Here is a 123,974-nt window from a genome sequence, read left to right on the forward strand (position 1 = left end):
TGCCACCGGCCCAAGGATCCACCCACAACTACCACGAACACTAACATTATCCAGCTAACTATAACCATATAACTTGTCCACTAACCAGCCTACTGAATATGGACCCCCATCACCTCCTTAGGAAGAGCAAGGAGGAGACTACTGTACATTCAACATCCATGCTGTGAGGGTCAGAGATGGTAGGTACAGATGGCAGAACTGTCCTCCAGTCATCATACGAATCAGAGATATCCCTGGTAGAATCAGACATTGAACTGATGAGATAGATGATACATTTGTATTAGCCAAGCCAGGACTATGAATATTACCCTTGCCTTGTCCTGAAGTACCTTCTGGACAGTTCTGGCAATGAGAGAAACTGGCAGATACAGATAAAGTAGATCACTGCTCCAGTCTAGCAAAAAAGAATTAGAAGCTGATCTGAAGCTGCTCAGATGCATGGAGTAGAACCTCTTGACCTTCCTGTTGTTCTCCAAGATGAATAGGTCGATTGCTGGTGCTGTTTGCAACTTCTTGATCCAAGGACCATTCATGTGATCACTACACTCTGCTAAGACGGTCCACCAACATATTCTGGATTCTGGTAGATAGGTCTCTTGGAAATGGGTATTGTGATGACTGGCCCATGGTGAGATTCAGAGGGCCTCCTCGCAGAACGCGTTCAAGCTCATGGCTTCTTTCTTTTTACATAGAACATGGGTACTTTGGTTGTCCTTTCAGAAGGTTGATTTATTGATGATTTTTTGCTAGGGACCAAGTTTCTTGAGTCCATGCAACACTGACACACACTTCCCATCTTTTGGTGGAAATGTTGATAGACAGGGGCACTTCATGCAGCAGGATATGTAGCAAGAGACCCACTGTTAGTACCTCCGGGTTCATCCACCACTGAAGAGATGTTTGCATTTCAGCAGTTACAGAGATCTGGTGGTACAATGACTGATAGAACTGATCCTGCTGGATTTGGAGGGCCCATTGAAACCCTGAAAATGCAGATGAGTTAAAAGAACTTCAGTATATGCACCACCATGACCATGTGACTGAGAAGAACCAGGACTAGTATTTCTGATGCCCAGTCTGCTGCAGAAAGGATGTCACCAGGCCCATCAATATTCAGGCTCTTTCAACAGGAAATAATGCCATCTCCTGAAGTGTCTATCCAGGCTACTGTGAACTGCATCCTTTGGGACAGGACCATGTTATCCTTGGAGAAATTGACCAGGAATCCTAGAGAGCGAGAAGCTGGATGGTTGCCTTGAGGGACACTAGGACTCCTGTCAAAGATAATAGTAAAAACATACTAAACAAAGAACAAATATTTCAAAACAGCTGATTAATAGATTATCCAATAATTGAAAACTCAAACTTTTTTTTTTATTTTAATATTTCAAATATTATTATTGGTGTTTGGGAGACACATGAACTAACACCTATTATGTTTTATATTTCTTGGTTTTATTGTTTTATGTTTTATGAGGAATAGTAATTTTTCTGTTTTTCATATACAGTGTCTGGCTTGTTGCAGCTTCCACTTCAGATTTTGTCTGCACATTTATTTTTAAATACTGTATGGTCTCTTTATTCTGTTTTGTTGAGGATCTGTCTGTATTCTGCCCGTGCCAGACCAAAGTGAGGTATTTGGTTAGGGTATAGTTTCTGTGTAGGAATCTATAGCTGCTTGGCTTGTTCTGTTTTCCTAATAAGAGGTCTATTGATGTCTTAGGGCCTTGTGTAATATTTGCAGTGTGGCTTTTCCATAGGTAGGATTGTTACTGTTTGAGTGCTGGCAGTTAGTGCTGTTTTGATTTGGAGATTTACTATTTTGTAATTGCAAGTTAGTTTATTGATTGTTTTCGTAAGGTGGCCTAAAACCATATGAGTTCCAAGTGTCTTACTTTTTGCAGGGTTTTATGATTGGCAACACAGCACTGCATGAAAATATAGTCTTCATGTTATATTTTTATTTCAGAAGACTACTTTGAATGTCCTTTTTCATGTAAAATCTTATTACAAATGCATAATTTTGAAGTATGTATGTGGAGGGTAGGACTGGGGATGCAAGGCTGTATGGTTTGCCTAGGCTGCTAATACCCTTGCACCAGCCCTAGCTCCATGTGGGAAAGCAGGATTCCATCTAGAGCTGTGGTGTTGTGGGTCAGGCTCTGCTACAGCAGTGATGCATATAGCCTTGACTAGGGCTTCATTTTCTTTTTCTGTAGCAGATAGAATGGATCACTTCCAGTATCCCCCTCTCCAGGCAGAGCAGAGCCTAGGGAATCATAAAAGCAGCAGACTGTACAACACAGTCAATGAGAATGTGTTGGAGTGGGGAAGACCCTGAGAACTGGAGGCAAGCCACTGTCATAGAAAGGGAGGGGGTGAACCAGAAAGAGATGCCTGTGCAGTGTTAGTGACACTTCCGTCTGAGGTGGCTGGGCTGAGCTCTTGAAAGGGCAGCTGGCTGCGGCAGGGAGGAACTCACTGAATGAGCACAAGAGAAGTAGCACAGCAGCAAATGTCTTTGTATGTGTGGGTGTGTGTATGTGAATATCTGAACCACTGGCTGGCACTGCGATTTTCTTATTACTTGGCAATTGGTTCAAAAGCTGATTGATTGGTAAAAGACTTTAACACCAGATATATAAGGGATGTAACCAAATTTGTGTGTATGTGGGGGGGGGGGGGGGGAGGCATGGATAGAAAAAGGATTGCAGCTCAGTTTGCTCACCCTTGATCTACTTAAATTTCACCTTTTTCTTAAAGAATGATGTTGGAGATTTTTTTGTCTCCATTCTATCAGGCTCTAAGTTACATAATGTACCTCTCAACGATTATCTCAGTGTGCTGTTGGGAGATATTGACGCAACTACTGAACAAAAAGCATACGAGGAGTCCCAGATACCCTGTTGGCTGGTTTTGAAAAATCCCATTGGGCTGACATCTGCTTGCAATCTGCCCCTGCACATTCAATATTCATGGATCAATACAGAGGCATTACGATAGCCTCCATTTTATTTTTCATTCCTTTCCTAATAATACCTGGCATTGTTTCTTAGCCACCACCGAGTACTGGACCGTGGATTTCAAAGTATTGTCCACGATGATTCTAAGATCCTTTTCCTAGGTGGTGACATCTAATATGGAACCCAGCATCATGTACCTTTAGCTTGGGATTACTCAGTGAGGAGGGATAAGGGGAGTGGCAAGTGAAGAACGATGGTGCACTAACCAATTAGATTGTATCGAAAGAGGGATCTCTACGTCTGATCGTCTCAATCTCCAACATGTTTTACGGGCTGAGGTGGACCGTAGTGGAGGTCCAGGGCAGGCCTCTTATGTTCCTTCTCCTGCCAAGGTCAGCCATGCTGTTTCACTGCTTCTGTTTCCACCTTCTCTTTCCTGGCCCATCCCCCCCTTCCAGTTTCAAAAGTACTCAGTTGATTTCATGTTTCCATCCCACTCCTCTCACCCCTTAGTTCATCTGCACACACTCAGTTTCCTCCCAACTTCCTGACTCTTCATAGCACTTACTTTCACTTCCTGCTTCCTGCAGCTGTTTTGAGTATTCTCTCGTGCTGTTCCCTTAGTGTTACAAGACTAAAGTGGCACCATGAAAACAGCAAAGAGTGCCAGTGCTGTGCGACTCTGCCTTACTCAGCAAAGTCCAAGAAAGCAAAGAGGTAGGCGATCTATGATACTGTCAGGTGAGCACAAAAGAAATAGATGCCTTAATCTTTTTCAATACTTTATTGATGCAGAGACGTTTCAAGTGAATTGCCCGACTCAGGCCGAGTTTCGCAGCTTGTAGCCGCTGCCTCAGGGGCTCCAAACTTCAAATCACTGATACTGTATAATCCACTCTGATTAAACAATATGCCATCGATGAATGAACAAAGGGACGGGCCGGCAACTCCCTTTACCTTCCACGTACAGTATCAGTGATTTGAAGTTTGGAGCCCCTGAGGCAGCGGCTACAAGCTGCGAAACTCGGCCTGAGTCGGGCAATTCACTTGAAACGTCTCTGCATCAATAAAGTATTGAAAAAGATTAAGGCATCTATTTCTTTTTTACTCAGCAAAGTTACATGGCTCTGGGCAAGGATAATCGAGGGAGGGAGATCAAAAAGTTGGAGGAAGTAAGAGGGAGAGACAGAGAGATGGACAGTAGGGAGGGTGAAGAGGATGGCTAAGGCAGTGTTTGGCAACAGATTCAAACCCAAGGCACACCTACATTATGAAAAATATATGGTACACCAACCTCCACAGAGCAGGCTGCGCAGACATAAAGAGGGCTCATGGCAAAAGAAGTTCAAAGGAAACACTGAAAAGTGAAAACCCCACAAGTCTCTCTTCCATAGTTTAAAACAAAGGGGGAGGAGAGGTGGAAATGCACATGAAGCGGTCACAGTGCACCAGCTTCCTTTGCATCCAAAAGTGCAGGAGAAGGGAAAGTATGGAGTGGGCTGCCCGATCAGTTAGTTACCTTGCTGCGTGTGACTACCAGAGATCCTCCACTCCTGCTGCTCCCGCCACTCATCCTGTGCTTAGTGCAGCTTTCCCCACTTTACTCAGCCTGGCAATAACACAGAGGACAAGGCTAAGGAAGGGGAAGAGGAGGAGGAGGAGGTGCTGTGGTGCCATGTGTGGGCTGCACAGCGTGAGCCGCAGCTATCCGTGCCCTGCAGGATGCCCATTGTTTCCCATAATCCGGGGCTAATGTAGATGGGAAGGAGAGGCAGGCTTGACTACACACGTTTTCAGAGCATGTTTCAGAGCCTTCTCTGGGGTGCAGAAGGCAGAACCTGGGTGCTGGTCTGGATTTGAGCATCAGGCAGTGGTGACTGTTCTACAGCAAACCCGGTTGGGAAATACTGAGCTAAGGCGAGGAAAGGAGCAATGAAAGAAGCAAGTCTGCAATGCACGAGCAGGCAATGAAAGGAAAAATACAGACCAGGAAGGGAGAAAGCCAGGAGGGCTGGGGGAAGAGACCAGGAAGAAAAACTGGCTAAACTGAGAAGAGAGTGAAAAAGAGGGGAGGGTCAGGCTAAGAAGGAGAGAAGGAGAAAGGTGGTGGAGCTGGAGAGAAAGAAGGAAGGTGGCGATTGAGATGGGGCTGGGAAGTGAGGAGAGACGTAGCAACAGGTGGGGCGAGAGACAGAGGGGGGGGGGGTTATACAGATTGAGGAAAAAGAGGAGTTGTAGGAATGATGGTGAAAAAAAGTTTTAAAAGAGTAAAACTGAAGAAACAGATAAGACTAAAGAAGGAAGGAACAAGCAAAGAGGACAAGTCACACTAGAGAGACAGCAAAATAATGGAGAAAGGTGGAGTCCAAGGTAAAGAAGGTGGGGTGGCAATGGCAATGTCACTTGTCACACTAAGTATTTTATGACCTACCAGCCATCTCAGACTCCTACACTAGAATCACCAAAATATGATGGCAATGCTAATCTAAAGTGTTAGCATATAAGTCAACACCCAAACATCTGCCTGTTAATATGACTTCACTTCCTTAATATGTGTAATAGTATTAGCATTTAAAACTAATGGCCAATTTATGAGATGAGCTCAACAAACTAAGTAGATGAAAGTATTGCACACATCATCCCTAAATTAAGATTCTTTCTTTCTGGACAAACATCTTGGAAATCCAGCTCTAGTAGAACTGAAGGGCAAATATTCCTGTAGGAACACCAATGAACTCGTACATTGTAATACTCTCTGGGATGAGCATTGAAGGAGCTAATCACAAGTACTGATCTCATTGTGAGGCTACAGACAAAAAGCCAAGAGCAATTACCTCATTAGAATCATTTCATGTATGAACCCTGGGACCCGCAAATACTGTACTTCTGAACAACCAAGGTCCTCAAAAATGAATTCAGAATAAGATGAAACATTTAACCCAAAACTAAATGTATGCACCAGGAAACATGCATATTTGCCTTTTTTTGTAATGAAGCTGGATTACATCTCACATTTGAAAATGGGAGCTGTGTGGTCTTGAAAGTTCATGAAAGCATTATTTTTGGATGGTTTTTATGTTGGTCCAATAAGAGGTGTCACATAGGGGGTCATTTTCCAAGGAGTTACCGCAGGAGATAATTCCGCAAATCGTGCTAACAGCTGTTAATGCAAATGCAAATTTTCTATTCAGGGGGCGGAGTTGGGGCGGAGCATATGTTAAGTAGGAAAGAGTTATTGTGTGCCGCGAAACAGCGGCAGTGTTAGCGCGGCTCCTAACGCAGCCAATGGCTACACCTCTTTCATTTGCAGTACGTTGTGCGCTAGAGGCCAGTAAAGGTTTATCACGGTTCACGATGTTTCCAGACAGCCTGTGTCAGTGTTCCATGGGGGGGGGGAAGAGAGAGAGAGAGAGAGAGTCTTGCTATAGTGTCTCTTCCCTAGACAGGTATTTGTATCCCTATGGTAGGCCCACCTGTAGCCTGGGCAACAACAAGCTAGGTGGAGAGAACATTGCCCAAATCTCATCTTGGAGTGAGTTTCCTCACTCCGAAGGCCATCAAATCTTCACAAGAGACCACTGTTCTGTTCGTAGGTGTCATGTACAATGTCAAAGTGGCCCCTAACCCCCTACACTCATACCTAAACCCCACCTCGAGTTACTAGGTGGGCCTACCATAGGGATACAAATACCTGTCTAGGGAAGAGACACTATAGCAAGGCGCTCTCTCTCGCTCGCTCGCTCGCTCTCTCATATATACTGGCAATGTAGCCCACATTGGGTTAATAGCGCAACTTGCTTATATCTGGAACTCTACCTTTTTAGATAAAGATGTTTAGGTTTTAAGTGTTGGTAAACCAGTGCTGCCTGAAATCTCAGACAGGTTAGGACACACTGTGAAGTTGCTCTACCATTAGTCAGTGTCACATCAGCAACGAAGAATCCATCAAGAAGTGCTGTAAGGACACGTGATACAATATGACCTATCACAGTGTTCATTTCTTTTCAACTATCTTATAAAGAGAGAATGTATTTTCTGTGCTGCAATATAACCATTCTTGCTTTTAGGTTTAAATTAATTTTTATAGAGAGAGAAATCAAACTAGCATTTATCCTCAGGCCCTGACGTTCTTTCTTAAAGCTTGCTGCAGCTTTTGTGGCTGAACTACCATGACAATGTCACTTGTTACACTACTTATTTTATGACCTATCAGCCATAGCCTCCTACACTAGAATCATCAAAATATGAATGGCAATACTAATTTTAAAGTTTTAGAATATGGGTCAACACTGCCTTTTAAGTCATTTTTATGACTTCACTTCATTAATATGTGTAATAGTATTAGCATTTAAAACTAATGGCCAATTTATGAGATGAGCTAAACAAACTAAGTAGATGAAAGTATTGCATACATCATCCCTAAATTAAGATTCTTTCTGGACAAACATCTTGGAAATCCAGCTCTAGTAGAACTGAAGGGCAAAATATTCCTGTGGGAACAGCCAATGAACGGTATGTACATTGTAATACTCTCTGGGATGAGCATTGAAGGAGCTAATCACAAGTACTGATCTCATTGTGAGGCTATAGCCAAAAAGCCAAGAGCAATAACCTCATTAGAATCATTTCATGTATGAACGCTGGAACCAGCAAATACTGTACTTCTGAACAACCAAGGTCCTCAAAAATAAATTCAGAATAAGATGAAACATTTAAATCAAAACTAAATGTATGCACCAGGAAATATGCATATTTGCCTTTTTTTTTTTTTTTTTTTAAATGAAGCTGGATTACATTTCACATTTGAAGATGGGAGCTGTGTGGTCTTGAAAGCTCATGAAAGCATTATTTTTGGATGGTTTGTATATTGATCCAATAAAAGGTGTCACACAATTTGTAAAAAGAAATTTGGTTTACACCTGGATCTATTCAGCTATTGGAACTCTACATTTTTAATTTAAGATTAATGTTTAGGTTTTAAGTGTTGGTAAATCTGTGTCACTTGAAATCTCAGACAGGTTAGGACACATCTGAAGTTGCTCTGCCGTTAGTCAGTGTCACGTCAGCAGCTGCGGAATCCATCAAGAAATGCTATGAGGACACGTGATACAATATGACCTATCACAGCGCTCATTTCTTTTCAACTATCTTATAAAGAGAGAATGTATTTTCTGTGCTGCAATATAACCATTCTTGATTTTAGGTGTAAAGTCCTTTTATAGAGAGAGAAATCAAACTAACATTTATCCTCAGACCCTGACTTTCTTTCATATAGCTTTCCTCAGCTTTTGTGGCTGAACTATTATGCAGTAATTACAGAACTAATTAAGGGTGTGTACAGACTCCTTTTCATTTTTTTTTCCCATTTTGTTGGGTTTTTTTTTTGTTTTGTTTCTTTGTGTTTATTTCAAATGAAAGAGCAAACACTTTTAATGCAAGAAATAAAAAACAAAATAAAAAATGCTGGGCCATCCTCACAAAAAATGTTTTCAAAAATCACTCCCGCCTCTCTCCTTATCGCTCTTGTCCTCTTCTTCGTTGCTTGAAATTTCGCAGGGCAGAAGCAAGCCCCGATCACTCCGGTGCCACCAGTGAGCCCATTGCAAGTGGAGCTGGAAGACTGAGGCTGGCATCATTGTTCATTTTTGCCATACAAAATGACACCAGCACAGGGAAGCTCATGAATGTCATGGGAACATAAGAAGTGCCATGCTGGGTCAAAGAAGTGGTCCAGTGAGCCCAATATTCTCTCTCTGATAGTGGCTAATCTGGGTCACTTGCAAGTACCTGGCAGATCCCAGTGGGGAAATCCATTCCATGTTGCTCACTCCCAGAAGAGATAGCAAATCCCAAATCTTCCTGGGTAATAATTGTTAATAAACAGATACTTGTCCAAACCTTTTTTAAATCCAGGTATACTATTTGCCTTGACCACATCCTTTGGCAACACATTCCACTTCTTAATTGTGCTTAATTACTTTTGTAATTTTGCTTTAAATTTGATACCAGTTAGCTTCATGAAGTGTCCGCCAGACCTAGTACTATATGAAAGAGTAAATAACCATTCCCTATTAATTTGTTTCACACCACTCATGAGGTTATAAACCTATTTTATCCCCTTTTAACTCTTTTCTCTAAGACAGTAACTTTAATACCTATGTGCGAGCGCACAGTGGGGCAGATTTTCAAAGGGATACGCACGTACCCCCCGAAAACCTGTGCCAACCTCCCCCTGCACGCGCCGAGCCTATGTTGAATAGGCTCGGCGGCGCTCGCAAGCCCTGAGATGCGCGTAAATCCCGGGGCTTTGCTGGGGGGGGCGTGTCGGGGGGGGGGGGGGGGCGACGTTTGGGGCGTTCTGGGGGGCATGGCTGCGGCCTCCGGACCAGCCCCCGGACCGGAACGTGGTGTGCCGGCAGCCGGCTCTGCGCGCGCAAGTTACACCTGCCTCAGGCAGGCGTAACTTTTCCAACAAAGGTAGGGGGGGGGTTTTAGGTAGGGGAAGGTTCGGGGGGGTGGAAGGAAAGTTCCCTCCAAGGCCGCTCCGATCGTTCCCTCCGAGGCCGCTCCGATTTCGGAGCGGCCTCGGAGGGAACGGAGGCAGGCTGCGCGGCTCGGCGGGTGCAGGCTGCTGATTTTGCGCAGCCTTGCGCGTGCCGACCCCGGATTTTAAAAGATACGCGCGTATCTATTAAAATCCGGCGTACTCTTGTTTGCACCGGTCGCGAGAACAAAAGTACGCGTGGGCGTAGTTTTTAAAAATCTACCCCAATATGTATGCTCGTATGCTGGCTCACGTCCAGAGATGCGTCCATTTTATGACATACGCGTGAAAATGGGTACATGATATAAAATAGGCTGAACGCGCATACATGTGCACACAATTTTATATGGATGCACACGTGTAAGTGGGGAGTCTAGAAACACCCGCTGATGCAATTACCAGTTAAACCACTTCATTCCCAGTTCACCCAGGTAAGGGATAGGACTTCCTAACCCCTGACCAGACCATGCCTACACCCCGTCCCTTTTTAAAGAAAAAACGTTTGTGCATGCAGCAGAGCTAAAGGCAGCAAACACTTTAAGAAGTGCCATGTTACTCAGATGTGAGGTTGGTTGGGACCAGGCAAAATAGTTTTCAGTTCTTTGCCCCAATCTTATAGAATCTCCTAAAGTTTGATATCTGCCTTGAACTAAATTATTTGAAGTTCCAAAAATGAACAAAGACTTGGTTATTTAAGAATACCTTTGGATAATGATGGGGATGAAGAAGGCTACATTGTGGTGGGGGAGACGGTTTGAGAGATTTAGAACTGTATTTTTTATGGTAGACTACTGTTTTTATGGAATTACTTGTAAATCATTTTGTGGTTCAATTTGAGTTAAAGGCAGAAGATCATATTTAAATAAATAATCAAATAAAAAGATATATCTGGTTCACTTGTACATCTACACACAGTTTTGTTTCTTTGCCTTATAAACATGAATATGCCCTGCAGGGCTGGATTTAAAAAGGGGGGCACCCTCAGGCAACGAGTGGCAGGGAGGAAGAGGAGTGGCTGTCAACCCATGAGGGTTCCCAGGCCTTGTGTTGAATTTTCTTCAAGGAGTTGCTGCTGCTGTGGGGCCAGGACCACTCCGCAGGACAAGGAGCACCGTGACAGGTTGGAAGGGGGGATGGGCCGCAGCTGGATAGCAGCAGGGAAGTGGTGCCTATGAAAATTTCCTTATAAATCCAGGCCTGTGTGCCTGTTCACAATTAATCTGTTTTCGGGAATGTTTGCGCAGTGATTTCGCTTTTAAAGACAAGATTGCTTTGTGTTTCTTAGCTTTGTTTTATTCAGCTTTTATTGCCGTCCTCTCTTTGCTCTGTTGATTGGAGTTCTATATCATTTTTTGAGGTGATTTTGCTGATCACAACTGCTGTTCTTTTGACCCTTTCACTGCATCCTTCCTCCTTCCAACACATCATGAGGCCATGTTCTCATGAGTAAGCAGCTGTATAAAACCTATTTCCCTTTTTTGCTTTTATCTATTTACTTAAAAGTTTTATAAACTGCCTAAAGCAAACACATAGGATCTGGAATTTGATGCATCTTTTTTTTAATGTATAAACCTAGCAAGCTCTATTTATTTATTTTATAAAGCTTATATTCCGCCGCTCATATCCATAGTTCAAGGCGGTTTGCATTAAAACCATACAAAATTTAGAAAGACAAACAAAATCAGTAATGAGATAAAAGAACATCACAAAGATCCAGTGCCAAGTCTGATGTCACATAATCAGTGCCATCACCACAATCAAAGGTGTGGAGGTAGCCTAAGGCAGCCTTCCTGGCACGCAAGAGGGAAAAGGAGACAGCACACTGCAGAAATAATACTTGGGCAAATGCCTTATTTTCAACCGGATCCTGGAGGTACAGAGGAAAAGTCAGTGCCAGTGAATCATCTTGAACTTCCAGGATTCCTGATGCATAGGGCCTGATTTTCAAAAGCATTTACCCGCGTAAAACTGGGTTTTATGTGTATAAATGCAAAAGACAGTCATGTAACTTTAGAAAATCTTTACGCATAGGACTTTTAAAATTCACGTATTTGCTTGGTGCTATTGCTACTACTGTTAGTTCATTTTATAATGCTCCTCGGCAGGCATTTTTTTTACATTTCTGTTGTATACAATATTCATTTTAAGCATTTGTCAAATTCAGTTTGTCCTTAGTAAGCTAGAAATGCTTTCAAAAGAGGAAGGCAACTTATTTAAAGCAACAGTTTGTTTTTTTTAAATGTGTTTAAATCATGTTGACTTCTCTTTTTTGTGTATTCTAATCTTTCTTCCATTTCTGAGGAAGAAACAAGTGCTTGACATTTATGAAGGTTCCTGCTTACTCACTTCCACCATTACAGATGTAAGTAACTCAGGCTGCATCCAGCTGTTCCTTTTCAGGAGCTGTGAAGACTTCACATTGCTACATGGAAAGTATAAATATAGCAATAGGGGAAAAAGAAAAAGGGATACCATGAAGATTATTTTTTTTTAAAGAAAAGCTATACTGCTGTGTTTTCCTAACATATATGTCAAAATATTATAAAATCAGGGCAAGAAAAACAAACAAACTAGAAATGAAGCCAAAAGACAGTCAAGAAACAAAGCAAGTTTTAATTTTAAGAAATGCCTAGATTGCTTCTGTAATGCATGCGTCTAATGCAATTCTGAAGGCCTCCGGTGCTGATCCTTTTTCAGGCTCTGATTCAAACAGTGGATTAGAATCCATGTCTGAGAAATATGAAGTTTCCTTTACATTTATTTCAAGTTTTTGTTACTCACCATGTCACAAAAAAAATGAGATACACCCAAATGGTCACCATGTATAAAAATAAAGCACATTATATTATCTCCACATTATTTCACATGAGACAACTGAACATGATAGCCATGAGGTCTATATAAAAACAAAATGCCGAGATAATGTAATTAATACATTTCCCCATGAAGGGGCCCATGCAATAAAGCCATGCGGTAAAACCGGCACTTGTATTGAGCGCCTGTTTTACTAATGTGCGCACAACCACCTCTCCTGGATGCCCGATGCAATAATCAAATGAGCTGCCACGCCAAAAAAAAAACGTGCTCTGAGAAACTGTGTGCGTCCCTAGCCCCCCAAAGCATCGGGAGCCCAGGAGACGTGGCTGCGCGCGGGTTAGGAAAATGGATGCTCAATACGAGCGTCCGTTTTATCCCGCCGCTTCAGGACTTCATAAGCCGGCTGATCCAACGTCACTTGAGAGAAGACACCTTACATACTTACACGAGGGAATGGCCATTAAACCGTTTCATGATTTAAGGGAAAATAGTAACATGGACGAATTCTTGTCAGTTTAATCGCTGCAGGAGGGCGAATCTGCCAAATAAGAAAGGCTTTATTTAAATAGGGACCACAGAAAGCCGTATTGTTTTGTTTTTTAGTTGAGCCCTGCGCTCACAGGTTGACTTAATGCCAGCTCTGGAGCTAGTGTTTAAATTTGGCGAGTTTACAAGGAGAGATTTTTCTGCATCTGTGGGGTAATAGCTAATAGCCTTATCTACGTGACATTTACGTGTGATGAACTTTATTAGCTACGCATGAGTTTGGACACACGTTTTGGAGGAGCTAATCCCCTTATTGCATCGGGTGTTAGCCTTGCCATCCAAAAACGCATGTCCAATCACTTGTTACGCTGTGCACTAGGCTGAGCAAACTTTATTGCATCAGTCTGTATGTTTTATTAATGGACGAGAAATATCCTCTCTCTATATCAGGGCTGCTCAAACCGGTACTTGAAGTCCTCCAGCCAGTTGAGTTTTCAAAATATATCTAATGAATATGCATGAGATTTGTTTGCATGCACTACCTCCTATGTATGCGGATATTTCTCATGTATATTCATTAAAGATATCCTGAAAACCCAACTAGCTGGGGAGGACCTGAGGATCAGTATGAACACCCCTGCTCTATATAATTACCTAGTGATTGAGGGTTGGTTACTCTGTCATTCTGGAATTCACCTCTTTGTTCTGACTTTGGTGGGGGTCATCTGTGCATGGAATGCGGGGTCCTTCAGTTGGCCTCACAATGTTATGAGTGACAGAGTGAGGTAGTAGGCAAGAGAGAGTGAAGGGAGTGTGTGAGACACAGAGTTTGAGGAGTCTGGGACAGAGACTACATGGACTGAATACATTATTTTTGCCCATGTTTTTGACAGGCCCTTTCAGCTAGTAAATGAGCTCAGAGAACATGCTTGGTAGCAGGCTTTAGTGTCCAGGGGCAGATTGGCCTATCGGGGATTGGCCTTCCCTGGATGGGCCAGTTGCTTCCATCACATGGTTTTTTGGTTTTTTTTTTAGCTTCCAGTTCACATCCAAAGAAAAGAAGAGGGGCTGCTATGGCCTGAAGAGGAACTTGCAGGGCTGCAGCAGAGATGCCTGGGAGGCCACAGTACAGCCCATCCCGCCACGGCCAGAAGACAGCCATGCGGGGCCACGACAGAGCCCATCCTGCCGCAACCAGGAGAGAGGACTGCAAGGCTGCAGCAGAGCCCATCGTGCGTGGCCAGAAGAGAACCATGCTGGGCAGCGGCAGAGCCCAACCTGCCGCAGCTGAACGAGAGGCCACTTGACCCTACTCCACCCGCCTTGCAGGAGCAGCGCAGTAGCAATGGTCCTCCTTCCACCTCACTTTTGGCATTGAGGAGCAATGCTGCCATCCAACAGCAGCCAAAGATAAGGCCCAGAAGAATGGGGGAGGTCTGAAAGCAGTAGGTGCATATGCTTGTGTGTGTGTGTGTGAGACAGAATGTGTATGTATGTGAGAGAGAGTGCCTGGGTGTGTATGTGTGACAGAGAGAGAGCATGTGCACCTGTGTGTATGTATGAGACAACCTGCATGTGTGTGTGTGAGAATCTGCGTGGGTACATGACTGCGAGAGAGCCTGCATTTGTGCATGGGAGAGCGAACAAACCTACATGTGTGTGTCAGAGCCTGCGTGTATATAAGAGAGTGAGAGAGCGCATATGTGTGAGAGAGCCTGTATGTGTCTGTGTGTATGTGAGAATGAGAGAAACTGCATGGGTGAGCGAGAGCAAGAGAGTCTGTGTATGTGACAGCATATATGTGAGTGAGAGAGAGCCTGTGTGTGAACTATGTATTGGGGGGGGGGGGGAGGGGAGAGAGGATTAAGATTGTGAGGACCCCTCCTCCAATCCACAACAATCTGTGGCAGACTGGAAATCAAATGATCCCAGGTATAGAAAGCTGGAGATTTTTAATAATTTTATTTTAAATTTTGGGGAATTTCATGTGTCTACTGTTTGAAATATTTGATGTTTTGGAAATATTAGAAAAAAATTCTAGTCATTTTAATTTCTGGATGTTCATAGGCTGTTGCCTGATTGACATATTTATTCTTTTTATTATTATTGTTTTAATATTATGAATGATGTTTTATATTTCTTGACTTTATTGCTTAATGCTTTATGAGGAATAATGTTGTTTCTGTTTTTCCATTGTTGCACTGCATAAATACAGTCAGAGCATGTGTGTGAGCGAGCCAGTGAGCATGTGTGTGAGTAAGAACGAGACAGTGAACATGTGTGTGAGCCAGAGTTTGTGAACCAGTCAGTATGTGTGTGAGAGAATATAAGGAAGTTTGTGTAAGAATGAACATGTATGAGAGTGTGTATATATGAGAGAGAGGAGAAAGCTTGTGTTCACCTCCTATCCCTGACTATCCATGACAATCTCAGGGTTGCTGGAGTCTAAAGTTCCCAGATATGGAGAGCAGAGGAAATTTTTAGCCTTAGTTTTAATTACTGGGTGTTATTTGATATGTCTGTTGTTTTGAAATATTTTATTGATGTTTGGAAATTTTTAAAAAACAATGTTATATGTTTTTAATCATTGGATGTACTATTCATCAATTGCTTTGAAATATTTATTTCTTTTTATGACTTGGGTTTTATTATTATGATTGCTGGTTTATATATCTTGATTTTATTGTTTGATGTTTAATGAGGAATGTTGATGTTTCTGTTTTTCCATTATTGCACTGCATACGGAGTCTGTCTTGTTACGGTTTCCAATTCAGTTTTTGTCTGCATGTTTCTAGTTATATGTTATTTCTTTATTTTGTATTTGGTGAGAGTCTGTCTGTGTTCTGCATGTGTGACGGAGGTGAGGTATTCTGCTAGCATGTAGTTTCTGTGTACGGATTTTAAACTTGGCTTCATCTGTTTTTCTAATATCAGGTGTATTGGTGTTTTAGGGCCTAGTGTAATATTTGCAGTGTTGCATTTCATAGGTAGGGTTGTTAAACTCTGGAATTTGTTGCCAGAGGATGTGGTTAGGGCAGTTAGTATAGCTATGTTTAAAAAAGGATTGGATAAGTTCTTGGAGGAGAAGTCCATTACCTGCTATTAATTAAGTTGACTTAGAAAATAGCCACAGTTGGGGAGCCCTCCCCTATTGAGGCCGACAGCATAACACAAGCAAATGTCCGTGTCACCAACCAGGTCAGTTGTATCTGATAGCTACGTAAACAAGGAGGTGCGGTTATTTTTTTAAAAAGCCGTCTCGATTAAAACCCTTTGTAGAGCAGAACATCTTAATATGGTGGATTCCCATTGGCTCTTTGGATTTTAAAAACTGCTGGATTGGTTCAACATTTATGTCGAGGTGTGGGTTATAAGGAGTATGCTCTGGACATTGGTTCAGTTGACATCCAGACCGGGAGAGACTTGAGATTCGGATATCTGTAGAAATCATGAACCTTTGTGGAATTTAAAGAATAGCGGTGAAGGCCGGGAGAGACTCAAGATCAGTACATCCGCAGAAACAACGAATTATCGTGGAATCCAAGGGAAGTGGTGAAAACTTTTAAGTTAAGTTGCAGTGAGTTTGATAAAGACTGTGTGGTAACAATCATCTGTTTGTACTTCTGCTGCATAGTATCTCCCCAATCTTGGCCAGGGCTTAATTTTCTGTTTTTATAAGCCCAGGGAACAGTAGGGGTCACTTCTTGTCTCCTCTCCCCTGGAGTTAGTAGGCAGAGCAGAGCCTGGGGAACCATAAAAGCAGCAGACTGTGTAGCCTGCGGTCATTGCGATTGCACTAGAGCAGTGGGAGGGTTGCGGAGAATTGGAGGCAAGATACAGGCACAGGTCGGAAGGGGGAAAGCCTATGTAGTGTTGGGGAGACTTCTATCTGAGGTGACTGCACTGAGCTCTAAGAGAAGCAGCTGGACCTGGAACCAGAGAGTCTCTTAGAGAATGAGATTGGGAAAGGGAGGGGGCTACTGCAGAATGGGGAAGGGCTGGCAGAAAGCAAGAACTTTACACCATGATGCAGCAGTGCTGGACTGGGGATACTCACTGTGTGAGCACATTCGGGCCGATTCAGTAAAATTTGCGGGAGAGCCGGCGCTCTGAGGCGAGAGCCCGCTCTCCTGGACGCGCGATTCTGTATTTAAATGAGGGCCTGTGGTAATAAGGAGGCGCTACGGACACTAGTGCGTCTCTAGCACCTCCTTATTGACAGAAGCGGCGGTTGTCAGCGGGTTTGACAGCCGACGTTTAATTTTACCGGCGTCGGTTGTCGAACCCACTGACAGCCACGGGTTCGGAAAACGGACGCCGGTAAAATTGAGCGTCCATCTTCCAACCCACGGGCAGATTTTTAATTTTTTTTTTTTTTTAGAATTTTAATTTTATTTTATTTTTGGGGCCTCCGACTTAATATCTCTATCATATTAAGTCGGAGGTGTGTTCAGAAAAGCAGTTTTTTCTGCTTTTCTGTACACTTCCCTGGTGCCGGCCGAAATTAACGCCAGCCTTTGGGCAGGCGTTAATTTCTGAAAGTAAAACGTGCGGCTTGGCTGCACGTTTTACTTTCTGTATCGCGTGGGACTAACTAAGACCATAAGAACATAAGAAAGTGCCATACTGGGACAGACCAAAGGTCCATCAAGCCCAGCATCCTGTTTCCAACAGTGGCCAATCCAGGCCATAAGAACCTGGCAAGTACCCAAAAACTAAGTCTATTCCATGCTACCGTTGCTAATGGCAGTGGCTATTCTCTAAGTGAACTTAATAGCAGGTAATGGACTTCTCCTCCAAGAACTTATCCAATCCTTTTTTAAACACAGCTATACTAACTGCACTAACCACATCCTCTGGCAACAAATTCCAGAGTTTAATTGTGCGCTGAGTAAAAAAGAACTTTCTCCGATTTGCATGTTGCAGGTGCTATTAGTTTTTGGGGGTTAGACATGCGTTTTCCTCGCGCTATTATTATCACTTACTGTATAAGGGGTAATATTAGCACGTGGAAAACGTGCATCTAGATGGGGGCTCAGCCTGAGCGCACCGGACTGAATCGGCCTGTGTGAGAGCACATAAGCAGCAGTACAACAGTAGCATGTCAGAGAGAGTGTTTGTGTGTCTGTGTCAGAGAGAGTGAGAGACACACACAAACACACACCCATACACACTTTGTGAGAGACAGTGTGTGTGTGGGGGGGGGTATCTTTGTCTCTGATACAGACACACCCACAGTCTGAGAAAAAGTATGTGTCTTTGTGCGTGTTAGTGTGTATGCGCCGACGTTTCTGCAATCTAAAAATCTGTTTGTGACTGAGCGTGAGTGTGTCTGACACTAGCTGGCAGTGTCATTACTTGCAATAAGAGCCAGACTGGGAATCCAGGATATATCTCTAGAAGAGATATAAGCAGATATGTAGGGGGTCCAACCAATTTGCATGGATGGAACGGGGGCTGCAGCTCTGCTCACCCCGGTCTAGAATGCCCTCAACCTCTTAGTTATTTAGGAAAGATGAAGTTTATTTTAGCGATATTTTGGCTCAATTTTGCCATGTTCCAGGGTTGACTTGGCATGCTTTTCAGAACTGTTGACGTATATGCTGCAGGGAAAGGGCATGAGGGCGTCAGATACCCCAAAGGGCTGGTTTTGAAAAAATCCCCCGGGGCCAATATTATCATGCAATCTGCCCCTGTTAATGTCTCCCTCTCTCTTTCTCCTCATCTCTGGATTTATTGCTAGCTAGGCCAGCAAGTGGATATGTTTGGCTTAGGTTCTGATAACCCTAAGGAAGGCTCCACTGGCCAACCAAAATGTCTCTACTTTTTGAATATATTAAAATTAATATAATTTTGCTTTCTGGCTATCTTGTTTTACAGTTGAGTTCCAATAAGCTATTGAGGAGGAGCTGAGGCATTGGGAGATGCACTCACCCATATATACACTAGGTGAAAACCAGGACTGGCTCAGCCAGTCAGTAACTTGAGCTGCAATCTGCAGAAATAAAGGGACATATGTTAACTTTGGTTTATCATGTACAACTTCCTTAATTTCCTCTAGTTTGGTTCTTCCTATTTCATCTACAGTGGGAATGATTTATGTCTATTTCACATTCTGTGCCTGTGATGGAAAAGTTCTATAAAACAGATCCATAGTTTTAGTCAGAGACTTCTCTGTCCAGGAAACAGAAGGGTTGTTACATGGCACCAGGGCCCCAGACCAGACAGTTGCAGACCTGCTACCTAATGCCAAGTTATTAAGTACACTATGTCATGGCTGACACTTTTAACTCTGCCAAGTCTAAGCATTCTGGCATTTGTGACTCTGCATTTTCTTTTTACTGAAGTAAGAATGAACGTCCCAGAATAGTTAAAAGTCTGAAAGACAGGACTGTGTTAGCTATCAGTTTCTGTTTTTTTCTTCTTTTGTCCTGCTTTCTTTTGACATTTGTGACTGTATAATTTCATGGAAAAAAAGTGTCCGAATTGCTGATGTCTGCATGCAACCTGCTTGTTAGGGCTCTCTCATTTCACTTGAGTCTTAAACAGGAAGTTATTGCCATACTTCCTGCAAACTTCTCAACAAAATCTAGTTTTTCACTCAGTATCCAGCTCAAACTTATTGTTTTCACTGTTGTAGAAGTTTTAATCAAAATAGAAGGGGGAAAATAGAAACTTGACATCAACCGTCTAAACACACAGAGAACAAAAAGAGAGTCAAGGCTACAACCGCTGTCAATATTTTCACTGGTGGACTTTATTCCTTTACAAGGCCTAACAGTCATAACAAATAAACAGAGAATGCTCATAAAGATGTGCAAAACTGGGCAGTCCAGGGAGAAAAGCCTCAAATGTCACTTTAGCATGATAATCTCACTGAAAAAAAAATGCAGTTTTAAAGGGGTCAGTAGAACAAATCACAGACTCAAGAAACTCAAGACTGTGTGTACTGTACATAGCTGGAAATGTTGCTATTTGCAAGGCTTCCTATCTCATATGAAGTGAAATGTGCCCTTGATACAGAATTATCAGGTTAAAACTCAACTGAGAAGGACGAGATATTAGTTTTGTGTGGGCCACTTTAAAAGTGATTTTTTTTCCCCATAGACACTATTGAGTCTAGGATTTGAAGTGTTTTCATTTACTTGTGAATGATTGCGGACAAGCCTCTTGTTCAGTACCTCTTAAATGATATTCTGAAATTTTTTTTCCCATTAATAAGCAGGCTGAATTAGCCATTACATATGGGTGACATCATCCAGCAGCACCAAACGGACTTGTCTCTCTAAGCTGCAGAGCTTTGAGCTCTACTGAGTATGCCTGGGAGCTCCCACACAGGTGCTACTTCGTGAACCTTCTCAGTCATTTTTTGTCCGAAGTGAAGCACAGACATGTACTTTGTCTCTCCTCTCCTTTTACCTCAAACTTGCATTTTTATTTTAAAATTCTTGTTCTGCCTTACCTCACTGCTCCTGCAGCCACACAAACAGCACTTTTAAGTACTACCATAAACAAAAATGGAGAGGGATCTTGTTCTCTCACAGGATGTCCAACTACAAGAGAAAGTCGGCAATGGTGAGCGGGTTCAAATACTGTGGAAACGTCATGTCCCTCAGCGACAGCCACAAGTCATGCTACCACTGTCTGGGACCAGGGCTGTGAGCATGGAAGAACTGTGAGAATCTCTAAGGAGAGGCAATAGATCTTCCTCCCATACTACAGCATGGTCTGCCTCCTCAGAAAAGTCTTTGAATGAGAGTCATTCCAAAACTCCCCCTTCTGTGAGGTTTATGACCAAGGGGTTGAGTTCAGATGCCATTGATGCACACGAGGCATCATTCACTCGAGCTGGCCCTGTCTGATCGAAGAGGCACAAACAATCTTCACAAAGTACATTGGTACAGTACCAGCATCAGGCCATCCCTCTTTGGCACCACTGGTGCAGACCTCATCCAGCATGGTGCTTCAAAGCATCAGAAGACCAATGCATCCACCTGTTCTGCTTCGAAGTGCAATACATCGACACTTTGAAGCATGGAACCTCAACACATCAGAAGCACCTGACCGATTCTCAAAGCAACCCAAAGCAGTTGATGCACTTGAAACTATCAACACATTCAAAGCATGGAGTATCAATGCTTCCAATGCACAGCCCTGATGCATGATGCGTTGCGTACCAGATACATGATGCCCTGATGCGAGGTTAGTGCCCCCTACCACAACACATGATGCACCAATGTACGTCATGCCAACCTACTAAATGCATCATGATTCTTCTGATATGGCCATCTTCTGATATGGCCATGTCTTCTCCACATCAAGCCCCAAGCCCCAGTGTACCCGATGCAAGCATGATGTCCCCTGGTCCTTCTTCAACCCTTCAACCGAAAAGAAGCTGAAGATGCTCTGCATCATCCAGAGATTCTCTATTACTTTCCTGGGACCTGAGAGGATTACCAACACAGAAATTTACTAGCCATCCAAGATCTACAGGAGAAAGGAGTAAGAGTAACCTTACCTCCTCCAATGGTTAGATGGCTAACCCCCCAATGTTGGTAGCCAAAAGTCTTTGATTACAAGCAAAAGATTCTATTTGTTTGAGAGTACCACTGCACTCGAATCCATGGCCTATTACAATGCAGGAACCAGTTCTAGTTTCAGAAGATGTTCCTCCACTAACCCCAGGCTAAGGGACACAGCAGTCCTAGGATCAGGTTGCAGGATTGGTGAGACATTTGTTTGCATCCTTAGCAAAAAAGACAGATGGAACACGCCAACCTCTCTTTTCCACTTTTGCTTCAGCAGTTCTTCAGACTGGAGTCCCAAACTCACCTTTGTGTGTTTTTATCCTCAGAACCTCATGTTAGAAGATCTTCATAGACACATTTGGTTGCAGCAGAATCCACTCATTCTGAGGCAATAGACCAGGCTACTCTACAGTCACTAGTTGTTATGGTTTTGGGCTGCGGCCTGGTATGGTGAACACCACCAGCAGGAATGACACAGGACAGGAGGATGGGAGCAATAGCAGGCGATCTGGTGAGGCTGGGTAGAGTTTCTGGAGCTGGGTGCAGGATGATAAGGATTCCTGGAGCTGGGTCTCGGCTGAGAAGGCCCTCTGGATCTGGGTGCTGGCTGAGAAGAGTCTCTGGAGCTGAGAGCGTGGGGGTAAGGGTGAACTTCAGGAAACACTGGAACAGCATGTGGGTATACGTGGATGTGAATGCAGGTAAGTGTGAACTGTTACACTGGAACTGAGTGCAGGTATGGGTGAAATCAGAATAGCGTGCAGGTAAGCGTGAGCTGGAGGAGGGGAACCAGGGCAAGGAACACAGACAATGACAGGACTAGACAAACCAGGACAAGGACTATACTGAACCTGAAACCACAAAATGCCCAAAGGCAGCAGGGCAAGGAAGTCCAAGGAAGCAGAGGGAAGCAGAAGAATAATAGTGCAGCTACAGAAAGGAATTCAGGGACAGAGGCGACAAGAAGGCAGGCAAGACTAGAATGCCTACAGAGCAAGATCAGTAAAGGTCCATAGGCCACAGAGCAAGGCAGGGAAGCAGGATGCCTGAAGGCGCACAAGGCAAGGAACAGAAGGCTAAAGGAGGGAGCCCAAAGGAACTCGATGCTGAAGCACTGAGGCATGGGCTAGGCGGGGTTAAATAAAGGGTACTGGACATGGAGCAGATAGGCAATGAAGACCGTGCCAGCCAGGAGAAGCATGCTTAGTTTTTGGGTTCTTGCCAGGTTCTTATGGCCTGGATTGGCCACTGTTGGAAACAGGATGCTGGGCTTGATGAACCATCAAGTATGGCATTTTCTTATGTTCTTATGCTCATGGGGGGCCTCTGGTGGAGAGGAGGCTGCACAGCAGCCATAGTCGTAACAGTTCCCCCCCTTTTAAGGCCTCTTCCTCCTCCTGGATCCCAGCTCTGCAGGGGGTACTGACTGAAGGAGGATGCTATGGGCTGGTGTGGACGGATTTCTTTTGTGAAATAGACTTGTTGGAAACGGGTGCCTCTTGCGGGGTAAAGTTGTTTAGACCTCCTCTGGGATAGTGCAACTGGTTTAAGCCCCTGCTGGATTTGCCCCTGAGAGGCCAGTCCAGACCCATCCTGCGGAGGTGCACCAAGCTCAGACCCCTCCTAGGTTGGCCATGCAAAGTCAGATCCCTCCTGGGGTGGCGCGGCAAGCTCAGACCCCTTGTGGGGAGGCATTACAAGTTCAGACTCCTCCCGGGGCAAGGTCTGACCCCCCTCCTGGGGTGGCGACACAAAGTCTGACCCCCTCCTGGGGTGGCGCGGCAGGCTCAGGCCCCTCCTGGGGTGGTGAGGCAGTCAGACCTGTCGTGGGTTGGTGAGGTACAACTGGAGCAGATGTCCCTTTCAAGATTAGCTGGCAGGGAATAACTACCCCCTGTAGGCTGGACTGGCTGGGAGAGAATGCTGCCTGCTGGAAGAATTTGCTGAATGCAGGTACCTCCTCTGCTGGTCTCGGTGCCGGTTTGCAGGCATCTCGTGCAAGCTCAACTGGCTGGATGTAGGAGCCTGCTGCTGACTGGCCACAAGGTGCAGGATTGGCCATGACTGAACTGGCTGACTGAGAAGAGCGTATAGACCTGGCTATAGAGCAATTGGTCGGTAGAGACAAGCGGCCGATCCTCTGATCACGGGTCCCTAGTTCTGATGTGTGTGGGGTTGCAGATTAGTAAAAGCACAGGCAGTTCTGGAACGTCTAGGGAAGCAGCTCATCAGCTGTGACTGACCTGCAGCTGTGAAAGGCAGAGCTCTGCTTGGTTTAATTAGTGTTCTGTGCTTTAGAGAGCCTTGTTTCTGAGGACAGAGCACAGAAGTCACAGGAACGTTACTGACCGGGTGAGTGCCAGGCCTTTCGGGTAGAGATTTTAATTGTTTCTGAGTAGAGATGAGCGTCGTTTTTCTGGCTCGGGTCGGGTTTTGGTTCGGACGCTTCGTGGGAAAACTCATTTTCCCACGGATCATTTTTCGCCAAAAACGAAACTGGAACCCAAACCCGGAAAAATGAATTAAAAACCCCCCCCACGAATCGGAAAAAAACTGCGACTCGGGAAAAAAAACCACACCAACCCTTCACATTTACTTTCTTATAACCCCCTCGCCACCATCCCGATCCCTCCCCAAGACTTACTAAAAGTCCCTGGTGGTCCAGCGGGGTCCCGCAAGCGATCTCTCCCTCCATGCCGTCAGGCTGTCGGGCCTACTATGACTCAAAATGGCACCGATAGCCTTGCCCTTACGATGTCACAGCGGCTACCGGAGACAGGGGCTGAGCAATGGCACCGGTAGCCCCTGTGACATCGTAAGGGCAAGGCTATCGGCGCCATTTTGAATACTGGCAGCCGACGGCACGAGTGCAGGAGATCGCTCCGGACCCCCGCTGGACAACCAGGGACTTTTGGCAAGTCTTGGGGGGGGACTCCTGACCTCCCCAAGACATGCTCCTACCATGTGACAGGGACTGACCAATGGCACCGGTAGCTCCTGTGACATCGTAAGGGCAAGGCTATCAGCACCATTTTGAGTCACAGCAGGCCCAACAGCCTGACGGCATGGAGGGAGAGATCGCTCACGGGACCCCACTGGACCACCAGGGACTTTTAGTAAGTCTTGGGGAGGGATCGGGATGGTGGGGGGTGTAAGAAAGTAAAATTGAAGGGTTGGGGTGGTTTTTTTCTTTGGTTTTTTTAAATAATTGTGCCCCTCCCCCCGCACTAACCCGAAAAACAAATTTTCCTGGAAGCTCGGGGAAAATCCGTTTTGTGGTTCAGGTCCCCCCAAACCACAACGAATGCAGAAGTCTATTTCTGAGAGGTTTTCTCTAAGGTGCCATGAGAAGGTGTGCTGAGATTTTTTACCAAGGCAGTGCCAGTTGTAACTATATAGTTTGCCTGCCTAGGAACAGAACACAGGCTAATTAAACAGGCTGATGTTTCTTGTAGAACAGCTGGTCTGGTAGCTATGCAACGGGCAAGCTTTGTCTGGGGGTAGTAAGCTAGGGATACAGGGACATTTCCACCATCCTGGCTTAGGAGTGTTCCAGTTCAAGCATTCTTGGTATACTGAAACATTTTTCTTCTGACAGCTAATGCATGCCCAGGATTTCTGGTCTGAGACAGGCTAGACAGTCTTGGTAATGTGGGTAATTCAAAGTTTGGCAACTAGTATAGGTAAAATACCTCTGAGAATCAGAAATGTTGTGTGGAGTGGAAAAATAAGTTGACTCACTGAACTGATCCAGACTCCTGTCCCTATATCTGGATGTGGATGGCTTTGGCATGCTGTTACGGTTTTGGGCTGTAGCCTGGTGTGGTGAACACCACCTGCAGGAGTGACACAGGACAGGAGGATGGGAGCAAAAGCAGGTGATCTGGAGAGGCTGGGTAGAGTCTCCGGCGCTGGGTGCAGGATGATAAGGATTCCTGGAGCTGGGTGCAGGATGATAAGGATTCCTGGAGCTGGGTCTCGGCTGCAGAAGGCCTTCTGGAGCTGGTTGCTGGACGAGAAGGGTCTCTGGTGCAGGGTGCTGGATGAGAAGGGGCTCTAGTGATGGATAAGAAGGGTCTCTGGACCTGACAGCATGGAGGTAATGGTTAACTTCAGGAAACACTGGAACAGCATGTGGGTACGCGTGGATGTAAATGCAGGTAAGCGTGAACTGTTGCACTGGAACTGAGTGCAGGTATGGGTGAAATCAGAATAGCGTGCAGGTAAGCGTGAGCTGGAGAAGGGGAACCAGGGCAAGGAACACAGACAATGACAGGACTAGACAAACCAGGACAAAGACTACACTGAACCTGAAACCACAAAATGCCCAAAGGCAGCAGGGCAAGGAAGTCCAAGGAAGCAGGGGGAAGCAGAAGAGCAATAGTGCAGCTACAGAAAGGGATTCAGGGACAGAGGAGACAAGAAGGCAGGCGAGACTAGAATGCCTATAGAGCAAAATCAGCAAAGGCCACAGAGCAAGGCAGGGAAGCGGGATGCCCGAAGGCATGCAAGGCAAGGAACTCGATCCTTTAGGCTCCCTGCTTCCTAAAGCAGGGAGCCTAAAGGAACTCGATGCCGAAGCACTGAGGCATGAGCTAGGTGGGGTTAAATAGAGGGTTCTGGACAAGGAGCAGGTAGGCAACGAAGACCGGGCCAGCCAGGAGAGTGTGCTCATGGGGGGCCTCTGGTGGAGAGGAGGCTGCACAGCAGCCATAGTCATAACAGTAGTAAAAGGGCATTATTCTTCCCCTTCTTCATCACTGGAGTCCTAGCTAAGCCAACCATTACCCCCAGACTCGGATGGAATGCAGTCAGCCCCTCCACCAGAATTACAGGAGCATTCTTCTTCCCTGGAAGACCTTTTCTATTCCAAATGTATTGAAAAGTTGGCAGCAGTACTGAGAATTCATATCTGTAAAGACAAAGATCCATGGACCAAACTCCTTGGTCTGTTGAAGATTCTGGATACACCCGCAGAGCCTGCTGCCTTATCAGACCATGACATACTTAAGGTATTACTCTTAAAACTATGGGAAACACCTATATCCTGCCTCCCCACATTTAGAGAGCTGGAAATCTAGTTTTGAGTCAAACACTCGGTATTCGGCATGGTACATCTTCCAAACCAGTTAGCCGTAGTAGAGTCAGCTATGAAGAAAGCAAAGAAGACATATATTTAATCCAATTCTCCACTGAAGAAAGATCATTAACTCCCAGACAATTGTGGCGAAAGAATATTCCAGACTGCAATGCTGTCTGCATGCATTGCCATTCATCAGTTCTACATGGTACAATACATTCATGATAATCTCCAGAAGCTGATACTGTAAATCCCAGCTTCTGAATAGAATACTCTCTCTCAACCATTTTGGGACACTGAGGAAGTGGTGCGACACCTATTCTGTCCAGTCTATGTGTCCTTTGACTCTGCTTTGCATGCATCTGCAGCCCCTCTATTAGAACTAGGGATGTGAATCGTGTGATCGATCATCTTAACAATCGATTTTGGCTGGGGGGGGAGGAAATCTGATCGTCTTAGTTTTTTGGGTTAAAAAATTGTTTTATCGGGGGAGGGGGGGAGGGCGGGAAAACCGGCACACCAAAACAACCCTAAAACCCACCCAGACCCTTTAAAATAAATCCCCCACCCTCCCGAATCCCCCCAAAATGTTTTAAATTACCTGGGGTCCAGTGGGGGGGTCCCGGCGCGATCTCCCGCTCTCTGGCCACGGCTGCGTTAATAGAAATGGCGCTGGTGGCCCTTTGCCCTTATCTTATGACAGGGCAAAGGTAGCGCCGGCGCCATTTTGGTTCCTGGCTCCCGACGTCACGAGTGCAGGAGATCGCTCCCGGACCCCCGCTGGACCCCCAGTGAATTTTGGCCAGCTTGGGGGGGTCTCCTGACCCCCACAAGACTTGCCAAAAGTCCAGCGGGGGTCTGGGAGCGACCTCCTGCACGCGGGCCGTATTGCCAATATTCAAAATGGCGCCGGCGCTACCTTTGCCCTCACTATGTCATACGGGCAACGTCGGCCCATATGACATAGTGAGGGCAAAGGTAGTGCCGGCGCCATTTTGAATATTGGCAATACGGCCCGCGTGCAGGAGGTCACTCCCGGACCCCCGCTTCCACATGCAGAAATGGAGCCAGAGTATGAGGACCAAAAGGTAAGACTAAACTCTGACAACTGACTGCTGAGACTGCCTCAGTATAAATACAAGCCTATATAGGAACAAGATGGCCACCAGAAGGAAGTGAGGAGCTCATAGCTGAAAGGACCAGACAGACAGTTCAAGCAGCTAACAGTGCCACCTACAGGTCAGAGAAGCACTGAGCAATGGATCCTTACATATACAATGGGAATACTGTCAGCCTAAGCCAGGGCCTAGTTTTTGATATCATCATCCAAGCCCCATCCTTTCCTTCCAGTAGTGGGATGAATTCAGCGTTTTCTGGACCATTGGTGTCAAATAACCAAGGGCTCTTGGGTTCTCAGCATTGTGCAACGTGGATACCAGTTGCATTTCTCCCAACCTCCACCCCTTCCACACTATTTGCCACCCAGACTACATACCTCTCATCTCCCTCAGATTCATCTGAAAAAGAAGTCTTTTCTACAACATCAGGCAGAGGAGATACTCCCTACATTACAACACCAGCAGAGTTTCTACTCCAGATACTTTCTATTTCCGCAAGAAGTTGGGGAATTATGAATGATCCTGGACCTGCAGCTCCTTAACATGCATAATCTCCGGAAGAAATTCAAAATGAACTCTCTCAGCTCAGTTCTACCTTTCATTCAACATGGCAAATGGATGTGTGCCCTAGATCTCAAAGTTGCCTATACTCATTCCAATCCACCTGGCCCATTGGCGTTACCTGCGGATCCAAGTGGATTTGTTCCACTACCAATACAAAGCCTTCCATTTGGCCTCTCCTCTGCTCTCAGTCTTCACCAAATGCTTTGCAGTAGTAGCAGCGCACCTCTGTCAGGACATTCAGGTTTTCCCATACTTGGATGACTGGCTCATCCCAGAAAATTCAAGAGAAGCCATCCATCATTCTCTGGATGTGATCATACATCATCTTCAGAGCTTAGCATTTCTCATCAACTTCAAGAAGTCCAATCGAGAACATACACAGAACTTTCAGTTCATTGGAGCCCTCATAGACTCCTTGCTTCAGAAAGCATTTTTATCCAGCAATCAGATGTTGAACATGATCTCACTTAATCAAGTGAAACTTGCCAATTCAAAGGTCCACCACCAGAAGGCTCTTTGTACTGCTCAGTCATATGACAGAGCCCATCTATGTAGTTCCACTGACCTGTCGTCACCTATGTTACCTCCAGTTGGATCAGCTCAACCACTATCTTCAGTAACGGAGCTGCAATGGTAGTTGCATGCACATGTGCTCCAGTATGGTGCTCCACTCCAATTGTGTCCTCATTAGCTTGTCCTTACAACAGATGCCTCAATCAAAGGCTGGGGAGCCCATGTAACATAATTGCATACCCATGGTCTCTGGTGTCTGTAGGAATCTCTCTCACAGATAAATCTCCTGGAGCTAAGAGAAAACTGACATGCTCTTGTCACATTAACACATCTCCTCCATAAAAAGATCATCCTGATTTAAACAGACAATCAAGTTGCCATGTTCTATATTAAGAAGCAAGGAGGAACCAGATTGTGGCTTTTCTGTCAGGAAGCCCTGAAGATCTGGAACTGAAGAGAACACCACCAAGCAACACTGCAAACAACATTCTAATGGATCATCTCAGCAGAGATATTTGATCTTACAGCAGTCAGTAGTGAACGAAGTGTTTGACTTCTAGGGTCTACTGACAATGGATCTGTCTGCATCATGGCAAAACACAAAACTAAATCAATTTTACTCCATTCTTCCAGCAATCTCAGGCTAGAACAACTCTTTTTTTCTTAATTGGGCCGTAGCCTCATGTATGCTTTTCCACTGATACCACTTATTGCCAAGGCAATACAGAAAGTTCTCCTAGAATGAACCAGCTTGATCCTCATAGTGCCAGTATTCCTCAGGCAAATTTGATAAGTGTATTTCATCAAGCTTTCCAGCCATCCTCCCATACCGCTGGAATCCCAATCTGCTCTTCTAACTCAAGACAATGGGATGCTCTATCATCCCAATTTCTCAGTCTTCAACCTTCTTGGCATGAATGCTAAATGCGCAGTGACTGTCAATCTTCACTTGCATTGGCAATTAAGGACATAATTTCTTCTAGAAAGCCTTCAACCATAAAGAACTATGCTTTCAAATGGAAAGATTTTCCATCTGGTGCCAATATGATTCTGATCCCTTCTTATGAGAGTCTCTGCAGCTTTTACAATACTTGCCTCACCTATCTAATTCAGGCCTCACTACTGCCTCAATCAGTGAGTGCCATAGTGGTTTATCTTACTTTGTTAGACAACAAACCAATCTCCACACACCTGCTTGTGTCTCAGTTTATGAAAGGACAATGGTCCATCAAGCCCCCGGTACAGAAACTGCCTGTTCTGTGGGATCTGAATATGGTCCTCTCTCAAATAATAAAACCTCCTTTCAAACCACTGAAGTCAACTCGTTTTAACGTTCTTAACTTGGAAATTACTTTTCCTCATTGCAGTCACCACAGTGAGAAGAGTCAGTAAATCCAGGCTTTCATCTATTATCCTCCATACCTGCTGTTCTATCACAACAGGGTGGTTCTTTGTACTCACCCAAATTTCCTACCAAATATAGTCTCAGCTTGCCATATCAATCAGTTAGTTGTACTACTTACCTTCCTTCCAAGGCCACATATGCATGAGAGAGAAAAAGCCCTTCACATTTGGGACTACAAATAGGCCTTAGCATATTACAAATGACGTATTCAACCTCATTGTTGAGCTAATCAGCTTTTCTTCTCTTACAACCCTAACTGCCTTGGAATAGCAGTTGCTAAATTAACTTTATCCAATTGGATAGCTGCTTGCATCCATCACTGCTATACTCTAGCAGAACTTCAAAATACAGACTCGGTCAAGGCTTATTTACTACAAGCTATGGCTTCTTCTGTCATGCATCTCTGAGAAGTATCCATCAAAGATATCTGCAAAGCTGGGATGTGATCTTCATTCCACACATTCATGTCCCATTACTGTCTTGAAAACATTTCAAAGACTGATAGTAGATTTGGGCAAGCAGTTTTGTGAAATCTATTCTCGTTGTAGTCCACTCTCTTTGGTTGCATCCAGGTTGCTCATTTAATAATAGCTCTGCTGCAACCCTCATTTGGGATTTCCCACATTTAATGGCTAATTCAGCCTGCTTACCGTACATGGTGTTTTTCATAGATAGCAGGATGTATTAACCATAGAATACCCAACCATCTCCTTGGTGAGTCAGCTTCACAGATAATTTCAGCTCTGTTACTGAAGGAAGAAGCTCACAAGGCAACACTTGCACAGGAACTCCTGCATGTGCACAGTAGATTTCAAAGCTTTACAGCTTGGAAAGACAAGTCTGTTCCATGCCATTGGATGACTTCAGCCATATGTAATGGCTAATTCATCATCCTGCTATCTTCCATATCAAATTGCTTTCCATAACTATCCAATTTTTCATCTTTTTATAAGTACTTTGTCTAATAGTTCTACAGTAGACTTTGGGGGTATTATCTCCAAATGGTTAATTTTGCACATTCTATGACAGGAATGAACTTTGCTTTGAAGGGAGTGTGAAGCCTTTCCCAAGCACCTTGTGGCCCTGGGCAGGAGGAGCTCTGAAACAAACGCACAGATCATTACAGCTTTGTTTCTGAAATTGTTTCACTGCTCTTTCCTTGCAGCCTGTGTATCTTTCTGAGAACCTACTCCTTGAACCTGACTGCCCTTTAGTATTCAGTTTGTATAGCTCCAGTAAATTCAGGTTTTCTACTGCAATGCGATGATAATTAAACTAGAATTGCTACTGCTTCTTCCTGATGACCCAGGCCATCCAGTTGTCTGTAAGCCAGTCCACTTTTGTTTTTTATTAATTCTGCTGAATGTTAGTGCCTTTAGGTTTGATCAATGTTTTTAGGTTGCAGCAAGTATGAGATTTTATTGGTTTCTTCTTTCTTTCCACCCTGGCTACCAGTCAACCAAGCCTCACCCTCAGACATACTTAACATTTCAGGCAAACTTTAGCATTTATTAATTACTGGGGTTAGTTTTATTAAAGTTTGGTGAGCCTCCCAGCTACCCTTACTAGACAATACATAAGTCACCATATCTTCTTTCTTTTGTAGTCTTTGCCTGAAGCTACAGATATGATTTTTTTGTCATTTGAGAAATGTTGTTTATTGACAGCTATATGGAAGACCTTGTATGCTCCCAATAGCAATTAATGATACTGATCAATGGAAGACAACCTGATATGATGCTGTCTCTGCTAGTTAGTTTATTTATTTATTTATTCAATCATTCATTCATTCATTCATTCATTCAAGTATTTATCATCTGCCAATATCACAGCCATGCTAGTTTTCTCCTCTCCCCTGTTCAAGTGAGAAATTTATACAGTGGGGAATGTGTCCTATTCAGTATAGAAATTATTAAGCACAGCTGAGACAAAGAAAGCAAAATCAGTTTCTATATCTATTTTAGATGAGAACTAAAAACATCATAAACTTGGATTTTGATCCAGACAGATTTAGCAATAATTTGTGTCAATACAACTCTATCACAAACCCAAAATGCAGCTAATAGGAATTGTTGGTGGTAGATACCGAGCACTTGATCATTATAATAGGAGAGAGAAATTGCACGTGGAATGTGCATGGGAGTATTTGTCAGGGATTGGAACAGCAATCCCTTAATGAGAATGTCAACCTAGAAAGCCAGGCACAATTCATCAGCAGTAGCATGGTCCACAAAAATTGCATGGAATCACTAGCCATGAGTGGAAAACTAGTCATGAATACCAAATATGACCACTAGATGCCAATAGCTCCTCATAAATTGAAATTTCCATCTGAATTTATGGATTCATCAGTCCTATATTCATTTAATATAAGAATTTGATATTTCATCTTTTTCTACAGATAGGCCCAAGGTCCAGGAACTGGATAATTTAGTGTTCCCAGCTTAAATTGGACTAAAACTTTCTATAAACTTCTTGATGATGGCATTGGCCCTGCTATTAGTGTTTCGGGGGGGGGGGAGATGAAACGATAAGAAAACCCACAAATTTTGTGTGGTTTTCTTATCGTATTTCAGGGGAGGAGAAAGGGCACATTAAAAAAAACCAAAACAAAACCCCAAACCCACCCCAACTCTTAAAATTTAATTAATTGCGCCCCCCCCCCCCAAGACTTCCTGAAAGTCCCTGGTGGTCCAGCGGGGTCCCGGGAGTGATGTCCCCCTCTCGGGCCGTCGGCTGCCATTAATCAAAATGGCGCCGATGGCCCTTTGCCCTTACCGTGTGACAGGAGCTATCAGTGCCATTGGCCGGCCTCTGTCACATGCTAGGAGCAATGGATAGCAGACGGCACCAATAGCCCCTGTCACATGGTAAGGGCAAAGGGCCATCGGCGCCATTTTGATTAATGGCAGCCGACGGCCCGAGAGGGGAACATCGCTCCTGGGACCCCGCTGGACCACCAGGGACTTTCAGGAAGTCTTGGGGGGGGGGGGTGGTTTGGGCAAGTCTTGGGGGGGGGGGGGGGGGGGATGGGGTTGCAATTAATTAAATTTGAAGGGGTGGGGTGAGTTTGGGGTTTTTTTACATTTGAAAGGTCAGGGGGCAGGTTTTGTGCTTCGGTTTGGAGTTAGACGAAATAAAATCGGCCCGAACCACGGGAAAACAAAATTTTCCGCGGCAGGAAAACAAAATTTCCCGCGGTGGGCCGATAACAAAGGCTAAACCGAAAGGTTCAGCCAAATCACATCTCTAGAAAATACTGCTTTTCTGTACTTCCTCCGATTTAATATCATGGTGTCCATTGTTCTAACCTGTAGCTCTGCACAGATTAGAAAATTGGACGCTCTAAAATTGAGCATCTGTTTCCCTAAGTGGCTGTGAGCCTCCTCTTACGGGCACCCTCTGCCGAGGAGGCACTAGGGGCGCGCAATTTCCCCTAGCACCTTCCTTTTACTGCGGCAGCCCATTTGCATTTTGCATTGGGTGCTCCAGAGAGGTGGATCAGCGTGCGTTAAGGGGGCGCACGCTCAATCATGAGTGTCCCTTTAACGTGCACTGATATTGCATTGGCCTGAATATCATGTAAAAAGGAAACAAAGAACACTTAACAGAAACATCAGATCCAATCACGTAATAAAATGATATCAGTGTATTCTTTTATGAATCCTCATTCCAAAACAATAATCGTAATAATCATAATAATTTAAGATTTGCAATGGGTGCAGAATAGAACTAGGACAGTTCATATTACAACCCAACATGCAAAAAAATTGTTTTAAATTCTGGTGACATGTTGGTAACTACAAATGGTTAAACACTTTGGGGTACATTTTAAAAAACAGCACGCGCGCGTACTTTTGTTCGCGCACCAGGCGCAAACAAAAGTACACTGAATTTTATAAGATACGTGCGTAGCCGCACATATATAAAATCCGGGGTTGGCGCGCGCAAGGGGATGCCCATTTGTGCAACTTGCGCACGCCGAGCCCTGCGCACGCTGCCCGTTCCCTTCCCCTATCTAACCCACCCCCCAGCCCTACCTAAATCCCCCGACTAACCTTTATCCGCGAAATTACGCCTGCCTCCAGGCAGGCGTAACTTATTCGCACCAGCTGTCTGCTGCTGCGGCAGGCCCCGACACAGGCCGCTGTGTCGGGGCACTCGGCCACGCCCCCGGACCGCCCCCCACGCCCCCGAACACGCCCCCAAGCCGACACCTCGCCCCCCTGGCCATGCCCCCGACCGCCCTTTTTTGCAAGCCCCGGGACTTACGCACGTCCCGGGGCTTGCGCGCACCACCGAGCCTATGCAAAATAGGCTCGGCGCGCGCAGGTTTTTTTTTTAAGGGTTACGCGCATAACCTATGCGCGTAACCCTTTTAAAATCCGGCCCTTTATGAAGCAACTCCAAACCGCTGCAAAAAGGAAATCAAAAAGCACTTAGAACCTTGCCATTTTGTACCTTAACAGCACTAGCTCTCAGGACAAACAACAGCAAGCTTATCTATGAAAAGGCAGCAATGCAAACATTACACCAGACCCTAGAACACTAATACACCACCTACTGGGCAAACAGGCCGGACTGCTACAAATCCCAACAGAAAATCTACATGCCAGCAGAAATACTGCACCTCAGTCAGACATGCAGAACACAGACAAACCCTTACCTAATACATAATATAAGGGGCAATAAATTAGAAAAGAAGCATGCATATAAATGAAAAGCTCAGATTCTGTGAACAATGGAATACTGAAGAAAAAGCAAAATACAAATACCGGTATATAAAAATTGCATGTTCCCAAAGATGACATATTCCAATTGCTGAAAGACAAAATAATTTTTTTTTTTTACCTTTGCTGCCTAATCTTCCTTCTCTAATTAATTGATCCCAATCTCTTTTTCCCCCTTATCTGTCTTCGCCTAATTCCTTTCTCAGGATCTGTTTGTTCTGTTTTTCCTATTTCTTCCTATCTTCTTTTGTTTCTCCCTCAAACACAAGCATTCTCTCACATGCGCTTCCTCTCACACACACGGCTCTCACTCACATAGGTTCCCACTGTCACATGCTCTCTCAAACGCTGGCTCTCTTTCCCCCTCACACAGGCTTCCATTCCCTTACACACACACACAGGCTCACATTCACACAGACTCCCACTCTCATATGCAAGTTCCCATTCCCACATATATACACAAATGCTCTCACATGATTTCTCTCACATGCAGGTTCCCACTCCCATCTATCTCTCTCACTCACACACACACACACACAGGCTCTCACTCGCTTTCTCTCAGACATAGGTTCCCATTCTCTCTCTCATATGCTCTCATGCACAGGCTTCTATTCCTCCCCTAACACACACACAGGCTCTCACTCTTACATTGTCTATCACATACATGTTCCCATTCCCACACACACAGGCTCTCATATGCAGGCCCCTACTCCCATACACACACTCTCACACACACACACAAGCTCTACCCACATACTTTCACATGCAGGTTGCCATTCCCATATGCTCTCTCTCATTCACAGGCTTCCAGTCCCACACACAGGATCCCATTCTCACATGCTCTCTCTCTCTCTTACACACATAAACACAAAGACTCTCCACTCCCACATGCTCTCTCTCATATACACACACTGGTTTCTTGTTCCCATGCTCTCTGTCTATATCAGTGGTTCCCAACTCTGTCCTGGGGATCCCCCAGCCAATCAGATTTTCAGGATATCTACAATGAATATTCATGAGAGAAAATTTGCATGTTACGGAGGCAATGCATGCAAATTTTCTCTCATGAATATTCATTGTAGATATCCTGAAAACCCGACTGGCTGGGGGGGTCCCCAGGACAGGGTTGGGAACCACTGGACTGTATTCAGGTCTCCGCAGCGGCCCTGCAGCATAGCCTCTTCTTCTTAGGCTGCTGCTGAATAAGCTCTTCGGAGGCCCTGTGGCACAATGTTCTCTTCTCAGGCCTCCGCAGGATGAGCTCCATGGCAGGGCGTCTCTTCTCAAGCCACTGGGCAGTGCTGATTGGTGGGTCTGAACCCAAAGTAGGTGGGCCTTTGCACACCCAGGTCCACCCCTGGCTACACCACTGGGTTAATTTCAGAGAATGGGTGATGAGATAGCATTTGGACAACCAGAGAAGTTTTCAGACAAAGCAGCAGTGGGGGGGGGGGGGGGGGGGGGGTACAAGTGAGTGCATGTTATAAAAGTCTCTCTGGTTGTCTTAGGTGAACGAGTCAGGTCTATGTAATTTAATCAGTATTTCTTAAACATTGCCCCTGTTTTGGCAGCATTGGGGGCAAGGGGAGGTGCCAATGTTGCCTAACAGATAATTCAAGATTTGGTTTTCAGAAGCATTGCTAGGTAGTTAAAAGACCTGGAGTAGGGACCCATTGTTTTTCACAATCTCCCCTAAAGCTCTCCACATCTCCCCATCCCTGAGACTCTCGGCCCTGACCCCATTTCCCCTCATCCCTGGCACACTCTCTAGCCACAATGACCCTCACTCCTCTCTCTGCCCTAAGGACTACTTCTTTTATCCCTCTTCCCCCCCCCCCCCCCCCCCCCCCATCTACCTTGCTCAGTCTTCATCAAACCCCAGCTGCTCCAGCACAGCAGTGTGGCATGGCACCTCTCACCCCCCCATCAGCTCTGCACTACCCTCCTTGCTCAATTCCCTTCCCCAGGAGAAGCAGTGCTTAGAATGTCGGCTTCCTCTGCCATGCGAAGTCAGTCTTGGAGTATGAACAGCAAGAATAGTCTTGTGGGGCAGATGAAGCTGAGGCTGCTTCGCCTGCTGGTGAAGGTTTCAAGTGATGAGGTTAGAAAGAGACAGGAAAACCTGCACTTCTGGACAGGAGGTTGCTGATAGTTTCGCCGGGACACTGAGGCTGAGTGTTGGAGCACGGGTGAGTAGACTTGGGGCGTGGAACCCATGTGTCCATAGTTAACAACGCCCCTGCTGCATGTTAATTTAGGGTTAAGGGCTCACTTTTCATGCTGAGAACAAACTGATTCTCAACTTTCAGGCCAATGTAGTATTGGCGCATAGAAAGCAGGTGCTCAACCCCGAGCACCCGCTTTTTTTAACGCGCACCCAACCATCTCACCTGGAGTCCCGATGTAATATTCAAATGACCTGCCACGCTAAAAAGGATGCGCTTGGGAAAAATGTGTGTTCCTAGCGTGTCCTTAGTGCCTCGGGTACCTAGGAGACATGGCTGGGGGCCCTGTCTGACTTCCCAAAGCTCCCTCCCCCCAAAGTCTGGCCTCCGATTGGGCTTTTCCACTGACATTTGACAGTGAAAAGGACCAAGCCCCCTTTCAGGACAGCCTTCTGAAAGGTGATTGGTCCTTTCACTGACATATGACAGTGAAGGGATGCTGGAGTGATTTTTTTGTTACTTTTTGCTGAGGATGTATATAGAGCAGTGGTCCCCAATCCTGTCCTGGGGGCCCACCAGCCAGTCGGGTTTTCAGGATATCCACAATGAATATGCATGAGAGAAAATTTGCATGCATATTCATTGTGGATATCCAGAAAACCCGACTGGTGGTGGGCCCCCAGAACAGGGTTGGGGACCACTGATATAGAGGATAGGCTATATGGAGTCAGAGTTTTCACCCAGACACAAACTAGTTTGAAGGCCACAGGCCAGCCTCTGAGTGAACTTCTGTTTACTGTCTTGCACTGTGAAATGTTTACGAACAGGCAAGTGTTTGTTTATTCAGTTATTCCACTGGGTCTAAGATGAGAAAACTAGCAATTAACTTATACTAAAGCCCTGAGAGAGAAAGTGAAGGCCACATAGATGCACCTGAAATCTGATAAGAACTCAGAGGGAGGGAACATCGCTGCTTCCACAAGCCTTTGTAGTGTATAAGGAGACACAGCAAGAGAGGGGGGAGAGAGAGCCCTGGACATGATGGTACAGCTGATCCTTTGGAAATGTAAGCTTTTTATATCTATGTAGTAACTTTTATTATCTACCCTTACTTCTTCTATATGATCTGATTTTATTTGTTCTATCCTCCTACTGTTCAACTAAACTTACTTTCTTACCTGGAACCATGATGTACTGAATCCAAGTTTGTGTGTGGCTATCTGTGTAGAAGATAAGCTCCTGGGTTCAAGCCCCCCAGGTATAATCCCAGTAATTGTGTGTGTTTATATGAGATTAGCCCCCCAGGTCAGAGCCCCCTGGGTAGGATACCAGTATGCACGGTTTGAACCCGTAACAAGGGACCAATTGGCAATAAGTGAAGGAGTGAATAAATTAGTATTAAGTGCCCAACACGTTAATATTGATTTATTCATTCTTTCACTTATTGCGGATTGGTCCCTTCACTGTCACATGTCAGTGAAAGGACCAATCAACTTTCAGAAGGCTGTCCTGAAAATGTCAGTGAAAAGGACCAATCTGGAACAGCACTGGAAGTACAGCGCTATTATCTATGTGGGCGTGCATTTTGGACATGCTAACCTCCATTTTGCATCGGGGGTTATGACCGTGTGTCCAAAATGCGTCCTGTATGCCCAGCCAAGGGTTTAGGGTTTGTAGTGTGTTCAGTATAGATTACTCACATGCTTTCTGTTTAGGGCTGTAACTACTGCTCTGCAAAATCCTCATCTCGTCTATACCCAAATCAGACTGAACATATTAATTCACTGCCATACTTGAAAGGAAGTAACAGAAAAAAAGGAAATTCAGGCAAACAGGCCAATGTAGTAAAGTGCGCTGTCTGCAGCACACGGCTCAACGTGTGGTTGGAAGCGCATTTTGGACACACGGTCAAAACCCCCGATGCAAAATGGAGGTTAGCATGTCCAAAATGCACACCCACACGCCCACATAGATAATAGCGCTGTACTTCCAGTGCTGTTCCAGATTGGTCCTTTTCACTGACATTTTCAGGACAGCCTTCTGAAAGTTGATTGGTCCTTTCACTGACATGTGACAGTGAAGGGACCAATCCGCAATAAGTGAAAGAATGAATACATCAATATTATTTGCCGCCATTTACTATGTTACTGTGATTAGTTGGCCTGCTCATTATCTGCTATACCTAGCTACATCAGACAACATGCAAAACATGTTGCATTTGTTTCTTCAGAAAAAAATTATTTTTGTTTTTCAGTCAATGATTTTCTATTTACACAATAATTGGTGGAGATAATGTGTTTAATATGAAAAATGTTGAGATTCTGTCACAGTAAACTGATTCTATGGTAGCAAGCGCGTTTTACATTCACAGAACCAAAGAAAACTGTGAGTTTGGGTGTATTACTGGGCTTAAGAAAAATAGCATTCACAATTACCCTGACCCAGCCAATAGTGGCTGTTGTGATTTTAGCTTGGGTAGACACAGGAGCGGTTTTTGATAGACATCCTCTCTCTAATGTTCACTACAACCAACCCAACCAGCCACAGCTTACAGGAAGATAACTCGATGGGCCAAATGGAACTCCTTCAAGGAGGCACCTACGCGGCACAACCCTGGACCTGGAATATGATAGGGAACAATGTAGAGAAGAAACATGCAGCTAATTTAAAGAAAATGTTGACATGTAAACATTTTTTTTTTAAACTTTCAAACCTTCAAGACTGAATTGTAACTAGACAGGCTGCCCTTAAGCAGCCACCACTGCGCCCATTTTTTGAAGCATTGTAATAAACTTCCAACACAGCCTTCATCACAGTTGCATGTTGCACTTGAGATTTCACTTTGTCTGTCCTGGTTTGGAACGTTAGGATGTGAAACCGGCATTTGTTTTTGAAGCAAACTAACATTGTAGGTGCAGCCTGCAAGGAAATTTATATTAAACATAATGTCTCATCCAAAGATGACTTGCAATAATACAGCAGTTGAGTTGGAAGTTGGACTTTTCTTCCTATATTGGTGGCGTTATGGCAGACTCAATACCCCACCATGCCCTGAAAGAAAGGAGATAGCTTTATCTTTAGCCAGGAGTTTCTTCCGCCCCCCAGTATTCAGATTCAATTTCTTTGTACTATTTCTCCCCTACCCCTATGGGCTCTCGCACTTGCATAGAAATTCTCCATTTTCTGATATTTACAGAAACTTGCCTACATCAACAAGTGTGCAAGGTGTACTCCCAGCCCCTGTAGATAGAAATGCCAATGGTGCACTTTATTAACCCTCACCTCTGCTGATATCAGGTGACAGGTAGGGCCTGCCTGTGAAGCATTCTTTTCTTCTTAAAATATCGATAAGATACTGATATAATCTTTGAGAGAAAGGCAATTGTGCCTTGTCAACACTGTAGAAAACAGTCTAGCAGGAAATGAGAAATATCGAAATAAATCTTATAGATGTTCCAGAAAATAGAAATATCAATTGCCATGAACCTGCCCATCAGGACAGTGGCCTTAGCAGCTGATTCCCTAAGGAAGTGGAGAGGGCCTGTAAAAGTTGCGTTGGTGAAAGAAGTATCTTATTACAAAGGTGTCTGCAAACCACTCCTGCATATGGCTGGCTTTTTGGGGTGTGCAACCTGTGTGGTTGCATAGGGGTGCCATATATTAGGGGGCACCAGCACCTCCCTCCATTGTAGCCACAGAGCCACTGTTGTTGTCACCCCTTTCGATAGGGCCCATGAAAACCCACATGCAATATCTTACCCTGTAGGCCAAAGAATACCTGCTATGGCTCCCCCTCTCTTCCCTTGGCCCAAGAGACCAAATAACAGTTATGGCTTCAACCTCCTTTCCTTGTGGGGCCAAAGAACAGCTGCCACTCCTCATTCAACTTATACAAAATGCCACAGCCTGGATATTATTTAATTTAACGCGAAGAGACCATATTACACCAGTATTACAATATCTCCACTGGTTACCCATATCCTACCATAGTTCATATAAGATACTAATCATAATCCACAATATTCTATATAATACTGATTCAGTTTGGCTCTGTTCATTATTACGAATATATAAGCCAACAAGACAACTTCAATCAATGGACAAATGTATCCTGGAAGTACCATCCATAAAAACAGCAAGTTTTGTGTTAACACGCAAACGAGCATTCTCTGTTGCGGGACCCATCCTCTGGAACTCTATTCCCGAAGAACTTCGATTGACAGCCAATAAGAAAGAGCTCAAAAAATCCCTAAAAACTTATCTCTTTACCCTGGCTTACAAAATCAGTTGAATTTTAAAGTAACACTACTGCTCCCTCAACAGTCCCTCATTAGTCAATGGTGGAAACGTAGTATATGTTATGTTTTTATTTGTATTGTTATTTTAATTATGTATGTTAATTGTGAACCATCTAGACGGTCAGAATTCTGACCAATTCACGGTATACAAAAATTTTTTAAATAAAAATAAAAAATTCCATTATGGTCCACCGACAGAAGAGCAACACTGGGGTCGTTGCTTCCAACCCTCTTTTGGTTTTACTGTCCCACACAGTTTGATTAAAAATCAATTATTTGACCTGTGCAGGACAGAGAAGCGCTGGCAGCAGAAGGAGGTATTTAGAAGCAATAGGTTCCATTGCTGCTATCCTGCATTGGAGCCAAGCCGAACCAAATTAGGGAGAAAGGGCATAGGGAAAGCAAGCTTGGACTAGGGAGGAGAAAGAGGGGCCACTGGGGCAGGTAGGAAAGATGAGAGGTTGGACCTGGTGGTGGGGAGACGCGGAAAAGGTGGGAGCGGGAACGATGGGGAATGAGATGGGCGCTGCTGTGGCTCGAGGATGAAAACAGTTACTGGGGTTGGGGGAAGAGAAGGGGCTGCTAGGGCTGGGAAGTAGAGAGGGAGAGGGCTGAGAATGAAACAGAGGTGTCTGCTGGGAAAAGAAAAGAGGCTGAGGGAGAAGGGTGGGAAAGATGGGACTGCTGGGTGGGTTAGAAAGAAGGGGATGCGAGAGAGCATGGCTGCTGGAGCTGAGGGCGTAAAAAGAGGAGTTGCTGGGCAGAGAGACAAAAGGCTACTGGGGCTGGAGAAAGAAGGGAGAAGAGTAGCGTTGAGGGGGAGGGTCAGCTGGGGTGGGAGGGGAAGAGAGGGGAAGAGAGGGGGGCTGCTGGGGTTCTGATGCTGTGCCAGAACCACTGCTGTTTAACAGATGTGCAATTGGGGCCGCACAGTAATGAAGGTGCACCTAAGGCATCCAATACCCTTCCACCAACCCTGGAGACAGAAGCAAGGAAGACAAGAGAAGCAGCAGCAAGGGAGAAGAAACAGAAAATGGAAAGGGGATCCTAAATAAAAGAGTTGGGAGAACAGGGGGAAGGGGAAGGTAGGGAAAAGAGACCAGGACCAGATAACAAAGGTATTTCAAAAAGCATTTTATTTCCACACAAGTGATTGTAAAATGGTAGCTTTTGGAATGTGCATCTCTTATGGAAATGCATTTGTTTATTTTTCTTGTGTTGCACTGCATACAAAGTCTGGCTTCTTGAGATTTCGATGTGTGTTTGTTTGTATGTTTCTAGTTCTAGTTCATGGTAATATGTTCTGTGTGTGATCGAGGTGAAGGATTCTGCTGGTGTGAGGAGATCTGCAGCAGCCTGGTTTGATCTGTTTTCCCAGTAGGAGGTCTATTGGTTTTCTAGGGCCTGGTGTAATATTTGTAATGCTGCCTTTTCAAAGGTAAGGTTGTTGTTATTTGAGTCCTGGAAATTAGATGTGACAGATTTGCTACATAGATTCTAAGTACATTTTTTGTAGGGTTCTCTTTCACTTCACCAAGTGCCTGGTACTATGGGAAGTTTGCTTTGCACTGGCTAAGGCCCTGCCAGAATTTAAACCCACTTTCAAAGGGTGAGTTACAACCTACTACTCCGGCACTGCATGCACTGTTGTAGGAGTACGTTTATAGTACCTTGAAGCACAGAATACTGGGGTCCATCCCAGCCTGTAAAGACTGCAGACCTCACTGGAATTGTCTGAGCTTCCAGGGGTGGGGGGGAGTTGATGGCAACTAGGGATGTTAATAGCCTAAATTTATTACCTGGAGCCTGAGCAAGATTGGGTAAGGATGGTGCTGAGTGGGGCACGGGAGAAGAGATCCTTGAAGAGGCTGCAGGTAGCGATGCATGTGAAACCTGTATTTTCACCAGGGAGGAAGGAACCAATTTCAGTTTTGAAACAGGGCACCAGTTGGCCTATGACAAGCCCTGCTTTTACTTCTCAATCACATGGCAGTGCACGGATACTTTGGCTCTTAGCCATAGCGCATATTCATAATAACTTTTGTCTGTAAGTGACAAGTAACTTTTGTCTGTAAGTGATGCACTATCCAGCCTCCTCCTATCTGCTCTTCCACATACTCAGCATTACATGCCTGACCATGGCACTTGCTGTAACAGAGAAAAAAAACCCCGTTATTTTTCTTGGAAATTCACAATATTTTTCTTATTTTGAAGCAAACTATTTCATGATATCCTCAAGATCCATGAACCTAAGCAAGAGAATATCTAAAATCCACAGGTTGCACTGAAAGGCAAGGGTGGGCAGCTCAAACCTTGAGGACCCCCAACTGGTTAGATTTTCCCACCATCCCTGAATATGCATGAAAGAGATTTGCATGTACACTAACCTAGCTCATGCATATTCATTAGGATTATCCGGAAAATCCAACCAGTTAGGGGCCACTGTTGACCCCTCCACTCTAAAGCACCCACCTTCTAAGTAGCACATTCAAAGCAAACCAACAACTAATATACAAGTGAAAAAGAAAGTAACATTTTTATTTTCAAGAAGATATGTTTTAAAAACATGTACACACTGCATTTTTAATAGCTTTGTATCATTTGATTTCCTGCTCTTGCCTTTTTTTTAAATTTCCATATGAATAAAAGCCGGGGTCCCCAAACTCGGTCCTTGTAAGCCGCAACCCAGCCAGCATTTTGGGATTTCCACACTTAATAATCATGAGATCTAGTTGGCATACAATGGAGGCAATGCATGCACATTCATCATGGGAAACCTGACAGGGTTGCGGCCCTCAAGGATCAAGTTTAGCGGACCCCTGAATAAAACAAACATCACATGTTGTTCTTATTTCTTGCTATCTACTTTTGTCCCCCTAGTTTTCTATTCCGTTGGAGCCAGCCTGTGCTGATTACGGTTGCGTGAGTCTTCATGGGCCACAATCTGGGATTCCTACCTCTATTTTATTATTCTGACCCGATTCCTTTAGTCCAATCATCATGACGATGATCCCTAGCCAGGGGACCACACACCACTCCTCGTTGTGGGCTCCAAGTCTGGTCAGTGGGTAGCAGTGATGAAAAATGGCCACGCCTTCCCTCTCCCTGGGGGCTGTATCCCTGCCCATCCAGCTGCAGCCTAGCTCTAGAGTCCTTGACCATCAAGAATTTAACAAGTACAGTACATGAAGTTGCTTGTATTATGGACAGTTCAGGCTGAAAAACTGCATGAGCCCAGATGAAGGGCTTTTCTCCCAGTTTGTAAAGATGGGGGAAACGCTTATGAACAAGTTTTTAGCAAATTAGTCTTCAAGTGCAGAATTCCTTCTCACATACATATTTTAACTTTTTTCTTTTTTTTACCAAACACAAACATTATATTTACAAATTCAGTACAAAAACAAACAAACAAAAAAGCATTAAAGTAACCAAACACTTTCCTCATTCATTTTCACACTATTTATACAGAAACAAGGCATTCCCACCATTGGTTACTCATTCTGAAAAATACTTGGGGGAGGTGAAGGGAAAGGTCTTATTATTAATCAGAACAGTGTAAGTGCTTTGTGTGTTAAATTAACTCATTCTGAAGGGGATCCTGTAGTGAAGCCACTGACTGCAATAGGATGCAAACTGCACAATTCCTTTTCAGGTGCTGACATCATCAGTCAACAGGAAGGCATCCTCTAATGATGTCACTTCCTGAAAGCACACAGGCAAAGGTTAACAAATATAAATAAAATAACAGATAGTCCAATAAAAAAGTCTTTCCCTAGCTTAATATTTTTCTTGACGATTTAAATGAGCAGAAGATGGCATTACCAGGAAATCTGAAGTAGGGTGGTTGCAATAAATGAATCATAAAAGGCATTTCAACTATTGCAACCACCCTACTTCAGACTTCCTGGTAATGCCATCTTCTCCTTATTTAAATTCTGACCTGAGAGAGTATTAGCTCTTGAAAGCTCATCAAGAAATGTATTAAGTTATTCCAATAAAAAGGTATCACCCTATATATTATTTTATTTGTTAAACTTTATTTCTGTGCATTCAAGTGCACAGAAATAAAGTTTCTGTGCACTTGAATGCAAACTACTACCTGAAGCCAAACTACTACCTGAAAGAACAGTTACATTATTTTAAAAAAAAAAAAAAAAGTGCAACAAATTGGTATATTAAATAGATTTGACCTCCACACAAGATGTGACTTTTATAGCTTGAACCCTGTTTTAATTCCTTGTGGCTCTACATGAGGTTTTCAACCTGTTTTTGTTATTTTGGTGCTTTGCTCTCAGTCTACAAAAGTTAAAAGTGACAAGCTGTGTGGTAATGCCAGCCATTTTCCCTTATATCTAAGGAAGTTTCTAAACTGAACCTAGGAAGAAAGTAAATTAAATCAGAGAACAGGATCACATGAATTGAAAAAGTTAAAAAAAAATAAATTAAGATGTACTCATAGGAAAAAAAGACTTTGGAAAGAAAGGTGTTATTAGAACGTATCTTTGTATATAGCAAATAGAAGCAGAGGTCACTGCCAGCACAGAAACAGGAGCAGAGGCACAGCCAGGGTTGACCCTAGGGGGGCATGGGGCAAATCAGCCAGAGCAGGTTCCAGAATGCTAATATGCATGTCTGCAGGGCCGCTGGACACACTAGGCTGACTAGGCAGTCACCTAGAGTGCCATCGGTTGGGATCAGCAATGGCAATGTCTGTCCTTCCTGATCAGAAGAGAAAACACCTTAGCATGGTCCCATACTAGCAGGAAGAAGAGACCATGCCATCGCAACCAGAGGTAGGAAGACGAGTGCATCCCTGGCGCAAGCAGAGGCAGTATTGACACCAGGCCTGCATGGCAGTGAAGAGCAGGAACAGCAGGAGCAGCAGCAGCAGGGGCCGGAACAAGCTGCATCAGCCAAGCAGCCCAGCCCCTCCCACTCAGAGTAACATTGGCCCAGTCCCTGATCAGTAGGAGGAGCAGAGTAGGCCACGGATGTTAGGAGCAGGAGGCAGAGAAGTATCAGGCCTCACAGGCCTGAAGAAAGGAAGAGTACCATGGTCCATGGGGACTGAAGGAGGTGGCTGTTGCTGTTGGCCTTGTGATTCCAGGGGAGAGGCAGTAAGTAAGACAGGGCATGTCCATGTGTGTATGTGTATGAGAGAGAAGACGTGTCTGTGTCTGTATGTATTGGAGGGGCATGTCTGTTGTGTGTTTGAATGAGCAAGCGCATATTTATGAGAGACAGGAGATTGTCTTCTCCCTCTGCAATTTCATGGCAATCTCAGGGCATTTAGAAATCAAAAGATTCCAGTATGGACAGCAGGGGATTTTTTTTATCCTTATTAATTTTAATTATTGGGTGCTGTTTGATATGTCTGCTGTTTTAAATAGTTTATTGGTATTTGGAAAATTTGTATGACTTAAGTTGTTCTATTAGTCAGCTATTTTGAAATATTTATTTTTTATTAGTATGGATTTACTCTAGTTATACTTTATATTTTTTTTATTTTGCTTGTTTTATGAGGAATGGTGATTTCTCTTTTTGCATTGTTGTGCGGCATACAGAATCTAGCTTCTTGTGGTTTCAGGGTCTGTTTTTGTCTACATGTTTTTATTTATACTTTTATGGTCTCTTTATTCTGTACCTGGTGAGGGTCTGTGTTCTCTGTGCGTGACTGAGGTCAGATACTTTTCTAGCCTGTAGTTTCTGTGTAGGTATCTATAGCAGCCTGGCTTGTTCAATTTTCCCAATAGGGGGCGTATTGGTGTTTTAGGGCCTAGTGTAATATTTGCAATGTTGCTTTTTCATAGGAAGGGTTGTCACTGTTTGAGTGCTGGCAGTTAGAGCTGTCTTGGTATGGGATGTTTACTACACTTCCAGTGTATCTAATGCAGTGATAGCAGAAGCACCAGGCCACATCATGGTAGGCCACCACCACAATCTAGGCTGAAGACTAACCTGAAATAAAGGCACCAGAAGGAGAGGGAGTCTTGAAGAGCACTAATTTCTACAAAATAGATGGGGTCTGGGAGCAGGGGGATGGGGAGGGAGTGATACCTGCCCTGGTGCTTAGTTTTTAAATAATGACATGCAGGGGGTTTTGGAGAGGAGGATGCAGGCTCCGCCCAGCAGGGCCAAATCTTTGGACCTTGGTTAGGCGGAAGGAGGGGGACTGTGTTAGGCCCAGTAGGCCAGCAATCTTATTTCAAACCCAGCACTTTGCCACTTATCCAGCTAACAGGCACGTCTAGAATTAGTCGAATACCTTAACCGACTTACTCCAACATATGAGTTTGCTAGATAAGTTATTGAACTAACTCTAGCACATCCCAGAATGCCCCCAACGTGCTCCTTGCTTATCCAGCTAAATCTTAGCTGGATAAGCAAGTGGAATATTCAAAACTAGCCATTAAGATGGATAACTTGTGTTATTCATCTAAGGGGCTTTAAATATTGACCTCTGTATTATGTATTTATTTGATATACTGCCAGTTACTGGGATATCCCAGGAATTATATGATGCATGCATACTAGCTGCTAAAAATACTATTAAGCTATTCACTTATAACATACATGGGGACTTGGGATAAAGAGATTATCTGGCTAAAATGCAAGAACTGTAAGCACCAAAAGTGGTGTCTGACAACAGACCCCTGCAGCACAATGGCAAATAAAAACTGCCACTCCCAGCCAGTCTTTCTGCTTTTTCTTCCTGTTGCAATAATTGATCTCTGACTACCCTCTTGCTTCCTTGTAACCAAAAATCCTTGCTGGCATCCCAGGCCATCTGGAATTCCAATACTGTTGTTTTTTTTTTACTTTATCCACCTTAACTGGGAGGTTGTTTCATGCTTCTCTCGTCTTGGAGGCCAATGTACCAAAATGTGCTAAGTTAAAAGCGTTGTAACAGTGAGTAATCTAGTTTACATGTGTTAACAGTGCTTCTAATGCATATTAATTAGCTCACAAGAGTATTAACACAAAAATCTACACTAATGAGATGAAAACTAAGCAAAATAGTTCCATGGTCCATGTGGACTGAAAGAGGTGGCTGTTGCTGTTGGCCTTGTGCTTCCGGGGGAGAGGCAGGGGATGGCTGAATTAGTGCATAGAAAAATGTTAAAATGCACTAAAGTGAATGCAAACAACTTAACTGCACTTTGGAGGAGGTAGTTATGTTTTTGCGATAAAGTTAGTGGGTTAAACACAGATGTTAACACTACTAAATTAATTCAAAACTTATTTGCATGTCATTAACATAGACTAACACAAGCTAATTAACACACATTAACAGCCAATGTTAACGCTCTTTAGTACAGTGGCCTCAGTGTATGAAGCATTTCCTTATGTCACGCCTGAGTCTGCCGCCTGTCAACTTCACATGACCCCCTTCTTCTAAAACTTGCACATCCCTGAGAAATGCTTGCGCATTATTTATACCTTTGAGGTACGTGAAATGTTTATCATATTTCCCTGTTTTCCTCCTGTAGGTAATAGGTTCTTTACTGTAGTAAAGTCCTGAAAAATGAACTTACATTTATCAAATAGAAGAATTTATCCAGCTATGTGCACTGTACCTCCTAGTTGGTACAGTACATCCAAAAAAGAAAAGTAATGTGCAGAATGTTTTACAACTCCAAGTGGAACCTACCACTGAAAAGCTAGGCTGGCTACATTCAGCCTCAGATTCATTTCAAGGCATAGGGCCAGGTTTAAGGATGAGGTCAAAAAAAAAAAAAAAACCCATAAAAAAAACTGCTACAAGTCTTCTTGCCAGTTGCATAAGTTTGATCTTTTAGGCCAAGTTTTAATTTCCTGTCATTTCTGGAAATGGAAAAAAACTGCAAGCGAAAACACTTGTGCCTGAGGCCTAACTTTACAGATCAGACAGAACTCCTACAGTATTTTTCTGCACAGGCCTTTGCTGGCACATTTTTTTTTTCTTCTGGAAATATTTTTCTTCCAGTATTCAAAGGAAATGAAAGCCTCAGGCAAAGGATGGGCTACTTAAACTGAGCAAGCAAAGACTTGAAGGCTTGCTGCACATTTTTGTCTTCTCCTTAAATCTGGCCCTTCATTGGTTAAATAGCTGCGTTAAACCTCACGTTTCTAGGGTGACCAAGGCAGGCCAGGAAGGAGGCCTAGAAAAGGCCTTTAATGAACTGAACAACATACACCAAAAGCCTAAAGGATGAGCCCAGAGGGCTCCAGTGCAGGTCACTTCCAGCTCCTCTAGTACAACCCAACGGACAACACGGGGCCAATCAGTTCTCGAGTACGCTGATTAAAACACAAATGGTCACCCACATAAACCTATGATAAAATACTTTAAAAACTTCAGTTAAACATATTCTCTTTCCAATCATAAATAAGTTTAAAAATAAACAAACTGTTACAAAAATAAATGATCCATCCCCAGAAATATGGCAGCAGTAGCATGCAGAAGTTAGCTAGCTAAATCTTTGGTACAAAGGATGGCATACAGGAAGTGCATGTTATATACAGCTGTGCATTATTGCCTTGCCACTGGAAAATATAATGTAGAGAACATGGTCCTTAATTCTTCCTGGATGTGTCCTCCATGTACGATAGCAAAATATTTCTAACATGTCTTCCAAAGCCAATTGCAGAAAATCCCACTACCTTTCTGGTTCCCACAGCAACTTTTGCATCTAAAAAAAAAACAAACAAAAAATATCAAAATGAAACTTGAAAACTTAGGGGAAACAGTAACGGTATCTAAAACCCGCTTGCCTGTACACATCTGGAAAGGATCTATAAAGGAATGGTCTATCTGGAGTCAGAAAATGATCCTGGTACCTGTTCATTAATGCCTGCCAGGAAAAGTAACTGGCATATCCAGTGTTTACGCCAGTCTGTCACATAAATCTATCCACTAGAAAGGAAAGGAAAGTTTTAATAAGCCAGGGTGATGCACAGGAGCTCGTGAACCTGAATTCAGACTGAGGGAACAGAGGAAAGGCAGGTAAGGCAATGATCAAGGTAACTAGGACCTAAAACTGTGACTCTCTGGATCCAGCAGTGGTGCACTGCCGCTGCACTGGGCCTGTGGTCCAGTCATTAGTGAAGTGTGCTGGGGCGGGGGTTGAGAAAGGCTGGGGAAAGAGGAGAACAGAGGAATAGTTCAGCTTTTCCTGTAGAAAGGCTACAACTGCCACAATATACAAGGTGGTAAGAGATGTAGTCGCTGGTTTGGAGAGGGATTGTCACAGCACTTACAGCCCTCAGGATAACATTCAAACAACTGCGCATGGTGGCATATACGCGTGTATGTGGCTGCATGCATATTTGCTACAGTATTTTATAATATGCATATATATATAAATATATTCACGTGTTTTATGAAATAAGCACAATTCTACCAAGTGGCTTACGGGCAAATACATACAATGCATTGTAACCACATATATCAATGGATTTAACATACAGACTTTACCTACTAATTTTAAATATATATGTGCATATACTTTATGCATGAAAGTAAACTAGGTCTTACTCTTGCTAGTTCCGATTTATACGTGCAAGTTGGCCAATTTTAAAACACGCGTGCAGTGCATCGAGGAAATTAACCAGTTTATCAATTAGTCCACCAGTTTGCCCAGTTCTTCTCCAGGTCACTGAGACCCTCCTGGTTCTTTTCAGCCTGAACTCCCTCCAGTCCACCCAGACCTCTCATCCTGTCAGTACTACCCAATAAACATGTTTAATATCATTTACACCCGATAATTAGCAGGTGTACAATACGCAAGTTGGAAAATGTACCCAAGTGTCTTTTAAAATAGCAATTTAACGCGCGTAACTGTTGGCTCCGCCCCAGAATGCCCTTTTACAGTCATATATGTGCATGTGAAAATGTACAAACACATGTATGTTTGACTTTTATGAAATACAGAATATGCAAGTAGAGGCTACTTACATGTATATATGCTATATTTTACGCAAGCAACATTTTAAAAAATTCACCTTTAAATCTTTAACTCACATTTAATGTGATGGTAAACAAACAGCAGATTCAGCAAGCAGAGACAAGAAGTGGAAAACAAGAAAAATACTTCTGCTGTTCTATTATTCTCCACTGGTGAATGTTTCACAAGCACACACAATAAATTCAATAGAGGTTTTTTCAATTCTGGGAAAGATCAAAAGAATTACAATATCAAAATCTTGTCCTACCTGGGGAGTAGAAGTGCATTAAGAACGCTAAACCAGCAGCAACACTAAAACAGGCGAGGAAGAACATAGGACCTGTGAAAAGAAAGCACACATACTCCTCCTTAACATCCACAGCCAACGAGAAGGAGAGCAGGACTGCCAGTTTACAGAAAAGTTTAATTAAAAATATCCAGTGATTAATTATTAAAGGGACACCGTTAGAAATTATTAACATTTGATTAAAACCATGGGGCAGCAGCAAAAACAAGTAATAATTAAAGCAATAGAGAATCAGGCCAATATTGTTGCTTTAATCTGCATCTCTCTGCTGCTGCAGCACAGAGAAACAAAAACAGGAGATTCACGCAGAGGCATAAAAATGTTAAGTTGTTCTTTTATAGGACATATAGAGATAGTTCTAATTATATTTAATTTGTAATTCAAAGCTTTTGCATTGTAGATTATCTAAGCTTTTCCGGGTTTACCTTCTTCCATGGTATAACAGCAAAGATATGCAAATTGAGGGCCTGATTCACTAAGGCTTTTTCCCCGTTCTGTGTCTATGGGAAAAGAGCTTGGTGAATCAGGCCCTAAAACAGTGAACTAGGTCAATCTGGCCAACTCCCTCTAACTCTCAATCTACAAAAAAATCAGTCACTGCAGAATGACATACTAAATCCAGGTCTATTAAATGTGTGTTAAACCTTTCAAAAAACAGCAAAAAGCTAAAATATGAATATAAGAAATTCCTAATATATTACAAAAACAGAATCGGTAACCCAAGGTCTGTTTTTCAAAAATGTCCATTTTCCATTCTAGAAACCATTAAAAAGATATCTGATCATGAAAGTCTTTACGATGGAATGTAGAATATATTATTCAGCATTACCTTTAGTTCAGTAATTTACTGTGCAAGGTAAAAACAGCTATTTACTTTATCTTTGCTATCGTTTTTATTACATTTAGAAGGGTGGAACAAGTTGAATTGCCTCTTTCTACAAATGTAGTGGTTTGAAGGAGTGTTAGGCATTCTTGGACAAATATAAGAATGTCTTCTGGATATGTCCTATCTGAACCATCTGTGACCCACTATCAGAGGCTAAACCAGGGAAGCTACCTTCTTGCTCTTGTGGGCATGTGACCTCTGTTCTGTGTGAATGCAAAAATCAGTGGTGTCAGGGTCAGCTACACTGGTAAACAGGGCAACCAAAACCTCAGCGAGAGAGAAATCTACTACTTCGAGGGAGAAGGCATCAAACCGAGCCATGATGGTCAACAGAGGTGGGAGAAAGAGGCATCACAGCGATAACCGCTCATGCACCAGAAGATAGGGAGATAGAATGAGAATGGCCTTGTCGCACGAGCATCTCGGCCACAGATGCGTACTCCCGGAAGTGCACCTCTTATACTTGTTATAAATTATTACAGTGAAGCCAAGTGCCGCACAACAAAATCAGATGTTCATTAATTTTTAAAGAAACGAGCATGCAACAACCTTCATCACAGTGTATCTGCAACAACAACAAACAAACCCAAAAGGAATGTCATGCTTGAAACTCAGTGTGGCGCGCTGTCCAGGCAGGCGAGAGCTCAGTCTCCAGCAGATGGCGAACTAGCTGACCTGGAGGGGGGGGAATTCCTCTCCTCCTGGGAGCATTCATTTTATACTAGAAGAAACAGGGCAATGGGTGACAGAAAAACCTCGCTATCATGAAAACGAGGGCTTTGTCACGTGACATCGATGATGCTGGAACAAAACGGATGTGCTTGGAGCAGTGAATGGCCACCCCCAAGGTAAGCTTGCTCCAGGGTCTAAAATTTACCCCCGCTGGACAATGAAGTTCTTCTCAGGTCTTTGGATTCAGTAAAACACACGTGCATAAATAAAAACCCCTTACTAAAAAAAGTACCAAATAAAACAGTAAGCACTTAATCCTCATGCGCCACCTTCCCACAATGACGATTCTATGGCCTATTAATAGTAAGACTATCCGGAGGAGAAAACTAACATCAGTCATCCATGAATCTCTCTGATCTGTGTCCAGCGAGCCTTTCTGCACCTGTTCTGGGCTGTCTTGCCAGTCCAAAGCAGTGTGGATCGCGCACAGAGAGCGTGTTAGAACTGGGCCTCTTTCATGCGGCTTCTTTGCCTGACGTGCTGCTAACTAACACCAATTTTAAAGGAACAGACTGCACGTTTAAAATCTACAGAGACCAAATGAGAACATGTTTCACTAAATGGAAGAGGAGGAACCAGCAGTCGAGAGAGAGAGAGAGAGTGGTTTTGTTTCAGTTACACAGATCGTTAAGCTGAAAGAAATCTGTGGAGTCCAGCCTTCTAATTGCCAATCTGTACATGGCTTTTTCCAGAGGAAGGGCTAAGAGGACCCACGGCGCAGCTGTAAAGCTGTAAACTGTGTGCCTCTATAATTAAGTGGAACAAGACATACGGTAAACGAGGCCTCCCTTCCGTCCCTCCATCTATAGAAGCAAAGGCACCCGACTGCTTGCAAGGGCCACGACAAGTCAGAAAGGGAACGAGGAGCCAGCAGTTCTTGTCACCAATCCCAGGCTATTAAAAATGAACATAATAATCCTTCTGTATCAGTTAGGAGGCACTGCTGCTCTCAAGACGCTGTAACATGAACAGATTTGGTCTATAATAAGAAGACTGTGTCAGTGAGACAGCGATCCTAAAGCAGCAGCAGCAGCCTAACAAGAATTGTTTTAAGTCAGAATGATACTGCGTCAGGTTTTCATTTAATACGATGGTTAAATGCTTACATTTGGCCAAACTTTCAGAAAGAAACCCTACCCTGCAAGTTTAGAAAGTGAATCACACAGTGTATTGGGTTTAAGTGAAACCAATAAAAGGGCTTCGTTTTCCAGGGCCCCACCCTGCCAGACACAGAATGGGGGAAGAGCCTTAGGAAAAGAAAGCCCCAGATACATTTTCCTATAAGAGGATATGATGTCAATTATCTGCAGTAAGAGGTAAGACAAATAACTTATCTTCATGCATTGTCTTAGGCAATTTTCACATTTTTTTTTTTGCCTACTGGCACAGTTGGGGAATTCCTGGGAAAAAAAAAAAATCAGGGCCCTTCGTGCCATATAAAATCCATGTGAAGACACAGCGTGGGTTATTGCGCATTATTCAGTGACATGCAGTTTATTTACCCCTGGCATTTAGAATATATTTCTCCTGGTCATTGTGTACCTCTGTGGAATCTGAGGTTTCTAGGAACAAAAGCAACACACCAATAGTTAGTACGGAGCACAAGCAAACACACACTTGTATCAGAGCATGCAGAAGTGCAAGAGAAAGGAAGGCTACTGCCTCTCAAAACTACATGAACATTTCTATGAGGGACTGTGTACTTTAAAATGGATTGTGAGGATGTCACAGACCTCTACGGAAAGTTTCAAAAAAAAAAAAAAAAAAAAAGGTCCATCATCACACAAGCAACGAAAAGTAATATGAAGATTTCTAAGGGGTGGTGGCCAAAAACACAGGCCATGCATCCATCAACCACTGCTAGATACTTCAGCACTGCACTGGCGTTCTCTTTTGCACACCTCCTCGTTTCCAGATCTGTGCAATGTCCGGCCCCCCTAATACCTCACAGCTGCTCCCTGACCAAATCTTGTTGCAGCCCTTAGGGAAATCTGAAGAAGTGAACAACTAGCAGAGGCTGCTGTCATTGAGGTGTCATTAACTGAGCTTAAAAAATGATTGCAAAAAAAGAGAATGCGTGGGTTTTTTTTGTTTGTTTTTTTTAATGATTCTACCTCCCTCTCTGCCAGGCAGGACACCTTTTCTCCCTGGGAATTCCTCCTCCGGTCCCAGCAGGCAGAGATGAGGTAATGAAGGTGGGAAAACCTCCCAAAACAAGAAAACTGCATTTATGCCATAAAGTGTGGTCATTAATTGTACAGCACTCTGAAACAACAATAATTTTAGACCATTTCCCAGGTGCTATAGCTCGTGCTGTTGGGTGGCCGATTTTAGTTGGACACTAGGCTACTTGCTACTCGGCTGATTTACTGCACCTCATTCAAAGTGAGATGAAGACCAGGGACCCAGCACATGGCTTCTGCTGCTTTAAGGTTTCAGTTCATTGCAATGGTTATTTTTTTAATGTTCACTGGAAGCAGTACTTTCTAGTAAAATGGTAAAGGATTTTTTGGTCTGAAGAAAAAAAATTGTGGGTTTGTTTTGTTTTTTTTAACTGGTAGCTTCCTCTTGGCTGAAGTCCAGGGCTGGGATCTGGCACCATGAGCCCTGGTTTGCAAGTACCTAGGAATATTTTCCCCCTCCACCCCCGACATACCTGGTCTGGTCATTGCAGGGATGGTCCTGGACCGGGATCCATGCACCGGGGCTCCTTCCAGACCCTGAATCCGGCCACTAGGTGCCACCCTTAAGCAATGATCACCACTCCCTCCTCCCTGCCCCAGCCCGAGTGGGGAGCGGGGCTCAAACTGGGAACCTTTTGCATGGCAGTGCCCAGCACTTGGCTATTGGGCCAGCCTAGGAAAAAACCTCTGACAATGCGTGCGCCTGGTGAACGAGCAGGGATGCTGGAAAGCTGCAGAGTGCTCAGGCAGACGCCAAGATCTACGTTATGCACAGGTGACAGACAACAGCATGCGTCGCTCAAAAAAAAAGGAAATATTGTGTTACTTGGGGGAAAAAAAAAAATAAAGGTACACATACCCTCTAGAAATGCTACAGATCCTAACAATGTTATTGCTACAATTACTCAAAACTACCTTAACAGGCAGAGAACTAATAACTGAATACGATGATACTTGCACTACATAATGATGAGATCAATTTTCAACAGGATTTACCTGGGTAAGCAGGGAATTTTCTGAATAAATCCCCCATGCTGAAAATTTTGTGGGCCCTCCCCGAAAACAATAATGGCTAAATCTAGCCACCAACCTTCATAAAGAGACTACGTTTAGCCACAGAAAACCAGGGCATTCCCAGAGGGGCAGGGGAAGGAAAAGGAAGTGCAGAGATTTTATTTTCAAATCCTCAAGCTCGCTCTCCCATGAGGACCTACCCCCCCAACCCCACCCTCACGAAAAGCAGACGCAAAGTCCACAGGTACTGCAGATCAAAGGGAACCTGTGCGCATACCTTAGCTTGAAGGTCTGCGGGTACTTTGCACCTGCCTTTCTGTGGCCCTTCAACCTAGTGGGGTGACTTAAAAAAACCAAACACTCCCCCTCTGCGTTTTTGAAATGCAAACGGTAAACCATGCAGAGTTGTCTTGCTGGGCGTCACTGCCGAAGCACAGAACCAGTTGCGGAAACCTTTTGGATTCCACGCCAGGCTGAAGATAATCAAAGTCACAGTTTACCCTGCTCTGCCGTGCACAATGAGAGGTAAAACTAGAATGGTGTCATAAAAACTGCCTGCTGGCAGAATAATTTTGCTATTCCTTTTGGGAACAAACTTTCCAATTTCACTGACCTTAAATTGTCAGACGTTTAGAGCAAATATAAATGTGGCCACTTTGAGCTGTTGAGTCAGCTGGAACTTTGTAAGACCAGCAATACACGCACATAAACATTATCTACATATGCAGACACCTTTATTGTGTATATTTCAATGGCCTTACAAAGTTCCAGCTACAGCTGCAGGCAGGAAATTACTTATGACTGAACTTATCCACTAAACAGCCAGAAAAACACAGGTAATTGTAATGTCCACTTTCTTTGTAGGAACATAGACAGACATCTTGCCAAGGACAATTTTAAAGCAATATGAGGACATTTATTTATTTAAAGCTTTTTTATACCGGTAATAGTGGTCACATCATACCGGTTTACATCAGAACTGCAGGTAGGAAATACATCAAACAGGTACTGTGGGTGGGACTACATAGAAAAAGGGAGAGAAGTAGCCCACAGTGTGCTGCATGTATCCAGTATTTAGCCATAAGTTAATTCTGGTCTAGTCCATGCAAGGAGAAAGCTTTCACCCTTCCCGGGATCATTCCACCTCTATCTCAACTCCTCCTATCTCCTCTATACACAAGCACATACACAGAGCTCAGATGCATTGTATGCTTTTTAAATTTTTTTTTATAAAGTCGTTGTCATCTGAAAAAGATTTGTCTTAAAGAAAAGACAAGCCCGAGTGACTGAATGCAGGTCTGTTGTGTTTGCTTGCCAGCTAACGAGTACTCTCAGATCAGCATGAGCACGGGTGACACTTCAAAGCCCAGCAACAACGTCCCAGCTGTGGTTTGCCAAGTGCCCCCCCCCCCACCCCAGACTGGCTGACTCACCCCGCTTCTTCCGGCTGGGTAAAGTGATGTACAGCTGGTCAGCGTTGTTCTGTAAGGCCCGGTAGAACTCCTGACAGTCTCTGTCTCCTTTCTTCTGCAGGTGCCGCAGCAGCTCCACCAGGCGGGCCTGAAGAGGGGACTTTGGATTTCGGAACTGTTAAGTGGAAAAGCAGCTATGAGAGATTTGTGAAGGCACCAAAAGCGAGAACCGTGGCGTGTTACGGAGAAATCTGTGTGACGCACTGTGAGCCAAAGCAAGAGAACAGGGAGTAACAAGTGTCTCACGGCACTGAGCTCCCAGGAATACAAAGCAGCAGTTTGGAAGATCAGCATTTTACAAATTATGAAAGAATGAGGTTAGTGATTGACTGAGCTGCTTGCTACCTTCCCACTCTAGACCAATATGACAAAAGATAACTAAGACACATTTAGGGTGGGTTTTTTTGTTGTTTTTTTTTAATCTTCTACAAATGTACGAGTCATTCTCTTTCACATTCGTGTTTTACAGTAGCAGCCTTGCCCGTGGAAGCAGGGATCTCTTGGTGGTGGTTGGGGCAGGTGCAAGAGACTGCCCTGCAGCTCTTTAACACTGACAGACATTCAGTGACCAATCCAGGAATATAAGAAGTGCCATATACTGGGTCACAGCAAGGTCCATCCAGCCCAGCATCCTGTCTCCCGACACTGGCCAGTCCAGGTTGCAGGTGCCTGGCAGATCCCACAAAGAAGATCTGATTCCCATTACTCACGCCCAAGGACAGCAAAAGCTTTCTTTAGTCGACCTGGCTAGTAACGTGTTATGTACTTTTCCTCCAGGAACCTGTCCAAATCTCTTTTAAAGCCCGTTATGCCAGCTGCCTCAGTCACGTCCTATAGCTCAATAGTGCGCTGAGAATGCTGGTGGGGGTTTACAGGCTGCATGGCCCTTTAAGACGATGGCAGCCCTGGGCGAAGCAGGCCACCATCGCACGTTTTTGTCCCTTTTCCCTGCAATATTTTTTCTCATTGTATTTCAGTATTTTTCTTTGAGAAAATATATTACGTGGAAGCCGCTGCAATGTTTTCCCTAGGAGGGGACAAATATCATGGGAATGCGCCCCCTCCCCCCCCCAAGATAAAATAATCACTGCATAGTAAATGACCCCTTTAAATTGTAAGCCTTATGGGGAAGGGCCTGAATTTGCAACTCGCCTAGAGCTTGGATCTGGAAAAACAAATAATTAAATCCAAAGAACGGATTACAAATTGTGTTAATGTTTAGGCTACAAGAAAGGGCCCTTGCAGTATTTCAACAGCAGTTGCCAAGCATGAGTGTTAAGACATTAAAGCAAAAAAGGCCCAAAACTTCTTGTGCAGGTTACAATCGCATGAGGTCTGCACACAGCCGGTGTTACTCATTCGCTCTCACAGAATGGAAGCAATGTTTAAAGATGCCCAGCTCCTCTCCTTGTTAGCACCGTTTGGCTAACAAGAAGGGAGAAAACATATTTTATTCCCATTACCCCAAAGCACAAGTGCTTTGTACATCAGCACGCTGCAGGAACTCTACTGATGGGAAAACCAATGGCGAAGGTCTGTCTGGGATAACATGTCTGCAAGGGTGACCCAAAAGCCTTCCGTGTACAACAAACCACTTTTTGTCAGTGCGGCTCGTCTGAAAACGTTCCACGTTGAAGTGCTCCCATGCCGATAAAGCAATGTACTTGCATGCTACCATCACTCCATTAAAGAAAAAAAAAAAAAAGGTCTGATTTTCTATTTCAGGGGTAGCATGCGGTCAGGGACCCTGATCTCTTCTGGAAAGCACTCCGCCCAACTGCTGGATGTTTGAAGGCGTTTGATAAAGTCCCTCACGGGAAAAGTGATACGTTATGGGATAGGAGGAGATGTCTTACTGTGGATTGGTAACTGGGAGGAACTGCAGGAACTAGGATTTGAATGGCAGATGAAATTTACTGTGGACAAGTGCAATAATCCCAACTACAGGAATGCAATGCTGGGCTCCATATTAGCATTAACCATCCAGGAAAAGAGCTTTGGATTCATTGCAGAGAATAAGTTAAAATCCTCAGCTCAGTGTGTTGCAGCAGTTGAAACAGCAAACAGAGTATTGGGAATTATTTGAAAGGCAATGGAGAATAAACCAGACATCATAATAGCTCTGGATAGATCTATGGTGCAACTGCACCTTGAAAAAAATGGGTATAGTTCTGGTCACCTCATCTCAAGAAAGATATAGCAGAATTAGAAAAGATAGAGAGAAGGGCAACAGAAATGATAAAGGGGATGAAACAGATCCCTTTTGAAAAAAGGCTAAACAGGTTAGGGCTCTTCAGCTTGTAGAAGAGACGGCTGAGTGGGAATATGATGGGTCTATAAAATCATGAGTGGAGTGAATTTAAGACTGGAGGCAAGACTGGCTGATAACAGGTCCTATCTTGGAGCACTGCAATCTGTTTCCTCTTTCCCTCTCGTACTGACCTATCAGTGCAGAAGGAAACAGGAAGCTGATGTAGGGTGTCACAAGCCAGAGCCAACTACTGCTGGGACTGACAGTGGTCCAGAACCCTAGCTTTCTGCATCCGAGATTCTATTAGTGGGTGGCACCAGGGCCGGTGCAAGGGGATTAGGTGCCATAGGTACCTTCTGCCTTCCCGGTCACACCGACACCCCCCGCCCCGTGTCGCAACCCTGACTCCTATCTCCAGGGGCAGGGACCACATGCCGCCGCTCCCCCACCCCCTGCGCCGCCCCTCCCAAATTTAAATAAAATATCCCTCCACCCTCCCGACCCCTCCAAGACTCACGAAACCCCTGGTGGTCCAGCAGGGGGCCCGAGAGTGATCTGCCGCTCCCAGGCCGTCGGCTGCCACTAACCAAAATGACGCCGGTGGCCTTTAGCCCTTAACATCTGACAGGGGTTACCGGTACCATTGGCCAGCCCGTCACATGCTAGGGGCAATGGACGGCCCGCGCCAGCCAATGGCACTAGTAGCCCCTGTCACATGCTAAGGGCTAAAGGCCACCGGCACCATTTTGATAAGTGGCAGCCAAGGACCCAGGAGTGGCAGATCGCTCCTGGGGCCCCCCGCTGGACCACCAGGGGTTTTTATGAGTTTTTGGGGTGGGGGGAGGTTAGGCAGGATGAGGCGGGGGGCTGGGCAGAATTTTGAAGGGGCACTTTTTTACTGCTTCAAAATTCTGCCGCCTGAAGCAGCCGCCTCGCCCTGCCTCATTGCCTTGCAAGCGACGGTGGCACCCCCTAATGATCAACACCCTAGGCCCAGGCCTAGCTCACCTAGTGCTTCCGTGGCCCTGGGTGGCACATTACTGATCTATAAACGACCTTCAATTGTCTCTGTATGTCAGATATCTACCTTTAACCAACAGCCAGTCAATCTGACATAAAAACATTCATTACCATTTAAACAAAGTAAAACATCTGAAGCAAATAGTATTGTTATGTGGTTTTATTTACAGTTCCATTTTGTCCTGCCTTCTTCTGGTTGTGCAAGAAAGTTTGTATTGTCTTAAGTAAATAAAAGCCAGCTCCTGCCCTCAAGCTTGGTAAGGTCACGTCTTGCTGGAATTTAGTCCTCCAGTACCTGTACAGTGAAAAGCAGAGCCCACAAAGGCTGGCGCAGCACCATAAGACTCCATACCTTCTCTGCCTCTTTGTTCGTGAGGATTTGGGGATACACTCTATTCAGCTGCAGTGTGATTTTATCCACCAGCTGCTCACTTAGACGGCCATCGCTGGTGAGAAACGGGGCATCTTGGACTAGACGATCATAGTAAGGCTGGTCTGAAAAAGAAAAAGAAAAGTTTTACCTTGGTGCTGAATGTGAAGTCACTGTGATGGCTCCACCGGGTTTACAGACCCTACCTGTCCACTCTGCAATGAAATTAAATCCAGTGGACTGCAGCTTTTATTCCATGCAAAATATTTTCTGAAAAAGTTTACAGAGTTTTACAGTTGTACACCTGGCACCAGGTCCTACCCAGGAACCAAAAATACTTTGCATTTGTTTCATGCCAAAAGCTCTTTACAAGAGACAGTGATGTTTATCAGTAACCATGATAAGCAGCATGAGAATAAGAAACATGAAAATCATGGTTTGAAAAGAAAGCTACTACATTCTATCCCAGACTCTTTCTAAATGTATACACACAATTCCTCCTGACAGTCAATTCACAGCAGCACTATAGATGATGGCAGAAAACAAGCAATCTGCCCACATATTCCTACCCAGATTGCTAAGGATATATCTCAGCTGCCAGCCACAGAGTTTCACCAATTGGAAGATGTCTGAAATTCGCAGGTGTGTTTGATTTCAATACCATACACTTTTACCAAATTTCAGCCTAATCCCCACCCATGAAAATGGCCTCCCTATAGGTGCAGAAGGATGGGAAGACAGATGAACTGTATTTCTGGGACAGAAAGGAAGTATCTGTACTATACGAAGAAACAGAGGACCTCTGGTAAAGGACACTCTGCCAGTCTAGTTAAATATGACCAAATATTTTTTTATTTGGTTTCATTTATATAATATAGAAAGTGGGACAAATAAAGCATGTGCACTAAACCCAAGCTATGAATAGTGCAGAAAAAGGTGAAATTTAAACTTCTGTTAATTTTCCTTCCTTTAGTCCTGCCAGACTAGTCCAGACAAGTGGTTATGTCCTCCTCTTGCCAGCAGATGGAGACAGAGAAAAAAGGCTCAGAGCTAACTTCACTACCCCTATATAGGTCTGATGCTGCCTTCAGCTCTTCACTATCCTATGTCAAAGCTAAGACAACTGAAGGCAATTGTTTGTTTTAGTTTCCAAATCTCCACCACAGCCAAAACAAAACTTCACAGTTATTAACCCCAGAATAAGAATCCCTACCACCCAAGTCACAATTAGGCAACACCATACTTGCTGTTAGATTTCTCAACCTGAGAGCCCTAGATTTCCAGGGCTTCCTTGGGTGGATTCTGGACTTGTCTGGCAGGACTAAAAGAAAAAAAAATTAATAATTATGTTTAAATTTCACCTTCTTTATCATCCATGCCAGATGTCCAGACAAGTGGGCATACCAAAGCTCCATTCAGACTAGACTGAAAGATGTCACAATAACTCTCAGGACTCCTGCATGCAAGGCATAGCCTCTCCCAGCTTGCAGACCCACATCAAGGTGCTTAAAGCAGGGATGGAATGGAGGCTGCCCTAAAAATTATATTCTTAAAAGATATATTCTGACTCCTGCGCTGATAATGAGCAGGGTCAGTGGCCCTATGAGCCCTACAGACTCTTGCTGGAGCAGGTAAAGTGCTTCTTTCCTTGAACACTCCTGAAATAGAAACCACTGTACTTTAACAAACATCTCAATGTTGCCCTACAACAGTGGCTACCAGTGTCCCAACCTATATCACATGACTTTCTCACCATCAGAAGTAAGGAAAGCCTGATTCTGATAGAAATGCAACATTATGCTCCAAAAAAAAATTAAAAAGCAGTATATTGGGCACAAATACCCTTTCTTTTAAAATCATCAAAGAAAATGACTTCAATAGTAAGACTCAAAGAGATTCTACTCTATGACGGCTGAGAAGAAGGGATGCCAAATCCCTTCAAAATTAAGCTCACCTCCAAGATGAGAAGAGCTCTCACAGCGGAGGACTTATAGCCTTGAATCCTAGGAAGAAAGTATCTAATCTGAGAGGGTAGCAAAACTTCTGTGACTGTCTCTTGAAGCAAGCCAGAGCCAGTCTCTGCCCTCTGCAAGATTTGCGAGTTATGCCTTCATCCCAATTTCCTCTGGAAATAAGTCAAGATTGAAGAAATGGATCCCTCAAAGGGAAATAAATATTTGTCTCTTTCTGTAAACTGACCTTGCAGAGGCTGCAAACTGTTAAGTCAGGTTCGCTACATGGTTCTCTTTTGTTCTACCAAAGGCTATAACCTCTGACATTAATTATCCTCACTTATGTAGCCTGGTCCTCTTAACAGCCAAGGTTGTAAAAGAGAATGGAAAGGATCTTCTAGGGAAGAATCCTATCACTAGGGAAAAGGTGAATGTACACCCCTGCTTGCACCTTCAGAACTCAGTCCAGGCAATATCCAGGCTTCTAGCAGAAACACACACTAAAGATTGTATGCAGTCTAAGATAGGAGAGTTATAGTGTATAGCAATAAATGATTAGATTGACATAATTGGCATCACAGAGACCTGGTGGAAGGACAGTGCTATATCAGGGTACAAACTATATCACAATGATAGCGAGGATTAATTTGGTGGGGGTGTGGCACTTTATGTCTGGGAGAGTATAGAGTCCAACAGGATAAAGATCATACAAGAGACTAAATGTTCAGTAGAATCTATATGAGTAGAAATCAGCTGCAGCTGCAAAGGTTAAAAGTTTAGAGCGTAAAAACATTGAGTTAATTCAAACCCCAATCAAACTTAAAAATAATAAAACAGTAGAACTAGCCGAGAAAGCTAGAAACCTAGGTGTAATGACCGACACGGAACTCAGCCTGAAACAACACATATCACTGAAGGTTAAAGAAGGTTATGCCAAACTTATGGTCCTCAGAAGACTGAAACCCTTACTAACCCAAACACACTTTCGAATAGTCCTACAGGCACTTATATTCGCCAGCACAGATTACTGCAACACACTGTTTCTTGGACTACTGTATTCAACCATAAGACCACTCCAAATCCTACAACACTCTGCCGCCAGAGTACTCACCGGTAAAAATAAAAGAGATCACATCACTCAAACATTTGCCGAACTTCACTGGCTGCCAATAGAACAAAGGGTTCAATATAAAACACTCTGCACAATCCACAAACTAATTAATGAAGAAAGAGCAGATTGGTTAAACACAGCACTACGCTTACATGTACCCCAGAGAAATCTTAGTTCAGCCAATAAAGCCCTTCTAACCATCCCTTCAATAAGAACGCCAGACTTTAGGGAGCGAGCCCTATCCCTAGCAGGACCAATTCTGTGGAACACAATACCCCTAGAAACTAGATTACAGAGAGACTTAAAACTCTTCAAAAAAAAAGTTTAAAAACCTGGCTTTTCAAAAAAGCTTTTTACAGTGAAAATGGAGAATAAGAAATAACAGGCAACGGAACATCAGCACAGAGACACACAAATGTGTACTTGCATATTTTATTATTGTTTCCTCACACGCTAACTCTAATGATAGATAGAGACAGTTTAAAGTATTATACGTATATGATTACCCTATTAATCATACATATGGATAAGATCCATGTCACATTTCATATAGATTGTATTATTGAAACAAGTAACCGAAACTACAATGGCACTTTGTAAGATAACATTTCCCAAGCTGAACATTTAAGATATGTGCCTCTCTGTAAACCGCTGTGATGGTGTACGACCGAACGACAGTATAGAAAACATTTTAAATAAAATAAAAGTATTCAACAGGCATGGATATTGATTAAAAACACAATCCTAGACACACAGTCCAGATGTATTCAATGCATTAAGAAAAGGTGGAAGGAAGGCAAAATGATTACCGGCATGGTTAAAACGTGAGGTGAAAGAGGCTATTTTAGCCAAAAAAACATCCTTCAAAAATTAGAAGAAGGATCCATCTGAAGAAAATAGGAAAAAGCATAAGCATTGTCAAGTTAAGTGTAAAATATTGATAAGACAGGCGAAGAGGCAATTTGAAATGAAGTTGGCCTTAGAGGCTAAAACTCATAATAAAAACTTTTTAAAATATATCCAAAGCAAGAAACATGTGAGGGAATCGGTTGGACCGTTAGATGACAGAGGGGTTAAAGGGGCTCTTAGGGAAGATAAGGCCATTGCAGAAAGACCAAATTAATTCTTTACTTCTGTGTTTACTAGTGAGGATGTTGGGGAGATACCAGTTCCAGAGATGGTTTTCAAGGATGATGAGTCAGATAAACTGAACCAAATCACTGTGAACCTGTAAGATGTAATAGGCCAGATTGACAAACTAAAGAGTAGCAAATCACCTGGACTGGATGTTATGCATCCTAGGATTCTGAAGGAACTAAAAAATGAAATTTCAGATCTATAAGTAACCTATCATTAAAATCATCCATTTTACCTGAAGACTGGAGGGTGACAATTGTAACCCCAATATTTAAAAAGGGCTCCAGGGGCGATCCAGGAAACCAGTGAGCCTGACTCCAGTGCTGGGAAAAATAGTGGAAACTATTTTAAAGATCAAAACTTTAGAGCATATAGAAAGACATGGTTTAATGGAACATAGTCAACATGGATTTACCCAAGGGAAGTCTTGCCTAACAAATCTGCTTCACTTTTTTGAAAGGGTTAATAAACATGTGGATAAAGGCGAACCGGTTGATGTAGTGTATTTGGATTTTCAGAAGACGTTTGACAGAGTCCCTCTTGAGAGGCTTCTAAGAAAACTAAAAAGTCATGGGATAGGAGGCGATGTCCTTTTGTGGATTACAAACTGGTTAAAAGACAGGAAACAGAAAGTAGAGTTAAATGGTCAATCTTCTCAGTGGAAAAGGGTAAACAGTAGAGTGCCTCAGGGATCTGTACTTGGACCGGCGCTTTTCAATATATTTATAAATGATCTGGAAAGGAATACGACAAGGTTATCAAATTTGCAGATGATACAAAATTATTTAGAGTAGTTAAATCACAAGCGGATTGTGATACATTGCAGGAGGACCTTGTGAGACTGGAAGATTGGGCATCCAAATGGCAGATGAAATTTAGTGGGGACAAGTACAAGTCTTGCATATAGGGAAAAATAACCCTTGCTATAGTTACACGATGTTAGTCCCATATTAGGAGCTACCACCCAAGAAAAAGATTTAGGCATTATAGTGGATAATACTTTGAAACTGTCAGTTCAGTGTGCTGCAGCAGTCAAAAAAGCAAACAGAATGTTAAGAATTATTAGGAAGGGAATGGTTAACAAAATGGAAAATGTCATAATGCCTCTGTATTGCTCCATGGTGAGACCGCACCTTGAATACTGTGTACAATTCTGGTTGCCGCATCTCAAAAAAGATATAGTTGCGATGGAGAAGGTACAGAGAAGGGCGACGAAAATGATAAAGGGGATGGACCAGCTCCCCTGTGAGGAAAGGCTGAAGAGGTTAGGGCTTTTCAGCTTGGAGAAAGGACGACCGAGGGGGGATATGAGAGAAGAATTTAAAATAATGAGAGGTCTTGAACGAGTAGATGTGAATCGGTTAGTTACACTTTCGGATAATAGAAGGACTAGGGAGCACTCCATGAAGTTGGTAAGTAGCAAATTTAAGACTAATTGAAGAAAATTCTTTTTCACTCAATGCACAATTAAGCTCTGGAATTTGTTGCCAGAGGATGTGGTTAATGCAGTTAGTGTAGCTGGGTTTAGAAAAGGTTTGGATAAATTCTTGGAGAAGTCCATTAACTGCTATTAATCAAGTTGACCTAGGGAATGGCCTCTGCTATTACTGGCATCAGTAGCATGGGATCTTCTTAGTGTTCGGGTACTTGCCATGTTCTTGTGGCCTGGTTTGGTCACTGTTGGAAACAGGATGCTGAACTTGATGGACCCTTGGTCTGACCCAGCATGGCAATTTCTTATGTTCTTATGGTCAAGGTTCTACCAGGATAACTGAGCCCCGCTCCTGCTTTCAGCTGAAGAACATGGTCATCTGGGAGCTTCACCTGGTTGATCTGAAATCCACTGATCCTAGTAAATGCCATTTCTGCTGGTCCTTAAGTTTCAGAGTCTCAAAAGCATCAGCTGAAAACATGTCTTTATGTTGACAGTGAGCTGCTGCTAGGTCCTGCTGGAGAACTCCATCCTGGAACAAATCTGACTCACTTATCAGGGTACCTGAGGACTACTAGTTCCTTAGTTTTTTCACATCAGGTAATGGCATTACATTAACCACTACCACTTGGGCTACCTTATGAGCTAGAAGCCACAATTTCAGAAAAGCTAGAAGGCTGGCTCTGGCCCCTGGCCTAGATCTGGGTCTGTTGGTTCTCCACTAGGACTCCTGTCCCTGCATCAATTGCCCCAGATCTTAACTTCCCTTCTCAATCTATAAGGCTCACACCTACAGCGCAAAAGAACCATGAAGGAGACTTGAGATCCATTCCCTGCAGGAGGCAACTGAAAAAATCACCTGCTCAAGCTCCTCAGAACCTCCCTAGAGAAACTGAATTAGCATTGTGACAGTAGGATAGTACATATCTCCAAGACAAGAGTGAATTCAGTGAAATGCACATGGGTCTGTACCTAAGGTACTACACATTCAGATCTACTGCCCTGGAGCCTAGGACCAGCACAACCAACCATGCTCAAGGCAGATTTGGAAATAGGAGACTTAGACACTAGGCCTTGAGCCCATGATATCCAAGACCATAAGGTCACTTTCCGCATCTACATAATCCTGGGCTTTCCTGCTCCACCTTGGCCTTGAATATCAGTCAATCAAAATTCCCTCTGTGAACAGGGAGAACTTTACTACTCCTTGACTGGTAGGTATCTGAATTTCTGATCAGCATAGCCTTACAGCTGCCAGTGAGGGAGCCAGGATAATGCATAAAGAGAAATATCTGGTAGTAAACCCCTGGAGGGGATAAGAAGGAATGCCCCTGTGATAACCACCTAAGACAAGATCTGTTATTTTCCATGGGGTCCCGCAGGAATAGGAGAACACACTGCCTCCACTGGAGACCTCTTTTCAAGGAAGAGATGGAGCCCTAAAACCTGTGACTGACTAAACCAACCTAATGCCATTACCCCTGAGGCCTACACCGAAGGGACCACACCATGCAGAGGACTCCCAAGTATTGCCATGAAGAACCATACCCAGAACACAGCAGTCTACAACAAGGAGGGAACTGCCCCAGTCAAACTCACTGTCCTGGAATACTTTCCCAAAGCAGAGAGAAAGCTGGCTGAGCAGATTGCAGGTACCATATGAAATGGCCCCCATCCAAGATTGGTATTGGTAGGAGGGGGAGGGAGAGAGGAGGAGGAGCTTCTGATATACACCCCCTAGCTGACCTCTGGTCCCTAAACCTCCAGGACCACTCCAAAAGATAGTCCTCTTAAGACAGGATAAAACGGTACAGAAGGCCGAGATTGGCATGGCTGTGGGTTGCTCCCAAGCAGCACAGCCATAAAGTCTGAGGACCTATCTTGAACCAGCCCTAACCAGGCCAGATTTGGGGGGGTGGCTGACCAAAAGGAGCTCCCAGCATAACTTACCTCCATCATGCAAAGCTCACCAGCTGTGAATTTGTCCAGGGGCTGTTAGTACCACTGTAGGAAGGTTCAAGATCTCCCCCCCCCCCCCCCCCCTGCATATCGTTACTTAAGAGAAAGGTCACCATGACCTCCTCTGGAGGGATGTCGCACGCAACACAAGACTTCATTCTTGAAGCCATTGCGCACAGTAACCTGGGGAGAGAGACTATAGAAAACGTGCTTGAGGAGAAATCCAGTGGTGCTGCCCAAGCAGAACCACCATAGGATTTTTTTTTTTTTAAACATGTGCAGTCATCTTCAGAACCACAAGCTTAATTTGGTCTTTACAGCCCCTCTGCGAACCTCATTTGTTCAGAGGTGAAGAGAGCCAGTCCTATAGTCTGTTCCCTCCATCACTCTATTAGAGAGAGGGGAAGAGAGGAACTCCCAACATGCCTGGAGGTCGCCTGCTGAAATAATAATTCCAGAGCGAACTGGAGCTGTCAGACTCTGCCATACCTGATAGTAAATCTGTTACCCCCATGGAACTTCTCTGTTCGACTATTAGGGGGAAGAGAGAGGTAAAGAGCCTGGCGTGCTTGACTAATTTATATTAATTATCTACTTTTTGGCTCAAAACAGCAGTGAAATGGCTGCTAATCCTGCCAAAATGGGCACGCTGACCATGTGCACCACGGCGCTGTCTTCCATTACAGGGGCCCTCGCAAGTCAGGAAGAAAGCGCCAGTTGACATGCTGAGCTGCCTTGACTTGCCCGCGGTGCCTCACTTCCCTTTATCCCCTCCACCAGAGAAACCAGAAGCCGGCAGGGGGAAGGAGAGGGGACAGTCATTACCTCCAGACTCCCTGACCAAATCTAGTGCAGCACCAGATCAGGAGGCAGCCCGGGGAAGAGACTGTGCTGCAAGCTTCTTTTCGATTTTTAGGATCCCGCTCTGCTAGAGAAATCAGCCCAAAGACTGGTGCCCTAGGAACCCTATCAGTAACTCCTGCCGCCGGACTCACCAAGGGATAAAAGTCACTAGGGCCCACCCGGTGCTTGACTCATTGGTGTAGGAACTCGGACCCTCAAAGAATCAATTCCCAAGGGAAAAGGGAAAATCAGTCCAACAGGACCATCGCCAGGAGCACCCCAGGACTTGGTCCACACTCCACCAGGAACCTGGGCCTAAAGTCTTCCAGGAGTGGTCCTACTTGTAGCTGCACCACCAGGCCACACATCTGCACCATCTGCTGGAAACAGAGAAATACTGAAGAGCTGAAGGCAGCAGACCTGAAGTCAGTGCTGAGCTTTTTTTTCTCTGTCTCCATCTGCTGGCAAGAGGGGGATATAACCACTTGTCTGGCAATAAGGAAGGGAGTACTGCAGATTGTCCTTCCATACACAGACATGGTCAGAGGCACTAACAGGAATTCAGCTCTGGTAATCTGGCCTCACCAAAAAAATCACAGTCTCTGGTTCAGCTTTTGGTCCTAGGAATTAGGCATGTGCAAAAAGGTAATACCAGAGATGGTGCATGAATGGATTTCCGTGTTGAAGAAAACCCCATCGTTGGTCTTCGCGATGCACCCAGAGAATGCATATGATATTGCTTGCATCAACCATAAACTAAAATATGGCACAAAGTGAACACCAGCTTTCTGGAAGAGAGGATTTATCACATACAGCAGCTGGGTAAAGAGAAATGAACGGTGTTAACATCCATGGAGACTCTACAGCAAAGGTCTCACCACACTGGGACGCTAGCGATTGCTTGCACTGGTCGGTCAATCTGTAAACCAGTGTTTCCCAAGCCCCTCTCCTGGAGGCCCGCCTATCCAATTGGGTTTTCAGGACTGCCACAATGAATATATATGAGATAGATTTGCATACTCTAGGTCTTCATTGTATTTACCTCCATCTCATGCATATTCATTATGGATAGCCTGAAAACCCAAGTGGTTAGGTGGGTCTCCAGGAGAGGGTTGGGAGCCACTGCTGCAAACTATAGCAGTGGCACAGGCACAGTCAGGGCATGCTGCTCAGCGTTCCAGCCTTTGCAGACAGGAACGGCAGCGAGAGCTGGAAATCACCTGCTCCTGCCAGAACATTATTTTAGCTTCTCACTCAGACCAGCAGTCTGAACACATCCTTCTCACTGGAAAAAAAAACCACACCAAACATAACACTTGCATGAATAGAAACAAAGATATACAAGAAAACAGCCCTCTCGCTTTCCATATTTGCTTACAGACACAGTGATAACTGCTGCCAGTAGGCTCTTTAATTTAGGGGAAACTGGGCCATGTTTACATTGCAGGGCTATGCTGTAAAAACTGTTTGTGCTCAAGGTTAATTCAGTGTCTAAACTGCTATAAATGAAATCACCAGAAATGCAGAGGTCATTAATCAAAGGGCATTCAGTGCTATTTAGCCAGATAAGCAGGACTTATATGCGCGCATGTAACCGTACAAGTTCCTTATGCAGCTAAAAAGGCAGCCGCATAAAAAGTCGGAGTGGAGTGGGCGGAATGGGGTGAGGTGGCTGGCCATACAACTTGTGCAGCTAACTGCTGGTATTCAGACTTAGCCACGCAAGTTGTACAGCTAAGCTAGACATGCCATTGAGCAGGTCTAAACTTAGCCGGTTACACTTACACAGCTAAGCGCTCAGTAATACGCATATATTCAGCGACACAGCCGTGAATATACATAATATACATACATAATATACATAATATACATCATAACTTAGCCAGCTAAGTTACTTAACCGGACCATTTTGAATATCAGGCCTGTAACTTTAAGCCATCTATAGAGAAATTAGCTTTCAAACTGTGAAAAGTGTTTATACTGGACACAACCGTACAGTAACAAGTTTCAAAGTTTAAATCTGTGCCAATTCAACCATCTCTCCTGGTGTTTTTAATCTTGGAAACGTTCTGCATGTCTGCAGTGCACGACTATAACCGTTGAGTATTTTTTTAAACACAATATTAAGAGCTGAAAACCCACAGCAATTACAAGAATGCATGTCAAATGCAAAGCCATGATTCACTCAAGCTGCAGGGCAGGACATTCAGCAGACTAAGCGGGACTCACGGATACCTACTGTCATATTTTGTTTCTGTCTTAAAAGAAAACTGCATCCTCTGAGTCACATTTGAAAAGTACGAGCAGCAAGCTCAGTGACAAATGTCTCTGATATATCATCCTTTTTATGTCTTTAAGCTGCTGCAGAGGTAACGGTCAAGCAGATTGGTCCAATAAAAAGGTATCGTCAACAATCTAGTACATTTACTTATTTGGATGGGTTTCACACTTTCCCGCTGGCTGTCTGAGGCAAGGTACATTTGTGACTAGCTTTCCAGAGGGATGGCCCCTTCATCAGGTCAGGACAGACTCGACCACTGGTGTGCACCTGCCTCCAAGCAGAGCATTACTACGTAGGGTTGCCAGCTTTTCTATGGAGCAGGAACGTATAGCTGGGGGTATAGCCACCCCTCCCCCTTTTTTTCCTTTTTTTAAATCGAGCGTAGATTTTTTTCTTAGGCAGATTCTTCCTGCCTGTCTTTGGGGCTCGGTTCGACTCTCCTCTACCTCTGAGACTCCCCAGGAGGACAGCGGGAAGTAGCAGCAAGTGCGGTACAGCTGTGGGAGAGGCAGAGGAGGAGGAGGAGGAGGAGGAGAGTCAACGGAGCCCCGAAAACAGGCAAGTGATTGGAGCGCTGCCAGGCTGCCCCCACTGATTGGCCCCTGGCCTTGCCTGACCGGGTTTTACAGTGCCCGGTTACCCTTGTAACCAACCGGACATTGTACAACAGGCTGCAAAACCGGGCTGTCCGGTCCAAAACCGGGCAGCTGGTCACCCTATCACCATGCGGCATCCATCCAGGGCTCCCTGGAGCAGTCTGCAGAGCGATGGGCTCCCTCCTGTTTCCATCCCTTCCGATTTCACCCTGCGCTTAAACTCAGTTTTGTTTTGTTTTTCCTGTGGATCTGTGCAGAAGCAGTGACACACTCCTTCCTGCCCTTCCACTAGGTCTTGGGATCACACCTTGTGTAAGCGGGAGCAACCCCCTAGAGCAGGAGGTGGGCAAACCCCAGCCCAGGGGCATCCTTCTTCCAGACCTCGGTGTCGTCACGTCCATTGGACCACGGGGGAGAAAATGACATCCGCAGACATGTCGTCTACTCCTCTCCCAACCGTGAGCCACCAATTTGTTTCCCCACCCCCTGCCCTAGACCTTCTTTGCCGGGGTTTGCCCCTTCCCCGTTGTGGTCCCCCTTATGATACAGAGGGCCAAGCTTGTTTAATGTAAAGCAAACAGATGATCTCCTCCTTTTACTTTACAACTCTTAACAGCTTTGAAAACCACCACTGTGGGGCAGTCTGTCATGTACATGGGGAGTTTTTTGGGAGGGGGTGGGGGGAGAGGGACTCTCCTCCTCCTTTCAGATCAGTTGGGACCAGGCCGAGATCCTGGCACCGTGAGCCTTCACACAGCCCAGCAGGCTTTAATCCGTGTTCCCCTATTTTCCTGCAGCCTTTGAGTTTCTCCCCAGTGCTGTGGGAGAAACATTACCTGATGGGCCGTTTCCCTGGGTTCCCACAGTTCTGCAGCCACAAGAGAAGCCGCGTGATCAGCCTGATGCCGCGTGATTTACAATCCTGCTCCTTAGACAACATTCTGGAAGCTTTCCCGCCTCTCAATTCAATCTTCTGAAGAAAGCCACAGGATGCCTGCCTTGAGTCTCAGCTATCTCTCTGCTTCTGCTCCAGCCGCTCCCCTTGTAAGCAGCAGGAGAGGGGTGAAGTTCGAGTGGGCAGATAAAAGCAGTCAGAATGTTTGATCCCCCACAGTTCTCTAAATCAATCCAAAAAGGATTTTCTTTTTAAATTCCTGGATGGAGTGGAATGATGTCCCTTTAGAACAGTGTTTCCCATCAGTGAGCTATGGCAAACTGGAGTGCCTTCAAAACCCGATCAGGAGTGCCATGGAAGAGTCACAGCCTGATGCTCAGAACCAGGCCAGCACCTGAGTTCTCATCTTAGCACCTCGCAGCACGAGATGCCAGTGGTGGCTCTTAAACCTGTAGGAACTCCCTTCTGAGAGGCGCCAGGCCGTAGGGTGGCACCAAGGGGGCAGGGGGATCCCATCCTGCCGAAAGAAGGAAAGGTTCTACAGACGCGAAGGGCACCTATGCCCCCCCCCCCCAACAGCAGAAGAGGAGGAGGTCTGCAGCCACCGGGAGCACCTGTCCCACATGGCAGCAGAGGTAGTGGAGGCCTGCGGCCACCTGGGGAGTCCACCCTGCCCAGAGGCAGAAGAGAAGGTGCCTGCCGAGGGCACCTATCTCTCCCAGCGGCAGAAGAGGAGGAAGCCTATGGGCACCGGGGTCACCTATTCCACCCGATGGCAGAAGTGAAGGAGGCCGGCGACCCGCCGAGTGAGTCCATCTCGTCCAGCGACCGCCGAGTGAGTCCATCCCGTCCAGCGACAGAATAGGAAGAGGCCCGTAGCTGCCGGGGGAGTCCATCCCGTCCAGCGATAGAATAGGAAGAGGCCCGTGGCTGCCGGGGGAGTCCATCCCGTCCAGCGACAGAATAGGAAGAGGCCCGTGGCTGCTGAGTGAGTCCATCCCGTCCAGCGACAGAATAGGAAGAGGCCCGTGGCTGCTGGGGGAGTCCATCCCGTCCAGCGATAGAATAGGAAGAGGCCCGTGGCTGCCGGGGGAGTCCATCCCGTCCAGCGACAGAATAGTAAGAGGCCCGTGGCTGCTGAGTGAGTCCATCCCGTCCAGCGACAGAATAGGAAGAGGCCCGTGGCTGCCGGGGGAGTCCATCCCGTCCAGCGACAGAATAGGAAGAGGCCCGTGGCTGCCGGGGAAGTCCATCCCGTCTAGCGACAGTATAGGAAGAGGCCCGTGGCTGCCGGGGGAGTCCATCCCATCCAGCGACAGAATAGGAAGAGGCCCGTGGCTGCCGGGGGAGTCCATCCCGTCCAGCGATAGAATAGGAAGAGGGCCGTGGCTGCTGGGGGAGTCCATCCCGTCCAGCGATAGAATAGGAAGAGGCCCGTGGCTGCCGGGGGAGTCCATCCCGTCCAGCGACAGAATAGGAAGAGGCCCGTGGCTGCCGGGGAAGTCCATCCCGTCTAGCGACAGAATAGGAAGAGGCCCGTGGCTGCCGGGGGAGTCCATCCCATCCAGTGACAGAATAGGAAGAGGCCCGTGGCTGCCGGGGGAGTCCATCCCGTCCAGCGACAGAATAGGAAGAGGCCCGTGGCTGCCGGGGGAGTCCATCCTGTCCCGTGGCAGAGGTGAAGGAGACCCGCAACATAACTGAAGGAGAGGGACTGGAGCTGGAGCCAGATCCTGTGCATTTGTGTTTGTGTGGAGGAGAGGGAGTGGAGCCAGTGTGTACGTATGAAGGAGAGGGAGTTGAGCCGGCACCTTGTGTGTGTGATTGGAGGAAAGGGGGTGGAGCCATCATGTGTGTGTGTGTGTGTGTGTGTGTAAAGGAGGGGGATTGGAGCCAGCATGTGTGTGTGTGTATGGAGGAGAGGGAATGGAGCGTGTGTGTGTGGAAGAGAGGGAGAGAGCCAGTGTGCGTGGGCCCAAGAGCCAGTGTATGTGTCAGCCTGAGAGAGAGGGAGCCAGCCAGCTTTTGTGTGTCTGTAAGCATGTGTGAGTTTTGAAAGTGTGTTTATGTGTGTCAGTATGAGGATGAATGTGTGTGTATATATGAGGTAGGTTAAAGTGTGTGCACCTCCCGTCCCCTCCCACCACTCCATAACAATCTCAGGTTGACTGGAAGTGAAAAGTTCCCAGATATGGAGAGAGAGTGCTTTTTTTTTTTTTTTTTAATTCTTATTGATTTTAATTAATAGAATGTTATTTGATGTGTATGCAGTTTTGAAATATTGTATTGGTGTTTGGGAAATTTAAAAAATTCGGAGTTTTTAATTATTGGATGTTATTATGTTCAACTGGTGTACTGAAATATTGATTGTTTTTATCAGTATGGTTTCACTATTATGATTGATGCTTTATATTTTTTTATTGTATTGTTTGTTTTTCTGAGGAAGGATGATGCTTTAGTTTTTCCATATGTGCCCTACATATTAAGTCTCACTTGTTGAGGTTTCCAGTTCAGTTTATATCTGTACTTTTCTATTTATACTTTATGATCACTTTATTCTATATTTGGTGAGGGTTTGTCTGTGTTCTGCATTTGTGATTGAGGTTAAGTATTCTGCTAATGTGTCATTTCAATGTAGGGATCTGTAGAAGTTTGCCTTGTTCTGTTTTCCTTGTAGCAGGTATATTCGTGTTTTAGGGCCTGGTGTAATGTTTGCATGGTCACCTTTTCCTAGGGTGGTATTATGTATTTGGTGAGGGTCGATCTGTGTTCTGCATGTATAATTGAGGCCAAGTATTCTGCTAATGTGTCATTTCTATGTAGGATCTGTAGAAGCTTGGTTTGTTCTATTTTTCTAATGGGAGGTATATTGGTGTTTTAGGGCCTGGTGTAATGTTTGCAGCATCACCTTTTCATAGGGTAGCAACTGTCTGAGTGCTGGCAGTTAGTGCTGTTTTGGAATGGGAGGTTTATTATATTGTAATTGTAATTTAGTTTGCTCATGGCTTTCTAAGGACCAAGCCCACACCCAACATGTGTTACAATAGTTTTAATATGAATCAATCTATTAATCACATAACCCCATCTATTTAATGAATAAAGGACTATGGCAAGATATCATATAGAACAGCCAGATTGCCAAAAGTACCAACTGAACACACTAGTCACAGACGCTTGCTGTATGAAAGACCGTCATAGTAGGCTTCATCGTACAGTAATAACTTATGACTCAGCCTTATTTTTAATCATAGGTCCGATAAATATCTATTTTTCAATATTTTTTCAAATTGTATGCTGTGTGAAAATTCAACTTAACTTGAGTATGAATGCTGTCTTTATTCAACATCTATGAAGCCTTGCATTCTCAACACGCCGGCGTCTTTCACACAGCGTCTGTGTGTTCAGTTGGTACTTTTGACAATAGTTTTAATACCATGTGTGTTCCAAGGGTCTTTTGGGCTTTTATACAGGCTTTTCTGGTTGACACCACGGCAGTGTAAATATAATATGCATGCTGTTGTGATATTTTTATTTCAAAAGACTGCACTTTGTGAGAGCCCTTTTTCATGTAAAATCTTTTATTCTAAATGCATAATTTGAAATTGTGCGTGGAGAGGGCCATGGTGGGGGGAAGGCTGGGCATAAAGCTGTAAGATTCACTTAGGGTGCCTATTACCCTTGCACTGGCCCTGCACGGCAGCACCCTGTGTTGATGTGCTGGCTGGGTTCCCACCCTTCCCCAATGAAAAAAGATCCCACACGGTTGTGCCATGTGGGGGAGAAAGGGGGAGGGGCACAGGGGAGACAACACAAATGCACTGGCTCCTCCGGCACCAGAGAGCCTCTGCTGGAGGGTGGTAATTAATGGGCAGCACCCACAATGCACACGGCACCTTCTCCTTTTCCCTTTCCTGAGACTCCTTCCAGCCTCTGTCCTATCCCCAAGCTGAGCGAGACGGGGAGAGTGCGCACAGGGCACTGGATGGGATTTACTCTGACTGTGGGAGCAGCAGCCGCCAAGGTAACAGAGTCGACTGCCCACACCAGACCAACTTCTCCCTTATGAGAATTTATAAGTCAGTGTTATACAAACTTATACAAAGGTTCTTGCACCTGCAAATAAGATGAAGCAGGCACCAGCTACAAAGATTTGGATATGTTTTTGGAAGTCTGCAACTGCTGGCAGAGAGGGCATTCATTTCAATGCACAGAAGCCTTGATGACTGCACTACTGCTGACAAGTTTCAAACTTCTCTGCTACCGTGTGCCCAATATGGGGCAGATTTTAAAACCTGCGCGCGGGCGCAGATTTGTTTGCGCAATCCAGCGCGAGTAAATCTACGCCCGATTTTATAACATGCGCGCGCAGCCGCACGCATGTTATAAAATCCAGGGTCGGCGCGCGCGAGGGGGTGCACAATTGTGCAACTTGTGTGCGCTGAGCCGCGCAGCCTGCTTCCGTTCCCTCCGAGGCCACTCCAAAATCAGAGCGGCCTCGGAGGGAACTTTCCTTCCGCCCCCCCGCACCTTCCTCTCCCTTCCCCTACCTAACCCGCCCCCCAGCCCTACCTAGAACCCTCCCTTTACCTTTGTTGAAGAAGCTACGTGCGCCGGCCAACGGCCGGCCGCTGTGCCTGGAGGCTCAGGCCATGCCCCGCCCCCAGACCGCCCACGCCCCGCCCCTTTTTGCAAGCCCCGGGACATACGTGCGTCCCGGGGCTTGCGCGCACCGCCGAGCCTATGCAAAATAGGTTCGGCGCACGCAGGGTTTTTTTTTAAGGGTTACGCGTGTAACCCTTTTAAAATCCGCCCCTATATGTGCACATATTTTTCTGTGCCTTTAACAGCATGAGAAACTGCTGATAGCGAGGGCAGTTTTAGCATACATAAGCTCGTATATTTGCAAAGACTAGGACTTTCTCAAGAAAATATAAAAAGGATCATTGTACTATTTTAATTCAAAACAAAAGTGACATTTCACAAGCAGGCTTGTAACTTATATACTGTTGATTGTTGTACTTCATAAATTTTGTATTTGTATATAGTTTAAATATTGTTTAAAAACGTTATTACATCAGGTCTCAAAGTAGAAGGAGCTTCTGAAATCATTCGAAGTTGATTTATTCCCTGTACTCCATCGGCTCCCCCTCTTAACCCCGTACCTTGAGCAAAAGTTATAATGGCTGTAATAACGTTGGAGGGAATTTGGAGTATATAAAATGGAATTGAAATATCGACGAAATTACTTGCTAAGACAACTGTGGAAATTCAAAATCAGACTCTGATTAATAATAATTTAATATATAAATATATAAATAAAACGGAAGTATTGGAAAAGAGAATCTCCTCAGTGGAGGTTAAACATGAAAAATTAATTCTCTCTGAGAATTTAACATTTAGAAGATTAGAAGCTGTTGAAAATGCCCTATGGGCTCATAATTTATGTATACTTAATTTTCCAGTAATTAAATCAATTGCGCCATTGGAACTTTTCAAACTCTATATGATGAAAAACTTAAAAATTCCGGATACAGCTTTACCGGTTATTGTTAAAGCATTTTATTTACAACAAGCTTCTCAACAAGAACAACAAAGTCTGGATTTGAATCTCACTGATATATTGGAAATGTCTTCTGAACATCAGATAATACAGAGGAAACCTCTTCTAGTTTCATTCGCATTTTTATCAGAGCGAAATCATTTTATGAGACTTTTTCAGAAATCGTCAAGTTCCCTTTTATGGGTTTCCTATTTGGATTTTTCCAGATGTGATGAAGTCCACCCAGACACGCAGGAAAGAGTTTCTTTTGATGCGGCCAGTAGCCCTTAGAATAGGGGCTAGATTCACTCTGAAATATCCCTGCAAGGCTTGCATCAGGTATCAGAACGTGAATTATATATTTCTTGAACCTGATCAAATGAAAACATTCCTAGCTGAGAAAACCCCTATGGAAACTTCATCAGAAATGGTGTGAAAGGAAAAATGATGCAGACACCACGACGAACCAAGTATACTTCTGGAATTATTTTCTTTATTTTATTATTGCTCCTACCGCCTCCTAATTGCTAATTTGAATTTTCTTATAATTTAAATGTCGATAATCTATATTTATTTATTAACTTTTATTTACCGACATTCGTGAAGCACATCATGCCGGTTTACAGTGAACTTAAAGGAGGAAAATTACAAAAAACAATAAAACAATAAAAACAATAATACAGTAAGACAGGGTGGGGGGAAAAGAAGGAGGGGGGGAGTGGGAGAGGGAGGGGATCGGAGAGGAAGTAAAGATTGAGAAAAAAAATATGTTGAAATATGGATAATTCTGATTGTTATTGTTTTCTTTTTGACATTGATTTTTCTGAAAGGTGTTTTCCTGGTAAATAAGTTTTGAAAAACTTGAAAATAAAGAATTAAAAAAAAAAAATTGTTTAAAAACAAGCATAAACGTTTTTTTTAAATGTAAAACCAGACATTTTTACATAGTCAGAAGTGTGAATCTTTATGAGAAACTATACAAAAGTTTGCCACTATCTGCCACATAATTTTGAAAAATCTGAAACAGGAAACCAGCGGCTCTGATTTTAGGCCTGCCTAGAGCTTAATTACCTCAGGTTTCACTAAGGAATGAAGATGTATTTAATTGCTCAAGTTTTTGGGTAGTCACATTTCAGTGCTAAGACCCTCTTACTATATGTTGAGAGAATGGATAGGTGGGAGAGGGTAAAGACTGGCTTTCATTATAAACCGCAGATTGCTCTGGCTAGGTAGGTAAAGGGTCAATTTGAGTATAGGTCTTTGGATCTGCAGGCAAATCATATCGGGGGAGGGGGTAAATGGGTTTAGATTATGGCGGGGAGAGAAGAGGTAGAGGGTAATGTTTAGGGAATGAGAAACTGTTTTGGATTTATATTTTGTTAAGATTAGATGTATTATTTATTGGGATTGTTGTGAAGTAGGGGCTGGTTATCTTTGTACTATTGGGCTAAGGGAAGGATGGGGAAAGGGTTTAATGCTGCTTTAGAATAATCATTAACCTAAGATTTGCTGTAACCCACCTTGGGCTCTTATTGTGAAAAGCGGGCAATCAAATATAAATAATAAAAATTAACTGCGTGGGGATACTCTCCCCATGTTTTAACAGAATTCCCTCTCCACTGTTTCTAGTCAGGTCATTGGGGCAATGGTTCTGAGGCTGGAAGTCATGTGCCAGGCCTCCTATCATGGGCTCTAAATCCATGCACCAGGTGATGCTTTTCCCAATGACTGCCTCCCCATTCCCCCAAGAGGCTGCAAACTGTCTCCACAGCATCCCTAGCATTTGACCACCCAGGATAGTGAAGAAGCGATCCAGGAATTGAACCAAGGACCCTCTGCATGGCCACTGACCTACCAGGATGGCCCTGTAATTTACTTATATATTCAGTCATCATCTATAAAGGTGACCAAGCAAAAAGATGCCTCAGGTACAAACTTAGGGCCTCATTTTCCAATATCGCAGTGGTAATGCATGAGGGGGCGTGTCCCATGCAAATAAGGCATTTTTCATGCAGCGGGGAAACATCGCACCACACGATGTTTTCGCCATTTGCGGAAATGGATTTGCAAATCGTGAAAACATCATGCACTGCGATACAACAACCAATGAATCTTCGCAGTACACGAAAGTGTCCAAACAGCCTATTTCCAGAGAGAGAGAGAGAGAGAGAGAGAGAGAGAGAGAGAGAGAGAGAGAGAGAGAGAGAGAGAGAGAGAGAGAGAGAGAGAGAGAGAGAGAGAGAGAGAGAGAGAGACTTGCTATAGTGCCTATGCCCTAGACAGGTATTTGTATCCCTATGGGAGGGCCACCTAGTAACTCGAGGTGGGGATTAGGTATGAGCGTAGGGGGTTGGGGGCCACTTTCACATTCAACATGAGACGTACGGAAAGAACAGTGGTCTCTAGTGAAGATTTGCTGGCCGTCGGAGTGAGGAAACTCACTCCAAGAAGAGATTTGGGCAACGTTCTCTCCACCTAGCTTATTGTTGCCCAGGTAGAGTGTCCATCAAGCTAGGTGGAGAGAACATTGCCCAAATCTCTTCTTGGAGTGAGTTTCCTCACTCCGACGGCCAGCAAATCTTCACTAGAGACCACTGTTCTTTCCGTACGCCTCATGTTGAATGTGAAAGTGGCCCCCAACCCCCTACGCTCATACCTAATCCCCACCTCGAGTTACTAGGTGGCCCTCCCATAGGGATACAAATACCTGTCTAGGGCATAGGCACTATAGCAAGTATCTCTCTCTCTCTCTCCCTCCCTCCCTCCCTCCCTTTACTGGCCCATAACGCGAATGAAAGTGTTGTAGCTGTGTTAACACTGCGGCTGTTTCACGGCACACGATAACTGTTTCCTGTTTTACATAAACTCCACCCCCTGAATATAAAATTACAAATTTGCATTCACGTTAACGGCTGTTAGCACAATTTGCGAATTTATCTCCCGCGATAACACCTTGGAAAATGACCCCCTTAGATTGAATGTAATCCACTTTGAAGCACTGAAAAAAGTGTGAAAAGTGGAATATAAATCTAAATAAATAAATAATAGCAATATAATAAGATTGAACTGTAGAAATAACTAAGGTTATTGGAATGCTAAAGTAGTTCAAAGGTCAACATGAAATTTTTCTTCTGCCTGTTGGGTTCAATTTACAAGAAATTATATGCTCTACAAGAATTTAATATTATTAACATAACTAAGAAAAGAATATTAAGCAGTTAGAAGATGTTAAGCAAATAAACAAACTAATCCATTGGTGTGCAGGTTTAGAGAAGGTGACATATATAACTTGTACATCTTACCATGAGCAGGCTCTGTGTGTACTTTACTCTGTACTGACTGGTATTCCACATTTCTCCATAAAAAATCTTTTTACTGACTGTCAGTGTTCAGTGCTTATTCCAGTAGTGGGAAGTACCCACAACACATCCTTACCTCATTCTTCACTGAACTGAAGGAGCAGAGCTCTTCAATTCTAATCACAAATATATTAAGTTAATCTAAACAGGGCCACTATTCATTTGGAGGAGAGGGCACCAGCCAAAGAGTAGGTGGGCCAGCCTGTGCCAGAAGCCATGAATGCAGTATGCCATAGTGCCTCAATGACAATCACTCAACTTTGCCAAAAGGTAGCCCCAGGCAATGACCCTGCTTGCTCTCACCCCATCCCTCCCTCTCCACAAAACCAGCTCAGGTTAAAAAAAAAAAATGCATAATGTACCACGTGTTTGTTTTATTTCTATGTATCTAAGCGGACTACTACAGTAAGCACACTACTTTATTTACACAATTGTAAATATTGTTATCCATGCATTCAAAATCTAATGTGTAAAACACATGGCACTTGCCTCAAAATTAAATATTTTCTCTGCAGAGAGGCATACTGTGCGATTGTCTGATTTGGGATTTCCAGCTGCAAAGAAACATTCTTCGTGGCATGAAAGAGATCCAACTTAGACCGTCTTACATAGTAAAGAGCTAAACCACAACCACAGCAGGGAGGGGGTATAGTATGACCTTCTGAAGGGAGGTGCAGCTCATTACAGAACACACCCTTGTATTTCCAACTCCCAGCCTTGAAGGTGAAAGATGAATGAAGCCTGCCAAGGGCAGAAGCTCTGGAAAACTTTAATAACATAACACCACTGATTAGGAGAGGCTGCTAAACTTGTATTATTATTTATTTTCAGTCCCAAATCAAAATCAGCCGTCGCCACCGATTCTTGTTCTTTCGGGAGTTTTAATCGTGCAGCACGAACCTTGCACTCAGTGCTTCGCAGGATTTGTTTTGGTTTTGGGCTCTGCTCTGGTCCCTTGCGTTAGTTTTCTGTGTGTATACGGGGGGCGGGACATTACTTAGGATTCAGTAACCCTACAGATCTTGGCTAGGCCGGAGTTAAAGCTGCCAACTGTGCGGACAATAATGGCAGATCCCAAGACAGCTGGCTGCAACCCCATCGATCAGTCTCGAGAAAATGTACGGGATGCCGGATACACATTACCACCGATTTACGGATCTTGAATCAGGGGCCGGCCGGATCACAATGGGATGAACCGGGACTCGGCTGATACAGTTCATGCAACTCCCGATGGGGGAACAAAACTTCGGGGCGAGGCTTTGACAGTCCAAGTTCCTGGCTACACCTACGGCCGCTGCTCGCACGCCCGCCCACCCCGGGATCCACTCCCAGTGTCTCCCTCCCCCCCTCACAAAAAAAGCCCCAGCCTTCGCGCCCGTGCACTGCTTGCTCTGACCTGGCATGATGAGTGGCCGGTCAGTCCCGGACCAGAACACTTCCTCGTCTCACTAGGCCACCGAGACACGCCCCCAGGACAGCGGGGCGGAGCTACACCACAGCACCGCCCACATGTTGACGTCATTCCCGAGCCTGCGAGACGCCGAAGTCGGTCTGGCGCCGAATGCATCAGTGACCGCAGGACCAGGTGTACTTGATGCCGGCTGCCTTTTTCCCTCGGCTCTCGGAATTTAATATTTTCAGGGCAGTTACAAACGCAACAGGGTAGCGGCTTCGTTCCCTCCCCCTATTAGAAGAAAAGTTAAACGAGGTACGCTGCTGGATTTATTTTATCCAGATACCGGGGATGTGCAAGGGCTGTGCCTTACTTTACTCTATTCCCATGTTTAAGAAGAGTGCTGCTACTTAGCAAAAATAATCATTTCCAGAAGTAAATTTCCACGGGGTAAGAGTGGAATAGCCTTTGAGTCAATCCGCATCCCATTTCTGCCTCGTGCAGGTTATTTGAGTAGTTACACAGCTCAGGAATTTTCATAACTTCGGGCCTGTATAATTAATCTGCATTCTGTGTGCAGATTTCACAAACGTTATCTGCGGGAAACATTATTGTAACAAGTGTCTTCTCCTCTGCAGTGCTAGTTTTTCACGCTCCGGCTCACTAATGATGTGCTGCTTCAAAAGCAAGAAATTCGTAGCAATACATATGCCAACATAATCTAGGATGATTTTCACTATGCAGTCCCTCGAGTATTGGAACAGGCCAAGATGAAGCTCATTATAATTCAAAAAGGCTCATCTTATCTGCTGATATAATTCAGCATTTTTTAAAATTTAAAATTGCTTATTTACTGCCTTAGTATCCATGGCAACAGGTTTGCTTAAGTATCTGAGTGGCCCTCTAATGATGGCTGATAAACATGTTAACAGTAAGCAAAACAAAAAAAAAGCATAGCGCAGGTTCTACCTAAAAAAATTACACACACACACCAACTTTTTACATATTGTGACTGCAATGGAGCTGTAGACAGGCAATTTGTCACTTATGGCCAAGTAAAAAAGAATGCAACACACCCTGTATACAATATCACAAGCTAGGAGAGACTGTTAAATGTCCTTTTTTTGTGGGGGCAGTTATTTAAAACATTAATAAGGTCATTCATCAAAATGTGTTAATGCACACGATAATGCGTTAATGCCATAACACATGCGATAACGCTAGCGCACAGCACAAATGCAAATTTTTGGAAAGTGCATTCAAGGAGGAGTTTGACGGGATTTATGAAAATGAGGGGCAATATTGCACTGTGTGATAGCATAACGCATACTATTGCATGGTTTTAACACTGGAAATAACTACACTTTTTTTTTACTGGCATTAGGCTGTGTGATATGCCACAAATGGCTGTAACGCAATTACGATAAATTTTTAGAATTGCATTTTGGCTATTTCTGGGCTTGGGAAGGGAGAAGGGGAGAGGGGAGGAGTGGAGTAGAGAGAGAACCTCTGGAGAGGTTCTCACAGTGTGCAACTATTTATATCTCAATAGGACGACCATGTAATAGCTCGAGGTGAGATGGTGGTGGTGGTTTAGGGTTTAAGGGCCAGTTTCTCATGTAGAGTGAGCCGTATGAACAGCACAGTTCACCTCAGTGAAGATTTGACATTTGGAGTGAGGAAAGACTCAAAAAGATGACATTTTCTACAATATTATCTCGCCCTAGCTTGATGGTACCCTGTTATAGGTATTCTGTGACCCTTAGTCTACCTTGTTAAACAGTAGGGATTGAGTTCTAACAGAACAACTATTTTACAATTTTCTAACTAATTTTTTTTTCTTTTTAATTTTTTTTATGGCATGGGATCAGTATTTATCCCAATTCAGAGGACACTGCCAGGCCTGATTACATTTCCAATTCATTATCTTCCTACCTAGTCTGAAACAGGAAACTCGCCAACCACTCATCTCTCTGCAAATGCCATACTTGGGAACTTTTGAGTTGTGGTTACTCTGAGATTTGGTGTGGATTGGGGAAGTACGTGCATGAAATTTCTCTCTTTGAAACCCCCGCATGCTCTCTCACACACATTCTCTATCCTCCCGCCTGCAGGGATGACGCCAGCCCTCTCCCCTCTATCCCCAAGCCCGACCCCACTATTCACTCCTTCCCTAGCTACAGCACACAAGGCATCTACGAGACATCTTGCTCGGCAGAGAATGGCCCTTTGCTTCCTGCTCCAGCCACAGCCTTCGGGGGGGGGGGGGGGGGGGGGGGGGGAAGCCGGGTGAGTCAGAGGCAGGATCAAACAGCAAAATAAGAAATAAGAACATGCCATACTGGGTCAGACCAAGGGTCCATCAAGCCCAGCATCCTGCCTCCAACAATGGCCAACCTAGGCCATAAGAATCTGGCAAGTACCCAAAAACTAAGTCTATTCCAGTTTTTGGGTACTTGCCAGATTAGCAGTGGCTATTTTCTAAGTCAACTTAATTAATAGCAGGTAATGGACTTCTCCAAGAACTTATCCAATCCTTTTTTAAACACAGCTATACTAACTGCACTAACCACATCCCCTGGCAACAAATTCCAGAGCTTAACTGTGCATCGAGTGAAAAAGAATTTTCTCAGATTAGTTTAATGTACTATTTGATAACTTCATGGAGTGCCCCCTAGACCTTCTATTAACTGAAAGTATAAATAACCGATTCACGTTTACCCATTCTAGGCCTCTCATGATCTTAAAGACCTCTATCATATCCCCCCCCCCTCAGCCATCTCTTCTCCAAGCTGAACAGCACTAACCTCTTTAACCTTTCCTGGGTTTTTTTTTTTTGTTTGTTTTTTACAGATATCCGTAGTGCAAAACTTACTAAACTGTGCTGAGTACTCGGATGATAGCGGGTACCGATCGGGGGAACTCCTGTGTCTCCTTGCCTCCATTTTATGGCTTCTAAAACCCAGCACTGGGAACGTGACAAGACAAAACCAGCAGGCTCTAAAATGGCGGCGTTTTTAATTCCCTCTCCATCCCCGATTGCGATGGATAACGGCAGACCCGATGTAGCCGCAGCAGTGGTAGCTGCCCCCGCATCAAAATTTGAAAAAGTATATGGGAAATTTGGCGAGGTTTTTGCGCTCCTGGCCGACACGGGCAAGCAGCTCCAGGAAGTGCAAGCAAGGGTCTCAGACACAGAGGACCGTGTACAAGTGTTGGAAGCAGAGGTGGCCACGTTAAAGGCCGACCGGGACTCACATTTACAAAAAACATCGATGACTTGGAGAACAGGTCCTGCCGAGACAATCTACGCTTTATCGGAATCCCAGAGAAAGTTGGGGACTCCGCCTTGCTTGAAATGTTAGAAGACTGGCTGCCACGTGTGCTGCAATTAGGCCTGAAACACAGCAAGCTCCGGATTGCGAGAGCGCACTGCCTGGGACCCCAGACACCTCAAAGATCATGTCCGCGCCCAGTAATTACAAAATTGTTGAACTCTGCTTATAAGATGGAAATTTTGCAAATGTATCGTAAGCAGCGCACTTTGGAATACGTGGGAGCAAACATTTTGATCTTCCAAGATTACTCGGCGGCAGAGGCTGCAAAGCGTAAGGCCTCCGTACCAATATGCTCCAAACTAATTGAAAAGCGAATTCCCTTTACACTGCAATTCCCGGCGAAACTATGGATTACTTTCAACAACACGGCATCTGTATATGTCACCGTAGAGGCTGCAGCAGCTTTCTTAACTTCGCCAAACGTCGTGACGTCACGTCTTCAGCGGCCAATTGCACGATTTTCCCGTGCAGGCGGCCATCTTTACTTTGCCACCTACCTGCCTGCTCGATCGAACATGCTGCCGCTGCTGGCTCCCCGGATCTCGCTGCCACCCCCCCCGGACCCCGCTGCCGCTGCCCCCCCCCAGACCCCGCTGCCCCCCCCCGGACCCCGCTGCCGCTACCCCCCCGGACCCCGCTGCTGCCTACCCGCCGCTCCCGGATCCTGCTGCCGCCCCCCCGCTGCCGACCCGCCCGTGCGATTTTGGCGCTCATCCAGGCAGGGGAGGGAGGGAGGAAGGGAGAAGGGACTACCGGATGCCGCTGATGGCTGCCCGCCGCCCACCGGCCGCCTGGACCCACGGCCCTCCGACAGGTATTTAAAATTGTTTTATTTTTTTATATAACACACAGGTTTTTTGTTTTTTACACTTTTTACACTTACCATAGCAGGCCCGAGCCTTGCTACTTTTTCGTTTGTTTTTTTTTGCCCTGGTCCCGTCCGGTCTCCTGCAGCCCCGTCCGGTCCGGACGGGGCTGCAGGAGACCGGACGGGACCAGGGCGGGTAAGCAATGTTTTTACCCTACACTACACTACACTAACTCCTACTAGGGAGAGGCGGTAAACTAGCAGGTTAAGGCCGCGGCAGAACAGCGGGTTACGGAGGAGATAATATCAGCGCCCGTTACAGTATCGCAGGGGAATAACTAATTCCTTCATTATACAGCTTTTCCGTTCATTTACATGCCGGGTGCGGAAAGGGTTATGCGTCTGTTTTCAGAAGCGATACGGACGCGTGAAACTGGAGACTGTATCGCCGAATTGCCTTGCGCGCCCGAATTGTGCGCTACGAGCACGTTACAGACGGGCAATCCTCGAGCGGACGATACTGGATCGACCTGTTTGTTACCAGTCAAGAGACCTGGATGAAGCGACAACCCGCTATGTCCCCACCATGGCAAGTGAAACCTACAAGGCTCAAGCTCTAAGTGGAACGCTTCTTTAGAATTGAATTTGTATGAGACTGATTGCACTCATGAAACTGGAAAATGGGCTTGGCCCCAAGTTTTTTCTTCTCCATGTTCTATTTTGGTTTTTATTAAACCTGGACGCTTTACAGTGACCAACACTTTTCATAGTTCCATAATGTTGATTTAATCGGCCATGGACTATAGCTTGCTGCTAGTTACATGTTGCTTTTTTTGCAATAAGTGTTATCCTTTTTTTTTTTCTCTTTCTCTTTATCCTTCCCCCCCCCAACAACTGTGGGAGGTGGGGGGTCTACACGCTGTCAACAGACCTCAAAACCCCCTCTTGTGGGGGGGGGGGGGCATAAGATGGTCGAGGGTAAAAGCGAATGGTACATAGGGTGGGATGCATTTGGTTGCTTAAGATGGGATTGGCAGAGAGGTCTGGGTTTTTTGTCCAAAGGCGGGCTCCTATGCTACTCTATAATATTCTTGTATAGACAACAGAGGTCTGGGCTTAGGCTGGGAAGCCCAAGTCTAATTATGTGTGAAACGGCTTTGGGACCCTTAGTTATAGCTTGGCAGTAATTAATGGTCCACAACGGTCATTACTTCAACTAATTATTACTTGGAATATTGCAAGTATGGATTCGGTGTACAAGAGGTATAAAACTTTGCAAACCTTACACAGGCAGAAGGTTCATATAGTGATGTTACAAGAAACATACTTAGACGAGCGGGAGCATCAGCAGCTCCGGCAGGGTTGGGTTTATTCCTTGCAAGCCCCTTCTCAAAAGGCTGGAGTAACCATACTAATTGGGAAACGCATGGCCTTCCAACTCCACCAGTTGATTACAGACCCAGCAGGTAGATAGTTATTGGTACGTTATTCAATCAGTGGGTCACCTTGTGCAATGTATATGGGTCTAATCAATATCAACATGTTTATATTACAACATTGGTTAAGTTGTTAGTTGATAAAGCCCGAGGCAACATCCTTTTGAGGGGGGGGGGGGACTTTAATAGTATGCATGATCCTGCTCTCGATAGGTCATCTGGATTGTGTATGCCAGGGGATCAGTTGAATAATGGTGTCTCATATATCTGCAGTGCATTAGCTTTGATTGCTGTATGGTGCACCCTGCATCCCAGGGACCGGGAATACACTCACATTTCTAGGGCACACGGTTCTCATTCTCATTTGGACTATCTGCTTGTTGAAGGGACCACGTTATCTAGGGTCACACAATGGTTTCTGACCATGCCATGGAATGGCTGGACTTTGGATTCTCCTTAACTCAGCCTGCTCCAGATGCCTGCTTTAAGGAATTTATTCATATGGATGATTATGTACACGATAATGAAGTGCACTTACGGATGCCTATCCTGTTCTGGGACACAGCCAAAGTAGTCCTATGGGGGGAAATAATATCTTACGTAGTTACTCATGACATGTCTAAGAGAATCCTATCCTTAGAAACTCAGTTACACAGGGCAAAGCATAGATATGAAACCCAAATGACCCCTGCTAATAAAGCAAATTTAATAGAAACCCAAACTGCGCTTAATTCCCTTCTACACCAACGAGCCCAGAAATCGTTACTATATTATAAAGCCAGATTCTATCAATATGGTAATAAAATGGGCAGGAGGTTGGCCAATCTAACAAGACATTGGGGGAACCAGAAATATATTAGTGCCGTGAAGAATACCAATGGCGAGATAAAGAACGCGACAAAAGACATTAGTGCCATATTCTGTCAATTTTATAATGAGCTGTATAGTAGGTCTCTGAATATGATGGGGACATTGATGCCTACTTACAATGAGTTGGTCTCCCGAAACTTCAAGAATCTCAGAAAGAGAGGCTCAATGCTCCAATCCATTTGGAAGAGAAACAGGGTAATTCATCAAGCACCTCTTTTGAAGGCACCGGGTCCAGAAGGATATTCTGGGGAATTATTTAAATGAATGTGAGATAGGACCCTCTTACCCCTAGGGGAAACATATAATAATCTTATAACACAAGGATATTTCCCTTTAACCCTGAATTTGGCCTATATTGTGATACTACCCAAGCCTGGCAGGAATCCGCTATTGCCAGGATCATATCGCCCTATTTCTTTATTAAATTTTGATGTCAAATTATTCGCGAAGATCATGGCCGATAGATTGGCCAAATGCTTGCCCGATTTAATAGGTGACCCACAAGTAGGGTTTGTAAAAGGGAGACACTCAGTTTACAATGTTCGCAAAGTACTGGCCTCAATGGACTATAGCGAGCTGAAGGGACTCCCCTCTCTTCTTCTCAGTTTCAACGCAGAGGAGGTATTCGATCAAGTCAATAGACAATTTATGTGGGCCAGTACTTAATGCAATGGGTTTTGAAGGGTACTTTCGCTCTGTATTGGACTTGCTTTATAGCAACCCCTGTGCTTCTATTCTGGTAAATGGGACCCCATCTGATAGTTTTGGGCTCTACAGAGGCACCCGTCAGGGATGCCCACTATCTCCGTTATTATTTCTTCTTACTTTAGAACCCCTACTGCTTGTGATTAGGAATAATCCAACTATTAAAGGTATACCTGTGGGGGAAGTGACCAAATGTATGTTCAAACTTTCGGCTTTTGCTGATGATATTCTTGTTCATATTACAGATATTCCCTCTTCCCTACCAGCCCTTTTAGAAGAGTTCCAGGTGTATGGGGCGCTGTCAGGGTTTAAACTTAACCTGGATGAAACTGAAGCCCTACCTATGAGGGACTCTGTGAGGGCAATTTGTGGATCCCAATTCCCCTTCCACTGGGTATCTGAGGCATTTAAATATTTGGGAATAATTCTCCATAGGGATCTGTGTAAAATCCAGCATGAGAACTTTCAATTAGTACTCCATCATACTTCCACTCTTTTAGACTCATGGATAGATTTACCTTTGAGGCCGATGCAATATGGTGCGCTGAGCCGAGCATACTGTTAATGTGCAGTTTGACGCGGGTAAAATAGGCACTAATTAATCTCCTAATGCAATAAGGGGATTACCACCTATTTAACGTGCGTCTAATGCGGAGTGAATGCAATAGCGCTCTTCACATGCAGATGCATGTGAATGAGGCTATTAGGCATTCACTCCCAATGCAAAAAGAAAAATGTGCGTCTCTGAAGCACATTTAACTGTCATCTATTAATGCCTGCCAGGAGCAGGCATTAATAGATGTGCGCATCGACAAAAAGAATAAAAAGAAAAGAAATCAAATTTTAAAAAATTGGAAGATCGGGCCCATCACAAAAACCGACACCGAGTTAATCAGTGTCAGTTTTCGTGGCTGTCCGCCGCTAAGGAAAACCGATGCTGATAAACCCGGCATTGGTTTTAGAATTCCATGGGGATTACTCACCCTCCCCTCCTCCCTTCTTCCCCTCACATCTCTGGATGCGCTGAAGAAAATGAATAAAACAGACGAAGCGCTTCCCTCCCAGGACTCCACGCAGCCCTCTTCCCATCCCAAGGTTGATGTGGCCCATTGATCCATCAACCAACCCCACCCCCTTCCTAGTGCCTCTCAGCCTCAGCGTCGGTTTTCGTGACCACCGTACGGCAGTCAGGGAAGCCGACACCGATTTTACCCTTTGGGGCGCCATGCGCGTTTTAAGAGAGCGGGCGCTGACTGTTCAGCACCCACTTTCTACGCGCCTTTATTGCATTGGCCCCTTTGTCTTTAATAGCCAGGTGAATTTATATCAAATAAGAACATAGGAACATAAGAAAATGCCATACTGGGTCAGACCAAGGGTCCATCAAGCCCAGCATCCTGTTTACAACAGTGGCCAATCCAGGCCATAAGAACCTGGCAAGTACCCAAAACTAAGTCTATTCCATGTTACCATTGCTAATGGCAGTGGCTATTCTCTAAGTGAACTTAATAGCAGGTAATGGACTTCTCCTCCAAGAACTTATCCAATCCTTTTTTAAACACCGCTATACTAACTGCACTAACCACATCCTCTGGCAACAAATTCCAGAGTTTAATTGTGCGTTGAGTAAAAAAGAACTTTCTCCGATTAGTTTTAAATGTGCCCCATACTAACTTCATGGAGTGCCCCCTAGTCTTTCTACTATCCGAAAGAGTAAATAACCAATTCACATCTACCCGTTCTAGACCTCTCATAATTTTAAACATCTCTATCATATCCCCCTCAGCTGTCTCTTCTCCAAAGTGGCCGTCTCGATCCTTCCAAAGTGGCTCTACTTATTTCTCATGCTACCTTGTTGGATGACACGTAAAGAAATTGGTGAGATTGAGAAGCAAATGCGCAGTTTTCTTTGGCACAAATCCCAGCCTCGAATATGCCTATCCTGGCTAATGGGGGCTCGAGCACACGGCGGGTTGGGATTAGCTAACATATGTTACTATAACGGAACATGTAATTTACAAAACACGGGATTGGCTGATGGGGACGACTTTCTTTACCCCCTTATCAACTGAATCTTCCATAGTTGCCCCTCTCATGCTCCGATATATTTTACACAGACCTTGCACAATATTGCCACCTCACCTTTAGCATGGCATTGGTAATGTAGGATTACTAAAATTGACAATTGAATATCTCATTTCTTACCTATTCTAGGTAATGCTGACTTTAGCCCGTGATCTTTTTCTATTCCCTTTCAAGAGTGGGCTCAGAAGGCGCTATGTGTTGTACAATATGTCCTCACTGATGAAGGCTCGATTATGTCTTTTGAAGAGCTCCGTACTAAATTTGACTTATCAGATAAACAACTGTTTGCCTATATTCAGCTTTGCCATTATCTTTGATCTTTAGATCTCACCGCCTTACGTGGTGACCAGCAGGAGATAGAGCTTTTTTATGTTGAAGATCTAGACTGCTATTCTACCCCTTTTGGTACAAAATGCTGAGGAACCCATACCGGGGCTCAGGCCTAGAGGTAGTGGTGAGGGCCTGGAATCGAGGAGTTCTTAAATACTTGTTTATCAAGAGGGCATACTACGACTAATAATGCTGGGTGGAGGGGAGGAGGGTAGATGGATGGGTGGAGGGAAGGGGGGTACCTGGGAAGATGTGGCAGAATTGTTGGGATTTGAAAGGGTTTAGTTTAATATATTTTTAGTCAGCTAGCTTTTGGTTTTAATGTATTTTAGTCATGTACCATGTTTTGTTTTTAGTATATATGTGTTTGAAGGTTGCTACTGCAACTTCAATCAATGTAAACCGCCTTGAAATGAACTTGAAAGCCGGTATATAAGATTGAATAAATAAATAAATAAATAAATAAATACCCTCCAAGAGACCCAATTTAAGTTCTTACTCCAGGCATTCTGCTCTCAATCCCAGGCGTTTAAATGTCCTTTAACGCCCACAACATTTTGCTTGAAATGTAAAGAGGTAATTGGGATGCTAGGACCTAGTTTCTGGGTATGTACCTCTATTCAAACATTTTGGAAAGAGGTGCAGGAATTATTACGCATAATCACAAAAGTAACATTACCTTTAGATGCAAAAGTGTTTCTATTTGACGACCTTCAATCTCATGCATTTCCTAACAGGTATATAGAATTGTGGTGCCAGAAAATACTCATTAGCAAAAAATGTATTCTTCAACATTGGATGAGCGATGACCCTCCTACTCTTAGGCACCTAAAAAATGTTGCGTTTCAAACTTGCCTTATGGAAAAATATGTGGAGTGTATGGAACTTTCTCGGAAACATCGACCTTTCCTACAAATTTGGGACCTATACCTGCAATATTTTTCTCCTCATGCACGAAGTTTAATTTTGAACGATATTACTTTTTCACAGTCGTTAGATACCATTAGTTAACCCGTGATTCAGCTTTCAATGCCCGTCTTGATAAGCATTCAGGGTGTTGTGGGGAGATTCTGGGGGCAAAAACTGAAATGCATTCAAACTGAAATGTATTACTACTCTGTAGCCAGGTTGTTGCAGAACCCACGCACCTTGGCTTATGTTTGTTACATTGTTCACATTCTATTAGTAAACAGATTTAAACATAATTTCTAGGGATTTGAATCGGGTGCCCCATCGTTTCTGCTATCGGGTTCGTGTGGCCATGGGAAAATCTCGGTTTTCCGCGGATTGGCATTTTTTTTTAGTGAAAAATCATTTTTTCAGATTAGTGCACGCTAACTCCTGTTAGCGCACACTAACAAAGATAGCAAAAAATATTTTGCTATTTTTGTTAGTGTTAGCGTGCACTAAGCCGAAAAACGATTTTTGATGAAAATTCGGGGGAAATGCAATCGTTTCTCATTTTTCACAAATTTTTGACGAATTAAGAAATATCGTACGATATTTTAATTCGTCAGAAAAACGATTCACATCCCTAATAATTTCCTCAGGAGTCTCTCATGAGGTACTTTATCAAATGATATCTGAATTCCAGATACACTATATCTACTGGCTCACCTTTATCCATACCGTCAAAAAATGTAGCACATTGGTAAAGCAAAACTTCCTTTGGCTAATTCCAGGTTGGCTTTGTCTAGTTAACCTAGGACTACCTATATGTTCAGTAATTTTGTTCTTTATAATAATTTCAACCATTTTTTCCGGCACTGCTGTCAGACTCACTGGTCTGTAGTTTCCCGGATCACCTCTGGAACCCTTTTTAAAAATGGGGGTTATGTTGGCCAACTGCTAACCTTCAGGTACTGTTGCCGATTTTAATGGTAGTTCACAGATTAATAGTAGATCTGCAATTTCATTTTCCGGTTCTTTCAGCACTCTTGGATGTATACCATCTTGTCCAGGTGATTCGCTACTCTTTAATTTGTCAATTTGCCCTATTACATCTTCCAGGTACACTGAGATTTCTTTCAGTTCCTCTGGCATGTAAGGCAGTAAAGACTGAAGATAAGAATTCATTTAATCTCTCTGCTATGGCCTTGGCCTGCCTTAATGCCCCTTTCATCCCTTTATCATACAATGGTCCAACTAATTCCCTTGCAGGCTTTTTGCTTCAAATATACCTGAAAAAGTTGTCATTATGAGAAACAAACAATTCAATATTTCACAAAATATTTCTTAAGCGTTGCGCTTATCAGAGTATGAAATGGACAGCAGGACACCAAGACGTTTTACAAATTGAAATAAGTTCTCTGTTGCATTATTTTAATTCTTTTGATTTAGAAGGTCTTTTGTGAATTATGAAAATGTGCAAGTGTATATTTGGTAGAAAATGTTTTTCACAGTTTTTGAAATAAATTATCAGTTTAGTGAACAAGCAAATTAATGAATTAAGGGTGCTATACTCTGATACCGCTTGTAGCCCATTGCGACAAGAAGCGGTGGATTACAGTTGTCAGCACTATTTAGGTAATCTGATGCTATGTTCACTTAATGGTGATGGAATAGTTTGAGTAAAATAAAATTTTGGCTGATATGCCTCTTATTTATTGAGATTTTTAAACAGTGTCCATGCTTTGGTATAAACTCTTAACCTTTGCAGTTGCTCCTTTCAGTTTTTTCCTAACCATTTTTCTCATTTTATAATAGTCTCCCTTTGGAAGTTAAATGCTATTACAGTAGATTTCCTTAGAGTCCTCCCTCCAGTTATCAAGTCAGATTTGATCATGGTATACCAAGTGGCTCCAACACTATTACCTCTTGCACTAAATCATGTGTCCCACTAAGGATTAGGTGTAAAATAGATTCCCCTCATCTGTTCTTGCATCAGCTGCTCCATGAAGCAGTCATTTATTTCATCTAGGAACTTCACCTCCTTAGCATGTCCTGATGTGACATTTGCCCAGTCAGTACTGGGTTAATTGAAATCAACCGTTATTACTGTATTGCTAATTTTGTTAGCAGCCTAATTTCTGTTAGCATTTTATTATCTGTCCATTCATTCTGGCCACGTGGATGGTAGTTACACCCCCACTGCTATTCTATTCCCCTTCTCACATGGAATTTCTATCCATAAAGATTCTACAGTGTATTTTGATTCCCGCAAACTTTTATCCTGTTTGACTCTATGCCCTCTTTAGTGCCACCCCTCTACCAAGTTGATGCATCCTGTCATTGGAATATAATTTGTACCCTGGTATCAGCGTGTCCCATTGATTATCCTCCTTCCACCAGCTCTCTGAGATGCCTATTATGTCTATATCTTCATCCCGTGTTATACATTCTAAATCTCCCATTTTATTTTTTAGACTTCTAGAATTTGTATATAGGCAATTCAAAATATTTTTTTTGTTTGCATTCACAACTAGTTTATCAGTTGACAGGGAAATCTTCCTGCTCTGTCTGCTCTTTGCTTAAAGGCACCTGGGCTACTTTGGCATTTATTGCAATCTCTCTATCTAGATGCCCTAACTTTCTTGTTTCCTTCGAAGATACATCATTCCGTACCATGCACTTCTGAGCAACTGTTGGCTTTCCCCCATCATCTAGTTTAATAGCTGCTCCATCTCCTTTTTAAAGGTTAGTGCAAATAGCCTGGTTCCACTCTAGTTAATGTGGAGCCCATCCCATCTGAATATGTATTTATGTAGAACTTTTTTATACCGGCATTCATCATACAATCACATCATGCTGGTTTACAGGTAACAGGGGGAGTGATAACTTTGAACAATAAACCGGTGATGAGAAGCAAAGAAGTAAAATGTTACAATAAAACAGGGGAAGTTGGAACTAGGGGAAGAAGAAGAGAGGAAGGAATAATTTAACCAATAACAATGAGAGGAATAAATTATTTACATAGTGCTGACGAGTATCTTATAGGTGGTTGTAGTCTGTCTAGTAAGAAAGTTAGGAAAGTCAGTTGGGATCAGGAAAGGCTTGTCTAAATACCCATGTCTTAAGCCTTTTTCTGAATGTTAGTGAGCATGGTTCCTGTCTGAGGTCAGGGGGAATGGCATTCGAAATAGATGGTCCCGCTGTGGAGAAGGCCCGTTCTCTGAATGATTGATGGTGTGTAACTTTTGTTTGGGGGATGTGTAGGGATCCTCTGTATGCTTCTCTGATTGGTCTGGATGAGGAGTGTAGTCTGAGCGGGATTTGAAGGCTAAGAGGGGCTTGAGAATAGATGGTTTTATGGATGATGGTGATGGACTTGTAGAGGATTCTGAAGTGTATTGGGAGCCAGTGTAAGTTTTTGAGAATGGGGGAGATGTGATCTCTTCTTCTGGTGTTTGTCAGAATTCTGGCAGCCGCGTTTTGTAGCATCTGAAGAGGTTTAATGGAAGAAGGGAGACCTAGCAAGATAGAGTTGCAGTAGTCTATCTTGGAGAATATTATAGCTTGTAGGACAGTTCTGACATCTTGAAAGTGAAGGAGTGGTTTGATTCTTTTCAGTTCCTGTAGTTTGTAGAAGCCGTCCTTGTAGTACAGTTGATGAATGTTTTTAAACTTAAGTGGTTGTCGATTAAGACTCCTAGGTCTCTTGCTTGAGTGACAAAGATGTTGGATGGTGCACTTTGTGTAGTATTATTGTTTTCCGGTGAAATGAGGAGGAGTTCAGTCTTCGCTGAATTTAAGATCAGGTTTAAACTGGAGAGGAGGAGGTTGATCTCGTCGGCAGGATTCCCAGTACTCGAGTGTTTTTGTAATTGATTCTTTGATGGGGATCAATATTTGCACGTCAGCATAAAGGAAGTGTTTTAGTTGAAGGTTGGTTAACAGCTGACAAAGAGAAAGTAGGTAGATGTTGAAGAGGGTGGGGGAAAGAGAGGAACCTTGCGGAACGCCTAGTGAGGAACTGCAGCGAGGGGATTCTTTATTGTTTATTTTGACCTTGTACCCTCTGTTACTAAGGAAGGTTTTGAACCAAGTAAATGCCGTTCCTGTTATTCCGATGTCCGTCAGTTGGTTAAGGAGGATGGAATGATTGACGGTGTCAAAAGCCGCAGACAGGTCCAGGAGAATTAGAAGGAAGGATTGTCCTTTGTCCAGGCCCATGATGATGTGGTCTGTCAGCGAAATGAGAAGGGATTCGGTATTTAATGCCTTGCGGAACCCGTATTGGGTAGGGTGCATTATTTTATGATCTTCAAGGTAATCGGAAAGTTGCGAGTTGACTAATTTTTCCATTATCTTGGCTATGAAAGGAAGATTGGAAATAGGGTGGAAGTTGTTGAGGTCATTTGGATCCAAATTTGGTTTCTTTAGAAGAGGTTTAAGAGATGCAAGTTTTAGGGTGTCTGGGAAGATTCCCCGAACTAAAGAACAGTTTATGATATCAGACAGGGTTTTGGAGATGGTGTCCGGTATTAGCAGGAGAAGTTTTGTAGGGATTTGATCGAATGGATGGGAGAACGGTTTCAATTTCCTTAATAGAGATTGGATCTCTGAAGCAGTGGTGGGTTCAAACAATTCGATATTTTTTTGTTTGTTAGAAGATAGGGGCTGGTAGTAGAAGAGGGGCTAGGGGGCAGTCGAGTTAAAAGGTTGGATATTTTGTTTTGGAAGAAAAGCGCCAGTTCGTCGGCTTTGGATTGTGCCTGATCGTAGGGGATCGTTGGGGCGTTGGTTTGTGTAAGTTCGGATACGTATGAGAATAATGCTTTAGCGTCGAAGATAATGTCATGGATCTTGTGAGCGTATAGGTTCCTCCATCCCCAGAATGTGATCTTGTGAGCGAATAGGTTCTTGTGAGCGAATAGGTTCCTCCATCCCCAGAATGTTCCCCAGTTCCTAACAAATCCAAAACCCTCTTCTCTGCACCACTGTCTCATATTAATAAATAATATTATTAGTATGTTTTTAGTATTATGATTATGTATTTATTTTATTTCTTGATTTTATTGTTTGATGTTTGAGGAATGGTGGAGCTTCTGTTTTTTTCATTGTTGCACTGCATAGAGAGTCTGTTTCCAGTTGTTTTTATCTGCGCGTTTGTATTTTTACTTTATGATTGCTTTATTCTGTATTTGGTGAGCGTTTGTTTATGTTCTACATGTGTGACTGAGGTGAGGCATTTTTCTAATAGGAAGTGTATTAGTCTATTCAAGCTTTCAGAGTCAATCCCACACCCAACACACATCACAATAGGCCTAATACCATATGCGTTCCAAATGTCTTTTTTGCAGGGATTTCTAGTTGGCATCACAGCAGTGCATGTAAATATAATGTATTTGATATTTTTACCTTAGAATACTGTACTTTGATATTCTTTCATTTATAATATAAATACATAACTCTAACTCTGTGTGTGGAATGGTGCCTAGGGCACCTAATACCCTTGCACCAGCCATGGGTTGGTATCAGTTTTTAAAGTTTGTATCACTGAAGGGAGCTGGTGGTTTTTTTGGTGGGCCCAGGACAGAGAATGAATGAATGAATGAAAGGGGGGAAGAACAGTAATTGTTCCCACAGGGCAGCAAAAAAGCTAGCACCGGCCCTGAATTTATTAATAGGGTTTATGTCGTTTTATTATTGTTCCTGGTTGCCAGTATTACAAGAAAAGTGAAGAATTACTAGTCACACCTGAGGAAGTGGTCTCCAAGGCTCTCTTGTACCACAACATTTTTTTTTGGGGGGGGGGAGGGGAGTTAAGGGAAGGGGACAGGGGCGGCTCAAGGCAATCTGCCACCTGAGGCGAGGGGCGAAATGGTGCCCCCCTCGCCCCACTCCCACGTCCTTTCTCCCTGCCGCCGGCCTGGCTTCCAGCGGCGGTTGCCCTCCTCCACACCGCCAGCCTGGCCTCTGACGGCCGTGGCCCGCAGAAGCAACCCTCCTCTTTTCTGCTGCCGCTGGCCAGGATCGGCAGCCGCAGCAGGGTGAAACGGACACCACAGTGGCGTTCTGAAAGGGGGTGATCCGGGAAACTACAGACCGGTTAGCCTGACTTCAGTGCCAGGGAAAATAGTGGAAAGTGTTCTAAACATCAAAATCACAGAACATATAGAAAGACATGGTTTAATGGAACAAAGTCAGCATGGCTTTACCCAAGGCAAGTCTTGCCTCACAAATCTGCTTCACTTTTTTGAAGGAGTTAATAAACATGTGGATAAAGGTGAACCGGTAGATGTAGTATACTTGGATTTTCAGAAGGCGTTTCACAAAGTTCCTCATGAGAGGCTTCTAGGAAAAGTAAAAAGTCATGGGATAGGTGGCGATGTCCTTTCGTGGATTGCAAGCTGGCTAAAAGACAGGAAACAGAGATTAGGATTAAATGGACAATTTTCTCAGTGGAAGGGAGTAGGCAGTGGAGTGCCTCAGGGATCTGTATTGGGACCCTTACTTTTCAATATATTTATAAATGATCTGGAAAGAAATACGACGAGTGAGATAATCAAATTTGCAGATGACACAAAATTGTTCAGAGTAGTTAAATCACAAGCAGATTGTGATAAATTACAGGAAGACCTTGTGAGACTGGAAAATTGGGCATCCAAATGGCAGATGAAATGTAATGTGGATAAGTGCAAGGTGATGCATATAGGGAAAAATAACCCATGCTATAATTACACAATGTTGGGTTCCATATTAGGTGCTACAACCCAAGAAAGAGATCTAGGCATCATAGTGGATAACACATTGAAATTGTCGGTTCAGTGTGCTGCGGCAGTCAAAAAAGCAAACAGAATGTTGGGAATTATTAGAAAGGGAATGGTGAATAAAACGGAAAGTGTCATAATGCCTCTGTATCTCTCCATGGTGAGACCGCACCTTGAATACTGTGTACAATTCTGGTCACCGCATCTCAAAAAAGATATAATTACGATGGAGAAGGTACAGAGAAAGGCTACCAAAATGATAAGGGGAATGGAACAGCTCCCCTATGAGGAAAGACTAAAGAGGTTAGGACTTTTCAGCTTGGAGAAGAGACGACTGAGGGGGGATATGATAGAGATGTTTTAAATCATGAGAGGTCTAGAACGGGTAGATGTGAATCGGTTATTTACTCTTTCGGATAATAGAAAGACTAGGGGGCACTCCATGAAGTTAGCATGGGGCACATTTAAAACTAATCGGAGAAAGTTCTTTTTTACTCAACGCACAATTAAACTCTGGAATTTGTTGCCAGAGGATGTGGTTAGTGCAGTTAGTATAGCAGTGTTTAAAAAAGGATTGGATAAGTTCTTGGAGGAGAAGTCCATTACCTGCTATAAAGTTCACTTAGAGAATAGCCACTGCCATAAGCAATGGTAACATGGAATAGACTTAGTTTTTGGGTACTTGCCAGGTTCTTATGGCCTGGATTGGCCACTGTTGGAAACAGGATGCTGGGCTTGATGGACCCTTGGTCTGACCCAGTATGGCACTTTCTTATGTTCTTAATTCTTTGCCGCCTCAAAATTCTGCTGCCTGAAGCGGCCGCCTCACCCTGCCCCTAGAAGGGGGGTTCTAAAACGACTCCAGAGTTCCTCCGGCAAGCATCCTTCAAGAGGCCAGCTGTACTATACAGTGGCGTAGCCACGGGTGGGCCTGGGTGGGCAGGTGCCCACCCAACTTAGACCCAGGCCCACCCAACTGGCACCGGAACTGCAAGGCTGTCGCGGGATCCCATCCCCGCGACAGCGAACAAGAGAACCCACGCCTCGCGCGCCATCACCGCACACATGAGGAAGCGCTGCTGCGGCCATATGGCCAACCGGTCTTCCTGTTCGGGGGGGAGCGGAAGCGCCGCGCGCAGCTTCCGCTTCCTCCCCCCAATGCAGGAAGATCAGCTGCCTCTCCTGCTGCCACCCGTTCTCCTGCTATCTTCGGACCAAACGGCCCGCCGAACTTCCTGTTTGGGGGAGCGGAAGCGCCGCGCACAGCTTCCGCTTTCTCCCCCAAAGCAGGAAGATCAGCTGCCTCTCCTGCTGCCACCGGCCTCCTGCTATCTTCGGGCGTCGGGCCGTACTGCCCGCCGATCTTCCTGCTTGGGGGGGGAGGGAGGAAGCGGACGTTGTGCGCTGCGCTTCCGCTCTCCCCCCCCGACAGGAAGTTCGGCGGGCAGTACGGCCCGACGCCCGAAGATAGCAGGAGGCCGGTGGCAGCAGGAGAGGCAGCTGATCTTCCTGCTTTGGGGGAGAAAGCGGAAGCTGTGCACGTGCTTGAATGTGTATGTGTGGATGAAAATGGGAGTGTGTGTGGGTGAAAACTGGAGCCTGGGTGTGTATGTGGGTGAGAATGGAAGCTTGAATGTGTGGGTGAATGGGAGCTCGAATGTGTGTGTGTGTGGTTGAGAATGGGAGCCTGGGTTTGTGGGTGGGTGAGAATGGGAGCTTGAATGTGTGTATATATGGGTGAGAATGAGAGCCTGGGTTTGTGTGGGTGGGTGAGAATGGAAGCTTGAATATGTGGATAAGAATGGGTGCTTGAATGTGTGTATGTGTGGGTGAGAATAGTACCTTAAATGTGTATATGTATGGATGAGAATGGGAGCTTGAATATGTGTGGGTGAGACTGGGAGCATGGGTTTGTGGGTGAGAATGGGAGTCTGGGTTTATGTGTGTGGGTGAGAATGGGTGCCTGGATGTGTGTCTGTGTGTGCATAAGAATATAAGCCTGGGGAGGGGTGAGAAAGTGAGAACTTGAATGTGAGCTTGTGGGGGGGGGGGGGGGGAGAGCATATGAGAGTGAGAGCTTGAGTATGTGAGAGGGAGTCTGTGAGAGAAAGCGCGCGCGTGTGTGTGTGTGTGTGTGTAAGGGAAGAAGACAGTAATAGAAGAAAGACACTGAAAAGTAATTAGGAAATGAGCTATAAGGGAAAAAATGGGAAAAAGAGACCAGGACCAACTGATTAGAAAAATACAAAGATCAGACAACAAAGGTAAAAATATATATCTATATTTTGAGATGTTAGCAATTTAAATATAAGCAACACAACCGCTCTCTCAAAATTTATGGACAGGTAGGAGCCGTGTATAAAATTGTAATAATAAGAAGGCTAAAGTACCACAAATCACCGTGAATTATGTTTGTATCATTAAGTAAACCTCATACTTAGGCGTAGATGTGAATGCTATGCTGCATAATTTGGCATTATTTATCAGTAAAAAAACAACTAGTAGACCTGCATGCCTACAGCCCACCCATGTTAACCTTGTGCCCACCCAAAAAATCAATTCTGGCTACGCCACTGGTACTATAAAGTGTTTTTTTTCCATTGCCACAAAACCCTATAGCACATCTTGCCCCAAGTCTATTCTCAAAACAATTTTTTGTATTATATCGTGTTCAACTATCATGTTCAACTTCTCAGACCCTCTTTGACTTTCTAATATGCATTTTCATTAATGTTTCATCAGTTCATTACATTGGAACAAGGAGAACAAAAAATAATGTATTAGTGGAAATGTGAGAAAAAAATGCTTATAATATCTATATTATCCAAACTCTTGGAACAATAGCATCTGTACTCCTTTACCCCCAGGTACAGCAAGCACCATCATCTGTGCGCCGCAGAAAGCAAACACCCAAAACGTCCTTTACGAAACTCAAACGGCTCGAATGATGAGGAATAAACGGCACCAGGCCAAAGACGCTGAGGGACAGTCCTTGGAGCGAAACCGGGGGGAGTTCGAGGTCATGAAAAACAGGCGTTGTCTTCTTGGGAGGAAACAAACTGCATTGTGCCCAAGTAGCCAGCGCGATCCAAGATCTATCTACAGGTCGAGCTGAGACGTTTCCCAGCTCGGACGCCGACTGTTGACTTTGGGAAAGTTTCTTTGGGTGGGACCGGATGACCTCCGTTCGCTTTCACGTCCGAGAACGGGCGTGCAGGGAATCCCTCCGCGTGTGCCCCCCCCCCCCTTACTTACACGTCCCGCACAGCATCCTCCATCCGCAGGCGGCGCTCCCGCGCGGGCGCTCTTCCACGACAAGGGCGGCGAGAGGCCGCCGCCGGCGCGCGAAGGAAAGCGGCGCCCGGACTCCGGTCGGCTGCACCGCCCCCCAGTGACCAGCAGGGGGGCCGCCAGCGTGGCAAGAGGTGACGGGTTATTTGCCGAGGCACGGCAGGAAGCAGCCTCTGCGCGGAAATCAGAGTAGTTATTATCAGGCATAAGTGGTTCAAATGCCAAGTCTTCCGTTCTGCTTTGGAATTCTGCAGTAAATGCTTGAAATAGATCTCCCTGGGAATGTGATTTATCATCATTTAGGCGTACTTTTCAGCCAATCAGTGGCCCATTGTGTCAGGTTCTAAAGTACGTTTGAGGATATATTTACCCAAAGAGAACATGAAGAACACTAGAAAGAATCGTTCTAAATTACAGATTTTTATTAGCGCCCCCCCCCCCCCCTCCAGCGCTATCTCCTCCTACCAACGGATTTGTATCTATTAATCGATAGGAGTCTGATGGGAGAAGCAGAACTTGACCCCCCTGTCCACCTTGAGATTGTTGTCCGGACCTCTTTGCATAAAATCTCCTGGAGTCTCTTTTCTTCAACACTTGCTCTGCAATAAGCACGAACAAAACGTGTGTATCCTGTAGCCTCATAAATTTAGCTTCGTGCTTTCGTCGTCTCTAGTTCTCGTGCATTGTTTGTATTTCAGTTATAAATAATATCCCATATCATGGCAGCAAATACTTGTTTCAGCCTCATGATGTACCAGAGACGGATTTAGGGTTTTGCCACTCCTCGGCACAGTTGCTGCTATCACCCTCCCCCAAATAAGGCAGAGAACAGGAAGTGTAAGGAAAAGTTTGATGCTGTAGCTCAGGGGTAGATTCTGTGGCAAAACTTGGAAGTACATTAGCAAACATACAGGTCGATACAGTAACGTGCAGTTAAAGATTGCCCGTCTGTAACATGCTGGGAGCGCACAATACAGACGAGTAAGGCCATCCAGCCATACAGTCTCCAGTTTCACGCGTCCTTAGCGCTTCCTAAAATAAACACCTAACCCTTTCCGCACCCAGCATGTAAATGAACGAAAAAGCTGTATAATGAAGGAATTAGCTATTCCCCTCCGATACTGTAACGGGCGCTGATATTATCTCCTTAGGAACGCGCTGTTTTGCCGCGGCCTTAACCTGTTAGTTTACCGCCTCCCCCCTAGTAGGAGTTAGGACTGTGTAACAAATCCATCGACACCGCTTAAGATACTCAAACACAATAAAACAATAAGCCTGGCACCTTCCTTGATGTAGTACGTCCCGGATGCCCCCCCCCCCCCCCCCTCCCCAGCGCGCCCGCCACTACCCCTTTCATCAGCTGCATCCACCCATTATGCCCCTCACGGGCATGTCCCGCTTCACAGAGCGCTCCCACTCAAATCCGTTCATGGGTATATACCCTTTCGCCCCCCTCACAGCGCCATGCTACCACTGCGACCCGGAGGAGGTGAGGCACAGCGGCGAAGACAGACGGGAGAGGAGAAAAAGCAGAGCCGAGCAAAGCAAAAGCGTGCGAGCAAAGCAAAAGCGTGCAGCAAGCCGGCGAAATAGACCTGCGAGCAGAGGCAATAGCAGCGGTTTGGTAAGCCTGGCACCCTCCTTGATGTAGTACGTCCCGGATGCCCCCCCCTCCCCAGCGCGCCCACCACTACCCCTTTCATCAGCTGCATCCACTGCGACCCGGCAGTCCCGTGAGGCCTACAAAAAAAAAAATCCCCGGCTCCCGCGCCCCCGCACTGGTCCGCCGACTCTACCCCCCCTCCCCCTCCCGATCGGGCAGGTAGGCGGCGGCGACGAAAACCAAAGCAATTTTTTTTTTTTTCAAAAAGCAACATCACACATTGCATAAAATAATTTCTCCAGCCTTAAAGCGACAATTTTGGTTTTTTCCAAAAGCGACTTACTTTTGGGATCTGTCAAGATCCCAAAAGTAAGTCGCAAAAGTAACTTACTTTTCTGAAGCCATCAGGAACATGATCTTAGCTCCTCCGGACGAAGACGAAGATGGCCGCCTGCACGGGGAAAGCGTGCAATTGGCAGCTGAAGACATGACGTCACGTCTTCAGCGGCCCAATTGCACGCTTTCCCCCGTGCAGGCGGCCATCTTCGTCTTGAGCTACGATCGTGATGGCTTCAGAAAAGTAAGTTACTTTTGCGACTTACTTGACAGATCCCAAAAGTAAGTCGCTTTAAGGCTGGAGAAATTATTTTATGCAATGTGTGATGTTGCTTTTTGAAAAAAAAAAATTGCTTTGGTTTTCGTCGCCGCCGCCTACCTGCGCGATCGGGAGGAGTGGGGGGGGGTTTAGTCGGCGGGCCAGTGCGGGGGCGCGGGAGCCAGGGATTTTTTTTTTTTTTTGTAGGCCTCACGGGACTGCCGGGTCGCAGTGGATGCAGCTGATGAAAGGGGTAGTGGTGGGCGCGCTGGGGAGGGGGGGCATCCGGGACGTACTACATCAAGGAGGGTGCCAGGCTTACCGAACCGCTGCTATTGCCTCTGCTTGCAGGTCTATTTCGCCGGCTTGCTGCATGCTTTCGCTTTGCTCGGCTCTGCTTTTTCTCCTCTCCCGTCTGTCTTCGCCGCTGTGCCTCACCTCCTCCCAGAGCAAGGCTGCTTTCGCGCCCTGCTCCGGGAGGAGAGACACAGCGACGAAGCAACAAAGACTTTTCGTGTTTTTTTTACACTTCCTGGTTCCTGTCATTCCAAATGCCATTTGAAATGACATTTGAAATGACAGGTACCGTCGCACCCTGGTTACTGTATAGGCGCTGTATTAAGCGCCTATACAGTAAAATGGGTTACGCGGCCATAACCCTTCCCTACCGCTTTAAAGCCGCGGCATGCATTTGCATGCGATTAGAGGAGAGTATCGGGGAGTTAGTGAAGAGAACTGTGGGTGCGGGGAGGAAGGGTGCGCCTGACACTACCTCACTGTTTCTACCGCGGCCTTACTGGATCGACCTGATAGTAATGACAGCAGAAAAAAGACCAAATGGGCCATCCAGTCTGCCCAGCAAACGTCTTATGGTAGTATCTGCCGAGCCATGCAGGATACTCCCATGTTTCTGTTAAGGGTAGCAACTGCCGCTCCTTGCAGGTTACCCCAAAGCCTTATGTTAATCCATCTTTTATATTATATTATAAAAAGCAATTTTCCGACCTTGCTTTTGTCTGTAGAATCTATTTTTTTATTGGGTGAAGAAAAGGGATCCTACATATCAGTACAGGGACCAGATCTCGGGGCTGGGCAGAAGAGAAGGTGTGGGAGAGAGGACCAGGAATGGGGAGAGGAATAGAGTAAGGAGAAGATGAAAGAACTGGGGATATGATAGAGGAGTATAAGAAGGGATGGGGGGCGGGGGGAGGAGAAGTAGAAAGGACAGGTTGGGGAGGATGGGAGATGGGGAAAATCGAGGAAAGAAGAAAATGAAAAGGGGAGGCGAGAGGGTGGTTTCCAGGATTTGGAGAGCAGGGAGAGAAAGGAAAGGAGATTCAGGATCTGGGGATAGAATCTGAGATCAAGGGAGAGAAAACTTGAATTGCAGTGGTGATCTGGTCCTGCTTCCCCTTGCATCCCCTCTCTAACCTCTCAATCTGACTCCAACGCCAATCCCTTCTCTTTCAAACACACAAGCACTTCCCCCTTCCTCCCCAGCAGATCCACTCTCACTCTCCAGCCTTTCTTCTCCTCTCCCTCTCCAATAATCCTCATTCAGCAGCTCTTAACCTTACCAAAATGATTCCCTTTTGCTCTGTGTGCTCCAGACTCACTGCCCTTTCATCCTGTTCCTTGCAGGTGACCTCGGAAGGCAGGGCCTGGATCAGGGAGCAGAGGGCTGTTCTTTGCTGAGTGAGGCTCAGTACAGCTGGATGGCAGGAAATCTTCAGCCAGCCCGCTGCCCATGTGTCACACTAGGCACAGGTCTAAGAACATAAGAAATTGCCATGCTGGGTCAGACCAAGGGTCCATCAATCCCAGCATCCTGTTTCCAACAGTGTGCCTATTGACAAATTCAGGCCCGTGCTGTACAGTGGTCAAGTATATACTTAGGGCAGATAGACTGCAATCAGAGCCCCCTCATATATCGTGTTACAGTGGCAGCCCATGAAGGATTTAGGATTTTGATGCTCCAAGGCACTGTTAATGCTGACTCCCCCGGGACAAGGGACAATGGAGCAGAAAGGTGTAAGGCACAGTTTTTTGTTGTTTTTTTTTTGCTCTGCTCTATCTGCTTCAGGCTTACCCCCTCCCCTCATGTTCCTAAATAACAAGGTGAGGGGGGGGGGAGGCGCTTAGGGAGAGAGTGGCTTTTCTTTGCTCCCTGCTGACTGCTGGGGCCCTCACCCTTCTCTTCTTGTTCCCGCAGAGACCAGGAGGGAATAGGGAATAAAGCAGTTTGTCTCTGCTCTGTCTCTTCCAGCCTCACCCCCTCCCCTCCAGTCCTCTGCACTGGGGAGGCTGCAGCAGGAAGCAGAAGGCTGTTCTCCGATGAGTGAGATTCAGCACAGCTGAGAGACATCACATTTTATGTGGGCCTGCTGCCACCCCCCTCCCCCCCCAGATTTTTGCCACCCTAGGCCCAGGCCTAGTGTGTGCCTATTGGGAAATCCAGGCTGGGTGGCAGATGGTATGACATGCAACAAATCTGTATTTGGTGCCTGGGAGTGCCGCCCCCGAAATCTCATGTAAGGGAAAGTGATTAATCCCTAGAAAAAACGAGGGCTTTATTTAGAAATAAAGATATATATCAGAAGAGTGTTTACTGTGTGTGCGTTTGTTCACCTTCCGTGCCTTGCGTACTATAATCTGTGATGGGGGTGGAGCCTTTCCAAAACTTCCCGTCACTGCACTTTCATTAACAGTAAATGGCAATCCTTTCTCATAGGTAAAATGCCACCGATTACTAATGGCTCCTTTGTGAGGTAATGTAAAAGGCTTTCTGTCAGTTACAGCAAGACGAAGGGAAGTGGAACAACCAGATTCTGACATTCATTTCCCTGTTTCCACTTCCTTTCCAGGTCGCGGTGCATTGTCAGACTTACGCACTCACTTTCAACGCTCTCCTTACCTGTCTAACAAACACTGCGTTACCAGATATCCCCACTGGAGCTTCATTGTCAGGCATTTGTTGCACAGCAGAAACTGTTTCACCATGAAGCTCCCACTAGCTCATTCCACTCTGTGTTTATGTACTTTCGGTCTGGCAAGTGTGGGTGTGCACAGATATTTTTTTTTATTGTTTTTTCATTGGATTTACTTTTTTTCATTTCTTTAAAATGAAAAAAAAAAACCAAACAAACAAAAAAATGGTGAATTTGTTACCAAACATCCCCCCCCCCCCCCCTCATCTCCCAGGACCCACACTTGAGGCCTTCCTCTCTAGTTGGAGATTTCTGGCTGGAGCAGGGGTGATCCACAGTTGCTCCTGCCCCGCCGCTGCCACTATTGGAACTGGCGCTGACAGACAGGCCGGTGCCATTGTTCATTTTTGTCTACAAGCCAACATCGGCTTGAGCCTGGTCGGCAGCATTTTGTAGCAAACATTAGCCACAGCACCAGCCTCGGTCTTCCGGTGCCATTTCTCATAACAGCAGGACAGGGATCACTTCTGCCCCGTGAAGAAATTTTCAACTACGAGCTAACAGGTCGATACAGTGCAGTGCGCTCCGGGCACTGTTAACCCACATTTGGACGCCCGTTTTCCACGTGCTAGCTTTACCCCTTATTCAGACGCTCAATTTTGCCGGCATTGGTTCTCAAACCCGCTGTCAGCCACAGGTTTGGAAACCGGTTGCCGGCAAAATTGAGCGTCTGGTTTTCAAGCTGATTTTAATTTTTTTTAAAATTATTTTTAATTATTTTTAACTTTTGGGACCTCCGACTTAATATCACCATGATATTAAGTCGGAGGGTATACAGAAAAGCAGTTTTTACTGCTTTTCTGTGCACTTTCCCGGTGCCGGCAGAAATTAACGCCTACCTTTGGGTAGGCGCTAATTTCTGAAAGTAAAATGTGCGGCTTGGCTGCCCACAACATGCATTTGCATGTTGTGGGCACTATTAGTTTCGGGGGGTTTGGACGCGCGTTTTTGACACGTTGGCTTTACCCCTTATTCAGTAAGGGGTAATAGCACGTCAAAATCGCGCGTCCAACCCCCCGAAACTAATAGTGTAGACCAATGTGAGATGGTCAGGTAGCTTGCAACCTTCTATGAGCCTTGCAGCAGAGCTTTGTGTGATCTGGAGTTTGTGGTAGGCTATATCTCTGCAGATCCTTGTACAGAGTGCTAGAGCAATTCAGCTGTGTAGTTACTATGGCACAGACCACTCTGATTACGTTCATCTTCTCAGTGAGAGGGCAAACTCTTCACTGTCACCTGGATATTTAATCTGCCCGAGAGGCAGTGATGTCCCCAGAGCAGGAGGAGGTTGGGGCAGTGAGTTTACTTGTGTACCTGCCATTTGTGACTGGCCTTTCTACTGACTATTCACTCTTTAAAAAAGAAGTTAAAACTGTGTAATACGTGTATTATATTATTCTTTTTATGTAAAGTATGTTTATTAACGGGACAATAAACCAAATATTCATACATGCAGTAACAGTTTTTCAGTTTGCAATATCGACATATAAGCATTACAAGATTGTCTGTTTGTTCAGTGGACCAATGTCGAGATATGGACAATTCAGTATTGCAATGTCCCCTGCATGAACATACCCCTTGCTCCCGTTCCACTTCCCAGCTGTTACAATGCACGTCTGCCCACCCCCCCACCCACCCCCATTCGCCCATCAGCCCGGATATGCGAAAAGGAGAAGGACAGAAAAATTAGAGAAAACATTTTTACGTCCACAGTAATTACAGACTATTTAAAATGTAATTACGAGCTCTACTAGGAAGAGTCTGTATGTATTGATCCCAAATAGACAAAAATGTCACTTTTCTGTGAAAGGAGGAATGCGCAGCCATAGATTCCACTGTCATCATTTTATGGATGGTGTTGCGCCATTGCCAATAAGAGGGAGGACCGGCATCTCTCCAAACTATCAAAATGGATTGTATACCCTGTAATGTTAATTTCCTGACCAGGAGTTGGTGTGCTTCTTTTTTCACAAGCTGGACTAAGTCAACATTGAATAATATCAATTCTGGAGTCTGTTAAATGAGCAATACATTTAAGAATTTTGCCCCAAAATTGAGAAATAACCATGCTGTGCCAGAATGCATGAGATAGTGTGCCCTTCTCTACAGAGCATTTGGCACAGAAAGCTAAGGGTGTCAACTGTGCTTTAAATGCAGCAATTTGAGAGACATATGCTCTGTGGAGAAATTTAAACTGCATTTCCTGCACATTACTATTTGGAGATAGTACCTTAATCTCTTTATAACAGGCTAGATATGATTCAATGTGGAGCCTAAAACCACCCTCCGAGTGCCATTTTTCTGTAAGACTTGTCACCCAAGCTTGTTGCTCCAATGGGTACCATTCTTTATAGAGCACCGAGGTGGATATCTTCAGTCGTTCACAGTGCATAAAGTCATCTATTTTGTTTACCACTTCCATTGTCAATGATTTCTGTGGGAGCGATCCAATATAATGTTGTAATTGCATATAGGGAAATATATCCTCCTTCCTTAACCCATATTGCTGTTTGTAGTTCCTACAAGGAAAGAATCATGCCCCCTCCGTCAAAACTTGATACAGATGAGTAAGACCTTTATTAGCCCATAGATGGAACCTTTTAGAATGATTCCCCAGAGAGAAATCATGGTTCCCCTGAATGGGTAGATAGGGTGTACAGGTCGGGGTAAACTGCAATCGTTTCATAAGCGTACTCCTGGCCCATCTCAGAGGGGCTATCAGTGGATTAGAGGCTACCAAAGGAGGCATTGTACCAGAGGGAGCTTGCAACACGAATTTAGGGTTCAGGCGATTCATGAGTAAGGAGTCACTATCTTGCGCTGTAAATGTCACACCGACATAAAGCCAATGTCTCATCAAGCGCAAGATACTTGCCAAACTATTCTTTTTATTGTTGTACTCCACTTTGGTCTTATTCAGGAAGGTAGATAAGAAATAAAGTTGATGTTGATATTGATGTACCAGTCAAAAATAAGAAATTTAAGCACAGGAAATTATGATGTGTAGTTTTCAATTTGCTGGATATTGGCAGGATCATAGCGGGGTTAGCGTTGCAGGCTGAAGATGACCTCTGACCTGGTCTATTCGTGGCCTCTTATGGGCTTAATGAATTGGGAATGAAGAGAAGAGCCATGGGGGTGGCTTGCTGGAATGGTGATGGCTACTACCTGGTGATTTCTACCCTTATATTCAATAAGCCTTCACAGGGTTAATGCAACTCCAACATTGCTCTCTGCTTCAACGGCAAGGACTGAACTACACAGACTGGGTAAACAAATAAGCATGGGGGTAGCTTGCTTATTGTGGCGGTTACTACCATAAACCAATGAAGCCTGATACATCACTTTGAATGCATATACAGCGTTGCTTTCTGCTTCAACAGCAGGGGGAAATGTGGAAAAAAGGATTTACATTCAGAGAACATCCAACAAGGCATTGATCTGTGCAGTCTGGTAAACAAGCATCGGGGTAACTTGCTTGATGCGGCGGTTACTACCCTTAACCATTAAGCCTTATGATTTATCTTTGATGCAACTCCAACATTACTCTCTGCATCAACGGCAGGGGGTGGCAGGAAATTCGAATTAAACAGTTACCAACAAGGGCCCTGAACAGATTAGTATGGGAAAATAAGTGTGGGAGCTTGCTGGGCAGGCTGGATGGGCCATTTGGTCTTTTTCTGCTGTCATTTCTATGTTTCTATGTAAGGGCTAAGGCAAGTGATGAGCTGAGGAAAGAGATTTATTAGTTTTTTTGGCTGAGACTTAGAACTTGTGTAAGATGATGGTGGAAGGGATTAGTACCCTGGCACCTGACTGACTGTCAGCACAAAACCATTTGGAGCTTGATCAAACTTGTGGCGTGGTTGCAGTGAGGAGGAATACAGGGTTGTCAACTGTCAGTAAATTTACTGAAAGTCAGTAAAAAAAAAAAAAACAAACCTAAAAATGACATGTCCATAAAATCTTCAGAGGGGTAGCCCATGTTAGTCTGATGTAGCAAAAATGACAGAGGTGGATGGCACCTTAGAGACTGACCAGTTTATTAAGGCATGAGCTTACAAGGACAGAGTCCACTTCATCAAGGACAGAGTCCACTTCGTCAAAGACAGGACTCTCTCCCCGAACGCTCATGCCTCAATAAATTGGTCAGTCTGTAAGGTGCCACCTGCCTCTGTCATGACCATAAAAATAATTTTGAGTACATGCAGACTTTCTAGCTCACTTTCATTGTAGTTTCCCTACATGTGTACATTTGTGCGAGTGGACAAATGGGGGCAAAATAGTGCAGATACATTTGAAAATGCAAATGCACTCATTCTGTTCACTCCCCTACCCTACCACACTTTCGGGAATACCTTTTCACCCAGTTAAAAGCAGGATGTGAAATCCCTCATTACTTTCAGTCAGGCTGAGGTCAACTTTCAACTGGGTGAATTTATCTGGGTGAATAGTGTGCCTTTGAAAACTGTCCTCCACACTTAACAGCAGGACTTGGCAGTGCACTGTATTTACCCCTTGGTGGCGCTTTTGCCTTATGAAATAAAACATACAAACTTCCAAGGATACCATTACATGATACCTTTCTACCTAGTTCTAAGATATAAACTTGTTTCTAGGTTTCTAAGAGCAGGAACTCTCAACCCAATCCGGAGTCACTCCCAGCCAGTCTGTTTTTCAGGATATCCACAATGAATATGCATGAGATAGATTTGCATGCACTGCCTCCATTGTATGCAAATCTATCTCTTGCATATTCATTGTGGATATCCTGAAAACCTGACAGGCTAGGTGTGTCCTCACTTCCTCCTCAAACCCTCCCCCCTCCATTTGATTCCCTCTCTCACCCTCCCCCAGGCTAATGACCAATCTGCCTCATCCCTTTTCTTTCACTTCCTCAGGTTCATCTCCTTTCTGTCATTATCCTTTAGGCTCATCCACACAAGGCTTATCCTTTTTCTCTCACCACCACCCCTAGCGCATCCCTTTTTTTGTACCACCCAGAGGCTCATCCCTTCACTTTCATCACACCCCCCCCCCCCACCCCCGCTCACTCCCACCCCTGTTTTATCCCCTCAGGCTGGTGAGGATTATTGCTGGTGGGGATGTAGGCCAGTACATTTTATGGCCCTTGCAGGAGACAGTGATTGCTATGAAAGTGAGAGAAAGCAGGCCCAAAACATTTCTTCCTGAGCTGGTGGTGGCAGCAGCAGGCGGTTGGGATCATCAGTGAGAGGGAGAATCAAGACTGGTGAGCAACCACACAGGCCGATTCAGTAAAGTCCGCGGGAGAGCGGACGAACGCCTGCTCTCCTGGCGCGCGCAATTCTGTATTTAAATTAGGTGACGCGGTAAAAACGGGGAAAAGGAGGCGCTAGGGACACTAGCGCGTCCCTAGCGCCTCCTTTTTGACAGGAGCGGTGGCTGTCAGCGGGTTTGACAGCCGACGCTCAATTTTGCCGGTGTCGGTTCTCGAGGCCGCTGACAGCCTCGGGCTCGGAAACCGGACGCCGGCAAAATTGAGCATCCGGTTTTCGGCCCGACAGCCGCGGGCCGAATTCAAATTTTATTTATTTATTTATTTACTTTTTTTACTCTTTGGGACCTCCGACTTAATATCGCTATGATATTAAGTCGGAGGGTGCACATAAAGGCAGTTTTTACTGCTTTTCTGTGCACTTTCCCGGCGCCGGAAGAAATTAGCGCTGACCTTTGGGTCGGCGCTAATTTCTGAAAGTAAAATGTGCGGCTTGGCTGCACGGGAGAGCAACTGACTTCCTGCTCTGCACTCTCCTCAGCCAGCAGGCACATGGGACTATTAGGAAAGCATAAAAACAGAGGAAACAACATACTGGCTCAGGCAAAAGGTCCATCAAGCCCAGTATCCTGTCTCAGATAGGGTTGTCAACTGTCAAGTTTTGGACCGGATAGCCAGGTTTTCAGGCATACTGTACAGTGTCTAGTCAGAAGTACTGACTAGATGCTAAATGTCCAGTTTTGCAGGTGGATCCTCCTTTTTCCCACAGCTTCTTAGAGGAAGAGAAAAGGCAGGTCAGAGCATATCGGGGGAGAGCTGTGCTGTATCCCTGCCTCCTTTCCCATGCTGTGATTGGACAGCATAGGGAGAGGAGGTGGTGCACAGCCCAGCCCTCAGCTCCCAGTGGTTCTGCAGATACATAGATACACTGTTTAGGCAGTTCACTGGCAGGATCTAAAATTTATGCAAATGAGGGGGGTACCATTCCCCCCCGGTCCTCAAGTGTTCAGTCCTGGTCTATGGAAAAGTTGGCAACGCTAGTCTCAGACAGTGGCCAGTCCAGGTCACAAGTATCATTACACGATAGCTTTCTGTCTAGTTCTTAGAAATAAACATATTTCTAGGCATCCAAGAGTAGAGGTTCTCAATCCAATCCTGGGGACACACCCAGGCAACGTGGTTTTCAGGATATCCATGAGGAATATGCATGAAAAAGATTTGCATGCACAGCACTGGCTTGCTGTGTGTATCAACTGACCAAATGGTGCCAGCTACATATTTGTGAATTTTATTACCTTGTGGATGTGCTTGTGACCCCCAAATAAGGATTTTGTGATGTCATTTAGGGTCACGACCCACAATGTGTGAACCACTGGTCTATGGGGAAGATTGCTTTCTCCATAGACTAAGCCATGTCAGTTAAGGGTGTGCTAATGATTACCTCAGTTTTGGTACCTAAGCAGGCTGACAAAAGGAATCCACTAGGCTCCCAGGTTACGAGTAGGTGCTCACGTATAAACTCTCAAAATTACATGGTTGATATAATACAAGGTGATGCAGTTCATGTTAAATTAGCCACTCCCTCGCAAAACGCTTGCTGACATAAGAAAGCAGGATAAAGAAAGTAACTGAGAGGTGAGGTATTTAAACAATAATAGAAAGAAAAGCTGGGAATTTAAAATGGATTGATAAATATGAAAGCTGATTACACAAGTAAATATGTTCACAAATAAATAGAAAATAAAATAAAAACACATACATAAAAATAAAGACATTTGTGGTGCTGGGTTGAAGTAAATATGTAAATACTGGTAGTAAAAGCCCATCCACAGAGGGAGAAATACTCTAAAGTGTAGGAAATGAGCCATGAGCAGCAGAATGCCTTTTTGATTTGGGGGGGGGGGGGGGGGGGGTAACCTAGCTCCATTCCCCACTGCCCCAAGCTTCACCATTCATAATAGTAAAGCCTTATTAATAAAAGGAACAAATATTTCATAATAGCCAATGAATAGAACATCCAATAAGTAAAAACTCATAATAACTGTTTTAATATTTCCCCCAAACCCAATAAAATATTTCAAAACAGCCAACACATCAAATAACACCCACAAATTAAAACTTTTGATGGCCAGTCAGCCAGTGAATGTTGTGGAATGGGGGGAGGCTGGCCACACAAACTTTATCCTTCCTCTTCCTCACTCACACACATTCATTCTTTCAAACATTCCCCACGTGCTGTTGCACAAGCAGACAGGAAGACCCTCACCTGCACACATACACACATATAGACACAGTCATCTGGCACTCTCACATACACACACAGGCAGGCAGGAAGGCACTTTCTCACACGCACACATACACAGGCAGGCAAGAAGACATTCTCTCATCTTTCAAGAAATGGAAAAGGGATCTGAATGAAGAAAACAGGATACAGTATAAGCACTGGCAAGTTAGAAGAAAAGCACTAATAAGGAAGGCAAAGAGAGAATTTGAAAAGAAGCTTGCCATGGAAGAAAAAATCATAAGAAAAAATTTTTCAGGTACATTTGAAGTAGAAAGCCTGTGAGAGAGTCAGTTGGACCATTGGATGATCAAGGAGAAAAGGGGACACTTAGGGTTGACACAGCCTGAATGAATTTGCTTTAGTCTTCACTGAAGAAGATGTAAGAGAGATACCCATGCCAGAAATAATATTCAAAGGTGATGATTCAGCATAATTGAATTAAATCTCAGTGTACGTGGAAGATGTAATAGGGCAAATAGACAAAGATGTAATAGGGCAAATCACCTGGACCAGATGGTATACATTACAGAGTGCTGAAAGAACTGAAAAATGAAATTGCAGACCTGCTATTAGTAATTTGTAAACTATCATTAAGATTGTCTATTGTACCTGAAGACTGGAGGGTTGCCAATATTATCTCAATTTTTAAAAAGAGTTCCAGGGGCAATCCAGGAAACTAAGACCAGTGAGCATGACATCTGTCCCAGGCAAAATGGTAGAAACTATCATAAAGAACAAAATTGCTGAACATATAGATAGGCATGGTTTAAATGGATTTAGCGAAGGAAAGTCTTGCCTTACCAATCTGCTACTTTTTTTTGAGGGCATTTGACAAAGTCTCATGAGAGACTTGCATTTATAAACCACCTAACACTAAGAAGGCCTAGGCAGTGAAAATAAAAACATACACAATTTAAATCAAGAATAATAGAAAACAACATTTCTTAGGAAATTAAAACATCATGGGATAGGGGCAGTGTTCTATTGTGGATTGAGAACTGGTAAAAAGATAGAAAACAGAGAGTCGGGCTAAACAAATTTTCCCAATGGAACTATTGCTTTTTAATATATTTATAAATGACCTGGAAATAGGAACAATGAGTGTGGTGATTACATTTTCCAATGACATCAAATTTTTCAAAGTTGTTAAATCACATGAAGATTGTGAGAAATTGCAAGAAGATCTTGCAAAACTAGAAGACTGAGCATGCAATTGGCAAATGAAATTTAATGTGGACAAGTGCAAACTGATTCACTTAGGGAAGAGTAACCCAAATTATAGCTACACAATGCAGGGTTCCACATTAGGAGTCACCATTCAGGAAAAGGATCTAGGCATCATTATAGATAATATATTGAAATCGTCTGCTCATTATGCAGCAGCAGCCAAGAAAGCAAACAGGATGCTAGGAATTATTAGGAAAGGAATGGAAAATAAAACAGAGAATAACATAATGCCTTTGTATCGCTCCATGGTACGACCGCATCTTGAATATTGTGTATAGTTCTGGTTGCCATATCTAAAAAAAGATATATAGCAGAATTAGAAAAGGTACAGAGAAGGGCAACCAAAATGATAAAGGGGATAGAATGAGTCCCCTCTGAGGAAAGACTAAAGAGATTAGGAATCTTCAGCTTGGAGAAGAGATGACTGAGGGGAGATATGATAGAGGTCTATAAAATAATGATTGGAGTGGAACGAGTAAACGTTAATCAGTTCTTTACTCTTTCAAAGAGTACAAAGACTAGGGATCACACAATGAAGTTACTAGGTGATACATTTAAAACTAATAGAAAATACTTTTTTTACTCAAAGCATATTAAGCTCTGGAATTCGTTGCCAGAGGATGTGGTGAAAGCTATTGGTATAGCAGCGTTAAAAAAAGGTTTGGACAAATTCCTGGGGGAAAAGTCCATAAATCATTATTAAAGTGGAGTTGCAGAAATCCACTTACTACCCTTAAAAGAAACATGGGGGTAACCTGCATGGAGCGGTAGTTACTACCTTGGGAAGCTTGCTGGGCAGACTGGATGGACCGGTTTTGTCTTTTTCTGCCGTCATTACTATGTTACTATGATAAACAGCATGAAATCTATCCAACCTGGATTGGCCACTGTTGGAAACAAAATACTAGGCTTGATGGACCTTTGGTCTGACCCAGTATGGCAAGTCTTATGGTCTCATACACATACTGGCAGGTAGGCAGTGCCTCTCAAACATACAAACACACACATGCAGGCAGGAAGGCACTCTCTCACACACACACACACACACACACATGCAGGCAGGAACTCTCACACACAGGCAAGCACTCTTACACACATATACACACAAGCAGGAAGATACTCTTATTTTCAGCTGTGGCAAACCCCACGGGCTGGGCTTGAATTTCTTCAGCTGCTGTAGGACAGGCTCCATGGTGGCCTAGTCAGCCCCTCATTTGGAAGGTCACAGCCTTGTCACATGAGCTGCTTCCTCCTCCTCAGATGTTGACACCTGATGACATCATTCCAGCACTGGTAGCTGAGAAGAAAGCAGCCTGAGGCACTGCAAAACTGCACTCTTCCAGGTGCAGGGAGGGTAAGCAAGGGGATCATGGCAGCAGTGGAAAGGACATATTGTGCCATCCTACCTGCCAACAATGAGGCTTCTGGTTGAAATTTTGGGGGTTCTATGGCCCTTGCAATATTGAAGCCCAAGGCAGTGAACAATAAAAACAAAGGACAAACAAAATAACAGAACAAAACAAAACAAAACAAAAAAATATTTTAGCAAGCCCCTTCATCGAGTCTGAAATGCAAGCCTACAAAGATAAGTCTTCATATTTTGTTCATCTGCTGCAGCGGCAGTGATATGGTGACTAGAAAAAGATTGACTTGCTGGACAGGAAGATTCTTGTAGCCATGTTTAGCAAAGGTGAATATGTTTTATCAGAACAGTATAGGGGTGGTCCACATTAAGGGGCCATGTTAGCTGAAATATTTTTGTTAAAGTTGGTTTGGGGAAGGCCAAAAAGGCCCATGTCAACTAAAATATGTTTACTCAAGACTACAGTATGGGTGGTCTAGGGAAGGCCACAAAACGCCAAGTGCTGAAAAGCTGAATATAAATAAAATTATCAAACAAGGTTAGCTAAAATACATTTAATACATCATTGTATAGGTAGTATGGGGAAGGCCACGGAGAATGGGCCATGCTAACTATACATTTATTCAGACCATAGTATGAGGTGGTCTGTGAAAGGCCACAGAAAGGGGCCATGTTAAAATAAAATGTTTATTCATTTTGGAGAAGGCCATGAAAAGGGGCCATGCCAACTTAAAAAGTAGACTCAGACCATGGTAAGGGGTAGTCTGGACAAGACTATGAAATGAGGACAGCTTGACCAAAAAATGTTTACTCAGACTTCGGCCATGGGAAAGTGGGATGGAGACACCCAGCACAGATCAGCTCTTGCCACCTGCCTGGGCTAGGGGCATTCACAGAGCAGAATGTTGAACGGCAGCTGCCTCGAGAGTGTTCTAAAAGAGACATAGCTTTATCAGCTCAGGGTTTGGGGGTAGTCTCACAGGATTATAGAGAGAGAGGTGAGGCTAGTGAAGAGTTTGCATAGGAACTGAAAGAGACTTAATAAGGAAGCGTTGAAGGACGCATGAGGACACAACTAAAGAATTACCACACAGTGCACAAGCCAGGCCAGATGGCATCCACCTTTCAGAGGAGGGCAGCGATACACTTATCAGACCAGTATAGGGGTGGTCTGGGGAGGGCCATAGAAACACTGACAAACTCCTATTCCTATTATGTGGCAGGTAGGAGCAAGTAAACAGATATGGTGCCCCTATGGCACCCCCCCCACCCCCCATTGACACAAAAAGGAGAGGCTGCTGAGGTGCCACTGGATAGGGGGACAGCAATGTTTAGCAAGGTTCAATATGTTTACCCAGAGCGTGGTAGGGATGGTCTGGGGAAGGCGAGAAGAAAAGTTGCCCTGTTAAGCGAGGCAGTGGCGTTCAGCACTGGGTAGCTCTTGCCACACGCCCTTACCAGCAGCATTCATGGGGCGCTATACTACCAGGCAGCTACTGCACTACTTTGCGTAGTTGTTAGGTATTAGCTCATTATTAGTCTAATTTTAATTGCTGTCTATTACATCTTCGTTATGCCGGCTGAGGGTGGAGGTAAAATTGTTATTTTGTAACTGCTGTAATTAAACCTGTGGCTGTTTTCATCCGCTCCATAAAGGTGATTCAAAGACAGGTGTAGTTAGTGAAAGCAGGAATGGGTAGATGGAAAGGGGAGTGGGGGGAAGGGAAGGCAAGATGACAAGAAGCAAAAGGTGTGGCATGCCTCAATTAAGATGCATTTGGTCAGCAGGGGCCACAGAGGAAGGGATGGGAAATTCATGAAATGCTGGTCACCAGGGTGCTTTTGCTCATCTGCTACTCTGGGCTCAAGATAGTTCTTTCTCAATCTAATTAAAATCTGCTAGGTCACATGTTTTCCGTTTGCATTGGAAGTTGCTACCTTCTTTCAATAGTTTTGGCATCTTCTTTCTCGCAGGGTCTAGGATGGCAACTTAAAACATATGCATCCCATGGTGCAGGATGCTCAGGAGCCAGCACCCTGCTACCAAGAGAGGTGCCACATAATGATCATATACCTTTATTATTAGGTGTTACAAAATGGCAATAAATATTAAATAACACATAAAACTAACTTTCATAAAAGTATTCACAATGATCTAAACAAACAAAAAAAAAAAAAGACAAAAATGCTTATATGTTTTCTTCTCTCTTTGATAATGCGTGTTCTGACCTTGCTTTTTCTTTCAAACTATCTCAATTTTTAAAGCAGTTTGAGAAGCTAAGTACTGCAGCTGTGCTGTTAATTCAAATGACCATAACGAAGGAAAAACTCTAAAACAGAAGAGGGGAAGCAAAGTAAGATGTTTTATTCCAAAACATAACAAACATTTGGTATGAAGATTTTAGATTAAAATGTGAAAAGGGGCAGTACTGATGCTTTAAATCTTGCAGCTTGGCAACAGATAAAGAATAAGCTAGCACATACATCATTCTTCTGACCATCCCTTGATCTGAAGAGGCTGTCTACTCCTTTGAGAGTAGTCAAGCTGTTCTCCCTTTCTCTCCTCCTGGTGATGGTCCTCATTCCTGGTGGGCAGGCCTCTCTATTCTCTGAAAGCAGCTCCTTAGGAATGGGATTTCGTGTATTCGATGTGTACCTCGGACATCACGATGCAGCCTGAAGGGTCTGTAGCGTCCCTTGGGCTCCGGGAAGACTGCTTCCAGAAGGTCTAACTCTTCCATTTGCATTCAGAAATGAAAGACGCTCTAGCTCTAATGTCTTGGTTCCCATATAGTCACAGGACAGGGCACACAGCGCCTGTCATTTCCACTCAGCACATAAAATTCAGAATCTTCCTGGCTGTTATGGAATTGCCATAGGGAAAGGATAGATGGTTAGCTTTTGAGTAGCTGTCACAGTGCAGCTCTTATACCAGAATAAAAGTATGTTCATTCTTGGGGCATGCAACCATTTTATTACTTTCCATTCTATTAACCTGCCATGAATTATCCCACACTGTTATGTATGCATAACAATCATTCATAAAAGATTGCCTGCTATTGTGTAGAACGGTTGAGCTCAACCAACCATTGTGATTTATTAGACAGGATGACGTGACTGTGTACCAGACCCCCTTCACCACCCTTCAGAGGATACTGGCCAACAGCACTGCTGTGTATTGCATGTGCAAATGAACATCCATGTACACTGTACATCCATGTACACTGCAGAAGGATGTAAAATCCACTTTGACTTCAGTTATTTAAAAAAGGATTACCACTCGACTTCTTTAATTTTGAAATTAAAAAAGAAAAAGTGCACATTTTTCTTCCCAGGAACGAGGCTGTTTTATAAGTGCATTTTTCAAGTGCCGAAGGCATCACATTCTTTTAAAGTACACCCTGGAGTGGGTTATTTCTTACTTATCTACGTGCACATCTGGATTTCTGCATAAGTAACTGGCATATTTTAAAGGCACCAGCCGCGCCAAATAAGTTCGGTACATTCCATGTGCTAGACAAGCCAAGATACAATCAGGGGTATAATGCACTATAAAAGGGGGTGTCATACCATTATTCAGCCAACATACCTGTAGCCTTCTTCCTAGGACAGGCACAGAAATTGTTGTAGTGTGCAGGAACCAGAGCACACGAGTTCTAAACGAGGGAAGATTGTGATGAGCAAAGTCTGTGCTGGAGCCCTGAGCCCCTGCTGGTTGAAAGTGGGGAATGCTGAGCAGAGCTGGGGGCCAGAGAGAAGGGGGGACAGATTATGGATGCTTCTGGGCAGGAGGGAGAGAGAGGGGCATGCTAAGCAGGGGGTGAAGGGGGATAGATGCTGCTGGACTGGGAAGAGACAATTATTGCTGTATTCCAAATTTGTAGTAAAAGATGAAATGATAAAATGATATCTATATCTATATATAATTTTATATACACATTCATATATTTTAGATATAATTTATTATACAATTTAGAGGGAAACAGTGGGTACAAAATCTTAAATCCAGCCATATTTCTGCCCTTGTCACTGTAGAATATGCTAGCTCTAGGGACAAATCCAAACAGACACAATTGGAACAATAATGTAGAAAACCAGTTCCTTGGGACTTATTCTAAAGTGTACTTGTCATGTCGTAATATTGCACAGCCTCATTAGGTGATAAATAATGAGGGTTTAGATAATCTGCATGATATGTCAAGCTTCTATTGCACTGCTCATCTTCCTATCGCTATCTTCTTCCAGTCTTCTACTCATTTTTCTCCTTGGGATAA

General features: G+C 44.4%; 1 protein-coding gene across 3 annotated transcripts; it reads right to left on the minus strand.

Moving 5' to 3' along the window:
* Positions 1 to 43,722: 43,722 nt before the first annotated feature.
* On the minus strand, positions 43,723 to 104,753 carry CARD19 (caspase recruitment domain family member 19). Of its 3 annotated transcripts, none has more exons than XM_029600863.1 (6): positions 104,349 to 104,741; positions 61,355 to 61,497; positions 57,693 to 57,846; positions 54,565 to 54,624; positions 51,406 to 51,477; positions 43,723 to 49,883 (listed from the first exon to the last, which is right to left on the minus strand). In XM_029600863.1, exons 1-6 carry the CDS (start codon positions 104,362 to 104,364, stop codon positions 49,768 to 49,770), a joined length of 561 nt encoding a protein of 186 aa, XP_029456723.1. In that variant the 5' UTR covers positions 104,365 to 104,741; the 3' UTR covers positions 43,723 to 49,767. The 3 variants fall into 3 exon arrangements, with proteins under 3 accessions (XP_029456723.1, XP_029456724.1, XP_029456725.1); XM_029600864.1 differs by lacking the exon at positions 104,349 to 104,741 and adding an exon at positions 83,873 to 83,952; XM_029600865.1 differs by lacking the exon at positions 54,565 to 54,624 and having other exon boundaries at positions 104,349 to 104,753.
* Positions 104,754 to 123,974: the final 19,221 nt, after the last annotated feature.

Source organism: Rhinatrema bivittatum, chromosome 4 (genome assembly GCF_901001135.1).
Source record: "Rhinatrema bivittatum chromosome 4, aRhiBiv1.1, whole genome shotgun sequence".
Taxonomy (NCBI): Eukaryota; Metazoa; Chordata; class Amphibia; order Gymnophiona; family Rhinatrematidae; genus Rhinatrema; species Rhinatrema bivittatum.

Excerpts from the sequence above, each read along its gene's own strand:
- CARD19 (XM_029600863.1), bottom strand. Across the intron at positions 51,478-54,564 it reads ATATATTCTAAATGCCAGGG|GTCCTATGTTCTTCCTCGCC; the intron begins GTAAATAAACTG and ends TTCTTTTCACAG. Across the intron at positions 49,884-51,405 it reads AATGCACTTCTACTCCCCAG|ATGCAAAAGTTGCTGTGGGA; the intron begins GTAGGACAAGAT and ends TTTTTTTTTTAG.